We start from the raw sequence: 144,179 nt of genomic DNA on the forward strand, positions 1-144,179 counted from the left end.
CACTGAAAGTAGGTGGTTGTTAGTGTGTGTTCAAAGAGGCTGACTGTTTGTGGTTCAAAATGCTGGGTTAAAAGTGCCAAGAAGTCTTGAAGAGGCACTTTCATGAAAAGCGATGTCACGTCGAAGCTCAAGAGTAAGTCCTCCCTTTGTAGCCGCATGTCCCTGAGTATTTTTACGAATTCTGGCTGAGTTTCTCTCATGGTGGCTGCAGTGTCCCACAAGGGGTTCGAGCAGTGTTGCTAGGTATTTAGCAAGTTCGTAACTGTGAGAGTTGATGGAGTCCACAATCGGTCTCGGAGGTACCCCTTCCTTATGGATCTTGGGGAGTCTGTAGATGCGTGGTATCGCTGGAGCTCTGAGGTACAGTCGCTTCTTCAGTTGCTCTAGTAAGTCCGATTTCTTCAGCAGAGCTATCGTCTTTCTACTCATCATCGGGGTTGGATCCTTCTTCAGCCTCTTGTAGGCCTCGTCTTGTAGCAGAAGATTTATTTTCTGCCGGTACTCGGCAATACTTAACAGCACTGTCGCATTCCCTTTGTCCGCTGGTAGGATCGTTACATCAGGGTCATCTCTAAGGGACCGGAGAGCTGCTCGTTCTTCCGCAGATATGTTATTTTTAGGCAATCGAGATCTGTCGATTATTCTGCAAGTTTCCCGTCTGACTTCCTCTGCTCCCTCGTTTGGAAGCCCTCGTACTGCTTCTTCCACGTCACTGATAATGTCTCGTTTCGGGATCGTTCTGGGAACGGGGGCGAAATTCAGTCGTTTTTTGGAGACTGCGATTTTGGCAGCGTCCAGTTCTTTTCCAGTAACATCACAGATCTAGACCTTTATGCAACAAGCTGCACCATCCCGCACAGAGACAAACAGTACTGACCACCCTGATACATAGGGCGCTTGCTGTCTGCGACAAAGGCAGCCTACCATCCGAGCTGCAACACCTGAGGGAAGTTTTCCAACTTTTTCGATAATATACAACGAGCTGCCCTTCTTCAATGTCCTCTGTCAGTTGTATCTGGTAAGGGCCTCACACAGCACAACAGTATTCTAGCAGAGGATGAACAAGCACAGTGCTCTTCAGTAGACCTGTTGCATCTTCTGAATGTTCTGCCAATAACTGTAGTCTTTGGTTTGCCTTCCCCACAACATTATGTATGTGATCATTACAATTTAAGTTGTTCATAATTGTAATTCCAAGACATTTAGTCGAAATGACAGTCTTTAAATTTGTATGATTTATCATGTAATCGAAATTTAATGGTTTCTTTTTGTACTCATTTGGATGACCTCACACTTGGTCTCATTGAGAGACAATTGCCACTTTTCGCACCATTCAGATATTGTTTTGAAGTCATCTTGCAATTGGTTTTGCTCTTCAGATGACTCCACTAGATGTTAAATGGCAGCATCATTTCCAATCAATCAAGAATGCTGTTCCGATTATGTACTAAATTGTTCATGTAGAGAAGCACCAGTAGAGCACCTAAAACACTTCGAGATATCACTTCTGTTTTACTGAATGATTTTCCATCGGTTACTAAGTACTGTTACCTTTACGAGAAGAAATCTCAGATCCATTTGCAAAGCTGAAACTTGTGATTTTCCATTAGCTTGTGCATCTCCAATACATATCAATAAGTTCAACAATCAACTCCTTAGAGCAGTGGCGTGTACCTGCCATTTTAAACTTATCTGTGCCCACTGACAAGAAACACCAGACTGCAACAAATCTGGCACACGAGACTTGAGTCAGCTGTTCAATCTTCTTTCCACACACTATGTTTTGTTTGGGCAGACGAGATATGCGCAGATGTGTTGTTCTGTGGGGATGAACCGTGAGTGTTAGACTGTTTGTGTTCTCGTATGTGCTGGATATTCTCCAACATTTTTTTAATTTTATGTTTTATTTTTTTGTCTTTTCTTTGCGTACGTGTGCATTGAAGTTGCAAAAGCTGCACTTAGTATTTCATGCTTTAGGGGCTCTACCAGCCATGGAACTTAACTTTTTGCCTCCTCCCCAGTATCTAGACCAGATATTCTGTCCCCTTGTTAGACCAAAAGAAATAACTAAGACACACAGTGATGTATACAGCATAGATCCATACTTTGGACCTACAGTATTACCTTGCACTACTTTCTGGTTCATATCGCTCCTAACTTTTGGATTAAGTAAATGTCACATACAATAAAAAGTTGTGACATCACCTCATTCAGCTTGTTGTTTACTGCAAACTTGAGGAACCTGCTATGTCAATACCTGGAGACCAGTTTAGTGAAAACTTCATCACTCATATTTACTGCATGAGATCACCAATTTCAGTATTTTAAGATTTCTCATTTACTGAAATAGTGGGGAGGATACAGTCTACATGTTGTCATGATTATGCTCTGGAATTGCCTGAATATGTCTACAAGGTGGTATACCAGCCATGTGCTCAGTGATGAGGTGAGTACATACCTACTCAAATTGTGGAGAAAAACAATTATGCAATTTTTGAGCGTGTACTTGAGGTTTCATTTACTGTGTGCTGCACTGCATAATTTGCCAGTGTTGCCAAATGGCAGATCACAAATGTGAGGCTGGACAGATTTGTTGAATTCCATTTCAATATGCTGAGAGGGATCTTGTGACTCAGCTGTTATGGGAACAATGAGGAACAAAGATGGAGGAGATGATGTCAAAGTAATGTCACTTATAGACAAAGGAATAATTTTCTTGTGGAAAACTGTACTTAAATTTTGAATTCAAGGTATGTAAAAACAAACAAGGCTACTTGTTTTGTTTATTTATATACATTAACCTGGTATCAAGCTACATACACATTTTTTTAACTTGGCTTTTAGCACATTCTTGACCAGATACAACATTGAGTTCAAATTTTGCCATGTTCCATATGAGGCAGCATGTTTTACATTACATTCAGATTCACTCTTGTCGTGCCCACCCCCTGCTGTGCCATTTCACTACCACTAAATTCACATGCATACTCAATAAAATTATGTTATATTAATATGGGAAATAGAATATTTGTGTTAGAAAAAAAAAAGTGATGACATTTTACATTCAATATATTGTCTTTAGCTTTTTGTTGAAATCTGTTGACTGCCATTTGTGAGTGGAAGTGATAAATTGCCACCATACAATTGACAATAAGAGAAATATTGAAGTTCTAATACTTTTAAGCAAAATGTAACCCCTTTACGTATTTCTGCAGATATGTGAATAACAATGTGGACTTCATATTTTTTTTTCTTTCACTTTCAATGCAGTGTAAATTGGATGTGTTAATGCTATTAAAAAAAGGTTCCTGCTATGCATACGTATTTGAATCTACAGAGCATCAACTTCAGTATGTATTCATGAAACTCTCTAACAGGACAGTGAAAGATGTAGTAAAAGCTGGTTAAATTAAATTTCTAATTAGTTTTTATGCATTTAATTTATTTATTTTGCTTACAGAACCATATGCACTGCAACATATATGAATTTGGATTTTAGATTTAAACATAGTGTTCATAAAAAATTTCTTCTGTTTAGTGGCTTAAAACATTCAGTAACTGTGCTAGCAAATGATTTTATATTTAATGTCATTTTTCTGGAAGTTTATTGTAATATTTTATTCCTGTGTCAAGTGTGTGTGTTTGATACAAGCTTGTATTGCCTTGAATCACATGCAGGTTTGCTTTACAACTTAAATTGTCATTTTGTGTAACATTTCTTGTGATATGCGTAACTCATTAGTGCTTGCTCACATACGTACTTCTGCGAGATGTCATCACCATTTGTGTCATTTCCATGATGTGGCACATTTGGTAAGCACAAATTTTTAACTGAAATGCAAATTAAATGCAGATTGTTGAATTATATAAGACTGGATGTTTATATATATATATATTTAAGAGATTTCTCTGCCATAAATGTGATTTTCCAATTCTGTTGCCACTATTAACAGAAATTTTTAATATCAGTTTATTACATCTGTATAACTTGTAAAATGATACACTACAATAGCAAAGACTGAAGTATTGGCATTTATCTGGTAATAAATATGCAACCAGTCACTTTTTTAAAGATTTATTCAACCTTGAACATATTTTCGAGCCTCATCTTCAGATGGAGGTGTTACAGGAACATTGTTGTGGACCAAGTGTAGCTAGATGCAGTGCTGGTGCTGTTCGCAGAAATGTCGGAAATTTAGTAATCGGCAATGAAACGTTTACGAATCTGAAAGTTATTTTATGTTATAGGTACTTACAGTACACTGCCTTCCGGTATTCACATCCGATTGCTTGTTATAACATGCATTATTAAGCTATGTACACAAATAAACAGTATGTAGCTACACTTGGTTTTACACAGGCTCACAGGATGTAAACATTTGATGTTTTTACAAATATGGATTTGACAGATACTACATAATAGTCTTTGGCATGAGATGCATTGTATTATGGTGCAAATTTTACTAGTACAGATTTTACATTTCAGTAAATGTTTCTAGCTGCATACAAAAGGTAAACAGCAAGAGATGAATATTTAATACATAATTAGAAACTTATTTAAGTTACAGAATACAATAGTCGTTAAACGCCTAGAACAAGATTGATGTAGGAAGATGAATTATTGTCATTTTTATTGTTCTGGTGCCAGGATATCCTGGGAGAAAAGGTTTTGTGTTGACTGTCTGTTGATTCAGGAGGTTTTGGGATGGTTTTAGTTTATGGATGAAAATTTCTAACTGTTCAAGGAGGTCCATCTCTCTTCCTTTCTCAGCAATGTGTAGCACCGAAAGACTGTCGTTGATATCATCAACCGAGTGTTCATGATAAGCGACATGTGATGCAAAACTGGACTTACTTAAGTTTTTGAGTTGAAGGGCATCCATATGATGTTTGTAGCAGGTTGCAAAATTTCTCCCGCTTTGGCCTTATGAAGAAGGAAATACAGTAGCATGTGAGTTTGTATATGCCAATCTCCAGTGGATTTGTTACTGTGAACAATTTTATTTTGTCGTTTTTCAGTGTGGAAGGATACTTTTGTTGTGCAGTCTGAAAAGATTTGCAAGTTTATATGACACTTTTACCAGGAATGGAAGATACACCGATTTTGGCGTTTGTTTCTTAGTTTGTAATGGTGATAGCTTGAGTTTACTTTGGATTCTTTTCAACTAGGGTGTTTATCAAAGAAGCATTATAGCCATTATTTTGGGCTATAGAGTTAAGCATGTTCTTTCATTTACATGCATCTTCTTTACGGATAGGGGTGCAGAGCATACAGTTCACAGATGACGTGAAGAAAGCAGTTTTATGTTTGTTCGGGTGGCATGAGGTATTTTTAATGGTAACATCACTGGTAGTGGGTTTTCTGTATATTTGGAAGGTATGCTTGTTATTGTGAGTGGAGATAGTCATGTTAAGGAAGTTAATTCCTTCATTGATCTGGTGTTCAACTGTGAATTTAATATTTGGGTGCATTTTATTCATTTCACGTGCTAGGTTATTTATTTTTTCTTTTGGACCATTGAAAAGTATTATTGTGTCATCCACATATCTTTTATAGTACATAATTTTGTCAGTAAATTGTGGGTGCGTTAAGTAGTAGTCTTCTTCCAGATTATGTATAAATATGTCAGCACGGCTGCTGCCCATCACCAGACCATTGTTTTGCATCTAAAACTTGCCATTAAATGAAAAATAGTTATGTGAGATGTCCAATTCCAGCAACATAATGAGTTCATGAATTTCTGCACTGCTTAGCTATTTGTATTATTGTGTGAGTATCTGTCCAGGGGATATTGGTGTAGAGGTTTACTATGTCTTTGGAAGCAAACTTTGCTGTGCCTGGCACTATTAGATCTTTAATGCAGTTAATTAACTCAAAACTGTCGTTAACTGAAAAGCCGTTTTCAAATGTGTAATTTTTTCTTCAGTTGCATATTTGTTACCAGGTAAACGCCAATTTAAATCGGTTGCAGTTTGTCATACACAATGGATATACTGAAATCTACAGTATGTGAAATGAGACACTTGTTACAGTAAGGTTATTCATAATTGGTTTAGTATATGGGGACTTTACAGGTACTGAACAAAATTAAAATGAAGTATATCAAAATTGAACTCATCAGTTTTACTTCTTGACAGTTCAAATCATTTATATGAATTAAGTAAGGCTGGACCAAAATTAATTAAAAGGTTGTAGCAGCCTGTTTTAGCAAAAGTGAAGCACGTAAATAAATGTTGTTACACCTCATGTAATTCATGTAATGCTGAAGCGTGTTATTTAAGTTATTGAAATACTTCAACTGTAAAGCCAAAACCAAATAAATTAATTAAAAACCATTCTTTGATTTATATATATATGTATATCCTGGTGCAGTCCCTGACTTGCTCAGAGAATTGGCAGCTTTGGCCTCTATACTTAATGTTTGGCTCTTTAATGCCAGTGTAAATGATGTGATCATTTAGGTTTTCAGTTCATATCCCCTTTTTCTACCTCCCTGAAGGTGTAAAGATTTTTCAGCGGAGATGAAGACTGGCCCCAGGATGGAGGGCGCAGGTGTGGAGTGTTGGTGTCTGAGAACAGCTACATTTCGTTGTTTCAGGGCCCAAGTCAGTCTAGAACTTGTAACACCTTCGTCAATATTTCTAAATGGCAGTAAGTCAAGGGTATATAAATCTTTTATATGTGTAGAGCTGACTAGCTCGTTCGTTGACATTTTTAGGATGGAGCAGTGTTGGGGCCACACCTGTTCCTTATTTATGTAAATGATATGCCATCTAGTATTATGGGTAACTCTAAAATATTTCTGTTTGCTGATGACATTAGCTTGGTAGTAAAGGATGTGCAACATTGGCTCAGTTTCAAATAGTGCAGTTCATGGCTTGAAGAAAAACTAATGCTAAATCACAGTAAGACTCAGTTTTTACAGTTTCTAACATACATTTAAACAAAACCCAATGTTTTAATTTCACAGAATGGGCATATGATTAGTGAAACTGAACAGTTCAAATTTCTAGGTGTTCAGATAGTAAACTGTCGTAGAAAACCCACATTCAGGATCTTCAAAGACTTCATGCTGCCATTTTTATTATTCGAATGGTATCTGAAGTGAGTGATTATTTGACATGAAAATTAGTTTGCTTTGCTTATTTTCAGTTGCTTATGTAGTATGGTATACTGTGCTGGGATAACTCTTTCCATTCTAAAAGGATATTTCTGGCTCCGAAACGGGTGGTTCAGGCAATAAGTGGTGTAGGTTCACAAACCTTTTGTCGACCCCTGTTCAAGAGCCTGGGTATTTTGACATTGGCCAGATCATACTCCCTGTAACTCTTCTGCAGAAAGGTGTACAGTATACTGCTGCATCCCTTTCCAATAAGCTACCACTCAAATTCGAAAATCCTAGCAGTAATCCACACACTTTCAAATCGAAACTGAAGAGTTTCCTCATGGGTCACTCCTATTCTGTCGCTGAGTTCCTTTAAAAATTAAGCCGATTCTTGTTGTATTGTTGATTGCATTTACTTAAACTTATGGATTCACTTTTGGGCTCAAACTTTTTATTTTTTCTGTTATTACTTTTATGTTGTCATTTCATGTACTGACACATTCCATGACCTCTGAGATTTGCTCGTCAATTTGGTCCTACGGAACTTGGCGTGTAAATAAATAAATAAATAACAAAAAAAGCAGTGTGGTTAAGGTACAATGTTTGGATAGCTGTATTGTTATAACATTTTCTTGGGAAGTCTGTGCATGTGTGGAACACTTAATGAGAAGCAAATACCTGCTCAGATGCACCATTAACTTCCTATGGCCACCAACCTTTGCTGAAGACTTGCATCATCCCTCAGTATGCCTCTCCATGTGCACAGTAAAATAAAACCGACACACAATATCTGAATATTTATATCAGGCATAAATTTTATGTTATTTTCTTAGTACGTAAATTACTTTTGTTGTGAGTACCATTTGCCTGTAAGAAGATACAGGGATAGTTGCAGGTGGCTGATTGATCACATAAAATATATGATTAGCTAGTGAGACACTAAAATCTGCTGGCTAATATTTACAGTAGAGACTTGACAACTTACAAAACACACACACATTATTACACAAAATGTACAGAAAGCCCTGATTAAAAAAGTTTACTCCACGGGGCGCAGCTGAACGGGCCAGGCCAGTTCACATTCACAAAATAATTGGGAAAGCACATAATATATTCTGTTCCATCCTTACTGATGCATTTATATGGCAAAATTTGGAAACAAAAAAAAAAAAAAAATCTAGGATGGCAATAGATACATCTCAGTACAACATATGAACTCATCACCGGGAGGACACTGAATGCTGCAGGTTCATTATCTCACACAGAGAACTAGAAACAAAAACTAGGTGAACTATACATGAAAAGGAAGAAAATGGCATGTATACAATAACTGATTTATTGAGCAGACAAGTAGAATTGAAAATCCAGGTACATAGCGCTAGTGTATCTGAGAATAACAAGGTGGACAGAGCCTTATGTCGCAGGTTTCACACAATATTACTTCCTTCTTCACTAATTTCAGAAATCTTCAAGTAACACTCTTTCACGCTTTTCTATCTCTGCTATCTTTTTTTAGTGTAGCTTTCAGGGCAATGGCCTTTTATATTTCGTAATGCCAGACCAAGGTAGGGAACACCAAACAAGATGATATAACTTATTTCCTACGCACTGATGTCAACTCTCTTTAGAAACAGACATTACAGCAAATATAACTGTAAAAAGCCACAACAGTGACCAAAGCTAAACTGGCAATATGTCACCAATCCCAGATCACATATACAGGACAGGCTCACCCACAGTATTTGTTTCAAGAAGCTGCGTGTGACTGTATGAAGTAAATAAGCAGTTTCTGACTTTATTATTTTACAATATAACGTGGGGGGGACATGTCCACTGACTCCTTCAGGGCAGTCAGGACAATTATTAAAATCTCTCTCTCTCTCTCTCTCTCTCTCTCTCTCTCTCTCTCTCTCTCTCTCTCTCTGTGTGTGTGTGTGTGTGTGTGTGTGTGAGAGAGAGAGAGAGAGAGAGAGAGAGAGAGAGAGAGAGAGAGAGAGAGAGCGAGGGGTCGCATACAGATGGATTCTTATGCTGGAGCAGAAAGTCATGTGTTAAAGGAGTATGGTAATATGTGGTGGTGAAATGTACAGTTGAGTGCTCAACAGCCAAATCTTTAATGTATTTATTCCAAAGAAAGCAGGTGTTGACAGATGTGAAAATTACCGAACAATCAGTTTAATAAGCCACAGCTGCAAAATACTAACACGAGTTCTTTACAGACGAATGGAAAAACTAGTAGAAGCCGACCTCGGGGAAGATCAGTTTGGATTCCGTAGAAATACTGGAACACGTGAGGCAATACTGACCTTACGACTTATCTTAGAAGAAAGATTAAGGAAAGGCAAACCTACGTTTCTAGCACTTCTAGACTTAGAGAAAGCTTTAGACAATGTTGACTGGAATACTCTCTTTCAAATTCTAAAGGTGGCAGGGGTAAAATACAGGGAGCGAAAGGCTATTTACAATTTGTACAGAAACCAGATGGCAGTTATAAGAGTTGAGGGACATGAAAGGGAAGCAGTGGTTGGGAAGGGAGTAAGACAGGGTTGTAGCCTCTCCCTGATGTTATTCAATCTGTATATTGAGCAAGCAGTAAAGGAAACAAAAGAAAAATTCGGAGTAAGTATTAAAATCCATGGGGAAGTAATAAAAACTTTGAGGTTTGCCGATGACATTGTAATTCTGTCAGAGACAGCAAAGGACTTGGAAGAGCAGTTGAACGGAATGGATGGTGTCTTGAAGGGAGGATATAAGATGAACATCAACAAAAGCAAAACAAGGATAATGGAATGTAGTCGAATTAAGTTGGGTGATGTTGAGGGTATTAGATTAAGAAATGAGGCACTTAAAGTAGTAAAGGAGTTTTGCTATTTGGGGAGCAAAATAACTGATGATGGTCGAAGTAGAGAGGATATAAAATGTAGACTGGCAATGGCAAGGAAAGCGTTTCTGAGTATAGATTTAAGTGTCAGGAAGTCATTTCTGAAAGTATTCGTATGGAGTGTAGCCATGTATGGAAGTGAAACATGGACAGTAAATAGTCTGGACAAGAAGAGAATAGAAGCTTTCGAAATGTGGTGCTACAGAAGAATGCTGAAGATTAGATGGGTAGAACACATAACTAATGAGGAAGTATTGAATAGGATTGGGGAGAAGAGAAGTTTGTGGCACAACTTGACCAGAAGAAGGGATCGGTTGGTAGGACATGTTCTGAGGCATCAAGGGATCACCAATTTAGTATTGGAGGGCAGCGTGGAGGGTAAAAATCGTAGGGGGAGACCAAGAGATGAATACACTAAGCAGATTCAGAAGGATGTAGGTTGCAGTAGGTACTGGAAGATGAAGAAGCTTGCACAGGATAGAGTAGCATGGAGAGCTGCATCAAACCAGTCTCAGGACTGAAGACCACAACAACAACAGAAATAAATGTGGTTCAAAGAAGTAAAAATTCAAGAACTGGAATATAGCAATACCCTAAGAGCAATGCATGTGCATACCTTCGCTGGAGTGATCTGAATTAATATGGCAACCATGGTGGGCTACTAACTAGATCATAAAAGAAGTAGCCAGAGTAACTTCCTGTTTAGCTACAGCAGTTCTGACTGGAGCTGTGTGCCAGAGTGCTGTACATTAGTGTGGTGTTGCTGTCACGCTGTGCGAGTTCTCCAGACCGTGGATGTCTGAAACATACAGCATGGTAGAGGGTGAAGCATTTTTTCATGTCCAACATCAGCTAAACAGATACTTTTGTGCCACCATTTATCACTTACTGGGTCAGGCGGCTGCCCAAGGTGGTGTGATCCGTTCGCAGAAGTTACTTTTCTCTTAGGCCAATGAAACAATTACGTGAAAGGCTCATTTCACAGTTGTTTACAGCCATCTAAATCGTGCCAGAACTTATGCCGGCAGGGAAGTAACTGTGTGACAATACACTAGCAGCGAGAGCCTGTTATGGCAAAAGTGTACTTACGGTGTCCGCCACTCTTCCCCTGTTGGCAACTTATTGTTGGCAGGGCCATTCAGGTAATAGTACAGTTTAGCAAATGAGAATTTCTCATTCTTATTATCCACGTCATAAATATTTGGACCTTTTTTACCACCTGTGTCACAATTTCCGAGATGGTCGTCAGGGCGGGACCTAATAGCTTGGCTTAAGTTGTTGCAAGTGAAACGAAATATCAACTAACTTCATTTATGAAGCATAGTAAATTATGAACAAGCAATGTAACTAGTTTCCCATACTTGTGATCTATCACGTTCACTCCCTTCATTCGTAACAGAAACCGATACTAACATCAGCACACAACGGAAGAGCCACACGACATAATTCCAATATTCACCAATCCACACACGTGGCCAATTTTAATTATTCATACACACATTATAGATCCCTTCGTAGACAGTAATAATTGCGGGTGTGGCACAAGTCAAGGTAGAGGTATTCATTGAGAGAGAGAGAGAGAGAGAGAGAGAGAGAGAGACTATTAGAAACTTAATATCTACACTGTTTTTACTGCAGAACTACTTTGATGCTATTTCTGCTTACTCCAGCTAAATGTAACCTAATAAATTAGCATGAAAGCTCCTTTTTCTTTCCTACTGGTAGCTTAATATATAAATGACTGCACCAGTAGTATTTTTCCAGGAAAACATTTACCAACCCCTGGCACAGTTATCAAAGGCTTTATACATGCATTATTAAGTTACGAAATGTGAGATTTTTTTGCTGCAAAAAGATTACCTTTCCTTACATACATACCAATCTTCCCTCCCTTCAATATAACAGGGTTCATATTTTTTTTACATATAACAACTAGAGTGTTACTGTTTTAAAATTTGTAATTTATTATTGCTAAAATAATTGTAGCTAATGAACTGGCCTAACTGATTTCAGTGAGCATGCAAAGAAACAATCTTGGGAAAACATGGAAATTGTGAGTGAAGATTTCTGTTCGATGACATTTTATTTTTTGAATCATTTTAATAAACTTTTTGTAATCTATCATCTTCTAAAAAGAGGTTTTTTACAACTGGTTCATAAAATTTCATCAGGGTTGTGCTATTGTCAACAATGTATTTTGTTAAGCTCATCTAAATTAACTGTTCAAAAGTACATTAGTAAGGTACGCAACACGGTTCAGAGCACTGGCATGGGACTGTAAGACACAGCTGTCTTTAGGTGTATCCAAGACTGCAGCGCATATGATTTCGCAGGGTCAGTCAGCTGTGAAAAACATTTATTCCTGGTAGATTATTCACAATTTCAATGAAGATCGAATAATTCGCATCGAACTGCATTGAAATAATTAGTTGCTGGCCAGATTCACTTGATTTTTTACCTCTAGAAGCTGTAGAGTCCTTTAAGGTAGCAACAAAATATTGGCAGAAAGTGTTTCCTGAATTGGTTTGAACAAGTGTAGAAGTCTATAAATTATGAAGAGAAATAAAAGAAAGTAGCAAAATGTGTTTCTTGCATTGTTTTTTTTAAAAACTTGGAGAGGTAGGCCTGATAAATAAATACACAGTCATCTTGCCAGACACTGTTCACTGAGGTATTATGGCATCTGTAAATGTTAAACAGAAAGGTGGGAAAGTTTCCGCGAGCAAAGAACAAAAAATAAAAAAGACACATAAGAGGAGTAATGATAATCATATATACCTGTAAATGCATCAACTGCTTAAGGAAAAGAAGTTTTGCACTGCATCTACCGATTAAGGTAATCTCTCTCCAGTTTCACCTTGCATTCTCCTGAATGTCTTTCGAGATTGTACACATCATCACATTTGACATACAACTTTCTGGGTTGTGCCCCCCTCCCCCTCCCCCTTACTTTATAGAAACCAGTGAATTTCCAGACTCTTGCAGCCTGCTGTTGTTGTCACATTCGTGCCAGAAATATCAAGTGAGCTGGTGGTGAAGCTTGGGGAAAACGTTCACCAGAAACAATGTGTGGCTCTGTCACCAGTAACTTCCTCTGCCTCGAGTGGTTCGCTCTTCACTTCTATGTATTCTGGTTCCTGCAAAACAACAAAAACCGCACTTCAAAGTCACACTACAGCCTTTAATTTTCTGTCATATGCAGCAACAGCAGTGCACTGAGCAGCCACTAAGTCATACTACTGATTTTAGTAACTAATGAATATGAAGAGTATTTTTGTAGACTATTGTTTTACAGAATGGAGCACATGCAGTACAATCAACTGCAGCAATTAAAAACAGAAAACATTACATTTCCTAAGCACCCTGCGTGGTATGAAATGTTATATTACAGGGCTGTTTAGTAAAGATTAATGCTTCTTTTTAGGGGCAAGAAATGGTTAGTAAAATGGCGCACAAGAATACTTTCCCCACAAAGATGTATGCCTGCACCACAATGTGTAGTTTTGTTTGCTATACTTTAAATCAAACCAATAAGGAAAATAAATATGGAAAGCAGTAACTACAATATTTAAGATACCAAATAAGCCACTGCAACTGTCACTGAAGAGAAAACTGCTATGCACACATGATAGCAATATATCAAAAGTGATAAAACTATTTCCCAACAGAGACAAAACCATTTCCACAATTTTAGCAGTCAGAGTGATTCAAGCCTAAACCACAAGAAGTAAATTTTACAGGAGAGCGAAATAAAAATTTGGAAAATATCTATAAATTAATATGTTTTCAACAATTTAAAAAATGCTTACATTACTGTACCATCTGTTGAAAAATCAATAAACCACTTCAGCAGTAGATGCAAACAGCTATTCTAAGTCTATACATACTGAAATCTAATTCTTACAGAGAATTAGGCTTAGCCTTGAATCATTCTGATCTCTTCAATTGTTGTTATATCAAAGCCACAAACCTCAAACACTCAACACGAACATTTTTTGAATATGAAACAACTAGATTAAATAAAATTACTTGTGTTGGAAAGATTGAGTGAAGTATAGTAATGTGCAGATCACTAGACTCCCTGCAAAATTATTAGGTAGCAAGGAAACTGCCTATCATAAAAAGGCTAGGAAGAAACTGCCATAGAAATCAAGTGAAGAAAGACAAGTTTGTTTTACAAAAATATTAAATACAAGTACAGATACTTGAAATATGATTGTGGGTCATTTGGGCACCTAATTTACTAGATGAGTATTCTGTAATGTAAGCTATGTATTATAACAAAGTTAGAATCACACTTCTAAATTTAACAGAAAGAACCTCATAGCATACAAAATAATAGGTTAAAAGTTGTATTTTAGTGATAGGCATCCTAATGACTCAATACACCAACTATTTTCTAAATTAGATACACAAATAATTAAAAACAAATATAATTTTTATGGTAAACATTACTAATAGGTGATAAGCTTTGTTGCTTTGTAAAATGTAGTTTCATGGTTGGAAATGTCAAAGTTAATAAAATATTCCAGGCTATTACGCAGTGGTCGAATAGATTTCACAGTAAAACCCAATGTTTCATGCCCACCTGGGGAGGACATTTTCATAGGAGATCGTAACTTCACTGAATGTCAAAGTCACACCATGGCTCACTACTGACTGCAGCAACATTTTGCTTTTGCGCAATGGCGTGACATCGTATATTTTGAATACGCGAGCACAATTGGCCATTGTCAACTCCCATCACCCATTGTTACTATCACCTCAGAGTGGACATCATCTTCAGCACCAGAATCCAGACGTCATTAATTTTCACACCCTCGTCCTTCTTATTGATATTCCTGGGGTGTTTTACAATCTCTATGTGCTCCCTGTATAACCTCCCGTGGTATCTTCTTGTGGCTGCCAGAACTTGAGTCCTATCAAAATGAATGTGGTGGTCTCCTGGATGATCTGTCAGTCTCCCCTCATGCTCTTCTAGTCAACTTTTGACCATTCCTTTTGTACTGCCCACATACACCTTCTCACAACTACATGGAATCCTATAAATTCCCACTTTTTCCAGCAGTTGGTAAGTATCCTTGGCCGATTTTAGGTGATCCTGTATCTTCATCTGTAGATTACCGTGATGTTCCGCTTTTTCAGGAGTTTTCCTTATGCGGTCAGAAATGCCCTTAATGAAAGGCAGGAAAACATTAGATTTCACCACTGCTTGAGCATAGCTATGATTTCTCTTCTGACCTCAGAGAACAACCAACCATTCTTGAGCAATGCATCGGTGAGATGTTTTAATTCCGCATCGAGCAACTCTGGTTCACAGATTTTCCTTGTTCTATACACAAACATTTTTAGGATGCCTCACTTTTGTTGTGGGTGGTAGTTCGAATCCCTGTGTAGGTAATGGTCTGTGTATGTCAGTTTTTGGTAAACCGTGTGGCCCAAGCTACCATCTTCTTTCTTCTTCAAACAGATGGAAGAGGCTTTACTACGAGAGCAGATTCAACAGACCCGCTGGGACCTGGCAAGCACATACTGAAAGTTAATGTCACTCGATATTACTATCAACACTAAATTGTGCAGTGGTGACTGGGATAGAATTGACAACTATTGCACGATACTATTATGAAAGTTATTTTTACAATGTTTAATAGACAAAAGAAGTTTGGTAATTTGCAACCCAATCAGATGATCCACCATTTAGATGCTTCCCTGCCTGGTTATCAATTTATGCAGACATTCGTTATCAGATGATAAGAGATCTGTGTCTGCCAAGGGTGGAAATTTTGCCATTAGCCCACAAGTGGTGCCTGCATGAGAAATAATAGCCAGTGCAAAAGCATGCATTTGTAGTGTGGACACAGTTACAGCCTAAGAAATCTGTACAGATGCAGTAAGAGTATTGTCTTGTGCAAACTCACCTAAAAGTAATTTAATTGTGGGTGAAAGGAATACCATAAAATGCCCGAATAAGGACAGTCGTGTTATTATTGCCCCCACTGACAAGGGAAATGCAGTGGCTGTTTTGAATCTGATCAATTATAGAAGTAAGATTAACAACTAATTAGATCTGCAAACATATAGAAAACTGAGTAAAGACACCACAACAAAGTTCTTAGAACTGTTACATGGTTGATAAAGAAGTCCTCCATTGAACAGAGCATTCAGGAAAGTCTGTTCAATTCAGCTGTGCTAACACCAACACTTATGGATTGCCAAAGGTGTACAAACATGTTCCTCTAAGGCCTATAGTGAGTCCTATTGCTTCATCCACCTACTCAATTGCCAAGTTCTTGACAACATTATTATGACCGTATGTGGGCTGACTGGATACATATCAAGAATTCTGCATGTTTTGTCAAAAAATTAAATGGCATAGTAGACCAACTGGAGTACCATACTAGTTAGTTTTGATGTGGTATTGGTATTCACTATGTTTCTGCTCAATGAAGTGTTGCAACTGATGCATCAGATTCTTCCTCCCAATACTGCAGAACTGTTTAAATATTGCCTCACAACCACGTATTTCGAATGGAATGATGGTTTCTACAAAGAAATGGATGGTGTTGCTAGGGGTAGTTCCTTAAGCCTAATTGTAACGAACTTCACGGAAACATTAGAAGAGCAGGCACTGGAAACTGCAAACAAGAAACTGAATATCTGGTTTCGGTAAGTGGATAATACTTTATTTTTGTGGTGACATGGCAGGGAGGAACTGGGTCGTTTTCACATACATCTTAACGGGATAAATCTGAAAATTCATTTTACCATGGAGGAGGAGGCAGGGGAAGATTGAATTTTTTTGACGTGCTAGTTTTCAAGAATGAAGATGATAGCTTGGGCCACACAGTTTACCGAAAATGCACGCACACAGACCTTTACCTACACCAGGATTCGAACCACCATCCATAGCAAAAGCAAGGCATCATAAAAATGTTGGCAGATAGAGCAAGGAAAATCTCCGAACTAGAGCTGTTTGATGCAGAATTAAAACATCTCATCAGTGTATTGTTCAAGAATTGTTATTCGTTCGCGCTAAGACCACCGCGTGGAAATTGTAGTGATGCTCAAGTGCTGAGGACATTACTAACCGCAAGAGTAAAAATCTTGAAAAAGTGGAACATTACAGTAACCTAAAAACTCACCAGAAAGATACAAGATCACATAAAATCAGCCCAGGATGCTCGCCAACTACTGGAAAAAGCAGGAATTTATAGGGGACCCACTACAAAAAGAACAGTCAAAGAACGACTAGATGAGCACAAGGGCAATTGCAGAAGAGGGCAGACAGACAGATCAGTTGTGAACATGTTTTGGAACCAGGTGACCACCACATTCATTTTGATAGGGCTTAAGTACTGGCAGTCCCATGTGGATACCATGAAAGGCCATACAGAGAGGCCATACAGTTTGTAAAACACTCCAGGAATTTCGACTGGAAGGAGGAAGGCACGAAATTGAATGATACGTGGGTTCCGGTACCGAAGAAGATGTGTACAGTCTTCCAACTCCCCAACTCCACCACGGGTCGATAGTAACAGAAAACGATGACAGTCGACAATAGCCAATTGTGCTCGGGTATTCAAAACGTGTGACATCACACCAATCCTAGTAAATGTAATTTTCTTGCAGTTAGTAGTGACTCGAGGTGCAGATCCGCCACCTAGTAGCTATGATATCCCTTGAAAATGTGCTGTGCAGATGGGGACAAAATGTTGGGTTTTAATGTGAAATCAATTTGATCATGTCATAATAGCCCAGAACATCTTAATTGTAAGCTTTGTCAGTGCTGAGTGCCCTGCTGCTGCTCCACCTATCAGACAGTAACAGATGACACCGCAGTGACACTGTTGACAGGGTGATTTATTTTGTAAGCCAGGCCACAAAGGAACTGTTTTGTACTTCTGCTGATAAGTTTGTAAGTAACTGTTTCAATAAATGAACATTGTAAATAAAACTGTTGACTTAAAACATTTTTAAACACAAATCTACACAAAGAAGTGCTCCAAACAGATAAAAAATACAGTAAATATGAGGTGCACAACTTTGCTTCTGCCATTTCTTCCCAGACATTTGAGGCTTTAATGATACAAATTGGTTACACATGTATCGATCCAAGTATTTTCCATTGCTGGTCACTACTTTCTCCCATCTTTTGGGCAGTGTACGAATCCTGCGTCAAAAACATTGTTCATCTTTTGAAGCGATCCACGATTCGATCCAATTTGTGAGTTCTCCGTGAGATTGGAAGTGTCGGTCAGCCAGGCCGTGCGCCATTGATCTAAACAGGTGACAGTCAGAGGGAGCAATGTCTGGAGAATACAGTGGGTGGTAAACGTTTCCAAGTACCTTTTGACCTCTTTTGCAACGTGGGGTCGAGCATTGTCGTGCTACAAAATCAGTTAATGATGTTATCGTGCCTCTCGCTGTATTGTGGCCATTTGTCTTTTAATGCTCTGTTCAAACGCATTAATTGCATTCAATAACGAGCACCTGTAATTGTTTCACTCAGTTTTGACACCTCGTAGTACACGACGCAGAGCTGGTCCCACCAAATGCAGAACATGATCTTGGAGCTGTGAATATTCAGTTTGGCCGTCGACGTGGAAGCACGGCCGGGATATCCCCATAATTTTTAGCGTTTAGGGTTATCGTAATGAATCCATTTTTCATCCCCGGTCACAATGTGATGCAGAAATCCCTCCCGTTATTGCCTCTGAAGCAACTGTTCACAAACACTGTTCAATGTCTCACGGTTTCAGCTCACACGGGACCCAAGTTCCTTCTTTCAGAACCGTGCCCATAGACACAGCTCGCTGTGTCACTCCCACTAATCGTGCCAATTCTTCTCGACTTTGACGCGGGTCTTCACTCGGCAATGTCTCAAATTCTGCATCTTTGAAAACATTCTCTCTTCCACCACTATGCCAGTCTACAACATTAAAATCACCGTTCTTGAAGCGTTGAAACCACTCACGACACGTTCTTTCACTAATAGCCTCTTCACCATACGTACTTGAGAGCATTCGATGAGACTCAGCCGCTGTTTTCCTCATACTGAAACAAAACCGTAACACCTCCCGAGAATTAGGCTCGTAAACTGACATTTTCAATCGAGAACAACTTCATGATGCAGACACAAATCAACCAACATTTGAATGAGGTTATGTTGACCAAAGTCCAAGCTAACTGCACGACGTCTGCGATCTGTTTCTTTCAACCACTACTTGCCATTGTCGCCACCTATCGGCAAATGGCGGAAGCAAAGTTGTACACCTTGTAGTAATGGTATATCTGGTCATTCAAGTCATTTTTAATTTCTTTGTCCTTTTTTAATTACATAAAGAGTGATATGTGTCACAATACTGTATTAAAATCATATTTCTGTGACAGAGAAAAGCTTACTTGGGAGGAGAGATGGACACACTCGGAATTGACAGCAAAGGCATATGGGGATTGTTCTGTTCACATCTGATAGACAACAAACTATTCATTATAACTACTTGTAAACTGATGTACATCTAAGGTAACTGTCTTATTACAAAAACAATAAAAATTGAATTGTAAGATACCTGCAACTGGATAAAAGCCATACACTGTAACTACTAGAAACACCGTTTATGATTGTTGTTCAGAGACCAGCTACACATAATGTAAAGGTAACATCTGTAAGAAACAGTATTGTGTAATCTGTAGTAAAGAACTATTTAGCAGATGTGCATTACACTTCTGTGTGAAGATTAAGATAAATAATTTTGGTTAGGAATAGCAAGAACTTCAGTGGTGGTGTCAGTGGAGGGTGTTACGTTAAATGTAGTTCTATGCATTCCCAGTTTTCAAGTCCCGCAGATGGAATTTATTGCTCAAAATTCTAACAATCAAACTCTGAATCACTACTGTGAATTTATTAAATGCTTTCAATTATTTCTAGAACACATAATTCTGTGGCTTGGTTCTGAAAGGGCCAATGTCAATATTTGTCAAAACTGGTTTTATTGGTATACGCCATATAGTTTCACCTGCTCTTCGTAATGTTAAAACAGCCGATGTCTAAGCCACATAGGATGAGAGATACTGGGCTTTTAAGATGTAAGCCCCGAAGTGTTTTATCAAGTTTCCAATCAGCATTAAAGGGCCAATCTTTATACTGGCCTTTCCTCTTATTTTACTTTTGTTGTAAGAAGGGCCAATGTCGACACTGGCCTTAAATCCGGCAGGAATACACAATAATAAGAGTTGTTCCTTTAACAATTCTCCTAACCATTCGGCGCATTGTTAGTGAGGAGTCTAGACAGTCTTGGTGGGCAAAAAACATCATGTTCCACAGTGGTGATAACGAAGAGCTTGAGCAACAAACTGCACCTGAAATATCACCACTGAAGTCATCACTTTGCCTTGAAGGTAAGTATACTAAAATAAACTGGTATCAGGAGCACAGATCCCTAATTTTTCCAACACAGGACCATAAATTGACTGGTATCTCTACTTAATGCCAATCTAAAATGTTGGTCATCCCAATAACAGAAGGAAATGCATGTTCATCATTATTGGCTGACATGATTTCATGTTCTGATGAAGATGTATTTGAAGATCCTGATGAATATGTTCCAAGTGATCCTGAAACTAGTGATGAAAGCAATGACGGAGGGAATATAGCTGTACCAAAGACCATTAAAAGACCTTCAAGGATTGAAGAAATTAGTCCAATTCAACAGCAGCCTCGCAATAAAACAACAAAGTTGAGTCGAAGGGGGAGGAAGAAATGTGATCCACAGGATTCATCCAGAAAAATGGGAGAGAAATCTGAGGAAAGAACTGGAAAAAGTTATACCTGCTACAGTTCTGAAATCATTGTGCAAGTGCAGGAAAAATTGCGGAGGAAAAGTAAATGATGATATGAGAGAGAGAGAGAGAGAGAGAGAGAGAGAGAGAGAGAGAGAGAGAGAGAGAGAGAGAGAGAGAGAGAGAATGTTTGTAGACTATTTCAAAATGTACCTAGAAGCTCAAAATCAGTTCATAACTAATCATGTGTCTCAGGAAAAGAAACATATGGAGCGTTTAAGGAACAAACCTGAAGGAACTGCAAGCAGGCAAAAATATTCCAGGAAGTACTTTATTTATAGTCCTTCTTTGCAGACTAAAATAGAAGTATGTCAGAATATATTCCTTAGTACATTTTATTTAATACAAAAGTAGGTAAGAATAATTGTGGAGAAAAGACGGGGCTCTGAAAATGGACATGGTAAACATTTTAATTGTCTGAAAGTTCCATCTGACGACATTGATGTAATGAAGGAACACATTTAACTATTTCTTTCCTATGAAAGCCATTATTCTTGATTCTTCTAAAAAATATTTGTCTCCAGACTTGAGTATTTCGGCAATTTACCAGCTCTATCAAGAATTTTGCGAAACCAAGATACAAAGCAAAGAAATGAAAACTGTTATCGAAGAGTTTTTGTGAACTGTTTCAATCTTAGCTTCCACAAACCGAAGACTGACACATGTGCAAAATGTGACAAATAAGTCATGTTACTCAAGAATTGTACTGATGATGCTGAACGGTGTAAGGTTGAAGTGGAATGACAGCAATATTTAGATTTAGCCCCGGCTGCTTACGATCAGAGAGACAGTGATGCGAAGAGAGCTGAGCAAAATTCCAGTGTAATAATCCTGGCCTCTGACTTGCAGAAATGTCTACCCACTCCTTTTCTACACTGTGGTCTGGCATTTTACAAAAGACAACTTTGGACTTTCAACTTGACCATCTATGTACAAAGAATGTTCTCCAGTATGTTACATTTGGGATGAAACAGTGGCAGGAAGATGCCAAGAAATAGCTTTTTGTCTATATGATTATTTGAGGAAACTGGCTGATGAAATTGTCGAGGTACAGCTGTACAGCGATTTGTGTACCGGACTAAACAGAAATATTTTTATTGCCATCTTTTTTCTGAGAGTAGTGGAAGAATTCATGATTCAGGGAAGATGTTTGGAAATCAACCACAAATTTCTTGAAGTTGGACATGCTCACTTGGAAGCTGACTCAATTCACGCAGTCATTTAGAAGACAAAGAAAACAACTGTTGAAGTAGAACTGCCAAGAGACTGGGCCAAATTAATACGCATGGTTCCCCGAAAGCCACCCAGAACTGTAATACAGCTGGAACAAAAGGACTTCTATAACTTTAAAGACTTCATGAGAAGTCATTATCTGCACAAGAAAATTAACAGAGAAGGGAATACTATTGTTTGGAACAAGATAACATGGATGAAGTATCACTCAGGTATGCCAGGAATTGTCTCCTACAAACACAGTTACTCCTCGGAAGAACCATTCAAGATGATAGATCTGAACAATAGGAAACTTGACTTGTCTATGCCAAAACTTGCACCTATTTCTGATGCCATCATACCCATTTCACAAAAGAAATTAAAGGGCTTAAGGGATCTCTCATACACGAACATAAGCAGTCGTCCATTCTACATACAGATCATCAATCACCTGAAAGCCAATACACAGTCAGATGAAAGAGATAAAAGGATATGTTACGAAGGGAAGGATGAGGATGGTGGTGGTGACGGAAACGAGTGATATATTTTTTCTCTCTCATTTTTCAATATCAACCACAGTGTATGCAAATTATTTGTCTGATATTAAGAAATGCGAATAAACAGTTTACCACCCGATTACGAGATCAAACAGTGTTTTCACGATTTACGGTGATAAAATGTGATTTTCGGAACATGTAACAGTTGCTATCAGTTATTAAATTCTTGAGGAATGAATAAAGTGAATTAATTAATGAGTACAAGGAAATATTTATCTTAAAATTACCTGTTTCTTGTTATTCAGTGTACCTAACGCTGATGTCAAAAGGGCCAATGTCACATAATTTAAGGGAGTTCATGATGTTAAAAAGGGCCAATGTCCTCTTATGTCCTTTAATTTTGAAGTTGAAAATTCTAGAAATTTATCATTAAGTTTGAGTTACGTTGATTTACTTTAAAGATAGTAACAAATAGCCCCAAATATATTGTTAATAGTTGTCAGAAAATGACAGAAAATATTTGCAAGCTTATAACTTAAAACTAAGATTCTTGACATTGGCCCTTTTAGAACAAAGCCACAGAATTACTCACAAAGGAGTTAAACCCAAATTTCTTGCAAACGATATAAAGTATGTAGTATTTCACGTTTTGATAGGGCAGTTTAATCTGTTCAAATAGTAAGATATATCAGAGGATTCAAAACTTTTTTTCCATGGTAAGGAAATGTGTTTACATTTCACTTTGAACAAGTTCAAAAGATAAAAAACTTTTAATCATTTATAATTCTCATGAAATATATTAAAAAACTAACTAAACAAAGAATTAAACTTGAAACACTGTAATACTTGTCTTTTACACGTGAGAAGATTGTGTGTTGTAAATGCAAGTGTTACTGGTGGTTCTGTAACTGCAGGCTCATTCCACTTTTAAAAAACATTATTCTGACAGTCACAAATAAAAAAGCATTTAACATTAATTTGAGGAAGTTATATTCAAAATTACTCACTAAAATAAATATAGTAGTCAATACTACATTGTCAAAAATTAAACAGCAGATTTCTATCGCTGGCTCAACTCAGAAGAATGGTAGGTTGTACCCTGTTTGCACTGCTCGAGGTAGAGGGTGGATGTGGGGACTCAACATCTGGCCTCACCTAATTACCCTATGAGTCAGCAGGTGGTAACTCCTTTAGCAGGGTACCTGCAGACACACGGGGAGCAGCAGAGGGGGTCTTTTTCAGTTATCAGCAGCACCCACGTTTTGGCACATTTATGGGAGTAGTGATCACTGTTCGAAAAAAAGTCAACGAGCACTCGGCTCTTCTGCCGGAGGGACTCATCTGGGATGTGCAAGTATGCCACGCTGCTGCCACTGGAGCGTCGGCACACGCCACTCGAAAACGCGATGGCGGCGTCTTACGTGTGGCGACCGCAATGTATGAATGCACAGCACAACAGAATATTTCTTGAAAGTGATCAATAAAACTTCTGTGACTACTTCAGTAGAAATTAACACTCTTAACATTGCGTTCATTGTGTATGTCAGCATGTGTCTCATTTATTTATTTATTTCCCTTTATTGCCTTTTTAATGTGACAACATCCTGTTTGTTTTTCCACTCATGTTGGAGGATGTGTGAAGGTAAGACTGCTCAAGATGTAAGATCTAGTAGACAAGCTTTTAAATTTGTACAGTGTCATCTTGATAGGTCCAATAGCAGCTGCAGCAACATGGTAGTTAATGCTTTGGACTCGCACCCTGTGTGTCAGCATACACCAGTGATGAAACTGAAGCATTGTTCTCTTGTGGCAGATGGATTATGATGCACTTTCAGCAAATTCAGCCACAAGACTGCCACGAAAGCAGAGAAGAAAAAAGAAAATCAGAACAATAAGGATGTATTGCATTATATGTAGCATTTGATTAAAAAAAAAAAAAGCAAGCCTGCTGCTACATTCTCCATCTACATACCTGCTATACAAGCCACCATATAATCCGTCGCGGAGCATACCTTGTACCGCTGCAAGTTGCTGCCTTTGCTGTTCCACTCACAAATGGAGTGAGAGAGAAACGACTTTCTGTATGAACACCGATTCTTCTTATCATGCCTTTACAGTCCCAAAACACTGTGTATGTTAGTGGCATTAGGACTGTTTGGCAGTGTCTCGCAGATGCTGGTCGTGTAAACTTAATCGACAGTGATTTGAAAATGATTATCTTCTTCCCTCACAGGACTCCCATTTCAGTTCACAGAACTTTTCCGTAACTCCTGTGTCGACAGGATCTACACAGCAGCTAGTGTGCTAAACTCACTTGCGAACAGATCCTACAAGTGTTCCCCGCACTGTCTCCTGTATAGTTGAGGCAAACTTCTCATAATTCTCCCAATAAATCAAGGTCAACCATTTGTCTCCCCTAATAACAGACCTTACACGCCTGTTCCATTTCGTGTCGCTTTGCAACATTACGCCTAGATTTTTAATCGATGTGACTGTGTCGAGCAGCACATCTCTAACACGGTATTTGAACATTATAGGATTGTTTTGTCCGAGTTATCCCATATCCTCACACCATTCCTTAACGATGATACTCTCCTGAACACTATGCCTTTGTCGCAGACTGCTGCTCACCCTGTCCATTGGACAGTTTGTGTGTATAGAGACCGAGATTAGTGCGAAGGGTTAGCTTATTGATAAAGTGACATAATTACACTTATTACAGGTTTGAGTGTGTGGTCTCACAAATTAGAATTTCTGTGGTTGCCGGAAGAAACATCAGACTTCGATATTAAATACAGGTCGCCGGTCTGAAAGGACACATACTACAATTTGAGACCACTGATAAAATGTTGGTTAAATGCAATAAAGCTACGTCAATGATGTTGTCTGACTGCTGTGAAATATTAATATACAAATACAAACTTGTCATGATAGACGCAAGTAGTTGGGTTACTATCATTTTAAATAAAACACGTGTTTGGTTACTTACTGTATCATAAAAAAAAAAAAAAATGTACACCGTCTGCTAGATTGTGGTAATACCTTCCTTTACAAACTTTAAAACTTTACAAACTTTAAAAGAAGAAAAATAATTATTGATGTTTTTGTCCTTTTTCTTTTGTTTTAGAAACAAAAATTACCTGAGATACTATACCCTACACGTCTCATATATATAAATTAATTTTTGCCACTACTATGTATATTTATTCCATACAGATTTTTTAATGATCTATTAGTCCTTTCAGACTTCACAGTGGATGCCATCAAGTTGTCTTTGTCTCCAATGCGCACACGCCATCCACGACAATTTACATCACTTGCACGTCAGAACCTACACCAAATGACAAGCCTCTGTAACTCTGTAATGGGGCATTGTGTCAAATGCTTTCTGTACCACTAAAAAGTTTAAAAGAAAAAGAGAAAAAGAAGAGAGAGAGAGAGAGAGAAAAATATTAAGTTGGTGGTTTTAATGATGATGGTGTTCGACATAGCATCCTCACTCGGGGCAAAAAACACAGAATATTCACATAATTGTCTGAAACTTGTCCCTTTTTGCCATGTTGATCAACTTGTCCATCACATTGGCACCAATGTCAGTAATGTTGTCAAAACACTGATGCTTTGTGCGAATTTCTGCACTTTGTCATTTTGTGGTAGGTTCATATTGGTAACACCAAGTCTCGTATGCAGAAAAGAAATGCCTGCATTTTGCATTTCAATGAAGTTGTGGCAATCATCTATGTGTCGTCATTATTATTTAGAAGTCAAGCTTACTGGGGCAACGGCCTTGCCGCAGTGGATACACCGGTTCGCGTCAGATCACCGAAGTTAAGCGCTGTCGGGCGTGGTCGGCACTCGGATGGGTGACCGTCGGTGCCGCCGTGCACTGTTGTGATTTTTCGGGGTGCACTCAGCCTCGTGATGCCAATTGAGGAGCTACTCGACCGACTAGTAGTGGCTCCGGTCACAGAAAACCACCACAACGACCGGGAGAGCGGTGTGTTGACTACACGCCCCTCCTCTCCGCATCCTCAGCTGAGGATGACACGGCGGTCGGATGTTCCCGATGTGCCACTTGTGGCCTGACAACGGAGTGCTAAGCTTACTGGACAAACTCAGCACACACTTTTCCATGCACGTCTCCAACACTCGATTTAGAGATGTTTGGGACGCCACAATGTTGACACACTATTGCTGCACATCCATTACTTACTACTGCTTGCTCACAACTGACTGGTCGAATGCTCTTACCGAGCAAGGTGGCACAGTGGTTAGCGCACTAGATTCACATTCGGAAGGGCGACAGTTCAAACCAGCGTCGGGCCATCCTGAGTTAGGTTTTCTGTGATTTTCCTGAATTGCTCCAGGCAAATGCTGGGATGGTTCCTTTGAAAGGGCACACCCAATTTCCTTCCCCATCCTCGACACAATCCGAGCTTGTGCTGCACCTCTAATGACGACGGGACATTAAACACTTATCTCATCCTCGAATGCTTGTCTGTTGTTTACACATGCCACTGTATTTACTGCACTTTTGTCGTTTGTATACTAGCAACAAAATATGTCTTGGAAGTTTTCGGACGGACAGTGCAGGAATGTGGACTCTGCCTGTTGCCCTTCATCCACGGTTTCAGAATGTTCGGAGGAGAGGGGGGGCAAGCTGAATTTTGCATGAGGGATATTTTCTAAATTAGTGTTCTTTCTAAACCAGTGTAGCTTTTTTGGACAAAAACTTTTATGTCCTGAATAAATTTATTATATTTGAACTTAGAAAATGCTCCAGAATTCCGCATTAAGGACACTAGTCTAATTTTATGGGCTTGTTCTTTCACCTTATGTGTATACAGAAGTCACTGGCACTTTTTTCCAGTCTCTCTGTTAAACCTCGTATAGATGTGGCAGCTTACTTGTTTTCAACTCTAAGTTGATTTTAAGTGTCAGGTGTGCCAGTTTCCACGTGGGGGTTAGTGCAGTGGTCGAACATTGATCTGTATTTACGATCCTCTTGTGTGAAAGGTTTCATAAACACAAAATTTAAAAGTTCAGCTTTCCTTTTGCTGTCTTAAATTGCCACACCAGGTAGGTCTATGAGTGACCAAGTAGAAGCCTTTGACCTGCTTAGCAATTTTACGTGGATTAGAATTTTCTAATCTCAGCAAGATCTTAAGCAAACATGTGACAGTGGAAGTTGTGTGTTTCAAGCACTGATCTTTTTGTAGATGAACAAATTTCTGCTAACTTTTTAGGCATGTTTGACTTTCCTGCATTCTTCTTTGGATCTAAGAGTGCAACACCTCTGTTTACTTACTGTTTTCTGAATCTTGTTATTAAACCACAATCGATCTTTACCAGCCTTAATCCATTTAGTGCAAAATTTACAACCATTTAAACTGCCCATAATTCCTCTTCGTGCACCATGTCGTCACTAAATAAGTAAAGTAAACACGAGCACCACAGGACAAGCACGTGTTAGCACTGTCGGCAATGAAGGTGGACTGGAATGTACATTTACTGTCTAAGTAGGATGCTAGCAACTGCTTATGTGTAGAGTAAAGTCATTTTGCATGAATGGCTTGGAAACCCCACCAGACTGGAGAGGTTTTCCTTATCTTTCACGCCCGTAGGCACCTTTCCTCTGGGAAGTATGAGCCGTATTTGTAAGTGTCTCTGTCAATGGTAGATGACTATGGAGTGAGAGAGAGAGAGAGAGAGAGAGAGAGAAGAGAGAGAGAGAGAGAGTGTGTGTGTGTGTGTGTGTGTGTGTGTGTGTGTGTGTGTGTGTGTGTGTGTGTGTGGAGTCGTGTTCATTTTGGAGGTGATGAAAGAAGGCAGAGTGTGAAACCTGTAGCTTAATGTCCCCATTATAAGTATGAATCACCATCAACAGTGTTCCATGCCCTCACTTTGTGAGGCACTGCAGAGAGATTTGGAATTTATCCAGGACATTGGCACAAAGACTGGATATCAGGAACTTTACCCCATGTCCTTCCCTTGCTAGCCAAATACTGGCAGTGAGAATTTCGTTCTCTTCCAGGATTCAAACGGGCTTACCTCAGAGATGCGCACCACGGTACGATCGCTCGTTAGTGACGCTGACGACGGAGGTGGTTTGGAACGTACAGTTACTGTCTCGAGTAGGATGCTAACAACTGCTTACCTGCTATTTTCAGTGTAGAAATTCTCCTAGCCTTCTCGATGGATTTATTAACATTAGAAACCGTCAGGGTACAATTGAGGGATTTCCAATCCCTGTCTCTACACTGACAGTGTCAAGCTAGTTTTTAGCTGTGAAGTCTAAAAATATTTCCCTAGAGTGTGGGTTGTCACACTAGCTGTTCAAGACAGTTTCCAGAAAAATCGTTGAGAACTTCTTTGGAAGACTGTCTGTACCACCAGAAATCAATCCACAGACATTCAATCAGTGCCCGGTAGGTTAAAGTTGTCTCCTACTAATAATGCATGGCAAGGGTACTTCCACACTACTGAGTGATGACGGTCTTTCAACGATTTTACAACTGTGTCAGACGAACTGGCTGGCCGGTGAAAGCATCCAATGATTAATTTGAGTTCACCTAGGCCAGGTAAGCTCGTCCAGATAACTCTTCAGTCAGACTTAGTTCTGATCTCGATAGACGTAACACTTTTGTCTTTCCCCTCCTGTGATGTCTAACCTGTCTTTTTGATATACATTCCTGGCCTCTTACAATACATCAAAGCCTTCTCCTTTGGTTTTCAACCAGCTCTCAGTTCTGAGTATAGTTTCAATCTGACAGTAGTTTTCCTGGAGTGCATTAAATTCATGTGCTTTGTTAGGAATGCTTTGACAGTTTAGTGTAAAAATCAAGACATTCGGACGTGTGTCTGCCTTGTACATGACAAGATCTCACTCTCTACATATTAAGAGTTGAGCATTTATGAGAGGACTTCAGACTAACACCCAAGCCTAAATAAAGGCGACGTACACTCCACATGTTCTCTGCTACCTGAGTAGCAGCTTCCTGCGTGTAATGCACTCCTGATCTATCCAGGGGAATCCTACTACAATTCTCCATCCCATAACCTATGTCCAGAAATCTGCAACTGAGACTCGATGGACCCTCTGGTTGAGACGCTCCACTCAGCTCCAAACCAGGGCATCCCATCAACTCTGTGTACGATACTGCAAATTGTAAACTCTGCGTGTAGTCCACTGACGAGGCCAGCAGCCTTCACAACCTGAGGACAGCTCGAATGTCTAGAGACACCCGACACCAGTGCCGACACGAGCCACTACTCGGAGACGACTGCACCCTGCACCCTCGATCTCAGGTAATTTTTGTTTCTAAAACAAAAGAAAAAAGATAAAAACATCAATAATTATTTTTCATCTGTTAAAGTTTGGAAAGGAAGGTATTACCGCAATCTAGCAGATGGCGTACATTTTTTAAAATGATGCCGTAAGTCACCAAAGACGTGTTTTATTTAAAATGACAGTAACGCGACTACTTGCTTCTGTTATGACAAGTTTGTATTTATATATTAATATTTCAAAGCAATCGGACAAGATCACTGATGTAGCATTATCGTGCTTAACTAACATTTAACAGTGGTCTCGAATTGTAGTATGTGTCCTTTCAGACTGGCGACCTATACTTAATACCGAAGTCTGATGTTTCTTCCGGCGACCACAGAAATTCTAATTTGGGAGACCACACACTCAAACCTGTAATAAGTGTAATTATGTCACTTTATCAATAAGCCAACCTTTTGGACTAATCTTGTTCTCCATACACACACAAATTGTCCAACGGATAGGGTGAGCAGCAGTCTGCAATGAAGACACAGTGTTGAGGACAGGGATATGGGATAACTTGGACAAAACAATCCTGTAATGTTCAAATACAGTGTTACTGATGTGCTGTTCGACAAGGTCACATCGATTAAAAATCTAGGCGTAATGTTGCAAAGCGCCATGAAATGGAACAGGCATGTAAGGTCTGGTATTAGGGCAAACAAATGGTTGACCTTGATTTATTGGGAGAATTATGAGAAGTTTGCCTCAACTATACACGAGACAGCGTAGGGAACTCTTGTAGGATCTGTTCGCAAGTGAGTTTAGGTTCCGCACTAGTTCGAATTAGAGGACACGGCTCGCACACTAGCTGCTGTGTAGATCCTGTCGACACACGGGCATTACGGAACTGTTCTGTGAACTGAAATGGGAGTCCCGCGAGGGAAGAAGGTAATCGTTTTCAAATCACTGTCCATTAAGTTTACACAACCGGCATCCACGACACACTGCCGAATGATCCTAATGCCACTAACGTACACCGTGTGTTGGGACTGTAAAGGCGTGATAAGAGGAATCAGTGCTTGAACAGAAAGTCATTTCTCCCTCACTCCATTTGTGAGTGGAACAGCAAAGGCAGCGGTAGAAGGTATGCTCCGCCACGGATTATACGGTGGCTTGTGTAACAGGTGCGTAGATGTAGAATCTAACAGCAGGCTTGCATGTTTTTTTTTTAGCTTCCGATTTTTTTATCAAATGCTACATATAATGCGATACATCCTTATTGTTTTGATTTTCTGTTTTCTTCACTGCTGTTGTGGCAGTCTGGTGGCAGAGTTTGCTGAGAGTGCATCATAATCCGTCTACCACAAGAGAAGAATGGTTCAGTTGCATCACTGATGTATGCTGATGCGAGGCCAAACCTTTAACCACCATGCTGCTGCAGACTGCTATTGGACTGATGCTGGACCTATCAAGATGAAACTGTATAAATTTAAAAACCCGTGTACTAAATCTCGCAACTTCAGCCGGCTTACCTTCACACAGCCTCCAACATGAGTGGAAAAACAAACAACAGGTTACTGTCACATTAAAAAGGCAATAACAGCAAATAAATAAATGAGACACATGCTGAAATACACAATTAACCCAATGTTATGAGTGTTAATTTGTACTGTAGTAGTCATAGGAGTTTTATTTATCACTTTCAAGAAATATTCTGTCGTGCTGTGCTTTCGTTCAGTGCGGTCGCCACACGTAAGATGCCGCCATCGCGTTCTCTAGCACCGCGTACCGACACTCCAGTAGCAGCAGTGTGGCACACTTTAAAGTACTCACAGTGGGGACACCACAAGAGATGCAGCCATCATACCACTCACGTAGACGGAGCTAATCAGGATGGAGCCCCAGGGTGATTACATCGTGTCGGCGGGGAGTCGTCTGTTGGGGCTTCTGGAGTACGGAGTTGGTCTCACCTCAGTCCTAACATTGCTACGGTGACAGTGTTTACTGGAGATGAACTTTGGCTACGAAGCTGGACACGAGTGATTATGCCGAGTTATGTTTTACCTCATTTTTCACAATAAATCTTGTAAGTTGTAAGAAATTCCAACTTTCCATTTGGTAGTTTGTACCTGGAACACAACAGTTACACGATTACAAATTTCTTTGTTTCCAGGCACAAGTCTGCAGCATTGGTACACATACAGATCTTCACGCCACAGTAATGTACCGAGCCACTAGAGGAGCCGAAACTGAATTGTGCAGCCCACCGGTAAAGTTCGGTACTATGTGGCGATTCATTTTCGACAGTAGTAGAAGGACAATGAGTGTGGCTGCTTTAGCTGTCTGGTAGGACGCAGCACGCATACGTACGAGAAGTTACAGTTTGGTGGAAGGAAGACTGATCCAATAGCCCGTGTTTCACAAATCACTCACCGCATTCCTATTTCCACATCACGCACAAAAGCTCTCGATATAACTGACGAGGACTGCAGAATTCCGAGACCGATTGTTCTGCAAGTTAACTAACTCAGATAAAAAGCAGCTGTGCTTCATTAGAAAAAGAGGTTTTGAGGACAACCTCTCCACCGAGTACAGACCCCACTAGCCAGCCGCAGTGCCGACATCGTCCGACAGAGTACACGAGTCGGCCAGCCGACCCACTGTCGTTACTCTGTAACACTTCAGTTTGAACCGGTACCCGGCTCCATCAGCAACGATTTTTTCAAACTCCTTTCAGAGCCCATTACTGCCTCGTCCGATTCGACAAAAACCGGTACGTCGTCATTCGAGTCTGGACAACAGGGCAGGGTACGTGCACAAATGGAGGCCCGGCTACGCGGCTGCTCTCCACAATGGGCTGGACACGATACTTCTTTTACTTGTTTAACACCCCGTATACAGTGTACCGTGTGCACGCCTGCGTCAGGGATTACAGTCTGGAAGAAGGAAAAACTGTGCACTGTAGTACTGGCACTTACCTAACATTCCTGAAGATAGCAATATGTATAGAGGAGGGGAAAGTAAAAATATTGGACACTATTACTTTCACACTGGACTTTATATACTGTGTTTGTACTTTTCACACGACCACTTCTGTCCCTTTCAGCAGAGCCTTACCTGTGTTCTGTGCTTCTCACAGGAGTTCCCTTCGTATTCAGGCTCCTGTTCCACCTTCACATTTATCCTCCCACACATCTGCAAAAAATAACATACATGCATCACCAAATATCAAGTCAAATGAGAGAAGTGATTCTACAACTTAATGTAATTATTAAATGGTAAAATATTTATGAAATGCTGAAAAACAAAAAGATTTAATTGTGAGGGCCTGATGATGTCTCTGAATGAAAAAAAAAGCAACACAGAATAAGCATACAGTACAGTGGAGCAGAAATGAATGGTATGGATAATGAATTAACTGGCACAATGAAAAATAATCGAGAGAAGTGCAAACAGGAATCTCACACCCAAGGGTTCATACCATCCTAGGTATGTATAGACAGCTCATCCATACCAGAAATTGAGAACTTTAACAGATTTTGCCTGTTGCTGCTACTGATACTGGCGTGGTGTCAAAATATGACATAAATAGCTATATAAACTCCTGGAAATTGAAATAAGAACACCGTGAATTCACTGTCCCAGGAAGGGGAAACTTTATTGACACATTCCTGGGGTCAGATACATCACATGATCACACTGACAGAACCACAGGCACATAGACACAGGCAACAGAGCATGCACAATGTCGGCACTAGTACAGTGTATATCCACCTTTCGCAGCAATGCAGGCTGCTATTCTCCCATGGAGACGATCGTAGAGATGCTGGATGTAGTCCTGTGGAACGGCTTGCCATGCCATTTCCACCTGGCGCCTCAGTTGGACCAGCGTTCGTGCTGGACGTGCAGACCGCGTGAGACGACGCTTCATCCAGTCCCAAACATGCTCAATGGGGGACAGATCCGGAGATCTTGCTGGCCAGGGTAGTTGACTTACACCTTCTAGAGCACGTTGGGTGGCACGGGATACATGCGGACGTGCATTGTCCTGTTGGAACAGCAAGTTCCCTTGCCGGTCTAGGAATGGTAGAACGATGGGTTCGATGACGGTTTGGATGTACCGTGCACTATTCAGTGTCCCCTCGACGATCACCAGTGGTGTACGGCCAGTGTAGGAGATCGCTCCCCACACCATGATGCCGGGTGTTGGGCCTGTGTGCCTCGGTCGTATGCAGTCCTGAATGTGGCGCTCACCTGCACGGCGCCAAACACGCATACAACCATCATTGGCACCAAGGCAGAAGCGACTCTCATCGCTGAAGACGACACGTCTCCATTCGTCCCTCCATTCACGCCTGTCGCGACACCACTGGAGGCGGGCTGCACGATGTTGGGGCGTGAGCGGAAGACGGCCTAACGGTGTGCGGGACCGTAGCCCAGCTTCGTGGAGACGTTTGCGAATGGTCCTCGCCGATACCCCAGGAGCAACAGTGTCCCTAATTTGCTGGGAAGTGGCGGTGCGGTCCCCTACGGCACTGCGTAGGATCCTACGGTCTTGGCGTGCATCCGTGCGTCGCTGCGGTCCGGTCCCAGGTCGACGGGCACGTGCACCTTCCGCCGACCACTGGCGACAACATCGATGTACTGTGGAGACCTCACGCCCCACGTGTTGAGCAATTCGGCGGTACGTCCACCCGGCCTCCCGCATGCCCACTATACGCCCTCGCTCAAAGTCCGTCAACTGCACATACGGTTCACGTCCATGCTGTCGCGGCATGCTACCAGTGTTAAAGACTGCGATGGAGCTCCGTATGCCACGGCAAACTGGCTGACACTGACGGCGGCGGTGCACAAATGCTGCGCAGCTAGCGCCATTCGACGGCCAACACCGCGGTTCCTGGTGTGTCCGCTGTGCCGTGCGTGTGGTCATTGCTTGTACAGCCCTCTCGCAATGTCCGGAGCAAGTATGGTGGGTCTGACACACCGGTGTCAATGTGTTCTTTTTTCCATTTCCAGGAGTGTATTTTTACTGCAGTGACACTGAAGCTTCAATGTTTTACATCGCAAAGGGACAGTAACCTTAGTATGTGGTATGAATTTCAACATGGTATTTTACCTGTTCCTGAGAAAGAAAGGTTCTTTACTGTCAGATGGAGAGACAGACAGACAATAAAATGATCCTATACGGGTTCCGTTTTTATCAGCTGATGTACGGAGCACTAAAAAGTGTCAAGAAAAGTGAGGAGGGAATATGTAAAAAACTGAGAAGCCCTACAGACTAAAAAGAAACTTAACGATCTACCTTATTAACCACTTCTCCAAACTGTCATTGCCATGTTAAAGGATTGAAATTCCTACGGGTTCTGTGACAAGGTGCAATGTTTACCCCGCTATACTTATGGCACAAAGACAGAAGTTGTTCTCCGATAAGTTTGGATCTATTTACGTAAGTATTACACTACCAATAGGAGAGAAAAAGCAACTAGCTCATACAACTGAGGACACAGCACCTTCCTTCAGAGTAGCAGCCTGTTCATTATACTTGACTGAACACAAACGGTTAATAACTGCATCACTTTGTATATCTTGATTCGCATCTCTGGATGGCAGGATCTTCGGAAAACAGAGAACTAATGAAACCTCAGCATGGCATAAGAGATGACATTGCCCTGAACACAATTTTGTCTTTATTGTGCTGCACAATGACATCAAGCCACTTGTGCACCTAATTTGTGAGTAGTTTCCTCTATATGACTTTCTTAAACAACTGTATGTGTGTGCGTGTGTGTGTTCTGCACCAGTATCAAATTCTTTGTTATGGTCAATCTATCTTTAGTGAAAATATATTCAGTGATGTTAAACGCAGAAGAGAAGACTACTGCATTTCCCACCATTAAGGATGGCCAATGAAAATGAAACGTCATCTCTCAGAGTTTGCTGCCAGCCATACATAATACTTCAATGACTGAAACAATGTTCTTTGTGCTGCTAGCTGCGGTGTTATGCATACTCAGTGCTCTGATTCCAACAAGACTCACGTAATGTCAGGTATTTACATCTGAGTTCGACGCCCAGAGTCCCCAAACCCTCCGACACTGATTGAACTTTTGGGACCTGCACTGTACTTTGTGAAACAGACATACTGTCAGTATTTTCCAGATCTGGTGGATGTTATGGCCAGAAAGATCTAAAAAAAATTGAGTGCCAAGTCCCAAGCCTGTCCCAATTAACTTTTCCAACATCTTCATTTTGACTGATTGCTCCCCCCACAAAAATTGGCATGTTGTTGTGGTCTTCAGTCCTGCGACTGGTTTGATGCAGCTCTCCATGCTACTCTATCCTGTGCAAGCTTTTTCATCTCCCAGTACCTACTGCAACCTACATCCTTCTGAATCTGCTTAGTGTATTCATCTCTTGGTCTCCCTCTACGATTTTTACCCTCCACGCTGCCCTCCAATATAAGTTGGTGATCTCTTGATGCCTCAGAACATGTCCTAACAACCGATCCCTTCTTCTAGCCAAGTTGTGCCACAAACTCCTCTTCTCCCCAATTCTATTCAATACTTTATCATTAGTTATGTGATCTACCCACCTAATCTTCAGCATTCTTTTGTAGCACCACATTTCGAAAGCTTCTATTCTCTTCTTGTCCAAACTATTTATCGTCCATGTTTCACTTCCATACATGGCTACACTCCATACAAATACTTTCAGAAACGACTTCCTGACACATAAATCAATACTCGATGTTAACAAATTTCTCTTCTTCATAAACGCATTCCTTGCCATTGCCAGTCTACATTTTATATCCTCTCTACTTCGACCATCGTCAGTTATTTTGCTCCCCAAATAGCAAAACTCCTTCACTACTTTGAGTGTCTTATTTCCTAATTTAATTCCGTCAGTGTGGTGTCACCGCTGGACACCACACTTGCTAGGTGGTAGCTTTAAATCGGCCGCGGTCCATTAGTACATGTCGGACCCGCGTGTCGCCACTGTGTGATCCCAGACCGAGCGCCACCACAAGGCAGGTCTCGAGATACGGAAGAGCACTCGCCCCAGTTGTACGGATGACGTAGCTAGCGACTACATGGACGAAGCATTGCTCATTAGCCGAGCCAATAGTTAGAATAGCCTTCAGCTAAGTCAAAGGCTACGACCTAGCAAGGCGCCATTAGTAACATTGCATGTATCTAAAGAGTCTCACTTGTATAGCCACAATCCCCAGATGTACCAAAAGGATGGATTAAAGTTAAGTATTCCAGAAGCTACGTACTTTTCTTTATAGCATTCATTACGTATCCTGTTTCAGACCTCACGCCCATCTGCGTGAGCGTAGCGCGTGCCTTTCGGCTTCCTCTCATTGTGTCTAGGCTGTCTTGTCTAGACACAACAGTCAGCATCACCCGACTTAATTCGACTACATTCCATTATCCTCGTTTTGCTTTTGTTGATGTTCATCTTATATCCTCCTTTCAAGACACTGTCCATTACGTTCGACTGCTCTTCCAAGTCCTTTGCTGTCTCTGACAGAATTGCAATGTCATCGGCAAACATCAACGATTTTATTTCTTCTCCATGGATTTTAATGCCTACTCCGAACTTTTCTTTTGTTTCCTTTACTGCTTGCTCAATATACAGATTGAATAACATCAGGGAGAGGCTACAACCCTATCTCACTCCCTGCCCAACCACTGCTTCCCTTTCATGTCCCTCGACCCTTATAACTGCCATCTGGTTTCTGTACAAATTGTAAATAGCTTTTCGCTCGCTGTATTTTAGCCCTGCCACCGTCAGAATTTGAAAAATAGTATTCCAGTCAACATTGTCAAAAGCTTTCTCTAAGTCTACAAATGCTATAAACGTAGGTTTGCCTTTCCTTAATCTTTCTTCTAAGATAAGTTGTAGGGTCACTATTGCCTCACATGTTCCAACATTTCTACGGAATCCAAACTGATCTTCGCCGAGGTCAGCTTCTACCAGTTTTTCTATTCGTCTGTAAAGAATTCGCATTAGTATTTTGCAGCTGTGACTTATTAAACTCATAGTTCGGTAATTTTCACATCTGTCAACACCTGCTTTCTTTGGAATTGGAATTATTATATTCTTCTTGGATTCTGAGGGCATTTCGCCTGTCTCATACATCTTGCTCACCAGATGGTAGAGTTTTGTCAGCAATGGCTCTCCCAAGGCCGACAGTAGTTCTGATGGAATGTTGTCTACTCCTGGGGCCTTGTTTCGACTCAGGTCTTTCAGTGCTCTGTCAGACTCTTCACGCAGTATCATGTCTTCCATTTCATTTTCATCTACATCCTCTTCCATTTCCATTATATTGTCCTCAAGTACATCGCCCTTGTATAGACCCTCTATATACTCCTTCCACCTTTCTGCTTTCCCCTCTTTGCTTAGAACTGGCTTTCCATATGATCTCTTGATTTTAATGCAAGTGGTTCTCTTTTCTCTAAAGGTCTCTTTAATTTTCCTGTAGGTAGTATCTATCTTACCCCTAGTGAGATAAGCCTCTACGTCCTTACATTTATCCTGTAGCCATCCCTACTTAGCCATTTTGCACTTGCTGTTGATCTCATTTTTGAGACTTTGTATTCCTTTTTGACTGCTTCATTTACTGCATTTTTGTATTTTCTCCTTTCATCAATTAAATTCAGTATCTCTTCTGTTACCCAAGGATTTCTACTAGCCCTCGTCTTTTTACCTACTTGAGCCTCTGCTGCCTTCATTATTTCATCCCTCAAAGCTACCCATTCTTCTTCTACTGTATTTTTCCCCCATTCTTGTCAATTGTTCCCTTATGCTCTCCCTGAAACTCTGTACAACCTCTGGTTCTTTCAGTTTATCCAGGTCCCATCTCCTTAAATTCCCACCTTTTTGCAATTTCTTCAGTTTTAATCTACAGTTCATAACCAATAGATTGTGGTCAGAGTCCACATCTGCTCCTGGAAATGTCTTACAATTGAAACCTGGTTCCTAAATCTCTGTCTTACCATTATATAATCTATCTGAAACCTTTTAGTATCTCCAGGGTTTTTCCATGTATACAACCTGCTGTCATGATTCTTGAACCAAGTGTTACCTATGAATGAGTTATGCTCTGTGCAAAATTCTACCAAGCAGCTTCCTCTTTCATTTCTTAGCCCTAACCCATATTCACCTACTATGTTTCCTTCTCTTCCTTTTCCTACTGTTGAATTCTAGTCACCCATGACTATTAAATTTTCATCTCCCTTCACCATCTGAATAATTTCTTTTATCTCATCATACATTTCATCAATTTCTTCATCATCTGCAGAGCTAGTTGGCATATAAACTTGTACTACTGTAGTAGGTGTGGGCTTCGTGTCTATCTTGGTCACAATAATGCGTTCACTATGCTGATTGTAGTAGCTTACCCGCACTCCTATTTTTTTATTCATTATTAAACCTACTCCTGCATTACCCCTATTTGATTTTGTATTTATAACCCTGTATTCACCTGACCAAAAGTCTCGTTCCTCCTGCCACCGAACTTCACTAATTCCCACTATATCTAACTTTAACCTATTCATTTCTCTTTTCAAATTTTCTAACCTGCCTGCCCGATTAAGGGATCTGACATTCCACGCTCCGATCCGTACAACACCAGTTTTCTTTCTCCTGATAACGACGTCCTCCTGAGTAGTCCCCACCTGGAGATCCGAATGGGGGACTATTTTACCTCCGTAATATTTTACCCAAGAGGACGCCATCATCAATTAATCATACAGTAAAGCTGCATGCCCTCGGGAAAAATTACGGCCGTAGTTTCCCCTTGTTTTCAGCTGTTCGCAGTACCAGTACAGCAAGGCCGTTTTGGTTAGTGTTACAAGGCCAGATCAGTCAGTCATCCAGACTGTTGCCCCTGCAACTACTGAAAAGGCTGCTGCCCCTCTTCAGGAACCACACGTTTGTCTGGCCTCTCAACAGATACCCCTCCGTTGTGGTTGCACCTACGGTACGGCCATCTGTATCGTGGAGGCACGCAAGCCTCCCCACCAATGGCAAGGTCCATGGTTCATAGGGGGAAGACAATTGGCATCTGCACCACAATAGTGATATCACCGTATTTCATTTCGCAATTATATGTGAGACAGTGCTCGGCGGCAGCCTGATTTGCTCAGTCACTTTAGTCGAGTGTATTACTAATATTCTTTGCACCACTTATTGATATTTAGCCTTTCATCTCCTAGCTGAATAGTGACCTGTGACTCACAAACCAAAGACCAACACATTTTTGCCACGAGATGTTTTGCCAAGGTGCTGGCACTAGCATTTTTGTTTTTGTGACAGAGTTATAGATATATGAATGAAACAAATTCAGTGACTGAAAATACACAATAGCAATAGCAAGGAAAGCCTGTCTCAAAACAAGATAACATGAAACAAATTTAAGTATTAGGAAGTCTTCTCTGAAAGTATTTATTTCTAGTGTAGTCTTGTACAGGAATGAAATGTTGATGACAAACACCACAGGACACAAGAGAGCAGGAGCTTTTGAAATGTGGTGCTACATATGAATGCTGAAGATCAGGTAGGTCAGCAAAGTAACTAATGCTGTAGTACTGAATTGAGTCGAGGTGGAGATATCTGTATGGAACAACTTGAACGAAAAGAAGTTTTCACTACAGTAAGCAGGTTTGAATGAATATATGTTGCAGCAGTTTCGCAACGATGAAGCAAACTGACAACACAGACTAGCATGGAGAGGAGCATCAAACCAGGCTTCACACTGAAGAGCACAACACCACACAAGTTGAAAAGAGAACTGTGAAAATACGTATTAGGCTTTCCTGTTACAAATGACATTATCATCTCGAATTCGAGGACTAAAAATACGTCTCAGCTGTGCGATAAGTAGCGAGACTCACGTAAACAAGCTTCTATTCCTACAGTACCTATATAACTTTATCTTTGATAAATATGGATGCACTCGTATAGATATTATGCCAGCTGGTACAGATCGGGAGCAATTTTTCATTTTTCTCCTAAAGCAGCAATTACAAATAGTATGCAACATTGATAGGTAAACAATGAAATTGGTAAGAACTGTCAAATATGTAGGGGGTAACAGACATTGTTATCTGGTTTCAATAGAAAACAATTTACAACTACTCTTATAAAAACTGGGTGCTTAAATAGATCATTAATTCAGCAGTTATTAAATATGATGAAATCAATTTCAAAAGAAATATTTTCTGCTTGGGTAAACAAAAGCTAAATTAAGGACCTGCTCATTAATTTCACGAATGTGCATTACAGAGACTGTCACCTTCATATGTGGTACTAATTTACGTGCATTTAATTGTAAGACCAAAGACTACTACTAACCAAACTCATTCACACACATAGTAAAACCAATAATACTTCACAGAGAAGAGTGAACACAAAGTGTTCCAAATGGTGCGAACTTAAGGATCAGTACCTTGGAACTGGCAGCCAATCTGTAACACTGTTATTATTGCTAATTTATCAGGGGCTCGTAACGTACTAATTTATGTAGGTTACCAATTATTAACAAAATCAGTACACACACACAACCTGAGGTGCCACCCCACATCTCAGTATTTGCTCTTTAGCAAAAAAGCTTGATGGAATCTGGTGCAGAGGACTGGTAGTGGCACACAGAAACACGCAACAATACCCCACCAAGGGGTCAACCCCTCACAGCTCCACGACTGTGCCTTGCTGACTTACTCTGCCTTCCACATCCCCAAAAACTTCCTCCAGCCTCCATGGAAACAGGTTACTTCTAAACACGCACCCCACAACACTATAGTCAACCTTCAGGGCAAAACTCTGACCCCTGCAGAAATGTCAGTACTGTCTAAAGGCCTTACCTTTAGTGCAGAATCTACTTCAACCATGCTGGCGTCATGAAGGACCTTTTTTCCTTTACGTGTTCTTTGCAGTTGAAACATTCTTTGTCACACACCCCACTGTCAACAGTCAACCAACCCCACACACAACCTTGTTTTTAGAACAGTTCCAATCTCCCTCCAACCGTCATCCTCCTCCCCTTCCCCTCAAGTTATCCCTCAGCTATCTTTCAGGAATCCCCCTCACCTAAGCCTCTGCTAACTGTTTCCCACCACCTCCACCTTACTCTCTGTCTCTCTCTCCCCTTCTCCACCACCACCACCTTCATCTCCTCCCCCTCCCCTCCCTCCTCTCCCCCCAATTGACCCACCTCTATCCACTATACAGTCTCTTTAATTCATCCATTTTCCTCACTATCACCTACAACTACCCAGGCAACTACGAGGGTTGTTTTTTAAGTAAGGGCCGTTCGCGCGAATAGTCCCGTAGTTCGCACGGACGCCACAACAAGCCACCGCGCCACTTGCCGGCGTCCTTCCCGCTCACACTGATGCAAGTTGCAGCTCTGTAGCTGACGTGTACGCACCGCTGTGCTACTTTATAATGTTTACGATTAGTGAATCGCCCGCCGTGTGTGAGATACGGTCAGTGATACGTTTTTTGACCGTGAGAAGCCTATCAGCTGCAGAAATTCGTCGTCAGTTAACAGAAGTTTACGGCTCGAATGCAATGAGTGAAGGTAAAGTGCGTCAATGGGTTAGAGAGTTTAAAAATGGCCGTCAAAATGCCCGTGACGAAGAGCGCTCGGGCCGGCCCTCTGTGATCACTGATGATTTGGTGGCTGCAGTCGAAACAAAGATTCGTGAGGACAGAAGATTCACAATTTCCACTCTTTCTTTGGAATTTCCCCAAGTTTCAAGATCGGTTTTGTACAAAATTGTGTCTGAAAACCTAAACTTTAAGAAACTGTGTTCTCGGTGGGTACCCAGACTCCTGACAGAGGACCACAAAGGGAAGAGATTTGCCACTTCATTGGACTTTTTGATTCGTTACGAGGAAGAAGGGGATGACGTGTCGAGTCAAATTGTCACTTGAGATGAAACGTGGGTATCCCGTATCACTCCTGAAAGCGAGCGACAAACGATGGAATGGCGACACACAACCTCACCTGTCAAGGTCAAAGCCAAACAGACGCTGTCAAAGCGCAAGATTACGGCAACTGTGTTCTGGGACCGGCGCGTTGTTTTGCTAGTGGACTTTATGCCACGTGGAACGACAATCAACTCAGATGCCTACTGTGCAACTCTAAAGAAGCTCCACGGAGCAATTCGAAAGAAAAGGCGCGGCATGCTGACAAAAGGAGTTTTGCTCCTGCACGATAATGCTAGGCCTCACACCTCTCAAAAGACTCGGGATTTGATTGATTCTTTTGGCTGGGAAGTTTTGGACCGTGCACCGTACAGCCCCGACCTCGCTCCTAGCGATTTTCACCTTTTCCGGTACCTGGAACACCATCTTGGTGGGCAGCGCTTCAATGACGACGATGAAGTGAAAGCGGCCGTGAACTCTTGGCTGTCGGAGCAGGTGGCCGAATTCTTTGAAGAGGGAATTAAAAACTTAGTTGTACGGTATGACAAGTGCTTAAATAAACAAGGCAACTATGTAGAAAAATAGGTAAGAGTGTGTAGAATCGGAAAATAAAAGTATTTTTACAAAAGTATTTGTATCTTTTTTTAAAATAATAACGGCCCTTACTTAAAAAACAACCCTCATACTTTTGATAATCAATTTTTAGTAATCAATCTCACTGCTACACCATGCTTATACATTTCTGTGCCCCCCCCCCCCCCTCTCTCTCACTCCCCCTCTCCCCCCCTGTGTGTGTGTGTGTGTGTGTGTGTGTGTGTGTGTGTGTACTCCTACCAGGATAAAACCAAGAGCTCAAAAACTAATGTTAATTGTTTTTAATAGTGTGTTTCTGTGTGCCACAAATCAATCCTTTTTAAGTAAGTGGTTGCCTTTCCCTTATTTTACATACTTTTCCAGCCAAGGAGTTCGATTATTGTTATATATCTTAAAATGGTTTAATGTGTCTTCAAACACTTCTATCTGTGTGATACAATATTCTGAGAGAGATATTCTTCATGTATCTCTTTGTATTTCTGTTTCACATCAAGAGCACGAACAATGCAACAGTCAGACGACAGTATCTTTGATGAAATATTGCATATCTGATTCCATTGTGTTTATTCAAAGTTGGTTGTAAAAAATAAAACAACTTGACGACTATTATTTATTACGTTAAAACTGTTCACTTCCTTGTTAATCTATATCAACCAAACGCACGCACGCACACACACACGCGCACGTACACACACACACACACACACACACACACACACACACACACACAGATGTTACATGTGAAATATAACGTTTCATGACTGAAGTTAATAAACAATGTCACATTGAGAACTCTGCTTGCAGAGGGATTTTCATAATAACTGAAATATTTTTATGTCTTTATTGAGAAATTAAATTGATATTGACACTATCAGTGCCTAAAGCTTTGGAGAAGTATAGTAAATGTATGATACTAAATAATTTTATATAATGAATTAAGACTTCCAGAGAGTATATTCCAGTAGACTTAAAGATAAAAAAAGTACTGTGATATGTAGCTCTCACCTCTCCAGCTGCTGCATATGTGGACTCATCAGGATCATCTGCTGGTTCCTCCTTCACTATCGTGATTTCACATCCCTGGAACAGGTAACTTTGACATTCTAAGTAAGCACCAAAAGTAGTTAGAGTAACAACAAATTTTTGAGAAATTTGAGAAATGTAACTGCAAATCAAAGTCAATAACAAATATTAACTACGTGGCCATAGTGTTCACATCTCTTGACAGGATTGTTAACACACACTCACTCAGTACTTCCTTATAGCTTCATCTTCTGGTGGTAATGCAGCTAGCATCAAAGAAGTACATATTCTACAGAAATATCCAATAAGGCTGTTGCGTTAAACTGACAGCCAAGCCTTTTATAGGAAGCCTGGTACAAGACCTTGGGACTCACATTCGTGTTTACACCCTAATGGTTTTTTGATATTGATAACAAGAATAAATTCACAGCCACAAACAAGAACAACAAGGAAGGAACATTAGGGTCAAATCGCCCATCAACACTGGTACGATTACAGACAGAGCAAGCACTAATCTCACATTACTCACATAGACTGTGGAAGAAAACCAGACTTGATATATTCAAAGGAACCACCGCAGAACTTGTATTAAGTGATTTCAGAAAACAATAGAAAAAATCCAAGCCTGGTGTCTTCCCACTGCACTCCCACAACACTGCAGGTAAAAATAATTTTGGTGCAGACTGCACGAACTTCTCTATGGTTCAGAATGGAGTTTCACATTCTGGTCCACAAGGATGCAACAGGCTACTGGTAGAACTCAGACGGGGGATTAGAAACCACCCGATTTTCAAAACACCAGCAAAGATTGCATTATTAGCTGCTCCTCCCCATAATTTATCGAAGTATTTGGACAAGGGGATGCAAGTTCCACATGCTTGCAATGTCCATATTTTAGCTTTTGACTTTTGCAATATACCGACAGTGGACATAACCTTTGTGAAGCTATAAAAATGCTTAGTTTGAGTTACTGGATGAAAACAGCTGCTGAGTAGTATAGTACTTCACGTGGAATGGCAATTTCTACGAACAGCTGGAAGGCATCGTCATGGGTAGACCTCTCAGTCCAGTCGTGGCCAACTTCTTCATGGGACATTTCGAAGCACAGGCACTGGAGTTGGCGACTTGTAAATCTAAGGTGTGGTACAGGTACGTCGATGATATTTTTGTTGTGTGGAGCCACGGTGAAGAACAGCTCGGTGACTTCCTAAGACACTTCAACAGCCTCCATGCCAACATTAAATTTACCACGGAAGTAGAAAAGGACAAAAAACTGCCATTTTTAGATGTACCGGTCACAAGGGATGGCAAAAACCTGGGATAAAGCATGTATCGAAAACTGACACACACGGACCGATACCTGCACAAACTATCAAACCATCACCCGAGCCAGAAAAGAAGAAATGTCGGGTACGGCCTTTCTGCCATGCATTCTCAGAGTGACAGACAGAATCGGCTACATATAGCACAAATACGGCGTAAAGGTGATTTTCAAACTGACAAGGAAGATCAAAGAGCGTCTTAGATCAGCAAAGGAGGAAAGGGACCCACTTGCAAATGTCGGGAATATATCGCATACCGTGCGCATGCAGAAAGGTTTATGTCGGAATGACTGGACGATCAATCGACACCAGGATCACAGAACATAAGCGACATTGCAGATTAGGGCAGGTTGAGAATTCGGCCGTGGCAGAGCACGCACTGAGTGAGACCGACCAAGTAATAAAATTCACCGACACGGAAGTTCTGGCTGTAGAGAAGCACTACCACACGCGCTTGTTTAGAGAAGCTGTAGAAATACAAAAACACGCGAACAGTTTCAACAAGAAAGAGGAAAGCCTTAAGGTATATGGACCCTGGCTGGCTTCTCGTACTGCAGCGAACAACCGTCGCAGGTAGCAAGAGGAGAACTGCACCGGAAATGACTGCGGAGAAGCCCTCGGACATTGGTGCGGCAGGTACATACAGTCTGCGGCCGCGAGCTCGGCTCCAATTCACCACCGGCAATGGAGGGTGAAGCTTTGACAATGCCAGCCACTCGTGCTGGCGAAACGTTAATAAAATCATCAGAGGAACATCGGTCGAAGAACCCGAGACAGAAACCAATCGGCAATTTACTGCTCAAATGTTTGGCATCTGTATCAGGTCTGATTAAAGAAAGACATCAAAGCAATTCAGAGGAGGGCTGCTAGATTTCATACTGGCAGGTACAAACATCATGCAGATGGAAGGTACAAACAACACACAAGTGTTATGGAGATATTTCGAGAACTCGTACGGGAATGTCTGTAGCGAGGAACACTACTGAGAAAATTTAGAGAACTGGCATTTGAGGCTGACTGTAGAACGATTCTACTGCCTCGCCTCTAACATACATTTCGCGTACGGACCACGTACATAAGATACGAGAAATTAGGTTTCATAGAGAGGCATACAGACAGTTGCTTTTCCCTCGCACTGTTTGCGAGTGGAACAGAAAAGGAGATGACTAGTAGTGGTACAGGGTACCCTCCGCCACACATGTAAGGTGGATTGAGGAGTACTGGTGTAGGTGTAGGTGTAGATGTAGTCCCCATAATTATCGGCATGGGTACACTAGTGCTAGTCATAATTCATTCTCTGTATGATTTATATAAGTATACAACAATGATTGCTCACGGTCGTTAATGTATAAACTGACTAATTCTGGATTCCTGAGGGTATCCTTTGTAATGAGATTTGCAGAAAATGATGTGTGAATGAATTAGAAAATAAGCGGGTAGAGCTGCTCATTGAACTCCAGATGGAGAAAATTGAAACACACTTTATAATCCAAAGTATGTCCATATTAGTAAAAGTGAAGCAACATATCACTGCTGACAAATACACATCTCACAAAATTTGATATCTTACAGAGGCTTACACAACGGTCATCCTTCCTCCACACAAGACAGATATGAAAGAGTCACGTGGTTAACAGATGGGCTGCAATAAGTACTCTCATCAAAACAAAATAAGGCTGTTTACTTAGTACAGATGTAGTGTTCACTCGGCAGACGTAAGTAACAAATGTATTGTGTAATGCAGATATTCAGAACTTTGCCAAGGCCTCTAGAAAGACACTGAAAGCCTCACAATATACTTCCTTAGCAATACACTTACTCCCAGATGGTATTTGTTATTAATATAAAATTGAACAATGGAAAATCCAGGATGGAATGTAACAATATTATGAAAAGGAAAGTTGCTACTCACCATATAGCAGAGATGCTGAGTCGCAGATAGGTACAACAAAAAGACTCTCACAATTAAAGCTTTTGGCCAGACACACACTCATACTCACACAAACGTAACTCTCACATATGACTGTAGTCTCAGGCAACTGAAGCCACACTGCTTGATTACAGTTGATTTTAATTTGTAGTGTTGTTGTTGTTTTCTTTAGTGTGAAGAGTGGTTTGAAGCAGCTCTCCACACAACTCCGTCCTGGGCAAGCCTTTGTATGTCTGAGTTACTAACGCAACCGCATTCACTTTAATCATATTACTGTATTCAAGCTTTGGTCTCCCTGCAAAATTCTTTTCCACCACATTTCTCTGCAGTATCAAACCATCAATTCCTTCATGCCTCAGACTGTGTGGTATTAATTGAACCATTCTTTCAATCAACTTTGATCGTGAATTTCTTTTCTGCTCAATTCAATTCAGTACCTCCTTACATGTTATTTGATCAACCCACCTAATATTAGGGATTTTTCTAGAGCACCACATCTTCAAAAGTTTATATTTTCTTCTTTTATGAAGTGCTTATCATTCATGTCTCACTTCCCCACAAGGCAAGGCTACACCCCAGATAAATACCTTCAGAAAAAGACTTCCTCACACAAACTGTAGTAGTAATAGCTTTATTCATCTGTAGATCTCTTTTCACAAGGTTATAGGACATGGCAAAGTATTTACAAGTTTAGACCAATTTAAAATAAGCTAGTTTGTATACACATATATTTACAAACTTCTGGTTAGAGACAATCATTAGATTTACTCCTGGTATACAATACTTTTTCTACAAATAACTTATTAAATAATGTAATGCCACACTGTTCACTCATATCTCACTATCAGTCACTACACACACTATTCGCACATTGTTTCATAACACATAAAACATCACACACACACACACACACACACACACACACACACACACACACACACACACACACACACACAGGTGATCTCTGGATCATTTTCTGTACCACAACTTCCCATTTGCTATCCTGAAAAACTGAGTCAGCATCCCTCCATAATGAGTGAGATGTTGAGCTCAGAAAGAGGAACAGGTATTAGTATTGTGCCATGCATAGCTTGGGGGTAAGTATTTCTAGACAGGAAAAAAAGAAGGAAAAAACATAAAGTGAAGGTGTTATGTGGAATGTTGGATATTTTATAATCATTATTAGTATGACGAGGGCTAGTAGAAATCCTTGGGTAACAGAAGAAATATTGAATTTAATTGATGAAAGGAGAAAATATAAAAATGCAGTAAGTGAAACAGGCAAAAAGGAATACAAACGTCTCAAAAATGAGATTGACAGGAAGTGCAAAATGGCTAAGCAGGGATGGCTAGAGGACAAATGTAAGGATGTAGAGGCCTATCTCACTAGGGGTAAGATAGATACTGCCTACAGGAAAATTAAAGGGACCTTTGGAGATAAGAGAACGACTTGTATGAATATCAAGAGCTCAGATGGAAACCCAGTTCTAAGCAAAGAAGGGAAAGCAGAAAGGTGGAAGGAGTATATAGAGGGTCTATACAAGGGTGATGTACTTGAGGACAATATTATGGAAATGGAAGAGGATGTAGATGAAGATGAAATGGGAGATATGATACTGCGTGAAGAGTTTGACAGAGCACTGAAAGACCTGAGTCGAAACAAAGCCCCCGGAGTAGACAATATTCCATTGGAACTACTGACGGCCGTGGGAGAGCCAGTCCTGACAAAACTCTACCATCTGGTGAGGAAGATGTATGAGACAGGCGAAATACCCTCAGACTTCAAGAAGAATATAATAATTCCAATCCCAAAGAAAGCAGGTGTTGACAGATGTGAAAATTACCGAACTATCAGCTTAATAAGTCACAGCTGCAAAATACTAACACCAATTCTTTACAGACGAATGGAAAAACTAGTAGAAGCGAACCTCGGGGAAGATCAGTTTGGATTCCGTAGAAACACTGGAACACGTGAGGCAATACTGACCTTACGACTTATCTTAGAAGAAAGATTAAGGAACGGCAAACCTATGTTTCTAGCATTTGTAGACTTAGAGAAAGCTTTTGACATTGTTGACTGGAATACTCTCTTTCAAATTCTAAAGGTGGCAGGGGTAAAATACAGGGAGCGAAAGGCTATTTACAATTTGTACAGAAACCAGATGGCAGTTATAAGAGTCAAGGGACATGAAAGGGAAGCAGTGATTGGGAAGGGAGTAAGACAGGGTTGTAGCCTCTCCCCGATGTTGTTCAATCTGTATATTGAGCAAGCAGTAAAGGAAACAAAAGAAAAATTCGGAGTAGGTATTAAAATTCATGGAGAAGAAATAAAAACTTTGAGGTTCGCCGATGACATTGTAATTCTGTCAGAGACAGCAAAGGACTTGGAAGAGCAGTTGAATGGAATGGACAGTGTCTTGAAAGGAGGATATAAGATGAACATCAACAAAAGCAAAACAAGGATAATGGAATGTAGTCTAATTAAGTCGGGTGATGCTGAGGGAATTAGATTAGGAAATGAGGCACTTAAAGTAGTAAAGGAGTTTTGCTATTTGGGGAGCAAAATAACTGATGATGGTCGAAGTAGAGAGGATATAAAATGTAGGCTGGCAATGGCAAGGAAAGCGTTTCTGAATAAGAGAAATTTGTTAACATCCAGTATTGATTTAAGTGTCAGGAAGTCATTTCTGAAAGTATTCGTATGGAATGTAGCCATGTATGGAAGTGAAACATGGACGATAAATAGTTTGGACAAGAAGAGAATAGAAGCTTTCGAAATGTGGTGCTACAAAAGAATGCTGAAGATTAGATGGGTAGATCACATAACTAATGAGGAAGTATTGAATAGGATTGGGGAGAAGAGAAGTTTGTGGCACGACTTGACCAGAAGAAGGGATCGGTTGGTAGGACATGTTCTGAGGCATCAAGGGATCACCAATTTAGTATTGGAGGGCAGCGTGAAGGGTAAAAATCGTAGAGGGAGACCAAGAGATGAATACACTAAGCAGATTCAGAAGGATGTAGGTTGCAGTAGGTACTGGGAGATGAAAAAGCTTGCACAGGATAGAGTAGCATGGAGAGCTGCATCAAACCAGTCGCAGGACTGAAGACCACAACAACAATATATTAGTATTATTTATTTGTATAACATTTCATTTTTTATCAAACCCCTACTCTGTTTTAGCTAAGTAATCTTTCAATGTATAAAACGTATTGCATCTTGTTGTAGATGTGATCTTCAGTCCTGAGACTGGTTTGATGCAGCTCTCCATTCTACTCTACCCAGCGCAAGCTTCATCTCCCAGTACCTACTGCAGCCTACACCCTTCTGAATCTGCTTAGTGCATTCATCTCTTGGTCTCCCTCTTCGATTTTTACCCTCCACACTGCTCTCCAACACTAAATAGGTGATCCCTTGGTATCTCAGAACATGTCCTACCAACCGATCCCTTCTTCTAGTCAAGTTGAGTCACAGATTTTCTTCTCCCCAATTCTATTCAGTAACTCCCCATTAGTTACGCGATCTACCCATCTAATCTTCAGCATTCTTCTGTAGCACCACATTTCAAAAGCTTCTATTCTCTCCTTGACCACCCTATTTATTGTCCACATTTCACTTCCATACATGGCTACACTCCATACAAATACTTTCAGAAACGACTTCCAGACACTTAAATCTATACTCGATGTTTACAAATTTCTATTCTTCAGAAAGACTTTCCTTGCCATTGTCAGTCAACATTTTATATCCTCTCTACTTCGACAATAATCAGTTATTTTGCTCCCCAAATAGCAAAACTCCTTTACTACTTTAAGTGTCTCATTTCCTAATCTAATTCCCTCAGCATCACCCAACTTAATTCGACTACATTCCATTATCCTAGTTTTGCTTTTGTTGATGTTCATCTTATATCCTCCTTTCAAGACACTGTCCATTCCATTCAACTGCTCTTCCAAATCCTTTGCTGTCTGTGAGAGAATTACAATGTCATTGGCAAACCTCAAAGTTTTTATTTCTTCTCCATGGATTTTAATACCTACTCCGAATTTTTCTTTTGTTTCCTTCACTGCTTGCTCAATATACAGATTGAATAACATCGGGGACAGGCTACAACCCTATCTCACTCCCTGCCCAACCACTGCTTCCCTTTCATGCCCCTCAACTCTTATAACTGCCATCTGGTTTCTGTACAAATTGTAAATAGTCTTTCGCTCCCTGTATTTTACCGCTGTCACCTTCAGAATTTGAAAGAGAGTATGCCAAGCAACATTGACAAAAGCTTTCTCTAAGTCTACAAATGCTAGAAATGTAGGTTTGCCTTTCCTTAATCTACCTTCTAAGATAAGTCGTAAAGTCACTATTGCCTCATGAGTTCCAACATTTCTACGGAATCCAAACTGATCTTCCCCGAGATCGGCTTCTACCAGTTTTTCCATTCGTCTGTAAATAATTGGCGTTAGTATTTTGCAGCCGTGTGTTATTACACTGATAGTTTGGTAATTTTCACATCTGTCAACACCTGCTTTCTTTGGGATTGGAATTATTATATTCTTCTAGAAGTCGGAGGGTATTTTGCCTGTCTCATACATCTTGCTCACCAGATGGTAGAGTTTTGTCAGGGATGGCTCTCCCATGGCTATCAGTAGTTCTAATGGAATGTTGTCTACTCCTGGGGCCTCGTTTCGGCTTAGGTCTTTCAGTGCTCTGTCAAACTCTTCACGCAGTATCATATCTCCCATTTATCTTCATCTACATCCTCTTACATTTCCATAATATTGTCCTCAAGTACACCACCCTTGCACAGACCCTCTATACACTCCTTCCACTTTTCTGCTTTCCCTTCTTTGCTTAGAACTGGGATTCCATACGAGCTCTTGATATTCAGACAAGTGGTTCTCTTTTCTCCAAAGGTCTCTAATTTTCCTGTAGGCAGTATCTATCTTACCCCTTGTGAGATAAGCCTCTACATCCTTACATTTGTCCTCTAGCCATCCCTGCTTAGCCATTTTGCACTTCCTGTCGATCTCATTTTTGAGACGTTTGTATTCCTTTTTGCCTGCTTCATTTACTGCATTTTTATATTTTCTCCTTTCATGAATTAAATTCAATATTTCTTCTGTTACCCAAGGATTTCTACTGGCCCTCGTCTAACTACTTGATCCTCTACTGCCTTCACTATTTCATCTTTCAAAGCTATCCATTCTTCTTCTACTGTATTTCTTTCCCTTGTAATTGTCGGTCGTTCCCTAATGCTCTATCTGAAACTTTCTACAAACTCTGGTTGTTTCAGTTAATCCAGGTCCCATCTCCTTAAATTCCCACCTTTTTGCAGTTTCTTCAGTTTTAATCTACAGTTCATAACCAATAGATTGTGGTCGGAGTCCACATCTGCTCCTGGAAATTTCTTACAATTTAAAACCTGGCTCCTAAATCTCTGTCTTTCCATTATATAATGTATGTGATACCTTTTAGTATCTCCATGGTTCTTCCATGTATACAACCTTTTTTCATGATTCTTGAACCAAGTGTTAGCTATGATTAAGTTATGCTCTGTGCAAAATCCTACCAGGCGGCTTTCTCTTTCATTTCTTATCCCCAATCCATATTCACCTACAACGTTTCCTTCTCTTCCTTTTCCTACTATTGAATTCGAGTCACCCATGACTACTAAACTTTCGTCTCCCTTCACTCTCTGAATTATTTCTTTTATCTCATCATACATTTCATCAATCTCTTCGTCATCTGTGGAGCTAGTCAGCATATAAACTTGTACTGCTGTGGTAGGCGTGGGCTTCTTGTCTATCTTGGCCACAATAATGGGTTCACTATGCTGTTTGTAGTAGCTTACCCGCATTCCTTTTAATTCATTATTAAATCTACTCCTGCAGTACCCCTATTTGATTTTGTATTTATAACCTTGTATTCACCTGACCAAAAGTCGTGTTCCTCCTGCCACTGAACTTCACTAATTCCCACTATATCTAACTCTGTATTGCACAACAGGTACTTTTTAGCTACCTTGTTTTTTGCATTTTCTTTAATCTCTTTTGGTAATTTATTGTACAGTTTTATTCCTTGGTAGAAAATGCTGTTTTGAGTTTTATGTTTATTTTTTCTTGATAAATGTAAGTTGAGTCTACCTCTTGTTGCATGGTCATGGATAGAGCTGTTTGTGCAGTAATTACCAATGCTATTTTTGATGAGTACAACTGACTGGTAAATGTATTCACATGGAGCAGTTAAAATCCCCGATATTCTGAACAGATCTTTACAATGAGCTCGACTACTATTTTTGGTTATTATTCTTATGGCTCTTTTCTGGAGTTTGAAAACTGTGTTCCTATTTTGTGTGTTTGTCCCCCAAAAAAGAATGCCATAGCTAAGAACTGAGTATACATAAGAATAATATGTAACTAAAAGACACTGCATGTTACACACTGATGATAGAATTCTAAGGGCATAACATGCTGATGACATTCTGTTTGCAAGTACCTGTGTGTGTTCATACAACTTCAACTGAGAATCAATATTCATTCCTAGAAATTTTGCGTTTGTTACTTAGTCTATAGATGTGCCATCTGCATTTAATTTATCTGCATTTAATTTAACATTGTCATTCTTTCCCCTCAAATTGAAATTCATGGCATTAGTTTTCTTTATGTTCAATGTCACTTTATTACTTACTGACCAACCATAAACTTCCTTGAGAGTTTAATTTGCTTTCTCGGCAAGGAGTTCTCTTGTTTTCTCAGTGACTATAATATTGCTGTCATCAGTGAAGAGAATTTTTTCACCATGAATAACACTACTGGGAAAGTCATTGATGTATATCAGGAACAGTATTGGTCCTAAAATGCTGCCTCGCGGAACCTCTATATTAATGAATTTTGGTTCTGATAAGTGTTATACTAAATGTTTAGATCTATTTGAAGTATGTGTTGTCTCTACTCTTTGTACCCTATCTGCTAGGTATGATTGAAACCAGTCATTAGCTACCCCTCTTATTCCTAATGCTTCTAATTTATTTAATAAAATCTTGTGGTCGACTGTAGCAAATTCCTTAGAAAGATCCAAAAATATGCCTGTGACACAGCATCAAGTACAGCTTTTGTGAATTCTACTATGGCTGACTCCGTATTTTTGCCACTTCGGAAACCAAACTTTGATTTGCTTAAAAGATTGTACTTATTCAGGTAATTTATTAATCTGTCTTTCACAACTGCTTCTATTATTTTTCAGAATGCTGACAGCAGGGAAATGGGTTGGTAATTTTGTATGTCTTCTGCATTACCTTTCTTAAGCAATAGTACAACTCTTGCCTGTTTTAACTGCTCTGGAAATGTCTCTGATGTGAAGGATTCATTTCTTATATTTGTTAAGGGGCCTTGTATAATCCCTATGCATTGTTTCAGTACTCACATTGGTACTTCACCTGAGCCTACTGACTTTTAAGTTTTTAGTTTTTGAGCAGTTTTATTGACTTCATTCTCTGTGGTTGGCAGTAACATCACTGTATTTAGTGCAACAGTATTTGGGGAATTTTTGCTGTAATTTCTCCGCAGTACTTGAAAAATGCTCATTTACATAGTTTGGTAAGTGTTGTCGATCATTTATTACCTTATCCGCCTCCCTTAGCCTCCCTTAGGAAGTTTGCCTCTTCCTGTTCCCTTTTTTATAACATCCCAAATTGCTTTGCTTTTATTCTCTGCATTATACATTATTTTGTCATTAAATGACTTTCTTTGCAGCAATCAGCACCTTCCTATAGATCTTTTTGTATCTATGATAGAAATTTAAGAATTATGGATCACTGCTAATCTTTTTCATGGGACTGAGGTGTTTAAGTGTTTGGGAGGACTTCTTAATACCTGCTGATATCCATCTGTTTTTGTGAGATGTTGATACAGACATGCATACTTTTGGAAATGCCTTTTCAAAGTTCAATATCTGATATTAACAAATTATTCTTTTTTGGAAATGCTTGTCTTCCTGTTGCCAGTCTGAAATCCATATCTTCTCTACTTCAGCCCTATTCAATTATTTTGCTGCTCAAATAGCAAAACTCATATACTACTTTTAGTGTTTCATTTTCTGATCTAATTCGCTCAGCATCAAGTGGTTTAATCAGACTATATTATATTATCCCTGTTTTACTTTTGTTGATGCACGTCTTATAAAGTATTTTCAAGACAATATCCATTCCGTTCAACTGCTCTTCAAAGCTCTTTGCTGTCTCTGACAAATATACAGTTTCATTTGCAATACCAGACATAAAAACAATTTGCAAGCATAAAAACAATTTGCAAGCACACATTATAATTTACGTTTGATTCCATGTATGCTTTGCTTCCATCCTCTGTTTCTAGGAATTACTTTTTTATATAGAAAGGAAACTGAGAAGAATTTATGTGGTCATCTTGAAAGGACACTAAGAGCAAGTCTTGATAGGGAATTCAAATTCTGAGAGTAGAAATAAAAAGCTTAAGGTTTGCCAATAATTTTGTTATTCTGTCAAATTGTGAAGAACTTGAAAAACTACTTGAGTTCAATAGACAGGGTCTTGACAAGTGGTTATATAAATAAAATTACAACAAGGGTAAGCAGAGCACAGTCAAATTAAGGCAGGTAATGCTGAAGGGTCTTGCCATGGTTGCTTCTGCCTGTTAATGAATAAGATGATTGTCATTCTGGGATTTATGAAATACAGTGTGCCAGTGAATTAATTTGTTCATTCACTCATCGTCAAAAGCACAATCGTAGAATATATAGAAACTAAGCATCTACTCTGATATGGTCACTTACAGCGTATGCCAGACACGAGATGGCCAAAACGTGTATGGCAGCGGACTCCACATCAAAGAAGAAAGCGCGGTAGACCTACGAGATGCTGGAAAGACAACGTCAACGAAGCAATCACACAAGAGGTCTTAATGAAGGAGACTGGAATGACTGAACGATGGAGATTGGAATGCGAGAGGTGGCAGCAGCCGTAGAAAACTCGCTTAAAAAAAAAAATTAATGCTACTCTAGATGTCATTTACTGAATAAAAATGAAAATAAATCTTCTTTACATACACTGAACCCTATATAGAGAGAGGGAACTTATTACTACAGCATTAAACTGTGAAACAAATGTACCATAATTGGCAAGTGGTGAAATATAGCTGCTGCTACTACTCACTTAAATAGCTCCTCTATTGGCACACGGGGCTGAGTACACCCTGTATCTGTCCTCCCATCAAGGAAAACACTTTGGCAGTACCAGGAATCGAACCGAGTTCCCCAAGTGGCAGCCGTGTATGATGACCACTCGACTACAGAGGATGACAAATTATGTAAGTAATACCGTTTTACAATGACAAAATGTACAGGTAACCGTCCTATATTCCATTTTATCCCAATCAGCAGGACAGCCACCACAGCAGAATGCTCGGTGCCCCTGATGTGATTCATTATGAGTATAAATTAGCTTAACATGTGTTGAACATTGCTGCTCATCTTGCACAGTAGCCATCCATTCACTTGTTCGTTCATTGTGTTTCATAGATCCAATCAGAAAGGAGATCTTCAGAGTTATGTATCAAGTCAAACGGTACACTATGAAAGGGAGAATCCAGTAAGCAACACATCAACAATTAACTATTGTCAAGCAGCTACAAACAATCTGTGTCGATTCTGTTCAATCTGGCCCAAAATGAAATAGCAGGAAAGCACCTACTCTTAAGAAAATACCTACTATCTAAGTTATGATAAATGGCTGCCATTTTTCTACTGCCGCTCTCTTATTTTTTGAATACTGCGCTAACACTTATTAAGGATAGCAGTTATCCACAGAATAGAGTATTTTTCATGCTGAATAATACTACTTGTCCTTCAGTTAACAGGAATCTTTGATACTTGTACAAATACATTATTTTCTCTCAGCATGGCGAGCCCTGGCACAATACACATAATTTAGGAGTTAAGGTAACAACTCACTGAAGACTGCCTTTTCAACACCCAGTGTCTCTACTACTTAGTGAGTTGTTGCCTTTACTTCTTATATTATTTACATTTCACCAGGGGATTCGTAATACTTGGAAAATAGTATTAAAATAAGGAGGTCTCACCTCTTCAGTTGCTGAATTCACAGATTCATCAGGCTCTTCTATTGGTTCTTGCTTCACAACGATGTGCTCACACTCCTGGAACACAAGAGTCTGAACACTAAGCTAGAACAACAATCAGTTAGAGTAACAACAAACCCTGAAGAGGTTTTAGAAATGTAATTTCAAATTAACATTAATAAAGAATATTAAAAAAATTGTTTCCACCAGCAGAAAGGTTTGTTAGTATACTTTCACTTAATTCTGCCAAATCCTGACAAAATATTCATCATCCGGGGCAACAACACAAACTAGCTCATTATATAGTAAAAGTAACAAGTCACAAAGTCGTGTCTTGTTTCTGTGCCATTTGACCACTAGGAGCATCTACTTACTAGTCAGTAAGTTGAGGATATGAAATTTGTTGTATGTGGCGTGCGGTTGCTAATTTCCTTTGCAAAATGCAATAAATTTGGATATGTATGCTACTTCTTCTATACTTGTGTCCTTTAAGACTATATCCACAGATTCTCAGCAATTCGAGTATCAATAGTCAGTATGGAAGCCCTACCAGGTAGGATCAGTAAAGGTTAGTGAAAGAATCCAAAGTGTGCCACCTTTTATCAAAGGATGTGTAGATAATCAAAATTATATACCTCATAACTTAAGAATTTGAAACAGTGTATTCCAGTAACTGAGAAATCCAAATACAAAAGTATGACAAAATAGCAACACTGAAAGACTTAGAAGATGTCCAATCGTCCCTAAACTGTGCGGTCATCAGCGCCCGTACAAAGTCCCAATCTTTACACAATCCAGTCTCGCCACTTTCACAAATGATGATGAAATGATGAGGTCAACACAAACACCCAGTCCCTAGGCAGACAAAATCCCCAACCCAGCCGGGAATCGAACCTGGGACTGATAAGAAGTAAAGGTAACAACTCCAATACTTAGTGTTTTGCTGATATGCCTTCCGACTATTCAGCACCTCAGTGAGTGATACCTTTACTTCTCATATTATTCACATTCCGCGAGACCTTTCTAATATCTAGAAAATACTTTTAAAATATGGAGCTCTCACCTCTTCAGTTGCTGAATACATAGATTCATCAGGGTCTTCTTCTGGTTCCTTCTTCACAACCACGTGCTCATACTCCTGGAATACAAGAGTTTGACATGCTAAACTAGCACAAGAAGCAGAGAAACAACAAATCATTAAGAGGTTTCAAAAATGCAATTCCAAATTAACATCAATAAATAATATTACAACAGTGGTGTTCACCTACAGAAAGAGTCGTCAGCATACTTTCACGTAATTCTGTCCTAAAGCATAAAATTCTAGGCCAGTGCAGCTAAAGTCAAGTAAGTATTTACTCTACATAAGCATTAAGTAAGAACTGATAAATGGTCACCAAGCAGAATGCTAGGGATTCTTATTTCCGTGCCAACACAATTATTCTGTAACTGTAATAACAAGAGCGTATTTAGGACAAACTATGAAATTCGCAGCCACAATACAAGAAAAAAATTAAAGAAGATTAGGGTTTAACACCCTGTTGACAATGGTGAGGTCATTATAGGCACAGCAACTGGTGCGACTCGGGGACATTGTGGAAGGAAACTGCCCTATTCTTCTTAACGAGACATCTACATCTTCGTGATTACTCTGCTATTGACAATAAAGTGCCTGGCAGAGGGTTCAATGAACCACCTTCATGCTGTCTCTCTACTATTCCACTCTCGAACGCCATGCGTGAAAAACGAGCACTTAAATTTCTTCGTGCGAGCCCTGATTTCTCTTATTTTATCGTGATGATTGTTTCTCCATATGTAGGTGGGCGCCAACAGAATGTTTTCACAATCGAAGGGAAAACTGGTGATTATAATGATTGCCACTCCAATTCACGTATCACGTTTGTGACACTATCTCCCCTATTTCACGATAATAAAAAACGAGCTGCCCTTCTTTGTACTTTTTTGATGTCATCTGTCAGTCCCACCTGAAGCGGATCCCACACCGCACAGTAGTACTCCAGAATAGGGCAGACAAGCGTAGTGAAGGCAGTCTCTTTGGTAGCCTGTAGCACCTTCTAAGTGTTCTGCCGATGAATCGCAGTCTTTGGTTTGCTCTACCCACAATATTATCTATGTGATCGTTCCAATTTAGCTTATTTGTAATTCTAATCCCTAAGTATTTAGATGAATTTACAGCCCTCAGATTTGCGTGACTTATCGCGTAATCGAAATTTAGCTGATTTCTTTTAGTACTCATGTGAATAACTTCACATTTTTCTTTATTCAGGGTCAATTGCCACTTTCCGCACCACACAGATATCTTATATAAATCATTTTGCAAGTCGTTTTGATCATCTGACGACTTCACAAGACGGTAAATGACAGCATCATCTGCAAACAATCTGAGACGGCTACTCAGATTGTCTCCTATGTCATTAATATAGATCAGGAACAAAAGAGGGCCTATAACACTTCGTTGGGGAATGCCAGATATTACTTCTGTTTTACTTGATGACTTTCCGTCTGTTACTACGAACTGTGAACCTTTCTGGCAGGAAATCACGAATCCAGTCGCACAACTGAGGCAATACTACGTAGGCACGCAGTCTGATTAGAAGACTGCTTGTGAGGAATGGTGTCAAAACCCTTCGTAAATCTACAAATATGGAATCAATTACACATCCCCTGTCGACAGCACTTATTACTTCATGAGTATAAAGAGCTAGTTGTGTTTCACAAGAACGATATTTTCTGAATCCATGCTGACTATATGTCAACAAATCATTTTCTTCGAGGTACTTCATAGTGTTCCAAAACCCTAGTTCAAACCGACGTTAGATATATAGGCCTGTAATTCAGCGGATTACTCCTACTTCCCTTTCTGGGTATTGGTGTGACTTGAGCAATTTTTCAGTCTTTAGGTACGGATCTTTCTGCTAGCAAGCAGTTGTATATAACTGCTAAATATGGAGCTATTTTATCAGCATACTCTGAGAGGAACCTGACTGGTATACAATCTGGATTTGAGGCCTTGCCTTTATTAAGTGATTTAAGCTACTTTGTGAGATCGAGGATATCTACTTCTATGTTTCTCATCTTGGCAGTTGTTCTTGATTGGAATTCAGGAATATTTACTTCGTCTTCTTTGGTGAAGGAGTTTCGGAAAACCGTGTTTAATAACTGCTTTAGTGGCACTGTCATCAGTGACTTCAGCGTTGTTATCGCGCAGTACTGACTGTGTCTTGCCACTAGTGTGCTTTATGTATGACCAGAATCTCTTTGGGTTTTCTGCCGGATTTCGAGACAGAATTTCGTTGTGGAAATTATTAAAGCATCTCGCATTGAAGTGCGTGCCGTATTTCGAACTTCTGTAAAACTTTGCCAATCTTGGGGATTTTGTGTTCTTTTAAATTTGGCATGCTGTTTTCGTTGCTTCTGCAACAACGATCTGACCCGTTTTGTGTACCATGGGGGATCAGTACCATCACTTGTTAATTTATGTGGTATATATCTCTCAATTGCTGTCGATACTATATCTTTGAAAACATTCCACAACTTTTCTACATTTACATGTTCAGATCGGAAGGAGTGAAGACTGTCTGTTAAAAAGGGGGTTAAGAGCATTTTTATCAGCCTTTTTAAATACATATACTTTGCGTTTCTTTTTGATGGTTGTAGGTGTTACGGTATTCAGCCTAGCAGCAGGTGCCTTGTGGTCGCTAATCCCTGTATTCGTCACAACACTCACTATTTGTCCAGGATTATTTGTTGCTAAAAGGTCAAGTATTCTTTCGCAACCATTTACACATCAAGTGGGCTCATGAACTAATATAATTTTCTGAGAAAACAGCATTTGCCATCTGCTGTTTTGGGAAATGAAAGAAAGAAAGAAAATGTGGATGACTAGATGGCAAACGAACATGTCTTCCACAACACAAGCCCAATGCCTTCCTACTCTGTCCAGCAGCTTAGTCACAACATTGAAATTAGAAATAATTTCAGTACAGGCAGTGTGGGTCCACCTATGTAGCCAGTCAGTCAGTGCACTGACTGCCACGCAGAGGAGCTGGGTTCGATTCCGGTTAATGCCAGGGATCTTTCCTCAGTGGACAGGCGGGAAGGGGATGTAATCAGCATCGAGATGCCAACTGAGGAGCTTCTCGACAAGTAGGAGCAGCAGACCACGGCATAGGATGACATGGCGGTCAGTGGGTAGCAACGGCCTGCCAGGTCCTGTGGATGGAATTTGCAACATAGACTGTGTGTTCCTTTCTAGACTATGGAATGGAGAGTTACATTCCACTGCAAATGGGTGTAACAGGATCACTGCCAACAAATAAGTGGTTTCTTTCATACCTGAAAAAAAGTGCAACAGGTAGAGATCTCTCAAACAAACTGCTATCATACCATGAAACACCTTCCTAACCCTGAATACATTAATAACGGAGTCCCCCGAGGAAGTGTGCTTGGCCCAATACTCTTCTCAATACACAAGGTGGTCCATTGACTGTGACTGGGCCAAATATCTCACGAAATAAGCATCAAACGTAGAAACTACAAAGGACGAATCTCCTCTAGCTTGAAGGGGGAAACCAGATAGCGCTATGGTTGGCCCGCTATATGGTGCTACCGTAGGTCAAATAGATATCAACTGCATTTTTAAAAATAAGAATCCCCATTTTTTATTACACATTTGTGTAGTACGTAAAGAAATATGAATGTTTTAGTTGGACCACTTTTCTCACTTTGTGATGGATGGCACTGTAATAGTCACAAACATATGTCTCACAATTTTAGACGAACAGTTGGTAACAAGCCGGGTTTTTTTTTAATCAAAATGCAGAACATAGGTAAGTTTGAACATTTTATTTCGGTTGTTCCAATGTGATACATGTACCTTTGTGAACTTATCATTTCTGAGGATGCATGCTGTTACAGCATGATTACCTGTAAATACTACATTAATGCAAAAAATGCTCAAAATGAAGTCCGTCAACGTCAATGCATTTGGCATTCCTCTCAACAGCAAGTAGTTCACCTTCCGTAATGTTCACATATGCATTGACAATGCGCTGACGCATGTTGTCAGGCGTTGTCGGTGGATCACGATAGCAAATATCCTTCAACTTTCCCCACAGAAAGAAATCCAGGTACGTCAAATCCGGTGAACGTGCAAGCCACAGTATGGTGCTTCGACGACGAATTCACCTGTCATGAAATATGCTACTCAATACCGCTTCAACTGCACATGGGCTATGTGCTGGACATCCATCATGTTAGAAATACTTCACCATTCTGTCATGCAGTGAAACATCTTGTAGTAACATCGGTAGAACATTACGTAGGAAATCAGCATACATTGCACCATTTAGATTGCCATCGATAAAATGGGGACCAATTATCCTTCCTCGCATAATGCCGCACCATACATTAACCCGCCAAGGTCGCCGATGTTCCACTTGTCGCAGCCATCGTGGATTTTCCATTGCCCAATAGTGCATATTACGCCGGTTTACGTTACCACTGTTGGTGAATGACACTTTGTCGCTAAATACAATGCGTGCAAAAAATATGTCATCGTCTCGTAATTTCTCTTGTGCCCAGTGGCAGAACTGTACACGACGTTCAAAGTCGTCGCCATGCAATTCCTGGTGCATAGAAATATGTTATGGGTGCAATCGATGTTGATGTAGCATTCTCAACACCGACGTTTTTGAGATTCCCGATTCTTGCGTAATTTGTCTGCTACTGATGTGTGGGTTAGGTGCAACAGCATCTCAAACACCTACTTGAGCATCATTTGCTGCAGGTCATGGTTAACGTTTCACATGTGCCTGAACACTTCCTGTTTCCTTAAATAACATAACTATCCGACGAACGGCCCGGACACTTGGATGATGTTGTCCAGGATACCGAGCAGCATACATAGCACACGCCTGTTGGGCATTTTGATCACAATAGCCATACATCAACATGATATCAACCTTTTCCAGAATTGGTAAACGGTCCATTTTAACATGGGTAATGTAACATGAAGCAAATACCGTCCACACTGGCAGAATGTTACGTGATACATGAATATGTAATAAAAATGTGGGTTCCTATTTAAAAAAACGCAGTTGATATCCGTTTGACCTATGGCAGCGCCATCTAGCGGGCCAAGCATAGAGTCATCTGGCTTCCCCCTTCAAACTAGACGAGTTTCATTGTTTGTAGTTTATTTGTTTGATGCTTATTTTGTGAGATATTTGGCCCGGTAACTATCAATAGACCATCCTGTATATCTTATTTTCCCCTGTGTGTTACACACAGTGAAACTGAACTGTTTGCTGATGACAGTAGTATTATAATCAGTATGCATAACCAAGCATCACTAAATGACAAAGCTGAAGAAACATTCATGCATGTATACAGCTGGGCAGACAATGACTAATTAACCTTAAATGTTAAAAAATAAGAAAAGAAAAAAGGTAGCAGAAACAAAATTTTTAGGCAGCCATACTGACAATAAGTAAAGTGGACTTAGAATATAATTGCCCTTGGGAAGCAAATAGTTTCAGCATGCTTCTCACTTAGGACAACACATTTTTTATGTAGTACCTCATGAATCAGAACAATTTACATTGCGTATATTCATTCTGTAATTGGCAAGGGGATAATGTGCTGGGGAACAAATGAGCAGAATATACCGCCAATCTTTAAGCTACAAATAAATAGCTGCACAAATTATGATAAACGTAGCAGGAGCACTGCCTGCTGTGAGTTATTTAAATCTACAGGAATCCTGGAAACAGTGATCCACATGAAGAAAGACATTGACCAGTACCCAATGAACAGATCTGTACATCAATATGGGTCCATATCTGGTCAACTTATATCTCAGTAGGAAAAATAAAGCAAAAACCCAAAATAGTGTGCTATGTAATGGAATTCAATTATACAATAGACTTCTATAATAGACCAAAGACAAAACTTTAGTATGTGCCTTCAGGAATACCTTAAAAAATTATGTTAGAAAAGTGTGTACACTGTGAAGGATCACCTAAAATGATGTGTAAGTTTTGTTGACAATTATGCTACTGATTAATTACTGCAATTAAGAAGCACTTTATAATATGTTCAATAAAATAGCAAAATATTTTGTACAGACATGTAATGTTGTAAGACAAACAATGTGTCTCTATGAGGAGTGTTCAATAAGTGATGCAACACATTATTTTCTCGGTCAACTTTGGTTGAAAATGCAGAATTTCTTGTGGGACATTTTGGAATATTCCCACTTGAGACCCTATAGTTTCATGAAATTCCAACAGATGATTTTGCTATACGTAGCCTTCAAAACGGCATCTGTATCAGAGGTGTGTTCCAAGGAGACAGCTGTCACCGAGTTTCTTTTGACAGATATTCGCAGGCACTTGCAGAACGTGTACGAGGGCCTGGTAGTGAACAAAAGCACAGTAAATTGCTGTCCACGGCATTTGTCATCTTCGCAACAAGATCGTGCAAACCTATCAGATCTCTGAGCCTCAGGAAATTGAAGAAATGACTTCAGCGTGTTCATCACCACAAAAATGCAAATGAACTTTCGCTCTTCTATGTGAATACAAGGCCTCACACAAGTACACACACACACACACACACACACACACACACACACACACACACGAGAGCAACTCACAAAACTTTATTGAACACTTCTCCCTTATCGACCCTACAGCCTGGATTTCACACTTTCCGACTTCGATCTATTTGGCCCAATGAAGTATGGACTGAATGGGAAGCAGTATGTATATCAGGGACGGACAAGAACGCGGCATGCGTGCCGAGGTTTCACACGCGTGCGGATCGCTCCCTTCTTACATCACACGTCCCCCACTACCACACCAGCTAACTGCGCGCGCATGTGCGGAACTACGAACACGCGACAGTGCATTCGCGTAAGGAACACCGCCCTGCTAGCATGTGGCTTAGTTTCATATTACGACATTTGATAATATTACGCTCTGTACAACACATCATGTTGAGCAATACTGAATCTTTGTTGGCTGTTCATACACCTACAGAAAAATAACAACAACGTTGGGGTTGAAACTGCATTACACCAACAATATTGTGCTTCTGACATCGTTACTCATAAAATTCTTATAACATTTAAGCTGAGATATAGAAACAGACTTGAAAGTAGTGTACAGCATGCAGTATGATGTGGAATAAGTGATTCCAACTACATGTGAAACAAGCAAATTTTATATTCTGGTACTACTGTACAAAATTTGCAATAACTACAATTCTCAACAAAACATATAACAAATACAACAAAATTATCACCATTAATTTAATTATTTTTGGTTCACTGGAGACATAACAAAGTACATATCTGGCACAAACTGATGGTACACAGACAAATGCAGACAGTTTATCATATTTTCGTCACTCAGATTGCCACATAATCCTGACTTATTTAGTTTCATAATGGAAATAAACCTTTCGCATACGTATGTCGATCCAAACACTGATATAACTTTTGCAGCCTCTTTGTGGAGACGGGGAAACTCTTCCCGAGGTAAACCTTCGTAAAATTCCTGGACAGTTTTTACATAAAAAAATTTGTCCTTTAAACAGGAATTACACAGCAGATCAATCAATTCCATTTGCAAATGCACTGGAGTACTTTCAACTGAAACGGCAAAGGGTCTAAAAAATAGTTCAAAAACAGATGTCAGACTGGCAGTGTCCTGAAAACATTTAGAAAATTGTGCCTGTAGTTCCTCCAACACAGAAACAAATTCGTCAGAAGTTGCGTTCTCTCTGACTTTAGAGAGCATAGGGCAATGGGCGGTATTCATTTTCATGAGTTGTTCCTTCCATGATGCGAGTTTCTTATTAAGTGCATCCACTTTTTTCATCAGATCAGAAATAAGCTGCTACTCACCTTGCAAAGTCTTATTGAGAGCGTTCAAGTGTGCAATCAGATCAACTAAAAAGGCAAGGTCTGCAATCCATTATGGATCTTCTAATTTTGGCTCTGCCTTTCCTTTTTCCTTCAGGAACTCAACAATAGCGAGTCTTAAATTGAAAAATCTTTCGAGGCCTGATCCTCGACTTAACCAACATATTTCCCAGTGGTAAATAACATCTCCGTACTCTTCGTTCAGTTCCATGAAAAACTGTTGAAACTGACAGTGTACTAAGCCATGCGACTTCAAACAATGTACTATGGTGCCTACCAACTTCATCACGTGCTCCAAATTTGCATGCTTAGCACAAAGAGCTTCTTGGTGTACAAAACAATGAATTCCGTACAAATCTTCTGTGGATCGTCCTAGTTTTTTATGCAACAATGCTACAAGCCCATTTTCAGCACCTCGAATTGCTGGCGCTCCATCCGTGGTGCTGAAACTAACATTTTCCAATTCAGGCCAACGGCTTCAACTGCCTCTTCAACTGCTTTTAGCAAGTCGGTACCCCTCGTTGTGTGTTTTATTGGTACTAAATCTAACAGTTCTTCCGTCACGTGCAAATTTATGTTGACTCCACCAACATAAATCGCTAGTTGTGCTGTGTCCGAAATGTCGGTCGACTCATCCAAAGCAATCGAGAATGCAATAAACTTGCAGGCACTATCAATTAACTGACTGTAGACATCCGCTGCCATACCAGCTATGCGGCGAGCTATTCTCTGTCTGGAAAGACTAATTTCACTAAACTTCTTTACTTCCAGTGGCGTCAAGAGTTCCGCCGCCTCAACAATACATTCCTTGATGAAATCACCATCACTGAAAGGCTTATTCGCTCTTGCAAATTTGATCGCTACTTTGTAGCTTGCTCTTAAAGACAGGTCGCTATGTTCGGTTGCAGGCTAAAAAAAGGAAACAAAAATTGAGTGAACTCTAAATTCGAATTCTAACAACAAATATCTACAAATACAAACATCAGAAACACAAAGATTTGTAAGTGGTACTCGCGTTCGGTCCATATCGCTGCATAACACTACATCTTCTTAATTCCGCCAACTTGTTTGATCTATCAACCCAACTAAATCATTAATTCCTTTGTGTGTGGTGTTATAATGCCATTCTATTGCAAATTTGCGGTGCCTGGCGAGTACGCGACTGCATAATAGACGATGAGAATTTCCATCCTTCTCTTCGAAAAAATATTGCAATTCCCATTCAGCTCTGAAGGCTCGTGACATTGTGTCACTACCCCGCCTCTTTGTGAGCGTGTGTTCCATTGCAACAACCACTGTACAGTACTTATAAACTTCCTACGAATCGCTAACAAATAGCGAGGAATAAACATGGCTGCCACTACGAATCAACTAATACACCCTATGCCGGATGAAAAGATGTCGCATCGCACAGCTAGTCTAATGTCGCGCCGTGCCGAGCAGTACCGCGAAAGATCGAGGAAAGCCGAGTAGTCGCGAGGCGGACCAAGCCCTGGACGGCACGCGTGCAGCACATCTGTACACGCGTGCAGTTTGGCACACCGTGGCCGTCCCTGATGTATATGATAGGGAGGTTATTTATTCGGCAAGACACTGGCTCCGACATTGATGACTGGAGTTGTATTGTGTGTACATACAGGCAGTGGGGAATAATTTGGTGTACTGAAATGCTGGATAAAACCAAACTGTTAAAAACACGTTGCATTACTTATTGAATGCTCCTCATATTTGTGTGTTGTAATTGTATATGTTTACATATATTTGTGTCTGTATTGCATATATGTGTGTGTTGACAACATCAGTAAGATTTATATTGTCTACAGATGGATAAATAAATAAATCAATAAAATGAGTCAGACAGAAGATTTGAAATACACTGATATCCAAAACAAAGGAGAAGGTTACAGTATTAGCCATTTTTCCCCCTATTTTATTAGAATATTCCAATCAACTGATGTACAAGGGTCACTGAAAAAAATAAGGTGGCGCCCGCATAATTAAAACTGCTGAAGGGACCAAAATCCCATTGTTTACTGAAGAAGGTGTGGTCCCTACACGAGTGCTGACGCCCAAAAGTCACCGCTAGAGGGTCACGGGCACACATCAATATACTGACAGGGCAAGCACGTGTACATGTTGACCGTCTACTGAAAAGAGATGCTTTAGTAGGAGAGCAAATGGGTGTTGTACACTTCTTGACAGCAGGAGTGGTGCTGGGAATGTAAATTCATCAAAAAATGGCAGAAGTGTAAGGGGAATACAGCACGTCTGAGGCAATTCCGATGCTCAATCCAATCCCTGGGGTGATGTCTTCCCCTGTAACTTGCCAGTCTCAAGTAACCTGCCAGGCAATGGTATCAGTATCAACAGTGTTGTGCAGCATTCCAGATCATGCATCATCGGCTGGTAATCACTTGTGCCACAACTTTACCCTTGCATTCAGCACTCAGTGCTCTTCACTCACTTGTGCCATTATCTGATGAATTCCCATTCCCTACACTTCTTCCACTGTCAGAAAATGTGCTATATCCCTTTGCTCTTCTTCCGAAGCCTCCATTTCATAGTCGGCATTTGACATGTGCTTTGCTCTGTTGTCATGTGGGTGTGCACCTGTGTACCTCTAGCAGCGAGTTTAAAGCCTCGGCACGCTAAAAATTGCATCCGAGAAGCAATTTTTTTTTTCTTTGGACGAGCAGTGGATTTTCTTCAGAGTACATGTTTTTATACTAAAATATGTATTTAAAGTAATGTAGTGATGGTAGCCAACATTATTAGTGCAAGTTGATTACTACTAGCATAATTTGCTGTTAGTATAGTCTACAGACAGAAGTGGATGTTTCTGGTTGTTAATGTACGAACTAACTCATTCTGCACCCCCAAGGCCAACCTTTACGATAGGATGTACAGAAACTGGTTTACAACTGACTCAGTGAATGAACTGAAACACCATCAAATTCATGAGGGAGAAGCTTGATTACAAACTACTACCATCACTTTTAAAAATCTAAGTCTGTCCAAGAGCCAAGCAAAATATCCCTCCCACACACAATCATCTCATGAAATATTATGCACACAGTAAAGACTATGCACACAACATTCACACCCTCTCCACACCATTCGAATACAAAACAGGAAAGTGCTCAATGGGTGTGCTACTTAAGTACCCTCATCCATGCACCATAAGACAGTCTGCAAAGTACTGACTCAGCAAAAGCCACTAACAAACACAACTGTACAACATAAATATCCAATAACTTTACACAGCCCATTTCTAAGATCCTAGAATCCTCATGCTGTACTCACTTTCCAACACACTGAGTCCTAGACGGTGTTTGTTACTAATATAAAAAAATAAGTTACAGCCAAGTTTAATTTGCAACATCATTGTTGTTGTTATGATCTTCACCCTGAGGACAGGTTTGATGCAGCTCTTCTCGTTACTCTATCCTATCCTGTGCAAGCCCCCTCATCTATGTATAACCACCGCAGTCTCTGTCCACTTGAACCTGCTTACTGAAAGCAAGCCTCGGTCTCCTCCTAAAAAGTTCAGCCCCACACTTCCTACCATTTCACGACTGACAATTGCCCGATGCACTCAAGTTTGTGTTCTCACTTGCTTTTTTCCCTAGTTTGACTTAGTATCTCCTCCTCCATTATTCGATCTACCCACCTAACCTTCAGCACAATTCTATAATACCATATTTCCAAAAGTTTATGTTCTCTTCTTGTCTGAATTGCTTATTCTCCACATTTCACTCCTCCTCCCAAACCTACACTCTATACAGATACCTTCAGAAAATACAAGGTGTACAACTTTGCTTCCACCGTTTGCCGATAGGTGGCGACAACAGTAAGTAGCGGTCGAAAGAAACAGATCGCAGACGTCAGGCAGTTAGCTTGGACTTTGGTCAACATAACCTCATTCAAACGTTAGTCGATTTGCGTCTGCACCATAAAGTTGTTCTTGATTGAAAATGTCAGTTTACGAGCCTAATCCTCGTCATTTGTGGGAAGTTTTACTGTTTCGTTTCAATATGAAGAAATCAGTGGCTGAGTCTCATCGGATGCTCTCAAGTACGTGCGAGGATGCTATTAGCGAAAGTACGTGTTGTGAGTGGTTTCAACGCTTCAAGAACGGTGATTTTAACATCATACACCGGCATAATGGTGGAAGAGATAATGTTTTCGAAGATGCAGAATTGGAGACATTGCTGAGTGAAGACTCGTGTCAAACTCGAAAAGAACTGGCACGATTAGTGGGACTGACACAGCAAGCCATTCCAAAACGTCTCAAGGCTATGGGCACAATTCAGAAAGAAGGAACTTTGGTTCCGTGTGAGCTGAAACCGAGAGACATTGAACAGAGTTTGTGCGTTTGTGAACAGTTGCTTCAGAGGCAAAAACGGAAGAGATTTCTGCGTCACATTGTGACCGGGAATGAAAAATGGGTTCATTACAATAACCCTAAACCCAAAAAATCAAGGGGATATCCCGGCCATACTTCCACGCTGACGGCCAAACCGAATATTCAGAGCTCCAAGATCGTGCTCTGCATTTGGTGGGACCAGCTCGGCGTCATGTACTATGAGGTGTTAAAACAGAGAGAAACAATCACAGATGCTCGTTATCGAACGCCATTAATGCACTCAAGCGGAGCATTAAAATGGCTGCAATACAGCGTGAGGCACGATAAAGTTATGTCGCAGCATGACAACGCTTGACCCCACATTGCAAAAGAGGTCAAAACGTAGTTGGAAACGTTAAAATGGGAAGTCCTACCCCACCCCACCATATGCTCCAGACATTGCACTTGCTCCCTCTTGACTATCACCTGTTTAGATCAATGGCGCAGGGCCTGGCTGACCGACACTTCCGATCTCACGAAGAAATCACAAATCGGATCGATTCGTGGATCGCTTCAAAAGACGAACAATTTTTTTGACGCGGGATTTGTACACTGATCAAAAGTTGGGAGAAAGTAGTGGCCAGCGATGGAAAATACTTTGAACGATACATGTGTAACCAATTTGTTTCATTAAAGCCTCAAATGTTGGGGAAAAAACGGTAGAAGCAAAGTTGTACACCTTGTACTTTCCAACACTTAAACTGACATCTTATTTCAACAAATTCCTCTTTTCATAAATGCTTTTCTTGCTATCACTGGTCAGTTCTTGCTGTCACCGTCTGCATTTTCCACAGTCCAGTGACATTAATGTGGACCACCTGTCAACAGGCTGAATGACCACCTTTTGCACCTGCAAACATGCAGGTAAGGAGTCAGTGAGGTTGTGGAAGGTGCCAATAGGGATGTGAAGCTGTGCCAACTCCAGCACTGTGACCACAGCGCTAGCCTTCTTTGACGAGGATCCGGGCGTGAACAGCCCGAAAGAGGTGGTTCCACAGATTCTCGATCAGATTTAAATCCGGGCAGTTTGGTGGCCAGGGGAGTACAGTAAACACATCTCAGTGCTCTTCAAACCAAGCACGTACACTGCCAGCTGTGTGACAACTTGCACTGTCCTACTGATAAATGCCATCGTGCTGAGGAAAAAACAAACTGCACGTACGGGTGGACACGGTCCCCGGGGATAGATACATACTGTGCTTATGTCGATCCACTGTGCCTTCCAGAATGTAGAGATCGCCCGGGGGCTGCCACGAAAACATTCCACATACCGTAACTCTCCCTCCTCCGGTCTGGATCCTTCTGCCAACGGCCAGCCATCTGACGGAACATACAATGCGATTCACCCGAAAAGGTCACCTGTCGCAACCCGGTGGATGTCCAGTTGCGGTATTAGTGTGCAGATTCCAGCCTTCGTACCAACGAACGGCAGTCGGCATCGGTGCACGAGCCGGGCGTCTCCTGTGGACGCCTGTTAGCAATAACGTTCACTGAACGGTTGTCGGAGATTCACTGTCGGTAGCTCCTCGGTTCATTTGGTCGGTCAGTCGCTCGACAGCTGTACATCTACTCACCTGCACATGTCTCTGCAGCCATCGTTCACCCTGTCACCTATGGTGTGGCGCACCAAAGTTGCCCCGGCACCAATTTCAGATAGTGCCATTTTGCCACTTAAGGTATACTTCACCCGTGGTAGCAAACAACTGTTAACAAACTTAGCTGCTCAGACAGTGGTCAGTTAATGTGACTGGACCATGTATAACCTCTCCACTTCAGCCACCACCAATAACTTTGCTGCCCAAATAGCAAAACACTACTACTTTTAGTCTCTTATATTCTTATCTAAATCCGCCAACATCACCTGATATAATTGGACTACATCCTTCGATAACACAGGAGATATTGAATTTAATTGATGGAAGGAGAAAATATAAAATCCAGCAAATGAAGCAAGCAAAACAGAATACAAATGTCTAAAAAATGAGTAATAGGAAGTGCAAACTAGCTATGTAGCAGTGGCTAGGAGACAGATTTAAGGCTTTAGAAGTATTTCACCAGCAGGAAAATAGTATCACCTACAGGGAAATTTAAGACCCCTTTGAAGAAAAGACAGGCAGCCGTGCAAATATCAAGAACTCGTATGGAAAACGAGTTCTAATCAAATAAGCTGAAAGGTGAAAGGAATATATAGAGGGTCTATTATACGAGGCAGAAGTATTTGAGGACAGTATTATAGAAATGGAAGAGGAATTAGGTGAAGATGAGATGGGAGATATGACACTGTAAGAAGAATTTGACAGAGTATTGAAAGATGTAAGCCAAAACAAGACTACTACTACTACTACTACTACTACTACTGATAGCCTTGGGAGAGCCAGCCATGACAAAACTTCCACCTGACGCGCAAGATGTATGAGACAGGTGAAATACTCACACTTCAAGAAGAATGTAATAATTACAAATCCAAAGAAAACTGTTGCTGACAGTGTGAAAACTACCAAACTATCAGTTTAATTAGTCATGGTTGCAAAATACGAACACGAATTCTTTGCAGAAGAATGGAAAAATTGGTAGGAGCCAACCTTGGGGAAGATCACTTTGAAATCTGAAGAAAAGTAGGAACACCCGAGGCAATATTGACCCTACAATTTATCTTAGAAGCTAGGTTAAGGAAAGCCAAACCTACATTTTTAGCATTTGTAGGCTTTGAGAAAGCTTTTTAACTATACCCACTGGAATACTCTCTTTCAAATTCTAAAGGTAGCACAGATAAAATATGGGGAGCGAAAGGCTCTTTACAACTCGAACACAAACAAGGTGGCAGTTAGAAGAATTGAGAGGCACAAAAGGGAAGTAGTGGTTGAGAAAAGAGTAAGACAGGGTTATAGCCTACCCCCGATGTTATTCAATCTGTATACTGAGCAAGCAGTAAAGGAAACCGAAGAAAAATATGGAGTAGGAATTAAAATCCATGGAGAAAAAATGCAAACTTTGAAGTTTGCCAATGACACTGTAATTCTGTCAGAGACAGCAAAGGACTTGGAAGAGCAGTTGAACAGAATGGCCAGTGTCTTGAAAGGAGGCTATAAGATTAACATCAACAAAAGCAAAACAAGGATAATGGAATGCAGTCAGATTAAATCAGGTGATGTTCAGGGAATTAGATTAGGAAATGAGTCACTTAAAATAGTAGATGAGTTTTGCTATTTAGGCAGCAAAGTAACTGATGATGGCTGAAGTAAAGAGGATAAGAAACGTAGATTGACAATTGAAAAATGTTTTTGAAGAAGATAAATTTGTTAACATCAAATATAGATTTAAGTCTTAAAAAGTCTTTTCTGAAAGTATTTGTACAGAGTGTAGCCATTTATGGAAGTAAAACATGGATGATGAACAGCTTGGACAATAAGAGAATGTAAGCTTCTGAAATGTGATGCTACAGCAGAATGCTGAAGATGATAGGTGGATCACATAACTAATGAGGTGGTGCTGAGTAGAACTGGAGAGATAAGAAATTCGAGGCACAATTTGATTAGAAGTAGGGATCAGCCGATACGGCACATTCTGAGATATCAATACATCACCAATTTAGTACTGGGGGAAGAGTGTGTATGTGGGAGTGGATGGGGCTGGCCAATGGATGAAAACAGTAAGCAGATTCAGACGGATCTAGGGTGCAGTACTTATTCGGAGATGATGAGGCTTGCACACAATAGAGTAGCATGGGCTTCTGCAACAAATCAGTCTTTGGACTGAAGACAACAACAACAACGACGACGACGACGACGACAGGTGGAGGTGGAGAAGGAGATGAGACTGGAATCAGCCACAAATTCATTGAATGAACAGTTTTCATACAGGAATCAATGTGCAATATAGTCACTAAACATCTGAAGATGCCAAGAGGCACACTTTCGGTTGAAGACCGTAGCTTGTTTTTCATTGCACAAACTTTGACTGACCACAGTGTTTCTGTCACTATTATAAATACTTTTCGTTTCCAGTGATATTAGAGACATATTCACAGCTTTTCTTCCATAGCACTAAACCTCTTACCTGTTCCTGCTTCACTGTGCCACACAAAAAATAGTCTCGATTCCCTCCGTCATCTAACTCCTTTTTCGTGGCGATTCCCAACTGCATTTTGTTGGTAGCTGAATCATTTACTAATGCAGTAATTTCCCTGTTTCTTTCATCATCTGGCCAAGTTTGCTCAGGTTTGGGTGCCGATGGTGGCACTACTGAAATACACCAAATACTGGAAAAAAAAGAAAAAAAAAATCATGAGATAAAATTAAACTCCATCTCTCTCTCTCTCTCTCTCTCACACACACACACACACACACACACACACACACACACACACACACAGGTCTTGAAAAAGTAAGTTACACATTATTATAACAATATTAAGAAATATGTCTGCTTGTGTCTGTATATGTGTGGATGGATATGTGTGGATGGATATGTGTGTGTGTGTGTGTGTGTGTGTGTGTGTGCGCGAGTGTATACCCGTCCTTTTTTCCCCCTAAGGTAAGTCTTTCTGCTCCCGGGATTGGAATGACCTTACCCTCTCCCTTAAAACCCCCATCCTTTCGTCTTTCCCTCTCCTTCCCTCTTTCCTGATGAGACAACAGTTTGTTGTGAAAGCTTGAATTTTGTGTGTATGTTTGTGTGTCTATCGACGTGCCAGCGCTTTCGTTTGGTAAGTCACATCATCTTTGTTTTTAGATATATTTTTCCCACGTGGAATGTTTCCCTATTAATTTATAATATTAAGAAAATGATAGACTGATGTTCACAACATAGAGGAAGCATAGTCTGTAACAAAGCAGGCAGATTCCATTTGCCTGTTGTGCTTTTTCTGTTGTCCCTCGCCCCTCCGCCACCCTGAAAGTATTATTTTCTTTTGCAAATCTCTTGGTATTCCTTATTTGTATGAAACGTGCACAGTAGCTAAAATTCTCAAATATTGACATAGGGCTTTTCTACCTTGTTGTTGTTGTTGTTGTGGTCTTCAGTCCTGAGACCGGTTTGATGCAGCTCTCCATGCTACTCTATCCTGTGCAAGCTCCTTCATCTCCCAGTACCTACTGCAACCTACATCCTTCTGAATCTGCTTAGTGTATTCATCTCTTGCTCTCCCTCTACAATTTTTACCCTCCACGCTGCCCTCCAATGCTAAATTTGTGATCCCTTGATGCCTCAGGACATGTCCTACCAACCGATCCCTTCTTCTAGTCAAGTTGTGCCACAAACTTCTCTTCTCCCCAATTTTATTCAATTCTTCCTCATTAGTTATGTGATCTACCCATCTAATCTTCAGCATTCTTCTGTAGCACCACATTTCGAAAGCTTCTATTCTCTTCCTGTCCAAACTATTTATTGTCCACATTTCACTTCCATACATGGTTACACTCCATACAAATACTTTCAGAAACGACTTCCAGACACTTAAATCTATACTTGATGTTTACAAATTTCTCTTCTTCAGAAACACTTTCCTTGCCACTGCCAGTCTACATTTTATATCCTCTCTACTTCGACCATCATCAGTTATTTTGCTCCCCAAATAGCAAAACTCCTTTACTACTTTAAGTGTCTCATTTTCTAATCTAATTCCCTCAGCATCACCCGACTTAATTCGACTACATTCCATTATCCTCGTTTTGCTTTTGTTGATGTTCATCTTATATCCTCCTTTCAAGACACTGTCCATTCCATTCAACTGCTCTTCCAAGTCCTTTGCTGTCTCTGACAGAATTACAATGTCATCGGCGAACCTCAAAGTTTGTATTTCTTCTCCACGGGTTTTAATACCTACTCCAAATTTTTCTTCCGTTTCCTTTACTGCTTGCTCAATATACAGATTGAATAACATCGGGGAGAGGCTACAACCCTATCTCACTCCCTGCCCAACCACTGCTTCCCTTTCATGCCCCTCAACTCTTATAACTGCCATCTGGTTTCTGTACAAATTGTAAATAGCCTTTCGCTCCCTGTATTTTACCCCTGCCACCTTTAGAATTTGAAAGAGAGTGTTCCAGTCAACATTGTCAAAAGCTTTCTCTAAGTCTACAAATGCTAGAAACGTAGGTTTGCCTTTCCTTAATCTTTCTTCTAAGATAAGTCGTAAGGTCAGTATTGCCTCACGTGTTCCAGTGTTTCTACGGAATCCAAACTGATCTTCCCCGAGGTTGGCTTATACCAGTTTTTCAATTCGTCTGTACATAATTCGCGTTAGTATGACGCAGCTGTGACTTATTAAACTGATAGTTCGGTAATTTTCACATCAGTCAACACCTGCTTTCTTTGGGATTGGAATTATTGTATTCTTCTTGAAGTCTGAGGTTATTTCACCTGTCTCATACATCTTGCTCACCAGATGGTAGAGTTTTGTCATGACTGGCTCTCCCAAGGCCGTCAGTAGTTCTAACGGAATGTTGTCTACTCCTGGGGCCTTGTTTCGACTTAGGTCTTTCAGTGCTCTGTCAAACTCTTCACGCAGTATCATATCTCCCATTTCATCTTCATCTACATCCTCTTCCATTTCCATAATATTGGCCTCAAGTATATCGCCCTTGTATAGACTCCTTCCACCTTTCTGCTTTCCCCTCTTTGCTTAGAACTGGGTTTCCATCTGAGCTCTTGATATTCATACAAGAGGCTCTCTTTTCTCGAAAGGTCTCTTTGATTTTCCTGTAGGCTGTATCTATCTTACCCCTAGTGAGATAAGCCTCTACATCCTTACATTTGTCCTCTAGCCATGCCTGCTTAGCCATTTTGCACTTCCTGTCGATCTTATTTTTGAGACGTTTGTATTCCTTTTTGCCTGCTTCATTTACTGCATTTTTAAATTTTCTCCTTTCATCAATTAAATTCAATATTTCTTCTGTTACCCAAGGATTTCTACTAGCCCTCATCTTTTCACCTACTTGATCCTCTGCTGCCTTCACTACTTCATCCCTCAGAGCTACCCATTCGTCTTCTACTGTATTTCTTTCCCCCATTCCTGTCAATTTTTCCCTTATGCTCTCCCTGAAACTCTGTAGAACCTCTGGTTTAGTCAGTTTATCCAGGTCTCATCTCCTTAAATTCCCACCTTTCTGCAATTTCTTCAGTTTTAATCTACTTCTACCTTAACTTCACTATTTATTACATTCCACTGGCTATCAGGAGTTAATGCACCAGCTAATTTACCTGGGAATTGCTAATCGTAAAAAAAAAAAAAAAAAATAAACAGTAATCTAAAACTTTGTTATCATTGTAACAATACCAGAGAAGGAAAGTTGCTACTCACCATATAGCGGAGATGCTGAGTTGCAATAGGTACAATAAAAAGATTCACACTCATAGCTTTCGGCCATTAAGCCTTTGTCAGACACAGGCTTAATGGCCGAAAGCTGTGATTGTGTGAATCTTTTTGTTGTGCCTATTGCAACTCAGCATCTCCGCTATATGGTGAGTAACAACTTTCCTTCTCTGGTATTGTTACATTCCATCCTGGATTTTCCATTGTTTGACTTTGTTATCATTGTTCATCTGTAAACTTATAGGTACACTATTAATAACTTCCTGAGAAAATAGATCAAAAAGACGTATAAATAAGTATCCCTACAGCCAATGACGAAACTATGCTAGTAATATTTGGGCTCATTTAGTTTCAGAGTAATTAGCTTCTTCATTTAAAGCATTGTTACTAGAATACAACACAACATTTAGGCAAACTAGCCACATAATTGAATAGAAATGATTGTTGTGTCTAACAGCCCACTTTCAGAACGATCTTCTCACTCAAACACACTTTACAGGGAGTACAAACAGCCTATCTCTCAAATATTAAATTTGCTAATTTTGTGACCCATTTTCTCAATACGTACTTCATGTAAATTAATCAAACTTTTGCACCTTAATTATACACGTGTCATATAATTACTCCTCTAGTTTGGTTGTAGTATGTACTTTACGAGTTAGAATTCTTTTCGTTTGAATCTTTTATGTTAATTTGTCCATAAATTTTTGTGCATTTTACTGGAAATATATAGCCAATGTCAACCATTCCAGAGAGTTAGCATCACAAGTGTGTTATAAATTAACTGTAAAAATAAAAAAAGTCAAGAGTATCTTTTATAGTAGCTGAGAAAATGCACGATTTGTTTGCAAAAATTTCATTTTCCAGAAATTGCAATTGCAAATTAATTTAAGTTAAAAAAATTTAAAGATGATGTAAATTTAAAAATTTAAATTAAAGAAACAAGAGTTAAAACATGGCAGCACTGCAGTCTTTGTCATCATCTACATTGTCTGAATGCATCTTCTTCCTCCTCAGACACTTAGCAGCCTCGTAGCTCAGCTTTGTCGACTTGCACCTTGTCCAGTTCCGCAGTATGGTTCGTGTATTCACTAACAGCTCTTTGTCTACCAGTATTACTATCAATAACTGTAATGACAGCACCACATATACAAAGCCTCAATGTATGTAGCCCAACAAAAAGCTACTCTTGCCCAAACTACATTGCTGAATGATTCATTCACGTTTTGTGTTTTCCCTGTCAGCCATTCTTCAATACACCTGAATCTGCCAAATCTCTATAGTGTCTAGTAGGCTCAGGTTAGGAGTTCTTGTAGGTAAACTTATCTAAAGTTACAGCTGATTCAGTTTTTTTTTTTTTTTTTTTTATCTTTACACCACTAGCCTGAACAAAGGATGTGGATCACCTTATCATCTATGGATATTTTAGGGAAAATGGTTACCAACAGAGGCTTTTTCATACCATCTAAATTATTTTCATTGCTTGGCCTGACTTTAGTACTCTGATAGCTGATTGATGGTATTGCTAGCAGACGGCTCCAAAGTGTCAGCAGTGCATTTCCCTGTTGTACCACGCACATTGCGTGATCAACGCAGATAAGAATCAAAACTGTTATATCAGACTTACCAACAGCAATAATCACAACTGTTCTGTCAAGCTTACCAACTTATGCAGCAAGATTTCCACTAGAATTTAAATGATACCACAACCTTCTAGAGCTTATGGTTCTTGGAATATTAATTTTTAACTGAATAACTGTTTCTGAAAACCTAACCATTTCCTTTGCAACTGCTCAAATTGAATTAAATTAAATGAAACCGAATTCCAAATGAAGTTTCTGTGTAAAAACCAAAAATTAAAATTTTTCAACAAAATGGCCATTTATACTCTCCTCAATTCTAATTTGTGGAACACTAGTAAATAGCAGTAGCTACTTTTAGTTTTACTTCTTGTAAATCTATATAAAAAGGCTGGCTATTTCAGTTCTGTTTGTGGAGAGTCGTGAAATCTACAAGATCTACATCCACAAATACAGAAAATGTGATGCAGATGACACAGAATAAATTACCTACGAGTATGATTATGTGACTGTGTTAATTATATGATTCCAACACAGGAATTTTCATGAATAGTTACTTCAGTGTCAGTTACTACATTTGAACAGTCACATTATAGATCATCAACTGAGTGTAGTATGTGGCTAACCTATTATCTGCGGGTAATTTAAGTAAACGACACTCAATAAACAGTAGTTCGTTCATCATATAAGTGCAAGTAATGTGTCTGAACTGCAAATTCAATGTGGGCCACATTATTAGTAGTATACTGTTCCCACCACCAACTTTTCAGCCAAATTCAACAGAAGCACATCTACTCAGGGCATATTTGCACAGGTACATAGAGTTACATTACTAGTTGCTGGTGGGCACAGTGAAAAGACTGCTAAACATTCAAGTTTTTGTACAAAAAGTTGGCATCTTGGAGTAGAAAACACACACACATATGAAACTTCCTGGCAGATTAAAAGTGTGTGCCCGACCGAGACTCGAACTCGGGACCTTTGCCTTTCGCGGGCAAGTGCTCTACCATCTGAGCTACCGAAGCACGACTCACGCCCGGTACTCACAGCTTTACTTCTGCCAGTATCTCGTCTCCTACCTTCCAAACTTTATAGAAGCTCTCCTGCGAACCTTGCAGAACTAGCACTCCTGAAAGAAAGGATATTGCGGAGACATGGCTTAGCCACAGCCTGGGGGATGTTTCCAGAATGAGAAAGCTGTGAGGACCGGGCGTGAGTCGTGCTTCGGTATCTCAGATGGTAGAGCACTTGCCCGCGAAAGGCAAAGGTCCCGAGTTCGCGTCTCGGTCGGGCACACACTTTTAATCTGCCAGGAAGTTTCATATCAGCGCACACTCCGCTGCAGAGTGAAAATCTCATTCTGGACACACACATATATTCCCACTGTGTCCAGTCACTGTGCACTGCAACTACATCTGACATGAGTGGCAGTCTGGGTTGGTTGGCAGGGGTAAGGAGGAGGCATTGGCGATGGAGGGGGGAGGACAGCAGTGTAGGGTGGGGAAAGATGTTACACTGCATGTGAGAGTGAGCAGGGGGCAAATGGAGCAGAAAACAAGAGGAGTAGAGAAGAAGAATAGATGAGCGGGTGTGTTTGTGAAAAAGAAAACTGTGTAGTGCTGGAGGGGGAATAGGTAGGAGAAGGACAGTGACAGGGGAAGGTTAAGGCGATACACGGACTGTGAAGCAGTTATTTATGTGAGGCAAGTAGTGTCGGGCAGCACGTTCAGCAACTGGGTGGTCCAGCTGTCTCTCGGGCACGGTTTGTCGGAGATCATTCACGTGGACACGCAGCTCGTCAGTTGTCGTGCCCACGTAGAAAGTGGCACAGTTGTTGCAGCTTTGTTTGTAGATCACATGACTACTTCCATAGGTAGCCCTGCCTCTGATTGGACAGGCAGTGCCTGTGACCGGATTGGAGTAGCTGATATTGGGAGAACATATGGGACAAGTCTTGCATCTAGCTCTATTACAGGGATACGAGCCACGAGGCAAGGGGTTGGGAGCAGGCGTCGTGTAGGGACAGATGAGGATATTATGCAGATTCGGTGGGTGGCAGAATACTGCAACGGGAGGAGTGGGGAGGATAGAGAGTACGATATTCCTCAGTTCAGGACACAGAGAGACGTACTTGAAACCTTGGCAAAGACTGAGTGAAATGCTCCAGTCCTGGGCGATACTGAACCGTGACGTGAGTGCCGATTTATAGCCAGACAGCGTATACTCGGTAAGCAGGAGTGACCGGAGAGACGAGGTACACGAGATCCATTTCTGTACGAGGTCGGGAGGGTCATTTTAATCTGTGAAGGCCTCAGTGAGACACTCGGCATATTTCGAGTGGGACTGCTCGTCACTGCAGATCTGATGACCGTGAGTCTCTAGGCTGTACAGAAGGAATTTCTCCGTGTCCAATGCGTGGCGGCTATCGAAGTGAAGCTATCGATCGTGATTCGTTGGTTTCACACGGGTGGAATTACCGAAGTAGCCACCCTTGAAGTAGAGGTCGGCAACAACAAAGCTGGCTTGATGGGTTGAGGAAATGGTGGAGAAAGTTGTGGTGAAATGTGGATACGGTGTCCTCGTCCTGTGTCGAGTTTACGAAGATGTGATCAGTGAATCTGAACTGGGTGAAGGGTTTGGGATTGTGGGTCCTTAGGAATGATTCCTCCAGATGGCCCATGAATAGGTTGGCAGAGGATGGTGCCAAGAGGTTGCCCATTGCTGTTCCACAGATTTGTTTGTAGGTAATGCCTTCTAAGGAGAGGCAATTGTGAACAGGGATATAATGGTCATGGTGACCAAGAAGGAGGTTGTGGGTTTGGAGTCAGTTGGGCAATGGGAAACATAGTGTCAACAGTTCCCATACCCAGGAACCAGGAGGAGCTGTATCCCCTCCCCCACATCTCAGAAGGGTATTTTTCTTTCAAGAAAATGATTTAAAAATCTGTATTATGCAGGTTTTTAAGAGGGTCATAAGTAGAACTTTTTTATGGCTACTCAAAAAAGTCACCATTAGTCTTCCAAAAATTAAAAATACTTCACACTCACAGGTATAGCCCCCCACCCTATTAACTATGATACGGGTTTCCTTGGGCAGTCTGCAATAGCAGCATAGCCAAGAGCATTAGGGATGTTTGTGTAAAGCAAGGGTTCCCAAACTTTTCCTTTGACAGAATACACTGAGAATACTGGTAATCTGATCAAATAGCTTGTTTATTTTGAAGGTTAAAAGAATAAAATTTTTGAAACACGAGAAAAACTTGTTTTTTCAGTTATTACTTCAGTTTTAACTCATAACTAATAACACAATAATAATAATAATAATAATAATAATAATAATAATGTTATTAAAAAATGAGAAAGAATGTCAGAAAAAAGCCATGTTACTAATATTTTTTTGCGGAGCACATATTCATTTACCACGGAGTCCCAGTGTTCTGCAGAACAGTTTGGAAGCCCATTGTAGAGGGACGTTATAATCCTACCTACTGACAAAGGCCCCACGTCTGTGGTTACGAACTGCAGAAATTACCTGGTAAAGGGTCTCTGCCAGCTGTCAGATGCAGTCACCTACAAACCCTGCCAAAGCAGCCCAATTCCAGAAGTCCAGCGGGATCCCCAGTCTCTCGTCAAAGCCTTAGGCCCATCCCAAAACTTCTCCCCAGAATCCATCTCTCTCCTCACACCCACCACTCACCGCATTCCTACGTTCTACACGCTTCGTAAAGTCCGTAAACCCAACCACCGAGGAGGGCCCGTCGTGGCCAGTTAAAGTGCCCCCACTGAGACAATCTCTACTCTCACTGACCAACACCTTCAGTGTATTACCCAGTGTACCATTGGTGATCTTATAATTAAATGTTTCCCTGAGACATTTAAATCTCTTTATATTATCAACCATAATGATCGAAGCAGACGAAATAAGATCCACCAATGGCACAAGGACGACCCATTACGTCCAATGCTGGGGTGCTTGCCAATATTGGAGAGCCCTGGCAGTAGTGACAATATATGAGGGAAAAATGAATTGAAGTTTGTGTTGGGGAGGGCACTCAGCTAAGGTAGTTTGTGCAGCAATGTTGACCATCGTGCTGTGGTATTGTAATGGTTAGCATTTCTGCCTACAGAGCGAGAAGACCCGGGTTCGTGTCCTCGCCGCGGCAAAAATTTTAATTCATTTCGTCTGCTTCGATCATTACCGAGAGGGAATATTCCACTATGCAAATACTGCATGTTTTCTACAAAAACTGGCCTAAAAAATTGTTGTATTACTTATTGAGTGCCCCCCATAATAATGTACTATAGATAGATGTCATTACTTACACAAGCAGGTACATACTTTCTTTCAAAAATACCCACTCCAATCACGTGAACATTAAGCTGCTATAGCCGATAAACAGCAGCTATTTAGTGAAACTGATAGGGCAGTAGCTTTTTTTGAAAGAAGCAGGTTTCTTATTAATTTACTTGATTAAATGTAGATGGCATTAAGCTTTATAGCAACAGTATGCTATTGAAACAGTAAGCAAATCAAATTTGCGTTACATTTTTTTCTCTGTTAATGTATAGCTTGACTTGTTTTTCACCAAAGGATCTCCTCCTTGATGGGAACAGGGGAACGTGATGAATCAATGAGTTCATTAATCAATTGATGCCGGTGTAACAATTGCTGGGGATATAAAAGGAAATAATTATGCATGATTGGTTGTAACTGCACAGAAAGAGATAGAGACATGAGCTTACAGCATGCTTCAGATTAAAATCTGTTGCACTTGCCAACTGAAGGGAAGGAGGTTCCTCACACTATAATTAGCACCTTGAGCAAAGTGTTTTTTCTTCTTCTTCTTTTTTTCCCTGAAATTACAGCATCATTACCTGGTTTTTATTTTCTTTCTGTCAAATAACAGGAAAACATTGCCTTTTCACTCTCTGTAAATACAGAATTCTAGTTCTTATGTGAAGTATTCCCAAATTTGGAAAAAAAAATGGAAAAAATAAAGAAGAAATGTGTATCTTGTCAACACGTACTGTGGTTTCTGTAGTCTGCATTACAGTTTGTGATCTGCAACCGTGAATAATTTAATACAGATAGCCCACTGTGAAGCAAATATGTTTGGTAATATTACACTGTTGGTGTTTACATTATTTTACTCTAATGGAAAGAATTTGTGTGTGCGCATCTCTGTGTGTAAGCGCACGTGCACCTAGGGGGCAAGGGGCTCATCTGCACGTGTCTACCGATTGAGATGTCAAGGACAGCACGAATGTTCACAGATTTGTTTAACAAGTAGGACAGAGATACTGAAGGAACTGAATTGGCAGACTCTTTAAGACAGATGGGAAATATTCCAAGAAAGTCTCTTAATAAAGTTTCAAGAACCGGCATTAAATGATTACTATAGGGGTATATTACAACCCCCTAAATATCACTCACTTGGATCATCAGAATAATTACTGCACACACAGAGGCATTCAAACAATCATTCTTTCTGCACTCTGTATGTGAACTGAACACCAATAAACCCTGATAACTGGTGCACAAATGGGACATACTCTCTGCCATGCACCTCACAGTAGTTTGCAGAGTATAGGTGCCAATGTAGGCGAAGTCAAGATATTTACGGTACGGTCCGTGAAGACTTTAAGTCTTGATTAAATTTAGTTCTCTGCACCGAACCCATCTCTCTCTTCTCAGTACAATGTACATTGAACCCAGATGACGGAAAGAGTTCTTCCTTCTCATCCTGTCTGACCTGGGGTTACTAAAGCTCAACAGTCATTTTCCCACACCCCTCTTCCTCTCCCTTCAACCCTTCTGCCAGAAGAAGGTCCACTGGCTACAAAAGATCTTTAATCTTTGTATATGTTTTCTCCTGCCACTACTTGATGAGAAGGTGTTTATCTAGCCATTTACATTACATTTTCAATAGTATTGAGAGAAGACATACACTCAAACCACTACATAGTTCAAGTTAAAATCAAATTCACCCCATTACAGAAAAGTAATGGAAAAACTAATAAAACAAATAGAAAGTACAACCTACACCAGTTGATTAAAAATAACACAAACCATTAAATTACGAGGGGTGTCCGTAAAATAAGGTTCCCAATTTTTTTCCCACTGCGTAAAACATGTTTACTTCATGAATACGTACATTTTTGGAAAGTTCAGACTTAAGCCTATTTTTGTACATCGTCGCCACTGAGGTCAATACATTTTTGCATGCGGTGTACAAGCTTTTGAATGCCCGAGTCAAAAAAATCTGCTGCCAAGCTGCGTAGATACCCGAGAACCGCTTCTTCCAGCTCTTCTCTGTTGCCGAAATGCGTTCCACGCAGGTGTTTCTTAATGTCAGGGAAGAGATGGTAGTCACTTGGGCTGTAGGGTGGGTGTTTGACAATACCCCATCCAAATTTTGTGATGAGCTCATTGGTGGCTCTAGCGGTGTGCAGTCGAGTGTTATCCTGGCACAAAATAAGAGGGGGGGTATGGTGTCACCCCTCCTCTTGAATTGCATGGCGCAATTTTTGCAGTGTCTCGCAGTACCCGGCAGTGTTGACTGTTGCACAGGTGGGCAAGAACTCGCACAAGAATACCCCCTTTCTGTCCCAAAACACTGTTACCGACACTTTGCATTTGTTTGAATTTACGCGATCTCGGTGACTCTGGGTGCTTCCACTGTTTGGACTTTTCTTTGGTTTCGGGTGTGCGGTAGTGCACCCAAGTCTCGTCTCCAGTGACGATGGAGTCGAGGTATTCCTCGCCACGAGTTCCGTGATCTCGAAGAAGATCTTGGGCCGCTTCAGCGAGTTGATGTTTGTGGTCTTCGGTCAACATTCTTGTCACCCACCTCACGCAAACCTTAGCGTACCCTAGATGCTCCATCAAAATCTTGTCAATAGAGGTTTCGCTGACATCAGGGATCATTTCAGAGAGCTTGTCAAACAGATGGCCATCCGGAATGCTCCTCATCGTGGGTGTCAGTACGCCCATTCTTGAACTCTCTGCACCATTTGCACACATGCTGTACGCTCATACACTTGTCTCCATAGATTTCACATAGCTGGGAATGGATTTCTGCTGGCACAATGTTTTTTTGCAGACAGGAAATGGATCACCGAGTCCAGCTCACACCTGGCGGGCGAAGCGTGGGGGAGATCCATCACTTACAGCTGCCGAGCCAAGACTGAGCTCCGCAGGCAGCTCGCTAGGGAGGTGACTTGGAGTGGCACAACGAAGGTACACATCAGAATTGTGGGATACACCGTAACAGCACTTTTCAGGACTATAGCGCCGTGGGAACCTTATTTTACGGACAACCCTCATAATAGATAATCGAGGAACTGATACCAAATACAAAAAAAAAGCCAAGTATCTAGCTCCTTTGAATCTACGAAGAAGATATGCACAGTGGACACCAGAATGTGACAGATTTCATGAAGAAAGGGTGAGCACGGTTAAGCTGAAACAAGCTAATTGGAAGAAATTAATCTCAAAACTGAAAGGAGGACATTCACACAAAACATTAAGAGCATCAAGACAGGGTTCCATAAAGACGAACACTCTACAGAAGATAATTACCACAATACCAATTCCAGGAACCACTACAAAATGCTTGGGAAACAATTACAACAGTATGAGCCCCCACAGTAATACTGAAATATGAAGATGGATGTGTAGCACACAGTAAGAAATAAAATGCTGAAATCGTGGTAAAAGCATTTAATAAAATTTCGAACTGTAAAGAACACAACAAACTCTTACAAATCAATGTAAATACCCGAATACAAACCCAACCTAACAAGTTAGACCATTCAACTTTCTGAGAAGTAGATAAAACACTCACACAGCAACAAAAAATTAAAAAGCATGTGGAGAGCACGCTGTTACTGAAATATGGAAATATTAAAGTGGCACAATGAGTACCTCACATATGGCTTTAACAAAAATTTCAATAATGGAACAATTCGTCGATCATCTGACCGTGCCTGTCATCCGTCCACTACACAACAACGGGGACAAGAGCAATCCGGACAACTACAGGGGAGTCTCTCTTGCAGACTGCACATACAAGATTTTATCCAAGATCCTACATGGAAGAATCAAGCAGCAACTAGAACTTTAGAAGGGCAACACTAGGGGGGCTCAGACCATGGAGACACTGTGTAGACCACATTGGTTATGGCATACTACAGGAAACCGAATGAACCTCTGGCAATAACAGTTGCAGAATTTAAGATGACATGTGACTGTCTTCATAGATCTCCACTATTAAAAACTGCAAGGAATCTAGGACTCCATGCAAAACTAATTAAAGTAACTTACACTAACCAATGCCTAATAAAAATTGATGTTTAGAGGAGAAATTTCTGAATCATTTCTCATAAAACCAGGCTGCCTATCACCATTACTGGTCAACTGTGCACTACAATATACAGGGTGGTCCCGAATTCATGGTACAAACTTTAATGGTAGGTACAGGACATTGTAACAAGGATTTATTGTATAGGAATGTATAGTCGCAGGTGACGCGGTGAGGCGTAAACAGGGGAAAGAGAAATGGAGTGATCGGTTGGTGTCACTGCCGGTAGAGGGCAGTAGATGAACATGATGTATCGCAGTAGGGACAAGCGCCATTCACAATTGTGCTGCCGTAGACGATGGGTGACGTTACGTATGCAGAAAAAGCAGACATGCATTACATGTACGGCCGTGCAAATGGTAACGCCAGAGCTGCGTTACGAATGTATCGCGTGGAGTATCCTAATCGACGAATGCCGGATCATAGAATTTTTCAACGGTTACATCGTCAACTTTGTGAAACAGGTACGTTCGACGTCAACAGACATGACGCTGGTCGATTAAGAGCTGTACGCACTCCAAGACTGGAAGAACGCATCTTGAACATAGTGGCTGATAGACCCGAGTCAAGCACAAGAACTGTTGCGCGTGACGTACATGTGAGTCATCAGACTGTATGCAGAGTGTTAAATGAAAATCGCTTACACCCCTTCCATTTTCAAAAAGTACAAGCATTGAATCCGGCAGATTATCCTCTTCGCGTGAACTTCTGCCAGTGGTTGTTGCAGCAATGTGCGTTGCAGCCGGATTTCGTAGGTCATGTGCTATTTACAGATGAAGTGACATTTTCACGCGAGGGTGTTTTTAATGCGCACAATTCCCATGTGTGGGCAACAGATAATCCACATGCAACGCGTCCACATGCGTATCAACAACGTTTCGGTATTAATGTGTGGGCTGGTATTGTGAACGACTTTTTGATTGGGCCATACTTACTACCCACGCGACTCTGTGGCGACAGCTATCTTATTTTTCTGCAAGAAGTGTTACCAGAACTGCTGCGAGATGTTCCGCTCGCCATTCGTAACCGCATGTGGTTTCAGCACGATGGAGCGCCAGCACACTTCAGCACTGCTGTACGGAATTACCTGAATGCCACGTTTGGTGCTAGATGGATTGGGCGTGGTGGACCAGTCCCTTGGCCACCCCGATCTCCTGATTTCTCTTGCCTCGATTACTTTTTATGGGGACATCTTAAGAGTCTTGTTTATGAGACTCCAGTTGACTCAGATGAGGATCTCGTTGCTCGCATATCTGTAGCTGCTGCAGGTGTGCGTGAAATACCAGGCATCTTTGAACGTGTACGCCAATCGCTGCACCGACGCTGTCAAGCATGTATCGCTCATGGTGGACGCAATTTTGAACACTTACTGTAAACATGACACTTGTCAACAACGATTTCAATAAAATCTTTCGTTTTCCTTTCGGCCGTTATTTCCCCTGTTTACGCCTCACCGCGTCACCTGGGACTATACATTCCTATACAATATATCCTTGTTACAATGTCCTGCACCTACCATTAAAGTTTGTACCATGAATTCGGGACCACCCTGTATAATGAGAATTTGGTATATGGATAACCCAAACAACATAAGAACTGGAAATGTCAAAAATGATGTAAGTTTAAGCTGCTTGGGATTTTCTGATGATCTTGATCTCCTAGCCAACAATGTTCAAGAAACGACAAGTTAAATCACTACAAAAATAGCACAGAAAATCAGCCTCAGAAAATCATTTGGGGGGGGGGGGGGGGGGAAGGAACAGATTATGCTATGAGATCCACAAAAATACAACAGAAGAATAGGATATCAAAACAGTCAACAAATTTAAATATTTAGGTAAAATCACAACACAAAATCAAAATGAGAAACCAAAATGGCAAAATAGAATCAAAGACTTAAAAAGGTAAATTACATTCCCAAAACCAATCACAACAAAAGTCAGTCTGCAGCTGCAAAATTAAAACAATATAAACAGTTACACAACCAGAAATAACATACGCAAGTGAAATCATCTTCAAAACAACTAAAACAGCAGAAACTGATGAAATACTCAAGATAGAAAGAAAGATAATTAAGGCACACATAAATAAACAATATCAAGTAACTGGGCATTGGAGAATAGCTTCGAATGAAACAGTATACAAGAAAATTGAACAAGTACTGAGCACAATCAGGAAGAAACAAATCTCATTTTTCAGACATCTGATGCGAACACCAGACAACAGAAATAATAAGACATTAACAGAAAAATTGTGGAACAGTTAGAGCAACATTAAATGGATCACAGAAATTAAGTAAGACACAGAGAACTCCAAATAACAGTAGGTGACCTAAAAAATGAAACAGAAAACTAAAATACTTCAAGACACACCAGGCCAGAAATGAGGATCAGTAAAAGGACTACAAAGAAAGAAACAAAATATCTGGAAGAATGCAGAAATATTGGGCAGACAGAAAAGTAAACATACTTTTGTATAATTATAATCATTGCATAGACAATGTTTAATTGAACTGTCTTATTGAGTTGTTACTGAAATGAATTGTATTACTGAAGAAAACCTCCCAGCATAAACTATAGTATCAGTGATTGGAGTAGTCCAATGTATAAGTAAATACATAAATAATAAAAGTGAAATATGTCTAAATTTTTAACTGCATTACATGCCTATTGTGTAACTAAATACTACGTTTATTTGAGATCCCTATAATATGACATGCTGTTTGAATGAATGAACAAAATCAAATTGCTCCATACTGTTCAACAATTACTGAAGCTCTGCATTTACATGTCTCACACAATGCTACTTCTGGTGCTTATCATATTCCTCAAAGACAGCCACATTTTCATCTGTACAACTGGATCAGTGGCATTTGCAACATAATTATTCTTACTGTTACAGTGAATGTCTATTGTGCCTTTTTTTCAAATATATTATGCATGCTGTCACGACATTCACATAATCCTTTTACTATGAAACATGTCGGCTGCAGCTCTCACTCCAACACAACCATTTCTTGACATGTCCTCTATTGCGAAGGAGCACAGAGCAGAATGTCTGTCTTTACAACACTTTTTTCCTCAAATATACCAATTGTTACTTTTTCGAAACTTCCTGGCATGTTAATTCCAGGAGTGCAAGTAATGCAAAAGAATTTCTCTGATTCCTGGAAGGGAGGAGAGACCAGAGACTGGAAGAAGTAAAACTGAGAACAGGCATCAGTCAGAGGAACACTGCTCGTGAAAGATATGGTCTTGGATTTGAGACTCATTCTGGCTCACATGTTTTATATATCCAGCAAGTTTCAAGGATTTTTGGCCATCAGCATACACTGGTCCCTCATCACATGGATACAGTATGATACAGATTTGTCTGCTCTATTGTCTGCAAATTTTACATGCCATTACATCAGTAGTGTAAAATGATTTATTGACATTTAGCCACCTATGGTAATATTGTAAATGAGTTTTGCTGAGATATTAAAGATTTACATTTGATATCTGAAATGAACATCACTTAAAGCTTTGAACAGCAAAACGCTGAGGCATTTTCCTGTTCTTGCAAATTACGTGGCAGTGACACTGGGAAAGAAGATGAAATGCCACAAAAAATGGAAGATTTGGAATTACAACATTGCTGCAGCAAGTTCACAGTTCATCTGCTTGTCCATATTTTTTTCGATGTTTCTAAATATTTATTCCTACATTCTTTCCCTGTAGGCTAGCTTAACAATTCAACATTTTTATATAGTGCATTTAATGTACAAGTGTCCATAACGGAAATAGTTATTTAGGTTAATGCAAAACTTACTGCTCTACAAACAGTTTCGGAAATAATTTGGCTGTATCATCATACCTGTACTGTCTTTTACTGTTTGCTGAAGTAGAGGGCGCTGGTAGAATCGGAACATTTCTACTCTGAATGCTTGCCAGGAGCTCATTAAGATTTTGTGAATTATCTGTGACAATTTGGAGACATTTGAGGTTGTACTGATGACAAGTAAGTCAAAATTAAAAACATCTCAGTAGCATAAAACATCTACAATAAAATCACCAGTGTGCAAGTATCTACATATAGCAAACAAACCTCTTTTTGGTGGACGTTTTTTTGCTGCTGCTTTTGGTGGGCGCTCACAACAATCAAAAACTGTTGGTATAGCATCATTCTTGAGCCAGACGCCTCCAAACCTCTCCCTATCAAAGCTTTCTTCTGTAAAGTGCTTCGAACACACTTTCGAGTATCTTGAATGGACGAAATTCGGTCTATTTATGTTCTGGAGCCATATTTTCGCTCTTCGTTCGTCTTTCGGGAAACTAAAACACGAATCGCACATAATCAGTTTTCAGGTTTTAGGAATCGTATTAAAAACTGTAACTGCCAGGTAAAAATCATAAATAATGAACAAGTGTTCGACAAGTATTTTGAGGCATGGTGTGTACATTTAGCTATGTACATAAATAACAAAAACCCCAAGTAACTTTTAACCGAAATTCATCCTCAGCTAAATCGTTCTAAATGTGTACCTATACATTCAACTGATTGATAGGGAGCATACAATCACTGTAATGAATGCACATAGCATTTGTCTAGTAAACATGATTTGCGAAAAATGGAAATGACTAATAATTAGGCTTTGTAACCAAAAAAATTAGCTCTACGATACTTGGCGTTGACATGATATAAAGTGCATCCTTCCAGTACAGGTATATTAGACCTTTATGGTACTTACCTATGAAAAGTAACTGTTCCTCCTTTCACATATCTTTCTTTGCACCCATAACAGCAACAATATTGCACCATTGCTATTAAATATAATCAAATTAATAAAAACCGCGCAAATACCTATAACACTAAACTTTCAGTCTTGGCGCTTAGCATACACAAGCAAGGAAGCAACGCAGTTATACCAAAGTCATGTGACATGCGCAGTAGTACGCTACGCTGCTTCCAGAGATTTCTGTACTCATTCCGCCACGAATTACAGCGAGCAAACTATTCTTATTGGGCTCATACGCGTTTTTAGTTGTTTGATTTGTGTCTTTTGTTACCTGTATTATATTACTTGTTAATTTTTCGTCACAAACGATGTTTGTGTTCTTCCACAAAAGAGATCCAATGTCTCAAAGCGAATTATCATTGTTAAACACGAAGATAAAGGCTACAATTTTCACAAATAGCAAAAACAGAAGATGCAAAAAGAACATATTTTTTTAAAAGCAAAATAGTCAGCGACAATGAGTGAGAAACATACATACATTTTCGTTTTTGGCAGTTAAAGGTCTGTCTTCATGCAACGATATGTTTGCGCACAACACTTCTGCTCAGACAAATCGTTGCGCGTAAACAAGAAATTTGCACAGAGTTGTGCGCAAGACCCAACGAGCAAGACCTGAAGCTGGAGTTGGAGGTTTGAACGAAGATGTTCAAATCTATGGGTTCAAATCACATCTGTGCAGACAAAATGGAGCGTGTGGACAGGAAATCGGAGCAGATCTGGCGCTAAAACGTGTTTGAGACAGCTGTTTGTTCAGTCAGGTGTTCCTCGATTTTTAAAATTATGATGATATTTATTCAAAATCGAATAATCAAATACAATTCTTTTGACGAATACAGTTTCAGGATATCAAACAGATAATTCTTCTGAATACGTCAGTTTATCTGTCACAAAATAAAGATTTGTTTGTATTAATAAATTTTACATTTTGATGCATTGTACATTTGTTAATACCCAAATAACAAGGTTACAAACATTGCTGTTATCAACATTAGGTGAGTTGTGAGTTATTTAAAACTATGAGCATGACACACAAAGCAATTTTCATAAAGGTAAAATACTCATCTAGGGAATAAGAAGTATTTTCAAGAAGAATTCTTTTTAGCTGGCAGGTATATGTGAGTGTTCTGGATAGTTCATTGACGAATTATCGAAATGTATAGGAGTGATTCGCGTTCGTGTAAATTACAAGCAGGGAACACAGCGATAGGGATAAGAAGGCAGCAGCTTATAATTCTTTAACAGGTAAATTTCGAGCAGTTGACGCTACATAACACAATAAATTCGTTGCAGACTGTTTACCGCAAAGAGCTAAGCAAAGTAATGAAATCTATTCGATTTGGTGGGGGGGGGGGGGGGGGGGATTGTTAACATACTTTCACTCAGTACTATCCTATGCCATAATCTAAAGTGAATTGTAACAGCCACGCAAAAAACAGCTGGCCTTCTTTGTTCTATTGAAGGTTGCAGCCAGCATATTGTGTTAAGCTGTACAGTCACTTCAGGGACATAGTTATTATTACACTTGTTTTACTTCCTAATATAATACGTTCTTCATAACAAAAGTGATTTAAAGGTGAACTGTGGAACGCATTAGCACAATAATAGAAGTAAAACTTCTCAGTTATACTGTGAATCACTGTCTGGAGTTCAGAACAGAATTTTGTATTCTAGCACCAAAATCGTTGGTAGACTTCGGGCAGGGGATTCAAATTCTCGACTTAGAAACAAACTAAATTACAGCACTTTGGCCATATGTGTAACTTAGAAGAACATGTTTTGTCTCAAACTTGTCTAAAGCTGTAATGATATAATTTATAAAAATATTATCTGTAAAGGCCAATTCACACTGTCCATTGCATTACTTCCCATCAAAACATTCTGCAATGCGTTTCAAATGGCAGCATCTGTACTAGCCATCCTGTACCACCACAACATATCACGTTGCCATCCAGATTTCTAGGGAAGAAAGTTTTGACAGCTGATATCAGCTGTCTGTTGTTAATCATGTGACCCCAAAGCTCATTTTCACCCAATACACAGACATGCACACATCTCCATATTTCGTTTCATCGTGGTTTTCGTGGTAAACGTCAGTTGTTTGTTATTTTTTATAAACTGCTTTGTTTCGTTATTTCTTTGGTTAAAAATTATAAATTGAAAATAAATGATGAAAGCTTAATTGAAGCAATGAAGCAACAGTCTGAATTGTACAGCATTAGTGTACTAAATTACTTGCTCCCTACTACATGTATAACATTTTTTATGCATACCTGTACCGTACTTAATATTTTACTTAGAGATGGTTTGCAATATGGCTATAACTTCAAATGAAAAAAGTAATGTGGGTAGAATCAGATTGATTAGTAATTCGAATTTATAAGTCCATTGTCAGGCATTTGTGATGTTTTGTAATGAAATGGACTGAAAATTTCAGGCACTGCAACTGTGGCAAAATGCTCTTTATGTGAAGTATACATCAAGTAATGTATTACAATTGTTGGTTTGTGTATGTTTATGTGGTAGGCCTATTTATTGTAAAAGTAACTCTGTGATTTGTCCATGAAACAGTTATTGTAGGGGATATGTGAACAAACATTTTCCAGCGTGCATAGTGGCGCACAAGATATGATGTGCAGAGCGCATTAGACTCTACGGAATATACATGTTGTTGTTGTTGTTGTGGTCTTCAGTCCTGAGACTGGTTTGATGCAGCTCTCCATGCTACTCTATCCTGTGCAAGCTTTTTCATCTCCCAGTACCTACTGCAACCTACATCCTTCTGAATCTGCTTAGTGTATTCATCTCTTGGTCTCCCTCTACGATTTTTACCCTCCACGCTGCCCTCCAATACTAAATTGGTGATCCCTTGATGCCTCAGAACATGTCCTACCAACCGATCCCTTCTTCTGGTCAAGTTGTGCCACAAACTTCTCTTCTCCCCAATCCTATTCAATACTTCCTCATTAGTTATGTGATCTACCCATCTAATCTTCAGCATTCTTCTGTAGCACCATATTTCGAAAGCTTCTATTCTCTTCTTGTCCAAACTATTTATCGTCCATGTTTCACTTCCATACATGGCTACACTCCATACGAATACTTTCAGAAATGACTTCCTGACACTTAAATCAATACTGGATGTTAACAAATTTCTCTTCTTCAGAAACGCTTTCCTTGCCATTGCCAGCCTACATTTTATATCCTCTCTACTTCGACCATCATCAGTTATTTTGCTCCCCAAAAAGCAAAACTCCTTTACTACTTTAAGTGCCTCATTTCCTAATCTAATTCCCTCAGCATCACCCGACTTAATTAGACTACATTCCATTATCCTTGTTTTGCTTTTGTTGATGTTCATCTTATATCCTCCTTTCAAGACACTGTCCATTCCTTTCAACTGCTCTTCCAAGTCCTTTGCTGTCTCTGACAGAATTACAATGTCATCGGCGAATCTCAAAGTTTTTATTTCTTCTCCATGAATTTTAATACCTACTCCGAATTTTTCTTTTGTTTCCTTTACTGCTTGCTCAATATACAGATTGAACAACATCGGGGAGAGGCTACAACCCTGTCTTACTCCCTTCCCAACCACTGCTTCCCTTTCATGTCCCTCGACTCTTATAACTGCCATCTGGTTTCTGTACAAATTGTAAATAGCCTTTTGCTCCCTGTAATTTACCCCTGCCTCCTTATACATGTTCCGTGTTTGTTAATGGGGCAACATAATATAATTTGGTAGTCAAATGTATTAATATGTGTTGTGCGAATAAAGCATAAGATTATTTTGTCCCTTAAATAGCTGTTACCTATCATTTAGCAGCGTTAACCACATAAACTGCAACAAATTATGGGCCCAGGTACTGGATTAAAGCGAAGTAATAAGCTTTAAGGTGACGTGTATTTGCGCAAAACGTGCGTGCAAGTTTGCATAAACTTGGTTTGTGTACGCTATACGAAGAATAAAATAACTGTAAAATGAGTACAACACAGATACCGCAAATAGAGCAGCTTCGAGGGCGCGAAATTTACACGACCTGGAAATTTGCCGTTGAGGCGTATTTGCACTTGGATGACTTATGGGCCGTAGTAAACGGTAAATTGGCACCTACGGAATCAAGTTTTGCTACTAAGGATCGGAAGGCGAAATCAAAACTAATCTCTTTGATTAATCCAGTGAATTATGTTCACATAGAAAAGGCTACGTCAGAAAAGGGGGTATGGGACAAACTGAGAAATGCATCTGAAGATGGTGGTTTAACCATAAAAGTAGGATTCCTTCGTGAGCTTATAACCACAAGATTGAATAAGTGTAAAAGCCTGGATGAATATGTGAATAAAATAATTTCAATCTCCAATCGTCTAAGGAATATTGGTTTTCAAATTGCGAATGAATTGATTGGAACTTTATTGTTAGCTGGACTACCAGAGAAATATTCGCCAATGATTATGGGTTTGGAAAGTTCCAGAATATCCATTACAGCAGATAATGTTAAGGTAAAGATTCTACAGGACGTGAAGAATAAACCAGATTCTAATGCTTCAGAAAAAGACACAGCTTTGGCTTTATACTCTAAATACAAGAAGAAGAAGGCAATAAGATGTTTCAGATGCCAGAAAATTGGACATATTGCTTCAAAGTGTAACGAAAAGTTAAGTATAAAAGAAAAGAAGCATATTAATTCTAGTAGTCCTGAGAGAAATAATACCAATAAAGGTAAGGCATTTTCTGTTTTTTACTCTTTTAATGAAGTAAGTGACGATCATGCAGAATGTTTCCTAGATTCAGGAGTATCTGTGAACATTACCACAGCACTGTCGGATTTGTATGATGCTCAGTCAAGGACTGACATTGGAATTCCTACAGTTGACGGATCTAAGTCAATGTGTGAAGTCGCAGGAAAAGTGGATCTTAATTTGGTTGTGAATGGGGAAAAGGAAATTGTTACTGCTCATGATTTACATTATGTAAAGAATATTGCAACTAATTTGTTGTCAGTAAGCGAAATAGTAAAGAAGGGTAATAAAGTTATCTTCGATATAGAGAGAGCCAAAGTGATAGACTCTTGTGGTGATATTGTAGCTGCTGCAAGTAGTGTAAGAGGTATTTACAAAGTGAATACAGTTCAAAATACTACTGAAACAGGAAATCACTCTGTTTATGCTGCAAAAGGTTTCTTGTGGCATAGGAGACTTGGACATTTGAATAGGAAAAGTATGACTTTATTGAAGAATATGGCAACTGGGATGGAAAATTATGGAATGAATAATGTTCAATTTGAGGTGTGTTTGCAATCGAAGCAGGCTAGATCGCCATTTAAACCTAGTCAGAGCAGATCTACCGTAGTCTTGCAACTCATACATTCAGATCTCTGTGGACCTGTGGAGAATGAATCCTTAGGAGGTAGCTTCTATTTCCTGACATTCATAGCTGATTTTTCTAGATACATACATGTTTATTTTGTAAGTAGCAAGGATCAAGTGATTGATTTTATTGTTTATTGCAAAATGCTCGAAGGACAGACTGGGAAGAAAATTAATCGGTTTGACGGAGGAGATAGAGAAGATCCAAAGAAGTGCGGCGCGTTTCGTCACAGGGTTATTTGGTAGTCGTGATAGCGTTACGGAGATGTTTAATAAACTCAAGTGGCAGACTCTGCAAGAGAGGCGCTCTGCATCGCGGTGCAGATTGCTCATCAGGTTTCGAGAGGGTGCGTTTCTGGATGAGGTATCGAATATATTGCTTCCCCCTACTTATACCTCCCGAGGAGATCACGAATGTAAAATTAGAGAGATTGGAGCGCGCACGGAGGCTTTCCGCAAGTCGTTCTTCCCGCGAACCATACGCGACTGGAACAGGAAAGGGAGGTAATGACAGTGGCACGTAAAATGCCCTCCGCCACACACCTTTGGGTGGCTTGCGGAGTATAAATGTAGATGTAGATGTAGATGTAAATTATTAGGTCAGACAATGGCTCAGAATTTGTAAACAGACAGTTTAAGGAACAGTTGAATGGAATGGGTATTAGGCATCAGACTACCATTTGCTACAGTCCTTCTCAGAATGGAGTTGCGGAACGAGCCAACAGGACCAAAGTAGAGAAGACAAGGAGTATGTTAAGCGATGCTAAGCCACCAAAGTGTTTATGGGCAGAGGCTGTGTCAACAGCAGTGTATTTAATTAACAGATCACCTTCCAAAGCTGTGAGACACAAAACACCTTATGAAGTATGGACTGGGAAGAAACCGGATCTAAAGCACTTAAAAGTCTTTGGATGTGAAGCCATGGTTCAGATTCCAGAACCATTAAGAGGAAAGTTGGAAGCAAAATCTCAAGAATATATTTTTATTGGCTACTGTGAGGATTCAAAAGGCTACAGATTTTATAATCCTGTGAATAAGTAGATAATAAGTAGTAGAGATGTGGTATTTTTGGAGGATTATTGACCTAAAATAAAGGAATGTAGTCAAAATGCTACAATAGTGCAACCAAGCATAATGTGTGATAGTGCTGAAACAGAGATGAAGACTGAAACAGAGGAAGACGAGAATAAGGAGGAAGCTGATGTGCTACCCAAGAATCAAATTGAGGAAGAAGATTCAACAGAGGAAGTCAGTTTAAGGCAGTCTTCACGTATAGCAAAAGCAAAAGAATATCCAGATAATGAAATGTATGCTGCCCAAACAATCAACAATGAACCAATCACAGTTGACGAAGCTGTAGCAAGTTCAAATGCTCAAGATTGGAAAAAGGCTATTGAAAAGGATCTGCAATCTTTTGTGTATAATGATACATATGAATGGGTTGAAATGCCTGATAATAAAAGGCCACTAAGAACAAGATGGGTGTTTAGTATTAAAAATCCTGAGAGTGGAATACCAAAATTCAAAGCCAGATTGGTAGTTAAATGATATTCCCAGAAAGAAGGAATAGATTACAAGGAAACTTTCTCACCAGTGGTGAAGTATTCATCATTAAGATACCTTTTAGCTCTGGCAGTAAAGGAAGACTTCTTAATTCATCAAATAGATGTGAAAACAGTCTACCTGAATGGAAGACTAGAAGACGAAATATATGTGATTCCACCTGGTGAAGTTAAGCGACCTTATCAGGGGAAAAGGAGAACTTGGCGTTTGAAGAAAGGTGTATATGGATTAAAGCAAAGTGACCATTGCTGGAATAAATGCTTGCGTAAAAGTTTGATAAAACTTGGTATGGTACCGTCAAAGGCAGATCCCAGTATATATCATAAAAGGAGCAATGAAGAAATTGCAATCATGGCTATGTGGGTACATGATTTTTTTTATTTCAACCAATATTGAAAGGCAGATGGACTCTTGTAAAAGAACAGTTACAGTCAGAATTTAATATGCATGATTTAGGGAAAATTAATCAATACTTAGGCATAAAGATTCTAAGAAGTGCCAACAGAGAAGAAATATGGATTGATCAATCTCTATACACAAGGAAGATCATAGAAAAGTTCCATATGGAAAACTGTAAACCTATTTCTACTCCTATGGAAATCAATAAAAAACTAAAAATAACTGATGATGAAAGGGAATGTAAGGAAAGTGTACCCTATTTTGAAGCTGTAGGAAGTCTACTGCACTTAGCACAGACTTTCAGGACAGACATTGCATTTGCCACACATGAAGTAAGCAAGTTTTGCAGTGATCCGAGAGAGAAGCACTGGATGGCAGTCAACAGAATATTCAGATATTTAAATGAAACTGCTGATTATAAGTTAAAATATTATAAAACCGGAAATGTAAATTTGGAAGGATACAGTGATGCAGACTGGGGAAATGAGTTGGAAAGCAGACACTCCAATCCTGGAAGTTGTTTTAGACTAATTGGAGGGTTGATATCATGATCTTGTAAGAGACAAAGATCTGTTGCTTTGAGTACTGTAGAAGCTGAATATATGGCCTTCTCCTCCACTATCCAAGAAGCTCTATGGGTCCATACACTGATGAGTAAAATAGAATCTCCTCCTACATTAAAGCCAACTGTAATATTTTGTGACAATATGGGAGCTATTAAACTTGAAAAAAAAAATAATGTCACCAGTGTAAGATCCAAACATATTGCATAAGGCATCACTTTATAATACATCACGTGGAACAGGGGAATATAATCCTCAGTTATATATGCATGAATGAAATGTTATCTGCTCTCCTAACTAAGCCTCTCAGTAAGAACAAATTTCAGAAGTTGGTAAAACGCTATGGTTTAACCTGGGATGTATAGTGTAGAGTATCTGAAAAATATTTGTTCAAGGGGGAGTGTTGGGGATATGTGAACAAACATTTTCCAGCGTGCACAGTGGCGCTGAGTGCATTAGGCTCCATGGAATATACATGTTTTGTGTTTGTTGATGAGGCAACATAATATAATTTGGTAGTCAAATGTATTAATATGTGTTGTGCAAATTAAGCATGAGTTTATTTTGTCCCTTAAATAGCTGTTACCTATCATTTAGCTACGTTAACCTGCATAAACTACAACAGTTTTTCAAGCATTAATAGTCAACATTTATCTGGTTTCAGTAGCTAAAGATAATGCAAAAAAGGCACTTGAACTACTAAAAGCCAAATACAAGACGTAAAAAATCTTATAAATCTTGAAGGAAAAGGTATTGTGGGAGATGTGACTACAGCACAAAAATTTGCACTGCTCTGGAAACCTTTCATTAACCAATTTTTCACGGGATTTGACGGTAGCTCGTAACGCTATGTTCTTTATAGTAATTCGAGGTGCTATTTGACTTTAAAAAAAGAAACATTTGGTGCTTCACCTTGCTAAAATATAAAATGCGGATTCCTCTTCTTTGATCCCCTTCTATAGTGTGTGAAATTCTCCTTCTGTACCACATAATGAAATTTTTTTGTACCCACATTCTTTTTGCGTTGTTTTACGCTTCTGCCTTCCTTCTCTAATACGCAAGCTGTACTACCAAGCTACGCTTTGCACGTAAAAATATATGAAAATCGTCTTTCAAAGATCGCAATTCCCGCGAAAAAACAACTGAGGACAGCTATGTAAATTGAGATCACATGAGTTGAATTGATATGACGTTCTATGTTGTGACACACAGTGCGATCACACCTTTATGTGATGGTGCCGTGACGTGACAGTGCTATGACGCCCAGTGTGAATTGGCCTAAACTTGTCATAACTTACAAGCACAGGTACATTACTTGCCTTCATAAAATTATGGTTCAGGACAGCGCAAATGGCTCAACTGTGCTGTGTATGACTGCAGTTAATGTTTGCTTCGAAATTGCAGTAGCAAATTCTAGGTCTCTGTAGCTTCTTCCTGTTGCCAGGGATCTTAACATCACTGTCAACCGCTCAAGTCGAGAAACTGCTCTCCTTATACAAGCTTTTACCGTAGTGTGCTAACAATTATCAGCATCAAATGATAATTATGTGTTTCTAAACCCATCCTCAAATAATTATTGTAAATTGCAGTGGTCACTTTGACCGCTCGTATACCAAAAGTTGTACAGCTGTCTGCTGGCTCTCAGCTGAGTGTTTAGTATGTACTGTAGGGTGATAAAGTTCTATCAATATGCGCTACATCTAGTGCCAACTTTCTTGTGCAACAGCTGGTGGACCTGTTGCGACTTACAGGTTTATACGAAAAAATGTGTTAAAATCTGACTGTGGAAAACCGACCAGTATCGTTTACCTGGAAAGCTATCGGTGTTTTCAATTACAACATGTGTCTTACTTGATTAATTCTGAAAACACATCACTGATTAGTTTTTTGTTTACATGTGTACATGTGTCAGTAGATTATGATGTCTGGTCTCATGTGCATAATTTCCCTTTTTCAGGATTGCATTGACAAATGGTCATTGTTGCCCCAGTATTACAGATACACATTTTATTAAATGGTGTTGATGTGCATGACACTGTGGAACTAAGGAACACAAACATTAAAATCGGATTATAGACAAATTCTGATTTGTTATTGTTACTGTGCCTACAACTAAGAACAAAAGTCAGTCATATATTTATCAAATTGCAAGCTGTCGTAGTTCAGGCAGTGATTCAGATGTAACATGTAATGTCAAGTGAAGTTCGTTTGCCCTCAAATACCAGATATTGACTCGATAAATATTGAACAGATTAACTTTAGTTCTAACTGTGCTGGATGTTTTGAAACAAAGATTTAGGTTCAAAGGTATTAAGCTGAAGTAAATTTCAAGCTATGTATGTGGTACTCCATTCTAGTACCTTTGATTATATTTATAATTTTGTTGCTGGATCACACTGTTTGATTTATGTACGGTATTAGGTTTTTCTTTCTTTTATGAGGCGTAATCAAGCACTTAAGAAAACTTAAGATTGGTGTATTTACTGTTAAGTGTTAGCTGATGCTTGTGGTGGAACTACAGGCCGCCCAATGTATCCTCACATCCATGCCAACTTTGACATGTGCAATTTTTTCCTTTACTTCCTCTGCATTTTATGAAACGTATTATACTAATTAGTATGTAATACTTTCCTACAATCCCCTATGTTTATTATCATAAAACTCACAGAAGTTAAAAAACAGGCATGATAATTATATATGAATCTGAAAATTCGTCAAAGTGTACTCAGTTTATGATACGCACTGCAGCAAGTGAAGTAAATTTGTGAGCAAAAACTGCCTTCTATTAAGCATCCACAGTGTAGGAGTTAAGGCATTAACATACGAAAAATATAAAAATAGCGAACAGACGATACATCTGCTCATAGAGTCTAATAATTTATCTATATGTGTTTACTGCTGCACCAATGGAAATCTCATTAGAAGTGAAGGCATTCAGTTATTAGACCTAAACATACAGGATCGGACAACCTTTACTATAAATATGGCACTGCCATAGGAATACATTCAATATGAAAACAAATATCGAGTTGTATACATCTAAAGTATACACTTGCATGTACCTGCTTTGTGGAACTTAATCTAACGTTTGCAACATAAATAACTAGAACAGTTGGCACTTTGCTTCTCCAATATCTGGTTCAGAAAATTTGTCATGTAGGCTGACACATGTGTACATAAGGGGCGAAGAGGAAACACTTACATTAGGCACCGATACATTCCATGTAACTGTAAGAAATTAATTATAGGTGTTAAGACACAAAATGCTGCAGCAGAAAAGACATTTCACAATTTTGAGTAATGACACATCAACAGATTCGTTTACTTACATACTATCACTACACTTTTAAAACTGTACACATTAATTTCTTCAGCAACTGAAGCTTCTTGTATTCCAGTCAACAGCACACAGACCATATCTCAGGCCCCAGTTCCCTTGAAGTAATATGGAGGCAATAATGGTGGAAGTGACTATATGCCACAAACCACCTCATAACACCTTAGTTAATTTAAATCTTTCTAAAACCTTCGCTACTGTCAATCACGAAATCATGACTCTAACATCAACAAATAGTGTGGCTGGCGTCAAAAAAACGGGCTGCCAAGAGTCACAGAAGTATTTAACTGGACAGCCCAATGCTACTTTCAAGTATATTTAGTAACTTAGATTGAACATTACAGAAATAAATTCAGACTACAGATCTGTCATTCACTTCAGTGTGATATTTTTCAAACATGTCCCTACAGCACCTTGAACCTTGTTTTCCATGAAACAGACATCAGCAGAATTGAACAGGATCGAGGACAAAGGACAGATAACTCCTGGGATTAAAGTATATTGTCCTAGGAAAACAGACCTGCAGGTGCAGAAAATCCTTAATCCTCAAGGATTTTTGGTACTGTGCCTCAAAGTAATATCAGCAAAATGTGAATACAGCTGCCACCAGTCTTTATCCTAGTGGTTTTCATATTTTAAACTGTAGTATGCAAAGTCTGAGAATTAAATCTCTTGAACTTGAAGTTGCTGTTTAGGATGACGTTATTGACTCTATGTGTATCATGGAGCACTTGTGCAGAGGTCTAAAATTGGATTTTGTTGATATGAACTACTATAAGTTGGAAAATTACTAACCCATTTCATTCCTCTCAGCATTGACGTAACAACAATTTGCTAAATACTTAGACAACAATGACCTATTGAATAATAATCAGCATGAGACTCGAAAAAGAGAAGTACTGAAATGGTGGTAATTGACTACACCAACGAAATACTAATTTGGATAACAACAATAGTGCCACCTTAGTTAATTTAAATCTTTCTAAAACCTTCGCTACTGTCAATCACGAAATCCTTTTGGGTAAGTTGGATGCAATGGCAATAAAAGGAGTAGAAAACAAGTGGGTCCAATCATATTTCCGAAATAGATTACAGCTCACATCAGCTCATGCTAATCGTAAAATCAGATTAGTATCTAATGCCATGGAAGTCGAAATATGTGCGTTAAGCCCCCTTATGTTTCTTATTTATACAAACAATATACAGGTCTCAGACACTGTAACCAAAATTACACTGTGTGATCAAAAGTATCTGGACACCCCCAAAAACATACGGTTTTCATATTAGGAGCATTTTGCTGCCACTTAGTGCCAGGTACTCCATATCAGCGGCCTCAGCAGTCATTAGACATCGTGAGAGAGCAGAATGGAGCGCACTGCGGAATTCAAGGACTTCAAATGTGGTCAGGTGATTGGGTGTCACTCGTGTCATAAGTCTGTATGCGAGATTTCCACACTCCTAAACATCCCTAGGTCCACTGTATCTGATGCGATACTGAAGTGGAAACGTGAGGGACACGTACTGCACAAAAGCGTACAGGCCGACCTCGTCTGTTGACCGACAGAGACTGCCGATAGTTGAAGAGGGTCGTAATGTGTGACAGGCAGACATCTATCCAGTCCATCACACAGGAATTCCAAACTGCATCAGGATCCACTGCGAGTACTATGACAGTTAGGTGGGAGGAGAGAAAACTTGGATTTCATGGTCGAATGGCTGCTCATAAGCCAAACACCAAACTGGTAAATGCCAAACCACGGTGTAAGGAGCATAAACATTGGACGATAGAAAAGTGCGAAAACGTTGTTGGGTGGTTGTTTTAAAAGAGGGGGGGAGAGAAGGGACGAAACTGTGAGGTCATCGGTCCCTTGTTCCCAGTAAAATACACTCCTGGAAATTGAAATAAGAACACCGTGAATTCATTGTCCCAGGAAGGGGAAACTTTATTGACACATTCCTGGGGTCAGATACATCACATGATCACACTGACAGAACCACAGGCACATAGACACAGGCAACAGAGCATGCACAATGTCGGCACTAGTACAGTGTATATCCACCTTTCGCAGCAATGCAGGCTGCTATTCTCCCATGGAGACGATCGTAGAGATGCTGGATGTAGTCCTGTGGAACGGCTTGCCATGCCATTTCCACCTGGCGCCTCAGTTGGACCAGCGTTCGTGCTGGACGTGCAGACCGCGTGAGACGACGCTTCATCCAGTCCCAAACATGCTCAATGGGGGACAGATCCGGAGATCTTGCTGGCCAGGGTAGTTGACTTACACCTTCTAGAGCACGTTGGGTGGCACGGGATACATGCCGACGTGCATTGTCCTGTTGGAACAGCAAGTTCCCTTGCCGGTCTAGGAATGGTAGAACGATGGGTTCGATGACGGTTTGGATGTACCGTGCACTATTCAGTGTCCCCTCGACGATCACCAGTGGTGTACGGCTAGTGTAGGAGATCGCTCCCCACACCATGATGCCGGGTGTTGGCCCTGTGTGCCTCGGTCGTATGCAGTCCTGATTGTGGCGCTCACCTGCACGGCGCCAAACACGCATACGACCATCATTGGCACCAAGGCAGAAGCGACTCTCATCGCTGAAGACGACACGTCTCCATTCGTCCCTCCATTCACGCCTGTCGCGACACCACTGGAGGCGGGCTGCACGATGTTGGGGCGTGAGGGGAAGACGGCCTAACGGTGTGCGGGACCGTAGCCCAGGTTCATGGAGACGGTTGCGAATGGTCCTCGCCGATACCCCAGGAGCAACAGTGTCCCTAATTTGCTGGGAAGTGGCGGTGCGGTCACCTATGGCACTGCGTAGGATCCTACAGTCTTGGCGTGCATCCGTGCGTCGCTGCGGTCCGGTCCCAGGTCGACGGGCACGTGCACCTTCCGCCGACCACTGGCGATAACATCGATGTACTGTGGAGACCTCACGCCCCACGTGTTGAGCAATTCGGCGGTACGTCCACCCGGCCTCCCGCATGCCCACTATAGGCCCTCGCTCAAAGTCCGTCAACTGCACATACGGTTCACGTCCACGCTGTCGCGGCATGCTACCAGTGTTAAAGACTGCGATGGAGCTCCGTATGCCACGGCAAACTGGCTGACACTGACGGCGGCGGTGCACAAATGCTGCGCAGCTAGCGCCATTCGACGGCCAACACCGCGGTTCCTGGTGTGTCCGCTGTGCCGTGCGTGTGATCATTGCTTGTACAGCCCTCTCGCAGTGTCCGGAGCAAGTATGGTGGGTCTGACACACTGGTGTCAATGTGTTCTTTTTTCCATTTCCAGGAGTGTAGATACACAACGAAAAGAAGAAAAGAAAGGAGAGGTTCAGCGCAATAACAGTGGAAAGGAAGAACCAGAAGAAGGACAGAAGGATAACCAACACTACTATGGACAAAACAGGAAAAGAAAACCATAGGGAGAAGCAAGAAAGAGGTAGAAGATGTAACAGCAACAGAGCAGATGATCATGGCTGGCCAACCACTAGAATAAAAAGGAAAAGCCAACTACTCTGTGATATATTAAAACATCCATCCTAAAAGCATTAGAGTGCAGAACACAAAGGGACAAAGCACAGGTGCTAAAACTTATATAGAATGATATAACCCACCATCATGTATAAAACATTAAACTAAATTAGCCGATGAGGCGTTGTCAGCTAAAATTAATGGCAATGAGTCTGGTAACTGAAGCGTTCATTGCAGGGAAGCCTGACCAAGATATGGGCCACTGTCAGCCGGGCGCCGCACCGACACTGAGGTGGGTCATCACAGCGTGTGTCACACAAGCGTGGTGAATGCGGAGCTGGCAGAGAACCTCAGAATCCCTGCGAGTGGCCTGCATGGAGGACTGCCACACATTCGTTGTCTCCTCAATGGCACGCAGTTTGTTGTGCATGCTGAGGTTATGCCATTTCTTCTCCCAAAGGCGCAAAACGTTGCACCATAGTACTGAATGCAGGTCAGTTGCAGAGAAGCTGATATCCATAAGTGGTTTCCGCGTAGCCTGTTTGGCCAGCCTGTCGGCAAGTTTGTCGCCTGGAATCCGACGTGACCTGGGGTCCACACAAACACCACTGAACGACCAGACCGTTCCAGGGCATAGATGGACTCCTGGGTGGTCACTACCAAAGGACGACGACGGTAGCACTGGTAGATAGCCTGTAGGCTGCTCAAGGAGTCAGTACACAGAAGAAACGACTTCCCAAGGCATGAACGGATATGCTCAAGAGCACAAGATATAGCCAACAGCTCAGCTGTGAAAACACTGTAGCCATCAGGGAAGGACTGCTGTTCAATATGTCCTCCATGGACATATGCAAAGCCGATGTGATCATCAGCCATCGAGCTGTCAGTGTAAACCGCTTCATGGTCTAGGTACATGTCAAGAATCGAGAGAAAGTGGCAGTGGAGAGCCGCAGGGTTAACTGAGTCCTTAGGGCCATGTGAAAGGTCCAGGCGAAGCCACGGCCTAAGTGTACACCATGGAGGTGTACGTCAATGGACCTCAAGTACAGGTGGTAAAGGAAGGACTCGAGATTGGAAAAAAGGGATTGGACACAAACTGCAATTGGAAGCCCGGACCTGGGCCGCCGATGCGGGGGATGAACTGCCATGGGTGGGAAAAGGAGGCGGCGATTTGGATGCGCAGGAGAACTACGAATGTGTACAACGTAACTGGCCAGCAGTTGTGCATGCCTAACGTGCAAATGGAGGGACTCTGGCCTCCATAAGGACGCTGGTCACCGGACTCGTCTAAGAGCTCCTGTCACTAGGCGAACGCCACAGTGGTGCACTGCGTCGAGTAAACGCAACGCTGAGGCCGCCGCCAAATCCCGTAGTCAATGCGGGATTGAACAAGGGCTCTGTAGATCTGCAGCAGCGTAGAGCGATATCCACCCCAGTGGAATTGCTCAGGCATCGGAGGGCATTGAGGTGTTGCCAGTACTTCCGCTTAAGCTGACGAAGGTGAGGAAGTCAAGTCAATTGGGCGTCGAAAACCACTCCTAAGAATCGATATGTCTCCACTACAGCGAGTGGATTGTCATTAAGGTAAAGTGCTGGTTCCGGATGAATGGTGCGACGCCGACAGAAATGCATGACACACATCGTCATGGCAGAACACTGGAAGCCATGGGCTAGAGCCTATGACTGCGCCTTGTGGATGGCTCCCTGTAGGCGCCACTCAGCAACACCCGTACTGGAGGAGCAGTACGAAATGCAGAAGTCGTCTGCATAGAGAGAAGGTGAGACGGATAACCCCACAGCTGCTGATAGACCATTAATGGCCACTAAAAATAGAGAGACACTCAATACAGAGCCCTGCAGGACCCTATTCTCCTGGATATGGGGGGAAATATGGGAGACACCAACTTGGACGTGGAAGGTACGAAGCCAGAGGAAATTTTGGATAAAAATAGGAAGCGTGCCTCGGAGACCCTACTCATATAATGTCCCAAGGACATGATGTCACCAGGTCGTGTCATACGCTTTTCTTAAATCAAAATAGATGACAACCAGGTGTTGGTGTCTGCAAAAGGCTATTTGGATGGCAGATTCGAGGGGCATAAGATTATCTGTGGTAGAGAGACCCTGGCGGAAGCCGCCCTGAAATGGAGCCAGTAGGCCACATGACTCCAGGATATCGCTCAACCACCAAAATACCATATGTTCCAGCAGCTTGCAAAGAACGTTGGTGAGGCTGATGGGCTGATAGCCATCCACCTCAAGCAGATTTTTACCGGTTTGAGCACCGGAATGATGGTGCTCACCCGCGATTGCGGTAGAAAGACGCCATCGCACTAGCTCTGGTTTAAGGTGATGAGGAGATGTCGCTTGTAGTGAGATTAGAGATGTTTAATCATCTGACTGTGGATCCAATCTGGCCCAGGAGCTGTGTCAGGGGCAATATGCCATGGCACTGAGGAGCTCCCACTCTGCAAATGGGGCATTATAGGATTCATTGTGGCGTGTAGTAAACGAGAGGACTTTCCCTTCCAGCTGCCGTTTGAGAGTGCGAAAGGCTGGGGGTAAGTCTCTGACACAGAGGTTCGAGCATAGTCAGCAAAGTGCTCTGCAATCGCGTTTGTGTTAGTAGATAACATGCCATTTATATGAACACTGGGAAGACCTGTTAGGGTCTGGTACCCGAAAACACGTTTGATATTTGCCTAGAGTTGGGAAGGCGACGTGTGGCACCCAATGGTCGAGATATATCTCTCCCAACACTCCTGCTTCCGTCGTCTGATAAGTTGGCGAACGCAGGCACATAGCCATTTAAAGGCTATGAGGTGCTCCAGGGAAGGGTGCCGCTTATGCCACTGCAGAGCTAGCCGACGATACTTAATTGCTTCAGCGACTTCCGGCGACTACCAAGGGACTGACTTTCGCTGTGGGCACCCTAAACAGCGAGGGATCGTGTTTTCTGCAACAGAAACGATTGTTGTAGTTACCTGCTCAACCATCATATCTATGTTACCATGTGGGGGAGATTCAACAGTGACAGCAGAGGTGAAAGTTTCCCAGTCCGCCATGTTTAAAGCCCATCTGGGTAGGCTTTCGTGGGGATAACACCGCAGCAGTGACAGTAAGATGGGGAAGTGATCACTACCACACAGGTCGTCATGTTCCCTCCATTGAATAGATGGGAGAAGTCCTGGGCTGCAAATTGATAAATTAGTGGCTGAGTAATACCATGAGCCACACTGCAATGTGTGAAGGCTCCAGTATTTAAGAGCCAGAGGTCAAACTGAGACAGTGAAGTTTCGACATGTCTGGCTTGCAGACAGTTATTTCCTGCATCATCCTTATTCCGAGAGCCACAACTTCAAGAAGGGTTTGAAGGGGCACAGTTTCACTACAGACAGTTTAGGACATAAACACAAACTCCACCTGACACTCGATTATAGTCGCTACAGTTCCTGTAGTATCCCTAATAGCCACGGAGTGCAGGGGTCCACATTGCTGGGAACCAAGTTTCCTGGAGGGCAATGCAGAAAGCAGGTGTAAAGCTTGCTGTAGCTCAGATAGGTGTTGGAACAAACCGCCGTAATTCCACTGGAGGATGATGTCATCGTGTGACTGGGAAGGCATGGAACATTCAATGAGGCAGTTTACGCCACAGGGTCACCTGCTGCCACCGACTTTTTGCCTGAGCAGTCTATATCCATTGCGTCTGAGGGTCCAGCGAGATATAGGTCCTTAATGGACACCAGAATCTCCACCTCATCTGCAGACGCAGAGCTTGTAGGTAGCAGTGGTGTGGGTGCCACCGCAATTCCCTGGGTCTTAGGGACTTCTTGGATTTCTGTCACTGCTCCTTGGGTTTCCCTGGCTGGAAGGACTTCACTGATTCAGTCTCCAGGACTGAGGAAGAGCGTAAAGTGCTATGACCAGCTGCTTTTGGGCTCTTCAGCTACTGGCAGGTGTCATCTTTCCCACTAGCAGAAACCTGGGAAGGGAGTGACCCAAGCGAACCCTTCCTAGCGAGAGGAGGTGAAGAAGACTTATACTTCTTCAGCTCAGAAGTAAGGACTGATATCCCGATGGTTGGGGGGTGTTGCTCCCAAAGTAGGTGGTGTCGGAGCAACAGGGAGGGAAGTGCCCCCTCCCCCCCATCAAGGGGGCAGGTGTAGTCTCTTGGTTCTGAGAGGCGACTGGAATGTGAGGAACTGATGTGGCGACAACTGTTCTTGTAGTGGCGGTGTAAGAGGAGGTCATAGCCACAGGATGTAGGCGCTCAAATTTCCTCTTAGCCTCAATATAGGTCAGTCGATCCTGCGTCTTATATTCCTGCTGTCTGCCGAGCAAGGTGAATGATCTCTCTGCAGTTGACACTGATGGGAGGTGGGGTACATGGAGTATCAGAATGTGATGGACGTCCACAATCTCGACATGTGATGCTGGCAGTACAGAGGGAAGATGTATGGCTGAACTTCCAGCACATAAAGCTCCACATCGGGGAGGGATATATGGCTTGACGTCACGGCGGTAGACCATCATCTTGACCTTCTCGGGCAATGTGTCACCCTCCGAGACCAAGATGAAGCCACTGGTGGCAACCGGATTATTCCTCTGACCCTAATGGACGCGCCAGACGAAATGTAGACCTCACCGCTCTAAATTGGCGCACAGCTCGTCGTCAGACTGCAAAAGAAGGTCTCTGTAGAATATAATACCCTGGACCATATTTAAGCTCTTACAGGTCATGACGGTAACAGAACTTCTCACAAGCGAATAATGCTTGTGACTGGGCAGAGGATGCTGTTTTTATCAAGACTGACCCAAAGCGCATTTTGGACAAGCCCTCCACCTCCACAACTTGTCCTCCAAATGCTCCACGAAAAACTGAGTCTTTGTGGACATGAAAGATTCCCCATCTACTCTCATACATACAAGGTACTGGGGCGAATAAGCTTCACTGCCATCCTTAGCCTGACATTCCTCCCATGGTGTGGCCATGGAGGGGAACGATTTGGGGTTGTACTTCTGTGCATTGAATGCTTAGAGACTGCTGGTGTTTCACCACCAGCAAGACATGATGTACTACGCTTCATCGCTTGTCATCCGCCCTGATGCCACTCACTCTGACCAGGGGCCCTCCCCACAGACACCACCCAGCCTCAGCAAGGGCCACCTGGCAGGATGGCCATTGCTGGGAGTCCCAGTACCCCAGGGAGATGGGCGTGTACTCCATGGCATACGTGGGGAGTTGACGGCTCAGGAATCATCAGAGTGATCCATCTGTTGTCAGGGGACTACAACCAACATCGAAATAAGTGTCCAAGGAATAGAAAAGCAACTGGAATCACTCAATAGAGGAAAGTCCACTGGACCTGACGGGATACCAATTCGATTCTACACAGAGTACGCGAAAGAACTTGCCCCCCTTCTAACAGCCGTGTACCGCAAGTCTCTAGAGGAACGGAGGGTTCCAAATGATTGGAAAAGAGCACAGATAGTCCCAGTCTTCAAGAAGGGTCGTCGAGCAGATGCGCAAAACTATAGACCTATATCTCTTACGTCGATCTCTTGTAGAATTTTAGAACATGTTTTTTGCTCGCGTATCATGTCATTTCTGGAAACCCAGAATCTACTATATAGGAATCAACATGGATTCCGGAAACAGCGATCGTGTGAGACCCAACTCGCCTTATTTGTTCATGAGACCCAGAAAATATTAGATACAGGCTCCCAGGTAGATACTATTTTTCTTGACTTCCGGAAGGCGTTCGATACAGTTCCGCACAGTCGCCTGATAAACAAAGTAAGAGCCTACGGAATATCAGACCAGCTGTGTGGCTGGATTGAGGAGTTTTTGGCAAAGAAAACACAGCATGTTGTTATCAATGGAGAGACGTCTACAGACGTTAAAGTAACCTCTGGCGTGCCACAGGGGAGTGTTATGGGACCATTGCTTTTCACAATATATATAAATGACTTAGTAGATAGTGTCGGAAGTTCCATGCGGCTTTTCGCGGATGATGCTGTAGTATACAGAGAAGTTGCTGCATTAGAAAATTGTAGCGAAATACAGGAAGATCTGCAGCGGATAGGCACTTGGTGCAGGGAGTGGCAACTGACCCTTAACATAGACAAATGTAATGTATTGCGAATACATAGAAAGAAGGATCCTTTATTGTATGATTATATGATAGCGGAACAAACACTGGTAGCAGTTACTTCTGTAAAATATCTGGGAGTATGCGTACGGAACGATTTGAAGTGGAATGATCATATAAAACTAATTGTTGGTAAGGCGGGTACCAGGTTGAGATTCATTGGGAGAGTGCTTAGAAAATGTAGTCCATCAACAAAGGAGGTGGCTTACAAAACACTCGTTCGACCTATACTTGAGTATTGCTCATCAGTGTGGGATCCGTACCAGGTCGGGTTGACGGAGGAGATAGAGAAGATCCAAAGAAGAGCGGCGCGTTTCGTCACTGGGTTATTTGGTAACCGTGATAGCGTTACGGAGATGTTTAATAAACTCAAGTGGCAGACTCTGCAAGAGAGGCGCTCTGCATCGCGGTGCAGCTTGCTTGCCAGGTTTCGAGAGGGTGCGTTTCTGGATGAGGTATCGAATATATTGCTTCCCCCTACTTATACTTCCCGAGGAGATCACGAATGTAAAATTAGAGAGATTAGAGCGCGCACGGAGGCTTTCAGACAGTCGTTCTTCCCGCGAACCATACGCGACTGGAACAGGAAAGGGAGGTAATGACAGTGGCACGTAAAGTGCCTCCGCCACACACCGTTGGGTGGCTTGCGGAGTATCAATGTAGATGTAGATGTAGATGTACATGGAGGCCCCACCACAATGAACCACACAGGATATGAGGTGCTAAGCAGTCCATGGTCGGCGCGGAATGCGACACTGCGTAGTACAATGTGGAAAACGCACTCAGGAAGGTGTCCTCGCCCATGAGATGGAGAATGAGCAGGTCTGACACGCGATGACGAGCAAGTGGGCTAAAGATCTCATGCATGATGTACACAATACACTATGTAAGGCACCCTTCCTCAATTGGCTTCATCTTTGGGAAAATTTAAAGATGGAGGTCAAACCCGACAGGGGACAATCACATAAAGTCCAAAACGTGTGAGACTCCTTTGAGTCGCCTCTTAGGACAGGCAGGAATACCTCAGGCCTATTCTAACTCCTGGACCTGCAGGTGGAGGAAAATGTTGTGTGGATTGACTAATCATGGTACACTGTGGCGATCCGATGGCAGGGTGTGGGTATGACCAATGCCCAGTGAACGTCGTCTATCAGCGTGTTTAGTGCCAACAGTAAAATTCGGAGGTGGTGGTGCTGTGGTGTGGTCGTGTTTTTCATGGAGGGGGCTTGCACCCCTTGTTGTTTTGCATGGCACTATCACAGAACAGGCCTACATTGATGTTATAAGCACCTTCTTGCTTCCCACTATTGAAGGGCAATTTGGGGATGGCGATTGCATCTTTCAACACGATCAAGCACCTATTCATAATGTACGGCCTGTGGCGGAGTGGTTACACGACAATAACATCCCTGTAATGGACTAGGCTGCACAGAACCCTGACCTGGATCCTCCTTTTGGTTGTTTTGGAATGCTGATTTCGTGCCAGACCTCACCGACCAACATCGATTCCTCTCCTCAGTGCAGCACTCCGAGAAGAATGGGCTGCCATTCCCCGAGAAGCATTCCAGCACTTGATTATATGTGTGCCTGGGAGAATGGAAGATGTCATCGAGGTTAAGGGTGGAACAAACACCATACTGAATTCCAGCGTTACTAGTGGAGGGTGCCATGAACTTGCAAGTCATCTTCAGCGAGTTGTCTGCATACCTTTGATCACATAGTGTAGATTGTCTGCAGGTGACACTAGTGTAACAGTGACATTAAGGAGTCTCTCTCCATTACAACTGAGAAAGTCCTTAAGTCTTTGTACTCATGCTTCAGTGGCAACAGGCTGATCCTAAATGTGAAGAAAACTGTTCTCTATTGGGGGAGATGAGTAAAAACCAACATCTCCATCTGCTATTGGGCGAAAACGAGTTAGAAAAGGTATGATGCACAAGAGGTAAATTGGAAAGGCCCTATAACCAATCTCTCCCAGAAACCCAGTTCTGCTTGCTCTGCTCTGAGAGTTGTTTCTAAAATCTGCTCCCAAAATGGTGCTGGAATGGCTTATTTTGGTTACTTTCAGCCAATTCGTGGCTTATAGAATAGTTTTCTGGTGTAAAATTAATAGCGATTAAATGATATTTTTACATTACAGAGAAGGGCTATCCAAATCTTGTCACATAGTTTGGCTAGGGCTCACTCCAAGTCCCTATTTAAGAAGTTGTGTTTGCTTACACACTTACACATGTATGTTGATGACAAGAGGTAGGTATGGTGACCTGCTAACCTATTCCAGTTCCCACAGTTATAATACTCGCAACTGTGGATCCCTCCACATACGACAAGTTAGAGAAATCTACACTCAATGGCATTTGAGCAACTGTTGTGCTATCATGTATAACACACTGTCGACACACATAAAGAAATTGTAGGCAGAAACGGTTTGCAGATCAGAGTTAAAATCGTTTCTTGTTGAGAAAAGTTTCTACGACGTAAATGAATATGTTAGCTTATACTGGGCCTTCATTCTACATCTACATCTACATCCGCATCTTTACTCTGCAAACTACCGTCAGGTTCATTTCAGAGGTTGTGTCCCATTGCACCAGTGATGAGGGTCTGTTCCTGTTGAACACATGCATGTATCGCAGGAAGAGCTCGGGTCTGACTACCTCTGTGCAAGCAGTAATTAATCTAATCGTATCCTCATGTCCCTTTGTGGGCGAAACGTGTGGGACTGTAGTACATTTCTGGAGTAATTACTTAAAACAGATTCTTAAAACTTTGCTAATAGACTTTCTCTGGATAGTTGACGTCTATCTTCAAGAGCCTTCCAGTTCAGTCCCTTCAGAATCTCTGTAACACTCTAATTCACTGTTGAGTTCTTTTGACTCTGTTGACTGATGTACCATAATCGTCGTGTTTGTCTTTACAAAGAATTTTTCTGCTGTTGGCTTTCTGTTTCCTGTGTCTCAGATGCAGGCGACACCCCTCTGTTTGTGTCGCCCATAGTGTTGGCGGACTTTCGTATTGGCTCGAATGGCTCTGAGCACTATGGGACTTAACTTCTAAGGTCATCAGTCCCCTAGAACTTAGAACTACTTAAACCTAACTAACCTAAGGACATCACACACATCCATGCCCGAGGCAGGATTCGAACCTGCGACCGTAGCAGTCACGCGGTTCCAGACTGTAGCGCCTTTAACCGCTTGGCCACACCGGCCAGCGACTTTCTTATTCTTATGATTTATACCTTTTAGCCATGTTACATAATATGCTTTCCTGTTTTATTTCTTGAGGAGCGTTTTAAATCAAAGTTTTTTGATTTAGCTACACAGTTGATTTATTTGTTGTGCATTTTGTACTTTCCTTCAGTGTTACATAATTTGTTCATGTGTTTTCACTTTTTCAAGAGTGTTTCTGTTTCAAAATTTCTTTTTCATTTGTTTACTTATTGTGCATGTGCACACACAATGTAGATGACGTATTTTCTGATTCCCCTTCCAATCGTGTACCGAGCATGGAGGCTACTCCAGTCTTAATGTACGGGATTCATATTCCTGACTTGGCTTTTCCGTGGGCTCCTCTTGTCGCTAAAATCAGTGCTGGGATGGTTCCTTTGCTGTCCTATCCTCACTTTACCCTATCCTATTTTGTTAATGTTTTGTATGTATATGTTTTTTTGTATGTTCCTGACATGCTGAATACTATACACCAAATGGTCTCTGGAGGAATAAATAATTAATTAATGAACTTCATATAAGCCAGAGGGCAACCTTTAGTCAAGAATCGAAATTCCATTACTGATAGTATTGGAAAATGTTTCAGGCTCTTATAAAAGAAGTGAAATACGAGGGCTATCCACAAAGTACATTACGTTTTGGAATTAAAAATAAATAAAGTATTGGAAATTTTTTTTATTATATACAGATGAAAGCCACACTTAAATACTACTTTTCTACATAGTTGCCATTTAAATTAAGGCACTTATCGTAGCGATGGACGAGCTTGGAAATTCCTTCGTCATAAAATTCGGCCGCCTGCGCCAGAAGTATGGAATCAATCTGAAATTCCTTGTCAATAGCATTCAACACTTCATGCAAGTGAAGAGCTATTTGTGTTTCACAAGAACGATGTTTTCTAAATTCTTGTTAAGTGTGTGTTGATAGAGCGTTTTCTTCAAGGTAATTCATAATGTTCGAACACAATATATGTTCCCAAATCCCTCTGCATATCGACGTTAATGATATGGGCCTGTAATTTAGTGGATCCATTCTTGACTATTGGTGTGACCTGTGCAACTTTCCAGTCTTTGGGTATGGATCTTTCATCAAGCGAACGGTTTTATATGATTGTTATTTATGGAGGTACTGCACCAGCATACCCTGAAAGGAACCTAATTGGTATACAGTCTGGGCGAGAAGACTTGCTTTTATTAAGTAAGTTGCTTCACTACTCCAAGGATATTTATTTCTACGGTACTCATGTTGGCAGATGGTCTTGATTCGATTTCTGGAATATTTGCTTCATCTTCTTTTGTGAAGGCTTTCTGGAAGGCTGTGTTTAGGAGCTCTGCTTTGGCAGCACTGTCTTCAATAGTATCTCCACTGCTATTGCGCAGAGAAGGCATTGATTGTGTCTTGCTGCTAGCATACTTTACATGTGTCCAGAAGCTCTTTGGATTTTCTGAAAGGTTTTGAGACAAAGTTTCGTTGTGGAAACTGTTATAAGATCCCTTGATACCTCAGAACATGTCCTACCAACCGATCCCTGCTTCTAGTCAAGTTGTGCCACAAATTTCTCTTCTCCCCAATTCTATTCAGTACCTCCTCATTACTTATGTGATATACACATCTGATCTTCAGCAGTCTTCTGTAGCACCACACTTCGAAATCTTCTATTTTCTTCTTGTCTAAACTATTTATCGTCCATGTTTCACTTCCATACATGGCTACAATCCATACAAATACTTTCAGACATGGCTTCCTGACACTTAAATCTATACTCGATGTTAACAAATTCCTCTTCCTCAGAAATGTGTTCCTTGCCATTGTCAGTCTACATTTTATATCCTCTCTACTTAGACCATCATCAGTTATTTTGCTCCCTAAATAGCAGAACTTCCTTTACTACTTTAAGTGCCTCATTTCCTAATCTAATTCCCTCAGAATCCGCGGATTTAATTCGACTACATTCCATTATCCTCGTTTTGATTTTGTTGAGTTTTATCTTATATCCTCCTTTCAAGACACTGACCACTTCATTCAACTGCTCTTCCAGGTCCTTTGTTGTCTCTGACAGAATTACAATGTCAACGGTAAACCTTGAAGTTTCCATTTCTTCTTCATGGATTTTAATTCCTACTCCGAATTCTTCTTTTGTTTCCTTTACTGCTTGCTCAATACACAGATTGAATAACATCGGGGAGAGGCTACAACCCTGTCTCACAGCCTTCCCAACCACTGCTTCCCATTCATACCCCTTCACTCTTATAACAGCGGTCTGGTTCATGTACAAATTGTAAATAGCCTTTCGCTCCCTGCCACCTTCCGAATTTGAAAGAGAGTATTCCAGTCAACATTGTCAAAAGGTTTCTCTAAGTCTAGTTTCTAGCTAAATGCTAGAAACGTAGGTATGCCTTTCCTTAAACTTTCTTCTCAGATAATTCGTAGGGGCAGTATTGCCTCATGTGTTCCAACATTTCTACAGGATCCAAACTGATCTTCCCCGAGGTCGGCTTCTACTAGTTTATCCATTCGAGTTAATATTTTGCAGCTGTGAATTATTAAACCGATCGTTCGGTAATTTTCACATCTGTCAACAACTGTTTTCTTTGGGATTGGAATTATTATATTCTTTTTGAAGTCTGAGGGTATTTCGCCTGTCTCATACATCTTGCTCACCAGATGGTAGAGTTTTTTCATGGCTGGCTCTCTGAAGGGTATCAATAGTTCTAATGGAATGTTGTCTACTCCCAGAGCCTTGTTTCAACTTAGGTCTGTCAAACTCTCCACGCAGTATCAAATCTCCCATCCATAATATTGCCCTCAAGTACATCACCCTTGTATAGACCCTCTATATACTCCTTCCATCTTTCTGCTTTCCCTTCTTTGCTTAGAACTGGGTTTCCATCTGAGCTCTTGATATTCATACAAGTGCTCCTCTTTTCTCCAAAGGTCTCTTTAATTTTTCTGTAGGCAGCATCTATCTTACCCCTAGTGAGATAAGCCTCTACATCCTTACATTTGTCCTCTAGCCATCCCTGCTTAGCCATTTTGCACTTCCTGTGGATCTCATTTTTTAGACGTTTGTATTCCTTTTTGCCTGCTTCATTTACTGCATTTTTATATTTTCTCCTTTCATGAATTAAATTCAATATTTCTTCTGTTACCCAAGGATTTCTACTGGCCCTCGTCTAACTACTTGATCCTCTACTGCCTTCACTATTTCATCTTTCAAAGCTATCCATTCTTCTTCTACTGTATTTCTTTCCCTTGTAATTGTCGGTCGTTCCCTAATGCTCTATCTGAAACTTTCTACAAACTCTGGTTGTTTCAGTTTATCCAGGTCCAATCTCCTTAAATTCCCACCTTTTTGCAGTTTCTTCAGTTTTAATCTACTGTTCATAACCAGCAGATTGTGGTCAGATTTCACATCTGTCCCTCGAAATGTCTTACAGTTTAAAACATGGTTCCTAAATCTCTGTCTTACCATTATGTAATCTATCTGAAACCTTCCAGCGTCTCCAGGCCTCTTCCATGATACATCCTTCTTTTATGATTCTTGAAACAAGTGTTAGCTATGATTAAGTTACGCTGTGTGCAAAATTCTACCAGGCGGTTTCCTTTTGTCATTCCTTACTCCGATTCCATATTCACCTACTACGTTTCCTTCTCTTCCTTTTCCTACTATCGAATTCCTGTCACACATGACTATTAAATTTTCGTCTCCCTTCACTATATGAATAATTTCTTTTATCTCATTATACATTTCATTAATCTCTTTGTCATCTGCGGAGTTGGTTGGCATATAAACTTGTACTACTCTGGTGGCCATGGGCTTTGTGTCTATCTTGGCTACAATAATGCATTCACTATGCTGTTCATAGTAACTTACCTGCACTCCTATTTTCTTATTCATTATTAAACCTACTGCTGCTGTATCCCTATTTGCTTTTGTATTTATAACCCTGTATTCAACTGACCAGAAGTCTTGTTCCTCCTGCTACCGAACTTCACTAATTCTCACTATATCTAACTGTAATGTATCCATTTCCACTTTTAAATTTTCTAACCGACCTGCCCCGTTAAGAGATCTGACATTCCATGGTCCGATGCGTACAACGCTAGTTTTCTTTTTCCTGATAACAACCTCCTTCTGAGTAGTCCCTGGCCGGAGATCCGAACGGGGGACTATTTTACCTCCGGAATATTTTACCCAATAGGACGCCATCATCATTTAATCATACAGTAAAGCTGCATTCCCTCGGGAAAAATTACAGCTGTAGTTTCCCCTTGCTTTCAGCCGTTCACAGTACCGGCACAGCAAGGCCGTTTTGGTTAGTATTACAAGGCCCGATCAGTTAATCAACCAGACTGTTGCCCCTGCAACTACTGAAAAGGCTGCTGCCCCTCTTCAGGAACCACACGTTTGTCTGGCCTCTCAACAGATACCCCTCCATTGTGGTTGCACCTATCATACAGCTATCAGTATCGCTGAGGCACGCAATCCTCCCCACCAATGGCCAGGTCTATGGTTCATGGGGGGAAGTATTCTGCTACCATAATCACTGATGGCATTTGGGATCCACAACACCAGGTTGGATTAAAGAAAGATTTTGAAACATTTCAGAGGTGTGTTGCTAGATTTGTTACTGGTAGGTTCAATCAGCACAGATGTATTACAGAACTGTGAACTCAAATGGGAATCCCTGAAGGGATGACAACTTTCTTTTTGTAAAATACTATTGAGAAAGTTTAGAGAAGTGGCATTTGTGGCTGACTGCAGAACAATTCTACTGCTACCAATATACATCTCGTTGAAGGCTCATGAAGACAAGATAAGAGAAATAAGGGCTGATACAGAACCATGTAGATAGTCGTTTTTTCCTCACTCTGTTTGCACATGCAACAGGAAAGGGAATGACTGTTAGTGGTACAAGGTGCCCTCCACCATGACACTATGGTGGTTTGCGGAGTATGTACGTAGATGTGCAGGGTGTTCCTGGAGGTATGACCAATACTGATAGATATCAGAGGAATGATCACTTGAAGCATAGATCTTCATTGTACATTTGCCCTGTTCCTAATGATTTCCGAGATGGATCACATTTAATGTACATTTATTTATTTGTCTGTCTTTGACCAATTGTCAGTTTTACACAGGTGCAGTACTTAGTAAACGTTACAAATTGTGTTTTACAAAGTATCAATTGAAAAATACGTTTTCTTAATATATTTATCTCTAAGCATTATTGTACACATTCCATTTCTGCTGTTATGCTGTTCACAATATACACTCTAAGAAAAAAAGAAAAGAAACTACACACCACAGAGAAATTATACGAATGGTGTGGAAATCGGTAGATGTGATGTACATTCACAGACAAATAAATTTTTACAGTTTCAGACTAATTGAAGATTTATTCAAGAGAAAGAGCATCAGAAATTCAGCAAGTCAATAACGCATTGCTCCACTTATGACATACAAGCAGCTATTCGGCTTGGCATTGACTGACAGAGTTGCTTGATGTCCTCCTGAGGGACACCATGCCAATTGACACGTTAGATAGCCAAAATTCGGAGCTGGTTTGAGGGCCCTGTCCATAAGGCTCCAAATGCTCTCGGTTGGGGAGAGATCCAGAGACCTTGCTGGCCAAGGTAAGATTTGGCAACCACAAAGACATGCAGTAGACCCTATCCCACCATCAAGTTCAATACATGTGTGCACTCTTGGGGAGAAGATGTTGTGCTGCCCATCTGAGAGCCTCAGCATATTCCATAATGATGACTGCAGCAATCATGATGCAGTTCATCTCTGAAATTCCCGTTTCGTTTCTACACCTCAGACTTCATCTGACTCCATAACAAAAATCTGGTAGTGTAGGGCTTGATGGCCAGTCTTTTGTACTGCCATGACAAATCCAGCTGTTATGTTACATGAGGTTGGGATGTTCCTTCACACATTTGGTAACATGTGGAGGAGCTCAGTCATGCTGGAAATACATTGCAGTCCACATGGCCAAAGGAGCGTCCTCAAGGTGTTCAGTATATGACTTTTCCAAAAAAATGGAAGTAATTCTGTGATTTGCTCTTCTAAAAATGACTGTACCTATCATCATGTTACAATCATGCAGTATCAAACACTGATCGAAAAGCGAATTGGGAAATTTGTTTCCACTGTAGCTGTGGATTTTCCCATGACCATCAAAGATTGTTATGTATGTTGTTGATTCAATTTTGTGTGAATGTGGCTTTATCAGTGAATAGTATTAATGCAAGCAAATGATGATCATCATTTAACCAGTGACAAAATTCAAGTCATATGGCAGTGTCGCCAATGTGAAGATTGTGGACATGCAGTATGTGAAATGGGTACAAGTTTTCTCAATGTTAGGTTCACCACACGTCTTTGCAAGACACCGATATTGGTAGAAAGTTGCTATGTGTTGGTGATGCACCATTTCAATAACATATTGCATTTTCTGCAGAGATCGTTGAACTATGTGTTCAGAAGATGAATGGCAACTTGGAAGAATACCTGTTTAGCACAATGTGCCGAAAACTCTGGTTAACACTCAACGATCAGAAATTCAGTTACATAAATCAAAATAAGTTTTGCATCACCCCAGTTCCCAGAACTCCTGAAGATAGACGTTGACTGTGGATATTGTATCACAGACACAATCCATTTTGACTGTTCGGAGATGTCGCTAAACCCACCCAAAGATGTAAACAACCACACATGAGCAGCACCTATTAGACGGAGGGGGTCCGACAGCCGATCAGTTCCAGTCATTCCACCAGGAAGGAGGTACATGGCTCGTGTTGTCTGTAGTTCAACCATGCCTAGACGATCAATAACGTGGTTCGATCACGTCCACATTGTGACTGTGTGCCAGGAAGGGCTCTCAACAAGGGAAGTGTCCAGGGGTCTCAGACTGAACCAAAGTGATTTGTTCGGACGTGGAGGAGACACAGACAGAAACTGTCGATGACATGCCTCGCTCAGGCAGCTCAAGGGCTACTATTGCAGTGGATGACCGCTACCTACGGATTATGGCTCGGAGAAACCCTGACAGCAACGCCACCATGTTGAATAATTCTTTTCGTGCATCCACACGACGTCGTGTTATGACTCAAATTGTGCTCAGTATGCTGCATGATGAACAACTTCAATCCTGACGTCCATGGTTAGGTCCATCTTTGCAACCACGACACCATGCAGCGCCGTACAGATGGGCCCAACAACATGCCGAATGGACCGCTCAGGATTGGCATCACATTCTCTTCACCTATGAGTGTCGCATATACGTTCAAACAGACAATCGTCAGAGACGTGTTAGGAGGCAACCAGATCGGGCCAAACGGCTTAGACACACTCTCCAGCGAGTGCAGCAAGGTGGAGGTTCCCTGCTGTTTTTGGGGTGGCATTATGTGGGGCCGACATACTGCGCTGGTCGTCATGGAAGGCGCATTAACAGCTGTATGATACGCGAATGCCATCCTCCAACCGATGGTGCAACCATATCGGCAGCATATTGGCGAGGCATTCGTCTTCATGAACGACAGTTCACGCCCCCGTTGTCCACATCTTGTGAATGTCTTCCTTCAGGATAACGACAATCCTCGACTAGAGTGGCCAGCATGTTCCCCAGACATGAACCCTATCGAACATGCCTGGGATAGATTGAAAAGGGCTCCTTATGGACGACGTGACCCACCAACCACTCTGAGGGATCTACGTCGAATCGCCATTGAGGAGTGGGACAACCTGGACCGACAGTGCCTTGATGAACTTATGGATAGTAACCCAGGACGAATAGAGGCATGCATCGATGCAAGAGGACGTGCTACTAGGTATTAGAGGTACCGGTGTGTACAGCAATCTGGGCCACCACCTCTGAAGGTCTCGCTGTATGGTGGTACAACATTCAGTGTGTGGTTTTCATGAGCAATAAAAGGGCGGAAATGATGTTTCTGTTGATCTCTATTCCAATTTCCTGTACAGGTTCCAGAGCTCTTGGAACTGAGGTTATGCAAAACTTTTTGGATGTGTGTAGTTGGAACGAGCTGATGGTATTCTTTGGCAGCAACAGGGGCACTACCGTCCCAGAAATAGTTAACTTACACTGTATTTGCATATCCTTCACTAGACATTTTAGCCTTTGGGAGTACAAACACAGTTAACTGATCTTTCTCTCTGATACAGTCTCTGTCCCTCACACCACTTCATTCAAAATCCGCCATGGACAACTGTGCATTCAACAGACTAGTTTAATGACAGAGAGACATTGCGACTGAAGAGGTTGAAAGTAATGAGATAAGTTGGGCTAGAATAAAATGTCAAAGAGTTTCTGTGGATAAGACACACATATGTGTTCACTGATGTCCCAAAAAGAAATGTGCATTAAATGTCGTCTATCACAGAAACCATTTGGAATAGGGAATAAGTCCACATGAATTTCTTGCATCAAATGAGTGTTTCTGTCATATCCCTGAATATTGAACATCCCATCTATAATACCCAATAGATGATAACAGCATACTTTCTCAAGGAATACCGTGATTAGTAAAGCACTGTGGTGCTTAAACGATCCTTTGGGTTTGCTGTGTCAAGCACTACACACAGTACACAGCTATTCTTACAGATGGTCCCACATGCCAGGCAGTCTCCAGTGTGTCACCACACCATTGTGTTCATAGATGTTGCACGTAACAGGCACTATAGTAAGCTTCCGTCACAAGATTACAGATAGTTTGCTCCACCTGTCGACAGTTGTGTCTGCTGTCAAGACACTGCTGACACTGGGGACTACTTCCATCTTCAGTCAAAATAAATTCTCCTGCTGACCGCTAGTTGTAAGCGTCTGCACACCTTCACTTGTCCAGTTGTTGCAGATCGCTAGTTGCTGAACAGTTATCCACACTTGATACAGAGTCCAGTGGCTACATACACGAAATCATTGGACAGTCAATGCAGAGTGTCAAAGTGTTAATTATTAACTGAGCGTGAATTATACGCTCTCTCACATCAGTCTACACTGAAAAACTAACAGATCAGTTAGCCTGTTTTCATACGAGTCATGTTGGACCAGTGTTTAAGATTTTTACTTCAGTGCCACATCTGTTCATTGCACTAAGCTGAGTATTTATAGTGCATCTACTTTTAATAAATGATGATTAATTAATTTTCATTGTGTTATCCAATATATTTTTGTTACAATATTGATTGACCTGTGATGAGACTGGGTGCAAGCTTCTAATGTCAGTGACACAGCTAAAATGACAGTAGGTGCAAGTAGTGAGGACAAAGTTCGTTGTGATGCATTTTGTTAGTGTGGGTTGCCTATATCAGGGGCAGGTATGTTTTCAGGGGTAAACCTATTGTTCTGTTAAGTGCTTTTCCATGTCAACCTATTGTTCTGTTAAGTGCTTTTCCATGTCAAACTATTGTTCTGTTAGGTGGTTTTCCATGTCACTGCACTTAACCCATTGTTCCCCCACCTCCTCCCACCCCCACTACCCCATCAGGAAGGGGATGCTAGTGCATTTTGTTAGTGCAAGTTACCTACATCAGGGGCAGACTTAGGGGCAAACCTATTATTCTCCTTTGATTGACAGTTACTTAACCTATTGTCCTGTTAAGTGGTTTTCCATGTCACTGCACTTAACCTATTGATCCACCGCCCCCCCTCCCCCCCCACCCCCCTTTAGCTGCTACAGGTAGTCTTTCAGGACTGAGTTATTGGAATAGGCTCTGTCACTATCAATTTGATTGACTACTTGATTAAATTGATCATTTAATTAACCTCTCCTCCTCTGGTAAACTCCCTCCACTCCCATCCCTCTGATCCCACATGGAAAATGACTGGAAAAAGACTCAGTTGATTGGTCATTTGGCGGGAAACCAATTGCTGTGTATGGAATATTGTTTTAGAGGATTCAAGGCAGTGTATGGAAAATATGGAAATGGTATATTGTTTGTATTTAAAAAAAATCATTTTTTATGGGTTGGATTTCTCTTGCTCAACATTCTAGGGTGTTTGGAAACATGTATGTCTTGAAAGAAGCAATTACATGGGGCAAACATTTTGCATAACCTAATGTTTGGTACTATACTTGAGCCTTTGTCGGCACTTAACCCATTGTTCTGTTAAGTGGTTTTCCATGTCACCACACTTAAACTACTGTACCGCCTTTGATGCCATCAGTTATGTGCTCCCATTTTCTATTACAGTTTTCGAATTTCATATGCTTTTGACCACCATTTCTGGCGCATTGTTCTCTGTCACCCACCCCGTAAACTATTGTACTGCTAACACTATGTTGATATAAAAAAAATTCAAATTAATTAAATCGATATTCATCACATGTATTAGATAGTTTTTTTTTAAATCGTGGCATCCTATTGGTCGTAAGTATTGTTTGTCTGTATGAGGCCCTTACCTGTTGGGTCTGATTCAAGAGATAGAGAACATCCAAAGAAGAATGGCAAGTTCGTGATTGGTACATTTAACCACCACGAGAGCATTACAGAACTCATTGAAAGTTTGATGGGGGGGCACACTTGCAGATAGACAACATGCTAAACTTAAGGGCTGCTCACAAAACCCCAAAATCCTATGTTCGCTGAGGATGTAGAACATATATATTATTACCACCAACTTTCATATCGTGACATGATCACCATTAAAGTTAATAGAGATTAGAGCTTGTCCTGAAACGATCAGACAGTCGTTTTTCCCCCCTCGCATGAACCGCGAGTGGAACAGAAGGATGGAAATATGACTTTAGCGGGAATAGTGTTCTCCACTACACACCACTTGGTGGCTGGAAGAGTATATATGTAGATGGAATATAGTTTAAACGACGGATCGCCAATAATAATAAAAACCACATCCCGCCACTCGACACCCGACGCTGATGCCGGAACCTGGGTGCACTGGCGCTCCCAGCGTAGCTATGATAGGATTCATGATTGTATCCCTTAGCATAAATTTTCTCTAGTACGTGACTAACGGCGTTTTGAGCCATTTGTTTATCGATTTTATGACATTTAAGTAACTGCGAGAGTAAAATTGAAAAAGTTCTCGTAACTTCGTTCCAGTAACATATTGAAAGATAAAATGTATATATCCCCATTTCATTGTGACCCACCCTTAGATATTAAGTGAACAGAGTCTGAGGCACTCTTTTTGTTTGTTCTGCAGGAAAAACCAGATAATGGCAGCTTGGTAGCTGCGTGAAAGTGTGGAGTGACTTGGACATAACTCATAGTAACCCCTCCCCTTTACCCATGTAATTTAGAGTGAACGTGAAGAACTCACACCATAGCAACTTCCCCCCCTCTACCCTTGTGAATGGAAGTATAGAACGCCAGCCAAAGCGGCTACAACCACGTGTGTAAAAATGAAATTGTCATGATTTGTGAAATTTTCTTTCAGGTTTAGAAAAGACTGCTAAGATATAATTATCTGTTTATGTATCATGAACAACTGTGTTATTTTCTTTGAATTTGTGTATGTAAAAAATGTATTTAATGGATTTAAGATTTTCATAATTTTACATATTTTATGTGTTTGTCTGTCTAAGGCAATATGTATGCCAAAGTGTTTCATTGATTTTGCTTAAATTTTGAATGATAATGTTGCTTATTAAGCAGTGAACATGCCAGCAATTTAAATAATTGAAGTAGGTAATAAGTTTTCTTTTAATATTTCTATATGTTTACATTTCAATTTTAATTTTAAAAAAATGGTTCAAATGGCTCTGAGCACTATGGGACTTAACATCTATGGTCATCAGTCCCCTAGAACTTAGAACTACTTAAACCTAACTAACCTAAGGACAGCACACAACACTCAGTCATCACGAGGCAGAGAAAATCCCTGACCCCGCCGGGAATCGAACCCGGGAACCCGGGCGTGGGAAGCGAGAACGCTACCGCACGACCACGAGCTGCGGACTTTTAATTTTAATATTGAGTTAAGCTGTACTCTTGCTTCCCTTTTTGTAATTAATTTTTTCCCATTTACATTGAAAAAAATTGAGTAGAGGGTGATGTAGGGAAGCAGCCTACTCACGCCGTATAAAATTCACATCAGTCTTTCAATTGTGTGCCAGCCTAGTCCGCTGTAACTAGCGCTGACGTCATAAATGTTGCGCAATACTTTAAAAATCAAGTAAATAACCTGAAACGTTTCTAGCATGTCAGGAGTAATGTAAAATCAATATGTCTTGAAAATCAGTTCAATAACTTTAACTATTTTCGAAATTTTGACGTTTTTCTGTAAAAATAATTGGCGAAACAGAAAAGAGCTAGAAACTTAAAAATTTATATTTAGATTCCTTTTGCATAACAAACTATTCCACCCGCCGCCCCACACCAGTGCACATCCCTAATGGGACAACCTGCCTGTCAGTGAATTTACGCGTCAAACTGCTGGTCTGCGAGCACCATCAGCCATTGTTTTCTGCAGACAATACTTTCAGACGCAAAATTATTATGCACAGATCGCTACATTGCACTGACAGTTAAACCCCACAAAAAAGTTGTCTTCAGATCATCAAATACATACAAGACTCACAAGAATATTTACCAGTGTAACTACAATTAAATATTACGATTGCTGCTGCTGTCTGACACCGATTGATATAAAGGTAATGTTTCCTCTGGAACGAATATCAGCATCAATAGCGCAAATCTTTCTCATATCCCCTCAGTTCTTGATGTGCTGGATCTATACGCCCCTCACCATAGGACACACAGTCATCTTCTCTAGTCATGCCACAACATAATCCACAGTAACTTTGCAATGCAATATATACACATTTTACACCACATAAGCCACAATAACTGTACAATGTAATATATACACATTTTACACAAACAACACAGTTATTGTTTTATACCTGCACAGCACCCAAAAAACTATGGTATGCCTACACTCACACCCGCTACATGTCACGATTCTCCTCAGTCCTAGGGAAGCACCATCTGCCTTTTCATTCTTTCTACAGACGTTACTTTCAGTGGCATATTGTACCGACAACTAAGCCTCGCAAAGTGCCATAGATAACGTCAAATACGGAAAGACTCTTACTCAGTTACACTGCTCTCCCACTGAGAACAGGAGATGTAATATTAGAGTGTGAAACTGATCTCCAACCCAGCAATATATCACCGCGTACCGTGTCGATATAGTAAACGCACAATTCATATACTCCGCGATACAAAATCATCCTTTCTACATCAGAAAGCCGTCAGTGGATCGAAGTCACTCTCAGCACTGTTGTGCAAAGACTGCCTCGTTTTCCCCCCTCGGTACAAACACATTACTGTTTCTGGTCCGCACCTGCCTGCTTGCTCGCGCTTCTACACCCATCTCCAGACTCTGAGATTACAAGAACATATCTAATTTCTCATGGTTCGCACACAGCAGTATCCTACCGATCAGTCACACAACATAATTCCGAAGATACAGATTGGGAATTATGTCTTTACAAACAAGCTAAGTGGAGCGTGCTGTAGGCCACTGAGTAACTAAAAACAAACAGACGAAAAATGATATTTCCACTCGCGAATACTGATGTCGGTGATGTAATAGATTCGAAATCATCCCTATAATTTACAATGTCAACTAAGGTGTTTCTCATGTCTAGAGAACTTTCAAACATGTCTTCCACATGCTAGTTGCACACGCCATAATCGATCTTCATTCAACTAAATAAAGGCGCGAAATATGCAGAAGAAGTGAACCGAACAATTTACATGGGAGAGAATAACGGTCCCGCTCAAACGCACTTCCATATTCATTCTCAAATTTCCACGTGATCTCAAAAGCTATCCAAGATACACTAAGTATTAGTTCGCTGCTCAGTAGTCTAGAGGACAACACGTTAATTCATCTACATTCCTACACTCCAACAGGCCTCTCCATTCTGACAGTCCTACTGTTAAAGGGAAACGTGAATCACCCCCGTACAGGTCTCCGGAGCTGCAGGCCAAGCACGCACAGGTAGAATCAATCATCCTAAGAAATCGGTTACATATAGGTTTTATCTCTGTGCTTACAACTAAATGTTATGATCGTGGTCTCAGTTGAACGACATTCGACAATGAGCAAAGCATTGGAAGTACACCCTGTTGACGGCTATGGCTCTGGAAATAGAAATATCAGTACCATTCTTATGACTTGACATACTCTTCCCTTTGCTATCACAGTACTAGACTTCAAATCCATACCTTCCTTATGAATGGACATAGGCATTTCCTTTGCATATACATCGGAACACAAACACATACTTTATAAGCCTGATGCTCAAGGCAAACATATCATGCACCCCCTACTACTAAGTATAGTACTTCATCAATAACTGATTAACTACGACACAAAATAATACTGAGAGAAAATCAGTGATGGGTGGACATGTCTCATACGTTTTTCTTGTGGGTGATACCACTGTGTCTCACAAGGAAACCTCCCCATCGCACCCCCCTCGGATTTAGTTATAAGTTGGCACAGTGGATAGGCCTTGAAAAACTGAATCCAGATCAATCGAGAAAACAGGAAGAAGTTGTGTGGAACTATGAAAAAATAAGCAAAATCATCCCTATAATTTACAAATTGAGTAGTCAATGCGCAACATAGGCAACATCAAGGACAATGTAAGCTCAAGAGCGCCGTGGTCCCGTGGTTGGCGTGAGCGGCTGCGGAACGAGAGGTTCTTTGTTCATGCCGTCCATCGACTGAAAAGTTTAATTTTTTATTTTCAGACAATTATTATCTGTCTGTCCGTCCGTCCGATGCGAGGTAACTGCGCCGTAGTATGGGGACGCCACACCTAAACAAACATCGAAACACACGACGTCAGTCGACTACAGCGCACGGAAGAGAGACTATTCCTGCTAACGAGGCTCCCTGGCTGGCAGTTGACTGTTCATTACTTTGGACGAGAGTGCATTGAATACGTGAGATGTATTCCGTGGGCAATATGAATCCAGCAAATATAGCTCGCGACTTCAATAACAATCGCACGGTTTTGCGGTGCGGTCGCAAAACATAGGCGCTAAACTTATTAGAGTGAACAGAGATGTCAGTGTACAAATCATAACTTTGCGAAAAAAAAGAAAGTAAAATTTTCTCTCGAGGGTAGACTTGAACCTAGGTCCACAGCAGCTCATGCTAACCACGGGACCACGTTGCTTCTAAGCTCACATTGACCTTGATGTTGGCTATCTTGCACATGGACTACGCAGTTTGTATATTTTGCTTACTTTTTTCATAGTTCCACACAACTTCTTCTTGTTTTCTCGATTGATCTGTGTTCAGTTTTCCAAGGCCTATCCACTGTGCCAACTTATAACTAAATCTGAGAGGGGTGCGATGGGGAGGTTCCCTTGTTAGGAAGAGAGCTGTAATCGTCTCATATGTCAAAAAACCCGATCGCAACAACTACTGTATGTTACTGTCACAAGCGGTCTTGGTTCTACAGGTGCACGCAAGTATCCATGTTAAAAGCTATACTCGCTTTATAAATCCACCTACGAATCACGTGGGTTTTCCAGACAAATACCGAGATGGTGATCATAGAAATATGTATTATGAGACCAGCACTCTGGTTACACGTAGCCCACGAAGCAACCTCGTAATAAAATCGCTGAGTCTTGAAAGTTATTCGGCTAAGGAACGTGATATGTAAGCAGTATTTGCGACTCCCTCACGCCGCCGAAACTAGATATTTCTATAGTATTTGTAAGGCATTATGTCTCGATGCCATATGATACTTCTGGCACTCACATATTTCGAAATCGAACCACCTTTCTCGAACCTATCTGCTACAGTAAAGTTACAATGTGGTTTTTGATAGCCCCTATGTGTATCTTTCAACTACAACTCTGACTCTGCGCTACTGTCCCTACAGCTTTGTGCATGTGATGGTTCCAATGTAAGTCAGAACTGAGAAGAAGTCGGAGAAAGCTACATCTACCACCTTCGGCAACCCGTGTAGAAACAGGCGAAGATGAGTTACTGTTACAGAACTGTGTTTGGATCATTCGACGGAAACGAAGCCTGATCCTGCAGCACGAGGTAGTAAAAACGACTGTATGGGAACTGGGAGAAGGACGTGAATTTTGCTACTGGACTGTGGTGCTTCTCCAAGCTACAAGCTGGTACTACAGATCCGAATCCCTCAAGGTCCATTCACGCATATCACCCCAACATTCTGTCATCGTTATTCTATTCCATCCACCAGAGAAAAATTATGAACTATAAAAGCTCAACTAACTTCATCCGATAGAGAGCAAGATAAGATTTCTAACGCATCCCTCTCCTCCCATATGTCGAAACCAAATACTACATGCATGCAGGCATCGAGCTCATGTGACGATCCTATTAAATATACTGGTATTGATCAACTGCAGAGACCAGTTTAAGGTTTCACCACCCATACTGTAGGATAATGACCGTATCCCACAGACTGTACTGTAAGTCCTAAGAGACGCTCCCTGTGACCATGTGTCATTGTTTGAAACATTGTTTTCTAACTCACTTTGTACACCGCCATACATTTGCTTTTTCTGCCACGACTTCGAGATCTGTGTCAGGTCCTAAACTGACATTAAGATGTCTTCAACTTTTGTAGTCCTGTCTTCCTCAGTTGCGTGTAATATTACGGTATAGTGATAATTTCTTATTATGGACCGTCAGACAGCAACTGAATAAAACACAATTTTAGTGCCATACACGTTTCGCCTTTATTTTCTGCAAGGCATCATCAGTGCCCTGGAATATGTACATTTGTTAGCTATTTTATTTACATTTTTGTCACTGTCCCTAGAGGTTATAAACAGTTCTGGTAGTTGGTATTTCCTATTAAGTAGTAATGTTTTGAACTGTACTTACAGGTTGCGTGGACAATTTCTTACATATTACGCTCCTGTTGCATTTTTGGTGTTGTTGTTCTTGTTATGAACGCCAATTTGCGGTTTTTTCCCCCCATTCCACAGCACTATGCACTGAACGCTTGTTTTAATGCAGACCACAGATACTTCAATAGTTACACTGATAAGTTTGGCAATAACATTTGATCTTTGGCAAAAACATTTGACAGTCGGCAACAGAAACCAAAACATTGCATTAAAACAAGCGTTCAGTGCATAGTGCTGTGGAATGGGGGAAAAAAACCGCAAATTGGCGTTCATAGGAAGAAGAACAACACCAAAAATGCAACAGGAGCGTAATATATAAGAAACTGTCCACGCAACCTGCCACTGATGATGCCTTGCAGAAAATAAAGGCGAAACGCGTATGGCACTAAAATTGTGTTTCATTCAGTTGCTGTCAGACGGTCCATAAGTAAAAATGATCAATATACCGTAAAGATGGAGTTCGACCCATTCTTACGTGAATCAACCGAGCTATCAACTCTAAAGCATTGTTCTAGAGTCTAGGATCGGTACCTGGAAGGTATCGGTAGGAGAGAACATAAACACACACACTTGTAAGGCCACAACGTTCTGCACTTGAAACAGGCTATAATGTTAGACCGCCTGTCCTGTCAGTTGTATGGACTGTAGCACTGTTAATATTCCGATGTAAGAAATATTTTTCAAGTTTCTCTATGATAAAATATGTTATCGATCCGTAAAACGAGAAAACTATTTTTTAAAACACTGGCTATGCGTGGTACATGCACAATATATCCTTCCAGGGATGTATAGCGTCCACTGTTGACATTCGATCATGGTTCCGAAATTATACGATGTCTGCATCAGGTCTATATAAAATGATCGTTAGTAGCGGGGGATACCTCCTACAAGGAAACAGATAAACGCATAGCAGCAGCGTCCGACATGTGAAAATTACAAGTCATTCCGTGACTAACTCTGTAAACAGCACACCTGTCAGGCAAATGTGTACATGGGGAATGCAGTGCCTCACAAGCATCTCTCGCTATTTTAGTTATGACGCTGACGTCTCGATTTGACACCCAAGATGCGACAGGGGGGATGGAGTACATCGCATAAATCAGTTCGTTTAGAGGAATGTGTCATGTTTCATCACGCATGAGATGGAAATCCTCTGATGACCCACAAGTTTACCTTTAACGATCGTAAGTAGACAGTGCTTTAGACCACATACAGAACACCTGGCTGTATACGAGTAGAACACAGGCTATGTCACGCGACTGATGCATCCTGACAGAACAGTGGAAAAATTGACCTGCAGCAACTTCACACATCTCTAGAATGCATTATCGGTCTACCATTAAATCGTACCTCTTTACAGCTGCATCTAATTCGATCACCAAGTACACTCTCTGTTATCCTTTAACGCAGATGCCAGTAAGTTTAGAGGTGGATGTTTCCGTCTTCCTGGAAAGCATCAAATACAGTAGTCAACTCGTGTACCTCTACAGACATACAGTATGATGCTGCCTTGACAGAGATAAATTGACTGTCTGTCTGATTCCCTTCGTTTTGATGTCTATTGAGGCACCAGAGGTACACGCTAGTTGACTACTGTACTTGATGCTTTTCAGGAGGACAGACAACCATTCAGCTCTAAACTTACTTGCATCTGCGTTAAAGGATAACAGAGAGGGGATGGGATGATTGATTGAGATGGAGCTGTAACGGGGTACGATTTAATGGTTGACTGATGCATTCTAGAGAAGAAGTTGCTGCAGGTCAATTTTTCCAGTGTTCTGTTCAGATCCATCAGCAGCATGACATAACCTGCCTTCTACTGGCATGCAGCGACGTGTTCTTTGTGTGGTTTAAAGCACTGTCTACTTGCAATCCTTAACGGTAAACTTGTCGGTTATCAGAGGACTTCCATCTCGAAACTTCCTGGCAGATTAAAACTATGTGTCGAACTCGGGTTCGCAGAAGAGCTTCTGTGAAGTTTGGAAGGCAGGAGACGAGGTACTGGCAGAATTAAAGCTGTGAGGACGGGTCCTGAGTCGTGCTTGGGTAGCTCAGTTGGACACGACAGATATTGGCGTTGCTGTTACGCTCCGCCCCTCACACAATTTCATCAGACACACTTTTTTCCCTCAAGAATCTTATTTTCTGCTCCATTCTTCTTCTAACTATACCTATCGAAGATCCCTCAAACACAAAACCGTGCCCAGTTCTTGGAAAAAGGCAGAGGTCACATCCGTCTACAAGGAGGGTAGTAGATGTGATCAACAAAATATCGTCCAATATCCTTGACTGATTTGTTGTAGAATATTAGAACACATTCTGAGCTCAAACATAATGAGGTATATTGAGCAGAATGACCTCCTCAATGTCAGCCAGCGTGGTTTTTGAAAATATCGATCATGTGAAACCCAACTCGCACTTTTCTCACATAATATACTAAAAGCTTTGGATCCAGGCAACTGGGTAGATGCAGTGTTTCTTGATTTCCAAAAAGCATCTGACTCAGTACCAAACCTACACTTACTATGTATCAAGTGAAATTTGTGACTGGATTGAGGACTTTTCTGTAGGGAGGACACAACATGATATCTTGAATGGAGAGTTATTGTCAGCTGTAGAAGTAACTTTGAGTGTGTCCCAGGGAAGTGTTTTGGGAGCCTTGCTGTACATGTTGTATATTAATGACCTTCCAGGCAACGTTAATAGTAAAATCAGGCTTTCTGCAGATGATGGAGTTATCTATAATGAAGTACCATCTGCGAGAAGCTACATAAATATTTAGTGTAACCTCCCTACCATATTTGTATGAAATTTAGCCCAGCTTTACCTCCCTATAAAAGCCTGTGTATTACTAAAACTATAAACTCACAAACTATTATTCAACACAAACTCATCTGTTAACCTTTGTCTAAGCAGAACCTAATTTAAATTGAACTGTAACTGGTCCAAATGAAGCTTGTCTTTATATTAGATGTGCAACTGAAATAAAACCGATATCTGGCCCTAATTAAAATTTTCACATAGTCCATGTCTTGACAACACTGTTGCAGATTCTTCAAAAGCAAAACAGCAGGCAGGCAGCAGCTAAGCTAGATTTATATTCCTAAATAAATTTTCCAAAATATATTCAGACTGATGCATACCACATGGTGAAATGTGGTAATGCATAATGACAAACAGTGGAATGGGAAGAGTAACTATTCCTATGCAATGATATTCCAAGACAAAGATTTTAGCGTGAATTATGTATTCAAAACAACAGAGTAAAACTTCATAGGAATTTTGCACATGATATTGCATTGAAGTCATGAGCAAAATACCTATGAAGTTTTACTCTGTCGTTTTGAAGCGTAGAAATTTTGGAACACGTGAGGCAATACTGACCCTACGACTTATCTTAGAAGCTAGATTAAGGAAAGGCAAACCTACGTTTCTAGCATTTGTAGACTTAGAGAAAACTTTTGACGATGTTGACTGGAATACTCTCTTTCAAATTCTGAAGGTGGCAGGGGTAAAATACAGGGAGCGAAAGGCTATTTACAATTTGCACAGAAACAAGATGGCAGTTATAAGAGTCGAGGGACACGAAAGGGAAGGGAGTGAGACAGGGTTGTAGCCTCTCCCCGATGATATTCAATTTGTTAATTGAGCAAGCAGTGAAGAAAACAAAAGAAAAATTCGGAGTAGGAGTTAAAATCCATGGAGAAGAAATAAAAACTTCGAGGTTCGCCGATGACATTGTAATTCTGCCAGAGACATCAAAGGACTTGGGAGAGCAGTTGAACAGAATGGACAGTGTCTTGAAAGGAGGGTATGAGATGAACATCAACAAAAGCAAAACGAGGATAACTGAATATTGTCGAATTAAATCGGGTGATGCTGAGGGAATTAGATTAGGAAATGAGACACTTAATGTAGCAAAGGAGTTTTGCTACTTGGGGAGCAAAATAACTGATGATGGTCGAAGTAGACAGGATATAAAATGTCGACTGGCAATGGCAAGGAAAGCTTTTCTGAAGAAGAGAAATTTGTTAACATCGAGTATAGACTTAAGTGTCTTGAAGTCGTATGGAGCATAGCAATGTATGGGAGTGAAACATGGACGATAACTAGTTTGGACAAGAAGAGAATAGAAGCTTTCGAAATGTGGTGCTACAGAAGAATGCTGAAGAATAGATGGGTAGATCATATAACTAATGAGGAGGTACTGAATAGGATTGGGGAGAAGAGAAGTTTGTGGCACAACTTGACTAGAAGAAGGGATCGGTTGGTGGGGCATGTGTAAAAATCGTAGAGGGAGAACAAGAGATGAATACACTAAACAGATTCAGAAGGATGTAGGTTGCAGTAGGTACTGGGAGATGTAGAAGCTTGCACAGGATAGAGGAGCATGGAGAGCTGCATCAAACCAGTCTCTGGACTGAAGACCACAACAACAACAACATCGCATTGAAGAGTACTATGTTTAACAATGTGAACAATGCTTTATAAAGGGTACAATGTTACCAGAGAATTTCTATAAAAACCAAACACCTTAATCAGTTAGTATGTTAATGCATGACTCAGGGAAATGGGGTGGTGTTTCTTTCAATCCTGAGCAAGTGAAGAAAATTAACTAGCTGACAATAATCATTTCTGAAAATTAGATGTGCAGTGCTGCAGTCTGACCTCAAAATTCTTCTGCTCAGAAAGAAAACAACATTATTCACAAGTTATATTTCTTTCCCTTTCCAATATATGCATCATATTCATACTTGCTTTTCTTTACAGTAAATGTTTCTTCATCTAACAGATACAATGACAACTCAACACAACACTACAGAATATGTTCATAACGTACCACACTTCAATTCAGAATGTATCAGACTGCACAGAGGCAAAGACTGTGCCATGCCAAGACCAAAGATTGTTTAACAGTAATGTAACTTTCTCTCTTCTGGCATGCACATCAATAGCATTCAAAAATCAAAATGACACGACCACCTTGCAGGAGTCACTTCTTTATAAGATTTCAATATGGTGCAGAGACTGACAACTTGCTCTAAATGTTCAGAAATGTAAAATTTTGCACTTTACAAAACGAAAACATGGAGTACGTTATGATAATAATATCAGTGAGATGCTTTCAGAATCGTCCAACCCATGCAGATACCAGGGTGTAACACTTTGTAGGCATATGAAATGTATTTTTCACATAGGCTCAGTCATGGGTAAAGAAGGTGGTACACATTGATCTTTTGGTAGAATACTGGGGAAGAGCAATCAGTCTACAAAAGCGATTGCTTACAAATTGCTCTTGTGACACATCCTAGAATATTGCTCAAGTGTGTGGGATCTGTACCAGATAGGACTGGCAAGGGATATTGAATGTATACAGCGAAGGGCAGCACAAATAGTCACAGTTTGTATAATGCATGGGAGAGCGTCACAAAGATACTGAAGGAATTGAAATAGCTGAGTCTTGAAGACAAATGTACACTATCCCAAGAAAGACTGTTAACAAAGTTTCAAGAACTGGCTTTAAATCATTACTCTAGGGACATACTACAACCCCCTATGTATTGCTCACAGGGGAATTGTGAGGATAAGATTAGAATAATTACTGCCCACAAAGAGGCATTCAAACGATCAATCTTCCTACACTCCATACATGAATGGAACATGAAGAAATGTACCCTATGCCATACACCTCACAGTGGTTTTCAGAGTATAGATATAGATGTAGATATTTAGTCCGAAACAGGAGTAAAATTCAAAGATTTCGTCTTTGGTAAAAAATACCAGCAACTGAACTCCACATCTGAAACAACTGGGTGTACCAGAAAGCACAGATGTTGAGATCTAATGTCTTACTTGTTGTTATATGTTGTGTAACATGCTTTTATTTGTGTTCCATGTTAATAACGCTGTACATAGTAATTACTCTTTACTCAGACAGTTGTCTACTCTTTCTTGTTCAAGCATATCGTAAGTGAATAAGTTAAAGCTAACAAATTAGTTTCATATCTCCAAAACAAAAATTTGTGTAAAGATTATGGGACCAGATACAAGCAAATAGAATGCTGGACATGTCACTGTTCCCCAGATATTATAAAGGAGCACACAAACAGTTCGCTGATAATCAGCAAATAATCGAAAGTAGCATCAGCCAGTAAGTTAGTTTCAGTGAATGGAAGTTGCGGAATTGCTTTGTTGATGATCAGTCATGGTGCAGTCAGAAAAGACAGTTACATTCTTTAAGTTAATACATAGTGTATTTGTCTGTTATAAGTGGAGTCTACTCATTCACAGGGAACTTTTGTCAGAGGATCATTGCAGAAATGTCATTTGCGCCTCTTGGCGATTTAAACTAGACTTTACATTAAAGTCGAAAAAGTTGTATTCAGTACCAACCAGAGAAAAAGTTAATCCAACAGAAGGAGAAACTAAACAAAATGTTGAGTCTTGGAGTCTTGGATTGAGAAAGATTTTGAGGTACAAATGTTTATTGGCTTGAGTGTCAACAGTAACACATCAGGAAAATAGCAAATCGCAAATCTGCCTGTCAAATATTTAAAAAGTTAGTGATGCTCTACGGCAAAAAATCAGATTTAACGATTGAGGGTTTACACAAAAATGTATACAGTAACAAATACGATAATAGTAAGCCAGCTACTCAAAACTGTATGCAGATTCAAAAATACGTGGAAGATTCAACAACAGAAGTGAGTCAGACCTGGATTATGTTGCGAATTCTTGGAATTTTATGGTCAAAGGTTCATCACTTCCGTTCTGCATGGGCTAATGTAGTAGAATCTGCCAAAAATCTTGACATGTTGTTTGAATGTCTGCATCTGGAAGGAGATAGATTAAATCAGACAACATTTGGAAGGCAATAAATTAAATCAGACAGAACAGTCAAATATACCCCAAAATGCTTTCCTCTCAAGACAAAATAAACGCTTTGTTCAAGTATATCAGCAGGAAAAATCTACAGTTCAATGTGTCAAATGTTGCAAAAATGGTGATGTAAAGAAACACTGCAAAAATAAACCATTTACCAAACATGTAAGATATTATTTAGACAATTACCTGCGAAACAGCTGCAAACAACCAGTTCATTTTGCTAGGGAATGTTCAAATGTTATATTAGACAGAAATGAGACAAGCATAAAACCATACAGGAAAGAAGTAAAAGGTTTCAAACGAAAAGCACCAGCCACTGTTGATTTATCCACTGCCAACATTAAGGACATAAATTTGCATTTGCTCGGTGCCACGCTTCAGGCGTGCACAACACGTTACATTTAAAAAGAATTGCTTAATAAATTACGAAAATTAAATCAATGATGAACGTATTGACTGGTAATGTTACTACATTGGAAGGCACTGGAGTGGGAGACACCGAAGTGGTATGATGTAGTTCTGTAGAATGTTTTATACATATTAAATATAAACTTAAATTTCTTTTCTCTTACTCGAGTCTTAGATAAGCGCTGTGATGTTCAGACTGAAAATGCAGACATCTGAGTTTTCAAAACACTGACAATCTGGGAACTGTAGCAATAGATAGACCCCAAGTGACAGCTGTACAAAATGTTGTTTCATACAAAAGAGTCTAACAAATGTATGACAGCAATCTCAATTAAAATGTTGCATGAGAAGTTAGCATATTGAAATGTTGCATATGTTAGAGTTGTACTAATAAAATGGCATTCATTATATTGATGACTATAATGAATATGTATGTGTGTGAAAAATGTATCATCACCGCTGTATCTTGAGAACGTCTTCATTCTATCACATGACTAGTTTTGGCAGCAAGGAGATCAAATATCCTTTTAGCAGTGGTGGGGCCAGAGCATGGAGGTAATGTGCCGTCGAAACCAGTCATGCAATAGAATAAAGACATTTTCAAGGTACAGCAATGGTGGTACTTTTTCTCACATGTATCATCAACTGAAGTCCGTTATCCATGCAGTAAGATGGACTTCTGTAAATTGAATATGTATGTGTTGGTTGTATCTATGGCAAACATCACAGATCTCATCTGACAGATACGAAGATTACTCAAAATACCCTGGATGTAAATGATGTTGACTTGTGTGAAATGAATCTCATACTGTTAGGAGAAGGAAAGTATTTTCTGTTGTTTTAAGAGGATATTCTCATTTCTGAACTGTTTATTTCGTGAAGACGGAAGATGAAGCTGTCGCCAAATTAGAAACTTTCATGAAAAAGGTAGAAAATCAGTTTGGGTAGAAAGTAAAATGTTTAAAGTCTGACAATGGGACTGAAATCAAGAATGCTCTCATTAAAAAGCTTCTAGATGAACTTGCAGTTTTTCTCATCAGGACCAACACATCTACACCTATACAAAATGGAAGAACTCAGAAAGAAATGTGCACAGCTGTAAAGTCAGCGCACTCAGCAATACATACACGAAAACTGAATGAGAATCTACGGATCAACGCGATAAATTGTGGAGCGATTACGTTAAATCAAACTGGCAGAAGTTCAATAAAAGGAAAAAGTCGTGCTGAATTTTTTTTAGGACGAAAAATAGATCTCACTTGTCGAGAATTTTGGGTGTGACTGATATGTTATTATTGAGGATCACGAATGAAGAAGACTGAAAAGAAATGAAACAAAGGAATCCTCGTTGGATATGATTTGGATTCGCCCTACAACAAACCTGTCTACTTGATGAAAAGGTCGTCATTGCCTCTAATAATGTCATATTTGATGAAAGAATAGAAGATAAGAAGAAGCTGCTGTACTAAAGACTTTCGCAATGGAAAAGAAGTATGAGATGATTTACCAGCATCCAGAAATAAAAAATATGTCTGATTATTCACTGTTGGATGTCTCTGAATAATGCAGCATGTCATTTGATTACACAACTCAAACGAGAGACGGAGCCCCTAAATTATGTGAGCAATTAAGTCTTAGACAGCTTGTCTTTACAAACCACGAGAAGGCTGTGCAGTGCAGTAACAATGCAAACTTTGCTATGATAGGAGAAGCTGAGGGCATTTCTATTTCATATGCCTTAAAAGTAAAAAATTCATGCAAAGCAATGTCTTATGAGTACTAAACCATAATAATACTGAAAACTTGGAATCTTGCAGAAGTTCCTAAGTATGTCACTGGCTATTGAGCAAAAAAGCAAGACAGAGGTTATAAAGCCAGACTAGCTGACAGAGGTTTTGAGCGAGAGGAAGGACTGAGCTATTCAGAAATCTTTACTCAAAATGGTTCAAATGGCTCTGAGCACTATGGGACTCAACATCTGAGGTGATCAGTCCCCTGGAACTTAGAACTACTTAAACCTAACTAACCCAATGACATCACATACATCCATGCTGGAGGCAGGATTCGAACCTGCGACCATAGCAGTCGCACGGTTCTGGACTGAAGTGCCTAGAACCGCTCGGCCACCACGGCCAGCAAAACTCTAATCCTATAGCACGTTACAAATCAATTAGACTGTTCTTAGACTTGCAGTTACAAATAAAATGAAAATAACAACTTCTGATATAAAGACAACATTCCTATAGAGCGCTCTTCAAGAGGAAACATAGATGAAGTAACATAATGGAATCAACGATCGGAGAAACAGAATTTGCAACTGAAGATGAGTTTATATGGTCTAAAACAAGAGAAATTCCCAGGTATCTGACGATTACCCTAAAATTATCGGTTAAAAAAGTATTTTTGTATCGTATAGGCTTACCTAAAATGATGTGTTAATTTTGTTGACAATTATGCTAATGATTAACTGCTGCAATTAATAGGCATTTTACAATATGTTTAATAGAACAGTGAAGTACAATGTCAAAATGGGTAACTCAGTAAGGCAAGTAATGTATATATCTATTTATGTGTGTAATTGTGGACATCTGTGTATCTCTGTGTCTATATTTTATGTATTTATTTGTTAACAACATCCATACAGTTTACATTGACTGTGGATGGATAAATAAATAATACAGATGATAATTGCTGTATCTGTTACAATGAAGCCAGAAGCATCATTATAGTAGTGTTTGTTGATGACAGGCTAGTTATTGGAAGGAGGATAGCATTACCAAA

At 40.7% G+C, this 144,179-nt stretch overlaps 1 protein-coding gene across 5 annotated transcripts; it reads right to left on the reverse strand.

The window, feature by feature from the left end:
* Window positions 1–3,551: 3,551 nt before the first annotated feature.
* LOC126426767 (THAP domain-containing protein 5-like) lies at window positions 3,552–93,321 on the reverse strand. 5 transcript variants are annotated; one of them, XR_007576414.1, is made up of 10 exons: window positions 93,060–93,279; window positions 92,417–92,643; window positions 92,186–92,288; window positions 75,132–75,333; window positions 58,787–58,861; window positions 57,727–57,801; window positions 44,347–44,421; window positions 32,926–33,003; window positions 12,766–13,124; window positions 3,552–3,831 (listed from the first exon to the last, which is right to left on the reverse strand). XR_007576414.1 is itself a non-coding variant. In XM_050088754.1 (9 exons), exons 1-9 carry the CDS (start codon window positions 93,128–93,130, stop codon window positions 13,041–13,043), a joined length of 990 nt encoding a protein of 329 aa, XP_049944711.1. In that variant the 5' UTR covers window positions 93,131–93,279; the 3' UTR covers window positions 11,989–13,040. The 5 variants fall into 5 exon arrangements, 3 of the variants coding, with proteins under 3 accessions (XP_049944711.1, XP_049944710.1, XP_049944712.1); XR_007576413.1 differs by lacking the exon at window positions 3,552–3,831 and adding an exon at window positions 11,984–12,670; XM_050088754.1 differs by lacking the exon at window positions 3,552–3,831 and having other exon boundaries at window positions 11,989–13,124.
* Between the last annotated feature and the right edge of the window lie 50,858 nt (window positions 93,322–144,179).

The sequence above is a fragment of the Schistocerca serialis genome, chromosome 11, assembly GCF_023864345.2.
Source record: "Schistocerca serialis cubense isolate TAMUIC-IGC-003099 chromosome 11, iqSchSeri2.2, whole genome shotgun sequence".
Lineage (NCBI taxonomy): Eukaryota > Metazoa > Arthropoda > Insecta > Orthoptera > Acrididae > Schistocerca > Schistocerca serialis.

What these genes read in the sequence shown, in the direction of transcription:
- LOC126426767 (XM_050088753.1), bottom strand. Translation starts at nt 93,130, where the DNA reads ATGGTGCAATATTGTTGCTGTTATGGGTGCAAAGAAAGATATGTGAAA. An exon ending in AACAGTAAAAGACAGTACAG is followed by an intron (nt 75,334 to 92,185) that starts GTATGATGATAC and finishes TTTTTTTTCCAG; the next exon opens with TATTTGGTGTATTTCAGTAG. An exon ending in CATATGCAGCAGCTGGAGAG is followed by an intron (nt 33,004 to 44,346) that starts GTGAGAGCTACA and finishes TATTTTTTGCAG; the next exon opens with ATGTGTGGGAGGATAAATGT.